The following is a 144,179-nucleotide window of genomic DNA, read 5'->3' as shown; positions in this document are numbered from 1 at the left end:
TCAGACAGAGGCCCTGACCATTTAACATGCACAAATATTTTCACCTACTGGGTTTCTAAACACTTTATGAAGTAGATTTCTCAGCTCCTCTCAGGTGCATAACTCTTGTTCCTTTCAGAATATGAGGGAGGAAGCTCATACAGTGTGTGCAGGGCCAGTTCACTCTTCATGAGATTATTACTTGCTTAGTTCAGGGTCAGAGAGCTCCCTCCCTTCCTTCCTTCAAATAAAATACTTGAATTTTGCAATAAAATTTTTAAAAAGTGTCCTAGAGTGATCTGGATTGAGATTCCCCCCATAGGTTTGGTATCCACAGGTTTTGTGTTAATATTCCATTTTTGCTGTAGCAGTAGATGTCCATATGTGGGATTTGGGGACCAACCCTTACCTGTTTATTCTTGGGGCCTGGTCATTAGGTTGGGTTTTTGTCTCTTCTTGTTTTTGTATTAAAGTGTAGCTAAAAAAATAATAATAATTTGTTTGTGCTCTCAATCACCCAGGTATCTTAATAAAGTATAGATTCTGAATCAATAGAGACAGATGGATTACAACAATGGTCCATATTCTCTGTCCCTACCTATAAACAATTTACTTTTAATAAATTTAATTTATTTATTTGGTGCTAAAGATTGAACCCAGGGCCTCACACATGCTAAGTATGCTCTGTATCACTGAGCTACAACCCCTTCTCTTCCCAAGTGCACAATTTAAATATGTGCACATCTAGATCATATTGCCTAGCTCAGGGTCAGCATTTCTGGGACCTCAGCATGCTTCTCTTACCTCCCCACTGTCAATGACCCTTCCTAAAAGGCAAGCACTATTCTGACTGCTATCACCTTAGATTAACTTTGCCTTTGCTTAAACTTCATGTACCTGAACTCATTTGATATATGTACTCTATGGTATAAGACTTCTTTGTTATGTCTCTAAAATTCACCCATATTGTCGCATATGTCAGCACTTGTTTTTCTATTACTCTGTAGTTTCTCATAACAGGACTACACAATTTATTTACCCATTTTCATGTTGATGGACATTTGTGTCATTTCCATCTGAGGCTACTAGAAATAAAGTAGTTAATGCTTGTATATGTATATTTCTTTGATAGAAGCACTCATTTCACTATGGAGTGAAATGGCTGTGTCGTAGGATTACATGTGTTTTGCTTTGCAGATTTTGCCCAGCACTTATACAAAATAGTTATGTCAATTTAGACTCCCACCAGCAATGTAATAGAATCTTGTCCTACATCATTGACAGCACTTGGTATTATCTTTTTATTTGTTTAGCTTTTCTCATAAGTGAGAAGTGCTATTCTATTGGGGTTTTAGTTTGCATTTTAGTTGAAAATATTTGTGAACATTAAATTAAAGAAGTTGAACAACTTTTATGTGTTTATTGGCCATTTAAATATTACTCTTTCATGAAGTCACTGTGTAAGTCTTTTGCTTTTGATTTAGTCAGGTTGATGGTTGTTGAGGATAGGAAAAACTCAAAGAGTTTTCCCTACTCTCACCACTAAACATAACTTGAACAAAATACTTCCCCTTTGGTTATCTATCATTTCTCTAGTAATTCATTTCAATTCTGACATTATCTACCCAGAGATGGCATCACATCGCACAGGTTGAAGATTCAGTTCCACAACACTGCCCCTCAAAATAGGATGTCATTTGAAAGTCTCAAGTTATAACCTGTACTTCCAACTAGCTGGTGATAAATTGGCCATTTCTATAACCCTTCCCTTAGGTTCAATTAATTTGCTAGAGTGGCTCATAGAATTCAGGGAAGCACTTTACTTCCATTTATCCATTTATTATAAAGGATCTTACAAAGGACACAGATGAAGAGATGTACTGGGCAAAGTTGGCTGCAAGGGCTGTGAGACATTTCTGTGCTCTCCAGACTCACCACCCCCCAAGTTACCTCCATGTGTCCAATTCTCTGGAATCTCTGAACCCTGCCATTTTGGTTTTTATGGAGGATTCATTTAGGAATTGAATGTGTTCCTAGTCCCTTCGTGATCGATGGTCATTCGGCTACCTTGTCACGGGGGCCGGGGGGTGTAGAGACACAGAATCAACACACACAGACTCCGGGAGCTGGTGAGAGAACTGGCTGGAGAGCTGCCTCAGGTCATTGTCCAGTAGCTCAGTTTATTTTTGGAATGCACACAACGGTTATAGGGTTTGAGTGGGGCATGCCTGTCAATCATACATAAGCAAGACAATATCCATAAGCCAGTCATCTTCTGCCTAATGTAACCGCACTGTGAGGAAACTCTAAATATTGCTGTCCTGGCAGAAAGCAATCTGGAAGAGTTTTTAGCCCTGAGTCAAGGGTTTCATGCCCTGAAGCCCCTGACTCTCAGTTTCTTGACCCGGCAGTTTGGCAATGCTAACCATAAGTGCTAGGATATGGTTTCACCCCATCCTGCAGGCGCTCCTGTCAGGCCTGAAGGAAGGTGGATATTTCAGGCACTTCCAAGCTGCTAGTAGCTGCTAGCTGAGACTGAAAGTTATTCCAACAAGGAATCATGGATGACATTGTTGGAGCAATTCAATTTTTAGCCCTTCTCCCCTCCCTGGAGGTTGGGGGCTCAGACTGAAAGTTCTAATGGTCCAGTTGCATAATTGGTTTCCCTGGTAACCACCCCATTCTGAGGCTCTCCAAGAGTCCATCAAGAGTTGCTTCATTAAAACAAAAGATGCTCTTAGTCCCTACGGAAATTCCATGGAATTCAGGAACAGGAATCAAAGGCCATATATTAAAACAACAAAAATTTATTGCTTCTTTCTATAAAGGTGTTAGGAGCTCTGTGCCAGGAACTGGGGGAGAGACAAAGTATAGATTTCTTACTATTACACAGTGGTATTGTGAAGCATGCACCTCCTCTTTCTCACCTAACTCCAGCTTCATCCCAGAAGCTCCTGAGGAAACAGTATGGTATCGTTCCTACCCATGCTGCATCTGCCCAGACAACACACATGTGGCCATGCACTGGAACCATCATTGCATGTCTAAATCTCTCCTTCCAAACCCAGAGCCTGTGCTGTGTATCAAAGCTGGGAGCCCTGACTCTCCCCCTGACATAGCTCTTCAACCTGCCCCTGCTCTCTCCCTCTCCTGCCGCTGACCTTGCTCTAGCCCTGGACAGTTGTCCTCTGTGCCATGGCAAGCTCCCTGTCTCCCATGAGCAGCCTCCACAGCACTACCAGCCCTTACAGATCTCGTGTACTCGGGCTGCCCAGCGAACTACCACAGACGGAAGTGGGGGGTGGCAAACGACAGATGCACATTATCTGTGGTCTCACAGTCATGGGAGTGGAAGACTAAAATCAAGGTGCGGTAAGGTGGGTTTCTTCGGAGGGATGTGAGGAAGCATCAATGTCCAGCTTTGCTCCTAGCTGCCTGCAGGTCAGGTATTCCTCTGCTTCACATCAACTTTCCTCTGTGCACGTATGTCCTTCTGTCTGAATCCCTTCCTCCTTTTATTTTATTCTTTTTCAGTGCTGGAGATAATTCCTCCTTTTTTTTATTTGTTCTAATTAGTTACACATAACAGTAAACTGCAATTCTGACACATAATACATAAATGGAGTATAACTTCTCATTTGTTGGGTTGTACATGATGTAAAGTTACACAGGTCATGTAATCATATATGCACATAGGGTAATAATGCCAGATTACTACCATTTTACTATCATTATTATTTTATTATCATTCCTACCCCCATGTCCCTCCCCTCCCTTCACTCCTCTCTATCTAAGCAGAAGTACCTCTATTCTTCCCTAGCCCCACCCCCTTATTATAAATTAGCATCCTCATATCAGAGAAAACATTCAACCTTTAGTTTGGGGGATTGGCTTATTTTGTTTAGCATGATATTCTCCAGCTCCGTCCATTTACTGGCAAATGCCATAATTTCATTCTCCTTTAAGGATGAGTAATAATTCACTGTGTATATATACCACATTTTCTTTATCCATTCATCTGTTAAAGGGCACCTAGGTTGGTTCCATGGCTTAGCTATTATGAATTGAGCTGCTATAAACAGTGTCTGTGTCACTGTTGTATACTGATTTTAAGTCTTTGGGGTATAAACTGAGGAGTGGGATAGTGGGGTCTGATAATGGTTCCATTCCAAGTTTTCTGAGGAATCTCCATATTGCTTTCCAGAGTGGTTGCACCAATTTGCTGTTCCACCAGCAACTTATGAGTGTACCTTTGCCAATGACATGATGCTATATTTAGAAGATCCAAAAAATTCCACCAGAAACGGTCTAGAACTAACAAATGAATTCAGCAAAGTAGCAGGATATAAAATTAACACCCATAAATCAAATGAGTTCCTATATATCAGTGATGAATCCACTGAAAGAGAAATTAGGAAAACTACCCCATTCACAATAGCCTAAAAAAATCAAATATTTGGGAATCAATCTAACAAAAGTAGAAATAGCTCTACAACGAAAACTACAAAACACTAAAGAAAGAAATTGAAAAAGACCTCAGAAGATGGAAAGATCTCCCATGCTTTTGGATAGGTGGAATTAACATTGTCAAAATGGCCATACTACCAAAAGTGTTATACAGATTTAATGCAATTCCTATTAAAATCCCAATGACATTCCTCATAGAAATAGAAAAAGCAATTAAGAAATTCATTTGGAAAAATAATTCCTTTTTTTTTTTTAAGGATACTAGTCATAATGGAGTAGGGTCCATGTTAGTGACCTCATTTTAATTTGATCATTAGCAAAGACTCTTTCAAATAATATAGTTGTATAATATACACGGTCCAAGGTCACATTCTCAGTATGGGGTTGGGGAGGGGAGGTTAGGATAGTAACATCTTCTGGGGACACAATTCAATCCAGACCATTCACTTCTCTCTTTTATTTTTTTTTATTGGTTGTTCAAAACATTATAAAGCTCTTGACATATCATATTTCATACATTAGATTCAAGTTGGTTATGAACTCCCAATTTTACCCCAAATACAGACACTTCTCTCTTTTATTGTAAGAGCCTTTGGTAGCCAGCTTTCTACCACTTGATAAATGAAGTAGAAGTCCTTAGGGTGACTTCCAGGGTTCCCCATGGCCTGGCCTCTGGCTTCCAGGTCAGTGTCTCACATTCCCTCACTCCAACCCTGGCAGGAAAACTGTCCCCAAACCTCACAGCTACTGTCAACAGTTCAAAGTACTGGATTTGCACTTGGTTCCTGTTGCCTGGACACCACTGCCTGGCCCTTTTCCGGCTCCCTCCCTGGACTGTATTTCTACTCACCTGTCAAGGCAGAGAGAATCCATCAGGTTTATGCATAGTATTGTTAGGACTTTTTGTTGTTGTTTGTCTGTTTGTTTTGGTACGGGGGGATTGAACCCAGGGCCACTTAACCCCTAAACCACACCATCCAGCCCATTTTACATTTTATTTAGAAACAGGATATTGCTGAGTTGCTTAAAGTCTTGCTAAGTTACTGAGGCTGACTTTGAACTTGAGCTCCTCCTGCCTCAGCCCCCCAAGCCTCTACCACCAAGCCTAGCCATTGTTAAAACTTCTATCACAAAATTCAGTGGTGACCCTGGCCACCTCCCTCCATCTCTCAGCCACTCCAGGTTCAGTTCAAGTGTACCTTCACCCATGCCCACTTGCCCACAAAGCATTCAGAGACCACCTATGACTACCACAGGTGTCTCTCTGTGCTTGGAACTCTGTGCTCATTGCCTCATTGAGTTGTCACATGCATCCAGAGTTACAGGAAACTACAGAACAGAGCACAGTTAAGTGATCAGATTCAATGTCACCCCAAGTGAGACTAGACTCTGATAGTTTGTGTCACTACAAATCCTTATGCATATAATTGAAGCATTCCAAGACGGCTTATGGGGACATGGAAGTTCAAGGTGGGATGAGGGAGATACATCATCTGGAGAGCTGAGCAGAGGAGACATGTGGCTCAGAGGACCAGACGAGGTGCAATCATCAGAACTGAGCCAAGCTGCTAGATGGAAGGGAGGAGGATAAGGGCTGAGGATCAGGCTGCGGACACTGCAGTGTACTTATCTCCATATCCCGGCACACCTGGGACAGGGCTGGGCACAGGTTATTTGTCAATAAGGGTCTGAAGAACAGAGAGGAATGAGGGAGTGAGGGAGGCAAGAAGGAATGGAGCGAAAGGCCCTTTGTGGCCTTAAGTCACCTAGTTGATCTCCTGACTCAGTAGGACTCCACCCTCTTTTAAAACCCTTGTGGTTTTCTAACACTCCGGACCCAGGCTTGGGCCTTAGTCACCTCCAATTCCTGCCTCCATTCTCTAGTGACCTTCCTCTAACCAGGTCTTCACTCCATTGCTCCTCTTGGTCCTGTTCAACTTGGCCTATTAGCAGCATCAGGCAATGCCGTTTGCTCTCACATCTTCATACAGGGCTCTGTGGATCCAGGATCATGAAGCCTGGTGTTCTTCTGGCCTTTTCTGGCTGCTCCTTCTCACCCCCTGCCTTTGAATATTAAGTGCAGGAGGCACAGCATCTCTGGACCCACACCGCCACTCCTGGGCTCTTGTCACTCTTGTGGGTTTGAACACAACCATCTTACAGAGCCCAACCACTGGATACCACCTCTCCAGAAAGATTTGTTACAAGCTTCTCTAACCTACAGTGTCCAGAGTCAAGTCCCTGATGATTCCCCATACCCTGTGTCTCCTGGCCATAGCCATTGCCTTCTTGCTGTGCCTCAGAACAAAAACATTGGCCTTTTCTTCTCTTCTCTTTCTAGTCCATTCCACATGGGACTTGTCAACCAATCCTACTGACTCTGCCTTCAGACTGTATCCAGAATTCAACTCTCTGTTTCCATGCTTGTCCAAGCTGCCATTTGCACTCACCTGGGGGTACTGAATAGCCACTAACTGGTTTCCCTGCTCTCCTAGTTTACCTGATGATTTCAAATCAGCAGCAATAATAGTTCAGCTGAAATACAAGTCAGACCATGTTCTACTTCTCTGTCCAAAACCCCTCCAACAGTTTCCCACCTTAGAGTGAAAGCCAAAACTGCTCCAGTACACATGGTCCGTTACTTCTCTGTTGTGGCTGGAGTGTATCCACCTAAAGGTTCGTGTGCTGGAAGCTTGGTCGCCAATGTTGTGATAATGAGAGTTGGTAGGACCTCTAAGAGGTGGATCTGGATTAGGTCATGGGGGTACTGCTCTCAAAGGGGATTAATGTGGAATGGATTGATGTAGTTCCCCCCCCCCCATTTTTTTTATGCTGGGGATTAAACCCTGGGCCTTGCACACACTAGGAAAGTGCTCTACCACTGATCCACATCCCCTCCAGCCCAGTATTAATGTAGTTCTTATGGGGCACTGATTAGTTCCCAAGAGAGATGGTTGTTATAAAAAAGAACCAGACTGGCCCCTGAATCTCTCATGCCTCCTCATCATGCCCCATATTTTCTCCAACTTGCAGGTGCTTTCACTATGATGCCATCCAGCATGTCGTGAGGGAGTCACATGACTGTCACCAGAGGCCAAATTAACAGTACTGACTGCTCTTGGACTTTGAGTCTCCGAAACTGTGAACTAAATAAATCCCTTTTCTCTATAAGGATTCCAGCTTCGGGTATTTTGTTACAGCCACATAAAACTGACCACTTTTTGTTACTCTGATCCTTTTTGTTACTCCAATCCAGCCACATGAGGCAAATCCCTGCCTCAGGGCCTATGTACCTGATATGCCCCATTTCCTCCACAATACCCAACTACCTGGTCCATTCTCTAACTTTCTTCTGTTCTTTAAAGTTGCTTGTCAATGAGATCTTTTTTTTTTTTTTCTTTTTTTCTTTTGGTACCAGAGATTGAACTCAGTGGCCTTGACCACTGAGCCACATCCCCAGCCCTATATTATCTAGAGACAGGATCTCACTAAGTTGCTTAGCACCTCGCTTTTACTGAGGCTGGCTTTGAACTTGCGATCCTCCTGCCTCAGCCTCCTGGACCATTGTGATTACAGGCATGCATGAGCTCAATGAGTTCTTTGTATTAGTTTGTCATGTCTTCCATAATAAAGTACCACAGAGTGAGATGTTAAACAATAGAAATTTGTTTTGCCATTTCTGGATATTAGAAATCTGTTATGGTTTATATATGAGGTATTTCCCAAAAGCTTATGTGTGAGACAATGAGAGATTTTTTTCAGAGGTAAAATGATTATGAGAGGTGTAAGTGAATTAATCCACTGATATGGATTAACTGGGTGGTAGCTGTAGACAGGTTGGATGTAGCTGAAGGAAGTAGTTCTCTGGGGGGTGTGCCTGTGGGGTTCTCTCTCTCTCTCTCTCTCTCCTTCCTGCTTGTTATGTCCTAATTAATCTCTTCTTAAATGAATGCCAGACATACTGAACTTGGGTCTACACTAATGACCTCATTTTATATTAATTATTTCCTAATAGACCCTACCCTGAATGGTACCCATTCAGAGGTACTAGGGTTAAGACTCCAACCCATGAATTTCAGGGTGGGATATGGTCCATCCCTCAGCAGCCTTCCCTAACCACATTATTTACAGTTCTGTCCTCCCCCACACCACACCCTTCACTTCCCCTTTCATGCTCCTTACCAATTGCCACTCTCAGTCACAAGATGTGTTTTAATTATATGTGGAATTTTTCACCTGCGTCCCCACCAGACTGTATGTGCTGAGGGAAGGAGCAAGGGTCTTTATTTTGTTAACTACTTTATCTCCAGTGCCTCTAACAGAGCCTGGTACATGGCAGGCGCTATGTTAATATAATTAACCTATATAATACATCTATATTGACTCAATTAATTAATTCAAGCCACAACTGTTTTTGTGAAGCTTCCAAATCATCCTGGTGCTCCTATTTTTTTCTTTGATCATTTTTATTAAAGATTTTTTAATGAGCTTTGAAAATGGACTCCTCATCGAGAGCATCTGTCATCATCATTAATGTCATGCTTTTGCTCATTTATTAGCCCACTGATTCTCTCTGGGACCTTTTCCCTCACTCTGACTGTAAAAAACCTTTTTGTTTCTTAACCTCTTTTTGGCTCCAGAAGGCATGCGATTTACTCCTCTCCTGCCCTTCTGTTCAGTATTTTAAAACACACCCTGAGAGGCATAAATTCCTCCAGTGAATGTTCTGTAACTGTGGGCCTTGCTTTAAAAAGACTCCATATAAGGCTTCTAAAAAGACTAGGCATGGAACCACCACACGACCCGCTATACCATTTCTTGGTATTTACCCTGGAGAATTAAAGGCATCTTACAGCAGTGATACATGCACACCCATGTTAATAGCACAATTCATAATAGCCAAACCGGAGAACCAGAGTAGGTGCCCATCAACGATGACTGGATAAAGAATGGCACATATACACAATGGATTTTTATTCAGCCATTAAAAAAATGAAATTAAGGCATTTGCTGGGAAATGGATGGAACTAGAGACAGTTATGTTAAGCAAAATAAGTTAAACTCAGAAGGTGAATGGTCATATGTTTTCTGTCATATGCAGAAGCTAGAGAGGAGAAAAGAAAACAAAAATGGGGGTGGATCTCCTAAAAATCAAAGGAGATCATTAGAAGAAAAGGACCAAGGGGTGGAAGGTGGGGAGGGAGGGGGGATATGCTGGGGAGTGATATTGGCCAAATTATATTGTTATATTGTGTGCATGTGTGAATATATAACAACAAATCCCATCAATACATACAACTATAATGCACCATTAAAAAATGAAGAATTTTTTTAAAAAAAGAAAACTCCATATCTAAAGAGTTTCAATGTTGAAAACATCTATGAAAGGAAGGTGGGGGAAAGGAAACCTTTGTTTCATTAGAAACCTTTTTTTTTTTTAATTGTTTTTAAGGATTCAGGGCGTGTTTCCTTAATAGCACTAGGTTTTCCTCTAGTGCTTTTAAAATGTGATTAGACTTATAAATTTTAATTCACATAATAATATTTAGAGCACTTACATTACATCAAGTGAGAGCATTTCTTTGGTAATAGGTTCACAAACACTTTGGGCTTTTCTTGACCTTTTAGTTTTTTTCCTCCTGGAATTTCTAACAGCTCTGCATTTTGTACTCAAGGGCATCAGGGTGGTAACTTGGGATCATATGAAGGAGTCAGGGAAGGAAGGGATCTTTCTCCCAGATGAGCAGGTGCCCACACTCACACCTCTGCTCCAAGTCCCGGGGGGAGGAAGGGGTTCTGTTCTTTGATTTCAGCTGTGACCAGGAAAGCCACAGTGAAGTCAAAAGACTTCGGATAGTTCCCCCAGCATTCCTCAGTGGGCAGGGCTGGAACAAACGCCAATGAGCAGCACAGGGAGGTTGTGCAGGCTCAGGAGAGTCCTGTCCCTCCCATTGTTCCGCAGCTGTCCTTTGTGTGAGAATTGTCAGCATGCCTTAAGCTCCTCTCCTGTTAGGCACTGGACACTGCTCTGCCAAGGGGCAGACCACCTCTCTGTAGACTCCCCAGGTCAATGGCCAGGGTTATCACATAACATATTATTACTCATAAATTGGTCCCTAACTTCATTTATTGGATATTTCTCTTCATTAAAAAATTATAGTAGCATTATCAAAAATTCCTTCCATTTTAGGGCTGAATCATATTCCATTGTATGTATATATCACGTTTTGATTATTCATCCATCAACGGACAGTTGGATTGCTTTCCTCTTTCAGCTTTGTGAAGAATGCTACCATGAACATGGGTGTGCAATTACTTATTGGAGCCCCTGCCTTCAATTCTTTTGAATATACATCCAAAAAGAAGAGGAATTGCTAGGTCATATGGTAATTCAGTTTAGTTTTTTTTGGCTCCAGTTTCTGTGCCTCCTTGTCAACACTTATTATTCTCTCTCTTTTTTTATAGCAGCAATCTTAATGGGTGTGAGGTCTTGTCCCATTATGGCTTAATTCATATTTCCCCAGTAATTGGTTATGTTGAACATTTTTTGCATGTACTTATTGGCCCTTTGCATATCCTCGTTAGAGAAATGTCTGTCCAATCTTTTGCCCCATTTTTAATTGGGTGTTTGTTTTTTGTCCTTGAGCTGTTTGTTGTGTTCTCTTGAAGTTCATGTGCAGGTGAGCTGATGCTAAGGGGTTAGTGGCAGCCAGTGACTGAATGTATCAGGCCTTTTATTGGCATCTCCTGGATGAGATGACCCCATTTATGTAGTAAGTCTGGGCACAGCCACTACCACTGCTCTTTCCTACAGCCTGACAGTCACAGACTCCAACTTCTTCTGTCCCTGCCCTACCCCATTACTGCTGCCAAAGCTATCATTGGTCTTTCCCCTAAACCTTCAATTGCCATCTCTGACCCACCCACTCACCAAACTGCAAACTCCTTAACTTGATATTGTAATGCAATTATAACTAAAGTATAACCTGAATCCTAACCTTCCCTTGTCTTAATCACAACCTTCCCCATCTAAGACATGCACTACAGATTGGATCTTGACTGTTCCCCCACAAATCCCACGTGTTGAAGGCTTGGTCTTCCCATGTAGAGCTAGCACCCCTCTCCGCCCAGTACAGTTTAGGAGGAGGAGTTTAGGTCATTGGGGGTTGTGCCCTTGAAGGGGATATTAAGACTCTGTCCTTCCTCTTCTTCCCTTTTTCCTTCCCAGCTGTTCCAATATGCCATATGCTCCCTGCTATGTCACCACAGACCCAAAGCAACAGGACAAAGTGACCATGGACAAAAATCTCTGAAACCACAAGGCAAAATAAACCTTTCCTCCTTTTAAGTTGATCGTCTTAGGTAGTTGTCACAGTAATGAACAGCTGAGTAGCATGCCATTATGGCCTTCTCCCCAGATTCCCAGGACAGCCTCCTAGAGGCTCTCCATTTCCACACAGTGGCCAGAGTCACCCTTCTCAGAGGCTGGATAGACTGTATTCACTCCTCTGCTCAAACTCCTTCAACATTGTTCATCCCTCTTCTAAGGTATTTCTGACACTTTTGTTACTGCCACCACAAAGCTGGGAAGGAAATCAACTGAACGTTCAGTTGCAGGCACAAGCGTTTCTCCCCCTCCCACAGGCCTGCAGGTAGACTGGTTGAGTGGCATAGGCTGAGCTCTAAAAGGCAGCTCTGCTTCAGCTGCAGGTGGTCTGAGCTTGAGTGTGGGTCTCTGTGTCTTGTGGAGCCAAAGGGACAGCAGTGAGTTGGGCAGAATGGAATGGAAAGAGTGCTCAAGCACTTGTGTAGCCCATGTGCTCAACTTGTTTGCTCACATCCAATGGCCAAAGCAAGTCATGGGGCCAATCCTCAAATTAATAGGCTAGAGAAATATATTCTGTCCAGGGAGGGAGGTCATGGGGAATATTTGCTCAATATATCAAATTACTCCATGTGGCTGACCAGGCCCCACATGATTCAACCTGGTTTTCTCCCTAATACCATCTGTCCCACCCCTCTTCTCCCTGTCTGGAACCCTTGGTAATCCACCAAATATACACTTGGATTCTTCACCCTAGCACCCTTCCAAATATGCCCAGATGGCTCAGACCCTTGTTTCCTTCAGATCTCTTTTCAAATGCCACCTTCCCAGGGAGATTTTCTTGACTCCTTGCTATAAAATAGCAGGACTTGGGGTGGAGGTTGTGGCTCAGCAGTACAGCACTCACCTCGCACGTGAGAGGCCACATAAAAAATAAATAAACAAAATAAAGGTATTGTGTCCAACTATAACTAAAAATAAATAAATAAATATTTTTTAAAAAGCTGCATTGTCCTCATTACTCTCTGCTCCCTACTCTGCTTTCTTAGCACCCCTCCCACCCCCAGTACACAACCATGCTCATCATCTGTCAGTGGCCCTTTGCTGGGCTGCAAAAACTGTGGCAGCTGGGTGTTTTGTTGTTATTTGTTTGCTTTTTTTGTCATCTCCCAGCTTCCAGAAGTGCATAAAACATAGGAGGCGTTTAATATTTGTTGAATGAAAAACACAAGTTCAAAGCCTTTACCACCTAAATGGACTACCTTCCTCATCCCTTGCAGGCTGCCATGACTCCAGTCACCCCAGACCACTCTCCATGCTATACTTGCTGTGTACCATCTGCTCAGCCTTTGTTATCTGCTCTTCTGACCAGATCTCTCTCCTCCAGCCATGAAAGACCTAGCCATCCTTTAAGGCTTAGTTCCTGTGCCACCTGCCTTCCATAAGACTCACCAGTAGCCTCTTTAGTCACTCTCTATTTGAATGAAACAAACTCCAAGTTCATACACAGAATTTCTGCTAATATATGTATTTGAATATGTCCTCTCTCATGTCTTCATTCCAGGACACACACAGTGACACCTTGGCAGACATATTTTGTACCTGTCTTCAAAAGTATTTGGAGACCAAATACTTTCATGGGAAGAGCCAGAACAGGTTCAGGGGTCCTGATTTTCTTTAATCATTTTTTAAAATGTGGTCTATAACACAATTCCTAAGAGTTCATAAAACATAAATGTAGCCTCAGTAAATTATTTTAAGGTCAAACATTCATCTATCCAAAGCCTAGTTCAAGAAATGAGTATCACTAGTGGCCAAACCCTACAACAGACTCACGTCACACACACACACACACACACACACACACACACACAGCCTCTTCCAGCCATTGTGCTTCCCTCCCCAAAGAGGTAATAGAGGCAATAAGTGTATTTACTTTTAGGATATTGTTCTCTTTTTTGTCTCCCCTCACTCTTTTTATTTTTAGTGCATTATAGTTATACACAAATATGAGGCTCATTCTGACATATTCATGAATACTTACAACATAGTTTTCTCCATTTCGTTCTCCAGTAGTATTCTCTTTCCTTTCTCCCTCCCCCTGATACCCTTCCTTTACTCTATTGGTTTTCCTTCTATTTGTTTATTTTTCAAGGATTGAATGTTTTCTCTCCTATGTGGAAGTTAGAGAGAAAAAAGGAATAAAAACTGGGCGGGGGGGGTAGTGATCTCTGAAAATAGGAGAGCAGTGGAGTAGAAACAGGGGACCAAGGTGAGGGAGGAGGGGAAGAACTGGGGAATGAGTTGACCAAATTATGCCATGTGCCTGTATGAATATATTACAAGGCATTCCAATTTTATATAGACTGTAATGTGCCAATCATTCTCTTGCTTTTTATTTTTTTAATTATGATAAAATATACATGATATAACCTTTACCATTTTGACCACCTTAACGTGTACAGTTCTGTGACATTAAGCACATTTACATTGTATTCCAATCACCACCACCAGCCAGCCACAGCACCCTTCGTCTTCTCAAATGGAAACTCTGTGCCCATTAACACAACAGCTCCCCATTCCCAGCTTCCCCTGCCCCTAGTGCTCACCCTTGTACTTTCTGTTTGTGTGAATCTGACTACTCCAGGGACCTTACAGGAGTGGAATTTGTCCTTTTGTGACTGGCTTCTTTAATTGTAGCATAATATCACCAAGGTTTACCCACATTTGTAGAACTTGCCAGAATTTTCTTCATTTTTAAGGGTCAGTAACAGTCTACTGTATGAATATACTACATTTGGGTTATCCATCTATTGATGGACATTTATTTACATATTTTGACATTGTGAATAATGTTGTTGTGATCATGCATATACAAATATCTATTTTTACAGAATCAAATTTAATGGGACATAATTAATATACCATAAAATTTACCCATTTTTGTGTGCAGTTTATGTGTCAGCCAGATATAGATCATTTCATCACCTCAAAAAATCCCTTGTGTCCCTTTGTGGTCAGTCCTTCTCCCATCCCTAGGCAACCACTCACTCATCTGCTTTCTCTCATTACAGATTAGGTTTGCCTTTGGTAGTTTTATATAAACGGAATGATGCAGAAAGTACTCTTCTGAATCTGACTTCTTTGGCTCAAAAAAGTGTTTTTGAGATTTCTTCATAGTGTCATATGTATCCTTTATCACAGAGAAAGCGTCTCATTGTGTGACTAAGCCATGGTTGCCCATCAACTCAACAGTTAACAGGCATCTGGGTTCTTCCCAGTGTTGACCATTTGTGATTCAAACTGTTATTGTAAGCTGTATAAGTCTTTGGGTGGACACATGCTTCCATTTCTCTTGGGTAAATACTGAGCAGTGAACTTTCTGGGATGAATATGGTAAGTATACGCTTAACTCTTTAAGAAACTACCAAAATGTTTTGCAAAATGGTTGTACTATTTTACATTCCCACCACATCCTCATCAACATTTAATATGGTCAATCTTTGGGGCCAAGAATGTAGCTCAGTGGTAGAGCATGTGCTTACTCTGTGTAAGGCCCTGGGTTCAAATCTCCAAAACCAAAGAAATAAAAACCAAACATGTAATCTTTAGGGTTTTTTTTTCCATTCTGGCTGTGTAAATTGTATTTCATTATGCTTTTAATTTTATTTTCTTTAAATCTTTTCACATAGCATTGGCCATTCACATATGTTCTTTGGTGAAATGCCTGTTCAAATTCCTTGCCCATTTTTTAAAAATAGATTTTCTTATTATTGAGTTGAAAGTGTTCTTTATGTACTCCATCCATGAATCCTTCCTCAGATATATGCATTGTAAATATGGAAATCTCCTAGGCTGTAGCCAGACTTTTAATTTTAAATAGTATCTTTCAAAGAGCTGGAAGTTTTTCTTTTAATGGAATCTAATTGGTCAGATTTTTCTTTGTGGTTCATGTTTATTGGTGTCCTATACATACTTTTAAAATTTGGTGTCTTTTGCTCATTCATTTATTGAATATTACTGAAGTTCTTTTAATTTCATTGATATATAGAATTCCTTTGTTTGCACACACTGCAAAGTATCGAACTGTTCTAATGTTGATGACTTGTGGGCTGTTTTTATATTGCTATGAACATACTTGTAGATGTATTTCTCTAGATTTATAACTTAAAATGGAATTGCTAGGTGATAGGATGCAAATAATTTCAACCACAATAGATAACACCAAGAAGTTTCCAGTAGTCAAAAGAATTTATAGTTCCACCAGCAGTTTATAAGAGTTCTAGTTGCTTCACGTTATCACGAATATTTTATATTTTCAATCCTTTTCAATCTCTACCTTTTCAATCTGGTGGGTGTATGTGCTATTTTCATCTTCAGCCCTTCTGTTTATCTATATGCATTTAAATAAAGGCCATAAGTTTTTAAATGACTTTTTAAAAATTTATCATTTAAAAAGTTCAGAATTTTCAAAAGTGGGGAGAATAGAATACTAAATTCACATTTACTCACTAACATCAAGAAATCTGGCTTGCCAGGTACAGTGGCACCCACCTGTCATTACTTTGACTTGGGAGCCATGGCAGAAGGATTACAAGCTGGAGGACAGCCTCAGCAACCTAACAAGACCCTCAGCAATTTAGCCAGACCCTTCACTAGGGATGAAGCTCAGTGGTAGGCAACCCTGGGTTAGATTCCCAGTACCAACAAACAAACAAACAAAATCTTTTTTTTTCCAGCTCAAATGGTAATATTATTTCAGTAATTATAAGCTCATTGCTAATATTTAATTTATGCTAGTGCTGGATTATTTTGAAGCAAATCTCAGTGTGTCCTTTCATCTATGTTTCAGCATTTAACTTTAAAAGAAAATAACATTTTAAACAAACACAATATTGTTAAATCACTTAATATGAATCCTCAACAGCATCAAATATGCAGCGTTCAAATTCCCTATACCGTAAACATTTTAAAGTTGACTTCTAGGAATCAGAATCCATTTCATTCATGTGTATTTTACATCTCTTGATCTATAAACCCTTCCCTCAGGTTTATGTCCCCCTTCAATTCCTTGCACTTTATCTGTTATTTATCCTGTGATGTTTTTCATATTCCAGATTTTGGTTGTATACTTGGGGTGGTGTTTAATATATTCTTCTGTCTCTTGTAGTTCCTGTAAGCTGACAAACTGAGGCTTCTTCAGAATCTAGTTGATTTTTTTTTCTGACATGGATAGTTTCATAGGTGGTATGAAAATGCACATGGTGTGCTGGATCAGTCTCTTTTTATGATGCTAGCAGCATTTGATGATCCTTGTCTAGATCCTCTAGGCACTGGGTTACAAATAATTTAGCTCAAAATATTTTTTAAATTCTGCATTTCTTTGGTAGATAAATTATTTAAAAACATATTTCTTACTTTCTAAACATCTGGAGACTTTCTAGTTATCTTGTTCTTATAGATTTCTAGTGTAATCACATAGTAGTCAGAAGATTAAATCTTTTGGTATTTGTTAAAACATGCTTTAGTGTTTAGCACAGGGACAGTTAATTATTTCATTTATTCTTTTGATACTGGGGATTAAAGCCAGGGGTGTTTTACCACTGAGCTGCTTCCCCAGGCCTTTTTAAAGATTTTTTTTTTTTTTTTGGTGGTGCTGGGGATTAAACCCAGGGCCTTGGGCATGTGAGGCAAGCACTCTACCAACTGAGCTATATCCCCCACCCCCACCCCCAACCCAGGCCTTTTTATTTTTTATTTTGATACAGGCCCTCACTAAGTCGCATAGGGCCTCACTAAGTAACTGAGGTTGGCCTTGAACTTCCCATCCTCCTGTCTCAGCCTCCCAAGTCACTGGGATTACAGGGATGTACCACCATGCCTGGCTGTATAGCCAGTTGTTAAGGATACTACATATTAGGCTACTGTTGTGTGCTGTGTTTTATGTGTCCACTAGAGCAATTTTTGTCAATTTTATTCAATTCTTTTATATCATGACAGATTTCTGCCATCTAATTTTATAATTTACCTAGAAAAGGCCTTTGAATCTCTCACTATACACTTTCCTATGTAATAATGATGAACAGGTAGAATTTGAAATTAAAAATACATTACTATTTTACATTAGCACTCCCAAACTGAAACATTAAGGTGTAAATCTAATACAATATGTACAAGATTTATATGAGGAAAACTGAAAATTCTAATAAACAAAATCAAAGAAAAACTAAATTACTGGAGATATGTTTCATGTTTACTAATACCAAATATTCTCAAGATTTCAGTTCTTCTCTACCAGATCTATAGATTCAATGCAATCCCAAGATACTTTGTGGATTATTAACAACTGTTATATAACTATGAAGTTTATAGGCAAAAGATCTAGAATTATCTACTCAAAATTGAAGAATGAAGTCAGATAACTTATACTACCTGATTTCAAGACTTACTATAAAGCTACAGTAATCAAGGTAGTGTGGTGTTGGTAAAAATATAGGCAGATAGTTTGATGGAACATAATAGCCCAGAAGTAAACCCACATAAATAGAGTCAACTGATATCTGGCAAAGGAGCAAGGGTAGTCTTTTCAACAAATAGTGTGGGTATCTACATAGAATAAGAAAAAGAAGATAAAAGAAAGAAAAAAGAATCAAGATACACCATGCACAAACACTAACTCAACATGAATCACAGACCTAAATGTAAAGTTCAAAACAATAAAACTTCTAGAACATAACAGGAGAAAACTTAGATGACGTCGGGTATGGCAATGACTTCTTTGATACGGCATCAAAAGCAGAATCCACATTCAATGATTTGGACAAGTGTTCCCTCAAAGACCCATATGCTAAAGGCTTGGTCCCCAGCCTATGTTGCTATTGCGAGGTGGCAGAACCTTTAAGTTATTTCAAGGTTGTTATTTAAATGGCCCTAGTGGAGAAGGTTAGGTCACTGGGGACATGTACTTAAAGGGCATACTGGGACCCCAGCCCCTTCCTTCACTCTTTGCTTTCTAGCTGCCATGAGGTAAGCTGTTTGCTTCACTGCGTGATGATGTACTGACTTGCCGTAGGCACAAAAGGTAATGAAGCCAAGCAACCATAGACTGAAACCTCTGAAACTGTGAGCCAAAATGAACCTTTCCTTCTAGTAATTTGGTTTGTCTCAGATATATTTTTACAGTAATGGACAACCATGAGAAAATTAATTGATAAGCTGGACTTTCATTAAAGATTTTTTCTTTGCAAAAGATAATACTAAACCTGGACACAGTGGCCCATGTCTGTAATCTCAGCTATTAGGGAGGCTGAGGTAGGAGGATTGCAAGTCTGAGGCCAGCCTGGGCAACTTAGGGTGAGAGCCTGTCTTAAAAATAATAATTAAAAAAAGGGCAAAGAACATACTTCAGTGGTAGAACACTTACTTAGCTTGTATAAGGCCCTGGGTTCAATCCACAGTAGCAATGCCCACACACAAAAAAAATAATGTTAAGAGACTGAGAAGACAAGCCATAGGCTGGGAAAGAACACATCTGATAAAGGACTGTTGTCTGTAAATATACAAAGAACTCTTTTTTTGTGTGTGTGGTGCTGGGGGTTGAACCTATGGCCTTGTGCATGTGGGGCAAGCACTCTACCAACTGAGCTATATATCCCCAGCCCCAAAGAACTCTTAGAACTAGATAAGAAAAAGAAAACCCAATTAAAAAATGAGCAAAATATCTGAACACATTCTCACCAAAGAAGACACATAGACAGCAATAGTAAGCATATGAAAAGATGATCCACATCATGTGATGTGTTATCAGGAGAATGCACAGTAAAACAAAAGTGAAATACTTCCCACACTTATTAGAATGGACAAAATTCAAAACACCAACAACACCAAATGCTGGCAAGCATGTGGAGCAAGAGAGGTTCTCATTCGTTGCTGGTGGGAATGCAAACTGATGCAGTCACTTTAGCAGACAAACCACAGTTTCTTATATAAATGAACATTCTCTTACCATATAATCCCTCAATTGCCCTTGTCGGTATTGGCCCAAATTAATTAAGAATTTGTAGAAACAAAAGGCTGAAAATGACTGTTTACCGCAGCTCTAGTTGTAATTGCCAACATTGGAAGGAACAAACATGTGCTTTGTGAATGGATAAATTGATAAATCCAGACAATGGGAATATCATTTGTGCTAAAAAGACATGACCTGTCAAGTTGTGAAAAGACCCAGAGAAAAGTTAAAAGCATGTAGTTAACTGAAAGACATAAATTGGAAGGTGTCACATATTGTATGATCTCAACTACATGACAGTCTGAAAAAAATTACTGAGACAGTAAAAAGATCTGTTGCCAGGAATTAGAAGAGAGTGAGGGATAAATAGGCATACCAGAGAAGTTTTAGAGCAGTGAACTATTCTATGATACAGACAGCTGTGGATACATGCACACTCATGAAAAACCCATAGAATATATAACACCAAGAGTGAACTCCAATGTGAACTACAGCCTTCGGGTAATAATAATGTGTCCATGTAGATTCATCAATTATAACAAATACACCACTGTGGTGGGGGATGTCAATAGTGAAGGAGGTTGTATATGTGTGGGGACAAGGAAATTTTGTACCTTCTGTTCAGTTTTGTTGTGAATCTAAAATTACACCAATAATTTGTTAATTAAAAAAAAAAAAAAAAACTTCCACTATGGCTGTAGACTATTTTTCCTCATAGTTCTGCCCAATTTTACCTTATATATTTTGGAATCATGTTAATAAGAACATATGTATTTAGAATTTTTATACCTTACTGATGAATTAAAACTTTTACATTATTAATACTCTTTATCCTAGTAATTCTTCCTTTGGCCTTAAATTTTACTCTGTTTCATATTAATATAGATATGGCAGTTCTCATTCATTAGTAATTTCCTGACATAATTTTCCTAACATTTTTTAGTTTTCTTAAGTTTTTGATGGTTCTCTTGTAAACACCATCAAGTAAGGATTTTAATAATAGATTTTAATAATCTATGTCTTTTAAATGGAATTTTTAGTACACTTACTAATAACTTAATTATTGACATCTTTGCATTCAAGTCTATCGATTATGGATTGTATATTTAATCTTTTTGTCTTTGTCTTTTGTCTTTTGTTCCCTCCTTTTGGATTTAGTGTTTACTAAAATTTATCATTCCATTTTCCCCACATATTATTTTTAGAAGTAATATTCTCTTGCTATTCATTCTATTGGTAGTTATCATGGAAGTTTAAAACATGCATCTTTAATTTCTCCATAGCTAATACTAATCAAGATAATATAAGGAAATTGAAATACTTCAACTCAGTATATTATCTCCCAACAAGAAATTATCATTTTATACTTAATAATATATATATATATGTATAATCATTTAGATTTACTCATACATTTTCCCACATATTGGTTTAACATTGGGAAAGCAACCAACATTTTGCCCACATGGACAGATTCTAAGAGGAAAAAAAAATCAGAAAAAGCATTTGATAGAATTTGACATCCTTTCATGACAAATACACTTAGGAAATCAGAAATTGAACGGATCTTCTTTCATCTGACTGAGGGTATGCCTGCCCTCATCACTTCTTTTCTCAATGTCTACTGAAGTCTTACCCAATTCTATAAGGCCAAAGGAGAGACAAGGGGAAAAAAGGCATAAAAATTAGAAAAGGTCAGGCATGGTGGCACATTCCTTTACTCCCAGTAATTCCAGAGGCTGAGGCAGGAAGATCTCAAGTTCAAGACCAGCCTGGGAAACTCAACAAGACTCTGACTCAAAATAAAAAAATAAAAAGGACTGGGGATGTATCAGTAAAGCACCACTAGGTTCAATTCCTAGTACCACAACAATGAACAAACAAACCCCCCAAAATTGAGAAATAAGAAATGAAACTCATTTTTAGAGATCATATAACTATCTAGGTAAAAATCCAAAAGAATCTGAGGGTAAATTAATTGAATTACTAAGAACAAGGGAGGGAAGAGAGGAGGAAAAAGGGAAGCACTGGGGACTGAATCAGAGCAAATTATATTCCTTGCCTTTATAATTATGTCAAAATGAATCCTAAGGTCATATATAACTAAAAAGAGCCAATGAAAAGGGTGGGGGGAAGGCTGAATAAAATGTCAAAGTACAAAAGTTACTTTCTGTATATACCAAAAATAGCTAAAAATCATTTTTGTGTTCATATCTTTATAGTTTCAAAAGTATTAAAGACCCATAAATTAAGGTAACAAAGTACAGAGACCAATAAAAATCAATAATGCAGAAATCAATTTAAAAATTGATAGAAATTTAAAAAGTTTTAAACAAATGCATAGATGTACCATTTCAACAACTGAAAGAGCCAATACTGTTAAGATAATAATTTTTACCAAATTGACATTTAGGATAAATGTAGTCACAATATAACGTCAATAGGATTTATAACAAAAATCTAATAAGCTAATTCAAAAAACATGTAAATGACAAAGATCTAGCAGAATCAATTACTTCTAAAGAAGAAAGTGTGAGAACTGTTTTGTTTAATATGAAGACTTATTTTAAACAATGCACATAAAGATTAATAAAAGAGATAGTCCAGACATAGACCTATGTATATGTAGTCATCACATCATGCACTGGTGAAAGAATAAATGGTTTAAGAACTGTGAATACATAAGGGGAAAATTAAACTGGTCCCTTATCCCACATCTTGAACAAAAATCAATTCCAGCTATATTAAAGATTTAACTATGCAAGCAAAATAATGAAGTTGTTAGAAATTACAGGGAATAACATTATAATCTTAGGGTAGGGAAAGATTTCTCAATCCTGGCAGAAAAAGCACTACCCATGAAGGAATATATTTATTCAACTGGAACACATTAGTATTAAGAACTTATGTTCATCTAAAGACACCACTAAAAGAGTAAGTCACAGAATGGGAGAAGATATGTAAAACATTTATAACTGACAAGAGATTCTTATGCAAAAGACATAAATATTCCTACAAATCAACAAGAAAAAGACAATTTAGTAGTTCAAAAAACTTGAGTGAACACTTCATAAAAGAGGAATTTCAAATAGCCAATAAGAACATAAAAAGGTGCTCAATCTCATTTGTAATTAGGGAAACGCAAAAGAAAACCATGGAGATTCTTTTGCACATGCACAAGATTAATAAAATTAAAATGGTTGAAGTATTGAGGAGAATGTAAAATAACAGGAACTCTTATATACTGCTGAGGTGAGAAAAAAAAAGAAAATGGTATGGTTACTTTTGAAAACCATTTGGCATTATCTAGCACAGGTGAATTTGTACCCATCCTATCTTATAGGAATACATCTCAGAAAAATATCTGCAAATGTGTACCAAGGGACCTATGTGGGATTAAACAAAGTATTATTTGTAATAACCCAAACTGGAAAGAACCTCAATATTTGTCAGCTTTAGAATGTACATTTTTGTGGAGTCACATGATAGAATATTATACAACAATGAAATGAATTACAGTGTTGTCCAACAACATAAAGAAATCTCACAAACATGTTGAGGGATACTAGATACAAAATGTACTATTCCATTTCTAAAAAGTTTTAAACCAGGCAAAATGAAATGAAATTATGGTGTTTTAGAATCCAGGCAAAATAAAATGAATGTTAAAGCATGAATGAAAGTTTTAAGAATGCATACCTAGGTAGTAAAAAACAAGGAAAAGTTAAGATATTTACCACATAAGTTTGGGTGATCATTACCTTTGGTTGGGAGGGAAGACTGTGATCAACAAGGGACTCTCCAAGGGGCTGGGGAGTAGCTCAGTGGTAAAGCACCTGCCTAGCAAGCATGAGGCCTTGAGTTTAATCCCCATCACCACATAAAACATAAACAACAACAATAAAAAATGATATTTAAAAAAAGGGGGGGCTCTCCAAGTCAGGATGTAGGACTACTGGGCTGCTGATGTTGGACCCTTGATTTGGTTTTATAGAGGTATTTGTTTTAAACAAATGTGTTTGGCTGTACATGTTTTTCAGACTTGTGTATATGCTTTATTTTCACAATTTAAAAAGTGCTTAAGAAAGAGATAGGGAAAGAAAGAACTTATTCTTTGGGCATCCCTCTGTCTTCATGTGATACCTGACACTGCAAGAAGGCGACTGAGACAGGGACCCATGAGGACCAAGTCGATGTACCAAGGAGGATGGAAAAGAATGACAGAAGACTACAATCTGAGTTTCAATGACAAAACCTATCAAATGGCTGATTTCAGTCTGTTTTGTTTTCCTTTGTGCTTTTAACAGGATATTTCCTTGACCCTTTAAAGTTTTTTTTGTTGTTGTTTTTGTAACAGTCCATTATTATTCAGCTTTCAGATTTACACCTTCCAACTAAGAACTTGAGAATATCAAGTTAAGAGTCTTGTCAATTCTAGTTATTTTCCCTGAAAAGGAGTGAAAACAAACATCTTTGAAACCATGCACTTACTTGAAAGAGGTTCCTGCCTATAGAACTGCTCTCGTCTCCTTGCCAACATAGGTTTTCATTTTCTTTAGAAAACTATGCTCAAATTCAACCATAATGACATAATTTGGGTCAAATGGTGGTTCCATTCCAAGTTTTCTGAGGAATCTCTGTACGGCTTTCCAGAGTAGTTGCATCAATTTGCAGTCCCACCAGCAAATTATGAATGTGCCTTTCCCCTCACCCCGCATCTTTGCCAACATTGTTACTTGTATTCTTGATAATTGCCATTCTGATTGGAGTGAGATGAAATCTCAGAGTTTTAATTTGTATTTTTCTAATTGCTAGTGATGTTGAACTTTTTTTTTCACATATTTGTTGACCACTCATATTTCTTCTTCTGTGCAATATCTGTTCATTTCCTTTGACAATTTGACCCAGTTATCCCACTCCAATTAAAATCAGCATACTATAGTGACACAGCAGCTATGAACTCAACCTAGGTGCCCTTCAACAGATGAATGAATAAAGAAAATATGGTACATATACAAAATGGAATATTACTCAGCCATAAAAAAGTATGAAATTATGGCATTTGCCAGTAAATTGTTGGAACTAGAGACTATCATGCTATGTGAAATAAACCAATCCCCCAAAACTAAAGGCTGAATGGTTCTCTCTGATAATGTGAATGCTGACTCACAATAGGGAGGATTGGAGGTTCACCAAATGGACAGCAGGGAATGGGGGATGAGGGGTGGGAATGGAAAAGACAGTAAAATGAATTGGACATAAATTTCCTATATTCATAAACGAATATGACCATTATAACTCCACATCATGTACAACCACAAGAATGGGAAGTTATACTCCAATGTATGTAAGATATGTCAATACACATTCTACTGTCATATATAACTAAAAAGAGCAAAAAAGAAAAACAATTTGCTATGGATACCTCCCTTTAATGGTTTAAAAGACCTCAAAAACTCAAACCCATCATACCCTTGGCCTTTCCTTATTTCAGGTAAAAATAATACCTGTCACCTTTTTTGAGACTTTATGTAATTTTTATCAGTATTTAGGGTCCTTATTAAGAAAGCAAAGAATTTCCATTAAGCCTTATTTGTAGCTGTCACCCTGAGGGGGGAAAACAATACAAAACATGGGTCTACGCTGCATTATGTAACCACATCAACTCACACAACCAATCCTGCCCCTTAACAGGAACTTATTAATGGGTTGGGTTTTGCTCTGGGGATCATCAGCTTTTAATTGGATGACCATGCTCAAGAATATCAGACATCTGCTGTCATTAGAAATGTTACTCTAAGTGGTCTTTTGTTTCACATGAGTTTTTAGGTTCATTCAAAGTCACACTAAGGATACAAAGTAGAACGCTTCGACCCGGCCCCCCATTTGTCTTTTTTTTTTTTTTTTTTAATTTATTTTTTTAGTTTTCGGCGGACACAACATCTTTGTTTGTATGTGGTGCTGAGGATCGAACCCGGGCCGCACGCACGTCAGGCGAGCGCGCTACCACTTGAGCCACATCCCCAGCCCCCCCCCCCATTTGTCTTGACAGTCCTGTATACTCTGTTCTGCCAACAAGGGCCATTTTTGTTTGTTCTTTCTCTGTTCCTTTCAATTATCATCATCATTGACCTGTATCTTGTGCATTATGAAAAGACGAGGGGAAAGAATATGACAAAAATCACCGTACACCGCTCAAACTGTAATTTGTTGAATCTGAAATAATAAATCTCACCTAACAAGCCACAAGTGTCAGCCTGACAAAGATTCTGGTGTTCAGTGAATATGTACAGTTGTCACCATGCTACAAAGGTAGCAGGCACCACTTCAGATGCCCAGAGACTTTAAAAATAATAATTCCTGATACTCCTAGTTCCTGACTGCATGACAAGAGGTTCTTAATATCGGTAGGCCAGGACTCTCAGTAATATACACATTAACCAAGTATATATTCTTCAATCTACCTTCTGAATAGTGAAAAAGTCAGAGAGTAGAAAATAAATGTGAGCACCTTTCCTACTCAAAGAGCACTAATGAGTTGGCCATAGATGGAATTATATAATTTAAATTGTTAAATACAATATAAATCAGTGAAGGGTGTGTTAAAAAATCTATAATACACTATCTGATCACATTATGTCCTTTGTAGAAAAATCAGAATTGCTTCATGTTGAATTCATTTACAACAGGTACTTTGTACATTATGAAAAGGCAGTTTTTGAGACAACCCACAAATTGCACAGTATAATGACATAGCCTGTCCAAATCATGGTTATCTAAGCAAATGAAGAAACAAGAGATATAAATCATTTCTCTTTGGAGATGACATGATTGTTCTGAATTTTAATGGCATGAGGTTTAGAACAAAAAGTCTGCTACAGACAGCGTCATGTACAATTCCTGAATTCCTCAGTTTGAAAGGGCAGGTAAAGTATGGTGATCACTAAAACTTGTACCTCAAGTTTGCCTCACCCCTCTATCAAAAGAAACTAAGGGCAATTTTCCAAAACTAAATCTATAATTTTCTGGAATCTGCCATATATCCAGAATTGTAAATGACAAGAGGCAAGCACAATAACTCAGAAAAACACACACATAAAAAAATTATCAATGTTCGGAATCTTGATTTCTACCAAAAGAATGACAAATTTTCCTTGATTGTAAACTGAAATGAAGGGGGGAAAACCCCAATGTTTTCCTTTACAAAACAAGATTAATTTTAGTTACTCCTCTAATTTATTTGAAATCTAAGAGCTACTTGTTATTGCAACTGTTTCCTTTCGTTGTATGGGTTATTATAAATCCTTTTAGAAAATCTTCAAATGGATTTCCCTACAAAATTCAAAGTTTTTCAGATTTTCTCTGAAAAAGGAAAACACATCCTTATTGTTGGCATATAAATATATACAGGAGTAAAAACTAGAATTCAAAGCAAAGGCCATGAATTTATACTTTCTATAATAAAAATGAATATGAAAAGGCAAATATTTACTGGTATAAGGTGTGTGTGAGTTTATGTGTGTAAAAGAATTCGGAAGTCTGAAATACTTGGAAGCAAGAAAAATTCCTCATACAAGACAGACATCCAAAATGGCTCAACATAATTTATTTTTTTTTATGTTAAAATGTACAGAGTTCTTTTGAAAGTACTTGCTAGAAAGGGGGGGGGGGAAGATATTACATACAAGGAGAGGAAGGGAGGCCAACTGGCCCAGGAGCGCATGACATGGAGAAATACAAAGGCATCTAGGCACCCCTTCCCCTTAGCTTACAAGTCACCATGAACAAAGTACAAAGAGGTTACAAAACAGGAAAAGCAAATATAAACAGACAGGAATAGACTTAGCTTCATTTGTACATGCGGCTTTTAGAGGCATCTGGAGCTCTATTCACACACTCTAGAGATCTCTTTAAAGAGAATTTTTATCTTTCTTAAAATAGTTTTTAATATTCTACAACAAAGATAAAAAATTTTAAAGATGGAATGAAATGAAAAAGCTCTTATTTTAAAAGGCATCAAAGTCACTAACAGTGAGTTTTTAAATTTCTTTTTTAGAAGATTACCCAAGTTATCTTGCTAAAAATACATTTTTTTAAAACAGAAGTGAAAAAATGACAGGTACCAATATTACTGTGTTGGATAATTTCTTTTATAATATAGAAAAGAACATTTTTTTTCTACAATAGTTCTACAGTCACAAAGAGGCTTGTGGAAAAGGGAGCTGCCCGATTGAATTTTTTTTTTTTTTTTAAAGGAACAAAACCAAACACAACCGCAAACCAACAGAAACTGAATTCACGGCCCTCATTTCAACAGCTTCTCCTTCTGCCTTGACCGACCCACCCTCCTCCCAATATATCTCCCTCCCCTCCCCACCCCATCCCCACCCCATCCCATCCAGGAAGCAATGACATAGCTGAAAATGTAGGGAGAGGGCAGCACAGTGCACTTTCTACATAGATGATTGGGAACTGGAATAGTATATACAGAGAAACTGGGTCCTACACAGCCTTGCACATGCTCAGAGTTGATAGCGGTAAGGTGTGAAATTCTGCCTTTTTCTATCTAACACACTTAATTGAGAAAGTCAATTAAAGTGTATAAAAAAACCAACAAACCTGTGCATTTGAAAAAATTTAATGCCTAATTAGTACTTTAAAAATTTATCTATATAAAATGTACAAATAAAGGAGAGAATTTATGCTTACAGATATTTCGTTAAGCAGTATTTCTCCCTTTTGGATATTTGACTGCACATACCAAGTGGTATAATAGTTTCCATCTTCTAATGATGGAATATATATATATATATATAATTTTTTTACCTATCCCTGGATGAAGTAATAGGAAGAGAATGGGTGAACTGGTTGCACAAGAGAAAAGAGAATGGATTGGGAGCAACATATGAACCTGCTAAAATCCTGCTGTCCAGATGTGCCCTACTATGCTGGTGGTAGATCTATCCCTCTTCTAATTAGCCACTCAAAGGAGAGGGGCTGGTGCACTCTGATTCACAGGCGATGAACTTAGGACATCAAAAGACAAATTAAAACTAGAGGTATGTATTAATAAGTAGTTATAAAATGTACACCATAATCTCCCTTTGGACAAACATTCTGAGTTATCTCTTCCAACATAAAATGAACAGTGTCAAAGGTTTGTCAGGTATTTTTCAAATCACTGAAACATACAGTCATCCACCAACACTGGATGAAAGATTGTTAAGAGGCAAATCACTGGGGACTGCTGTTGTTTTATCAGAGTCAAAGGCTCAAGAATCAAGACCCTTAGTTAGCATTTCAAAGTACATACTAAAAATAAGAGGCTGGATGGAATATGTGTGTTATGGCTGATTCACCAGGTGGTAAAAAAACAAGAGGTTCATTTCCTCTTTTTGATTGTTAATTGACCATCTCCATTTCTCCAAAGGCTGGATTAGGATTGCAAACAGCTTTCCTCTGAGATTCTGCTGTTAAGTGAGACTTACAGTATTTTGTGTCTCTGAGTGCTGAGTGGCAATATTTTTAAAAAAGAAAAGAAAGGTTATATTACACTTGATTCAAGAAAAACAAAGATTTCAATGAAGTCTGTCTATAAAGAAACATTCTTGGGGCTAGGTTTCAAGAGGTGTGTGTGTACAGGGAGTGGAGGGGATTTAAAAGGAGAAGCATTTTCCTGTCTCACTTTATTAATAATAATAATAATAATAATAATAACAATAATATTAACAATAAGTTTAAGGAGCTTGGGTTGTTCTCCATGTCCCCGTCCGAGTCTCCCATAAGTGCCTCCTGCTGGAATGAAGTTAGGAAATGAAAGGTTGGGTTCGGAGGAAAGGGTGTGGTTAACCCTCGAGATGTATATATAACATTTAAAAATGACAACATTGGGAGCTGCAAACAGTGAGGGAAACATACATTTTAAAAATAAAATAAAGAGAATTCACTTTTACACAAATTCTGTCCATGTGGTGTGTAAAGAAAGTAAGGCTCTTTTTAATTATGAAAAGATTTTGTGCATGTTTCCCCCCATCCCCGAATCCATTTTTAGATGAGTTCTACTGTAAAATGTTCAAGATTGTGAAGAAAACCAAAACCCAGAACAAAATGAACCCCCAAAAAAAGAGATCAGGTTTTCTAAAATATAAAATAAACCAAAGAAAAATTCCTCTAAATCTACAGCAATATTTTAATGGAAAAAAAGGTCCATTTTTCTCTGGTTTGTCAGTATAAAAGGTTCCTTTATTTATATATATTTAAGTTTTTAACTGTAAGTTCATCTTGCTCATCTTCTCATGTAAGGTCCATTGAGTGACTGCTTGGGCACACCAGCAGCATTCATATAGCTGTGATGGGAGGGGCCAGTGTACATCATGTTTCCATGAGGGTTTGGCTGCATAGGCTGCTGGGTATAAGCCTGGCTCCCCATCATTCCCATTTGCATCTGCATAGGATACTGTGCTGTCTGGTTCATGTAGGCAGGGTTACTATGGTAACTGCTGTTCATCATGGGCTGTGTCATTCGATAGCTGTTCATGGCATTCAAGGTGTTCATATTCATGGAATTGACATTATAGGCAGGAGTTGGCATTAAATTAACCCCCATGTTCATGCCACGCTGAACAGCCAATGCACGAGGGCCAGCCTGCATGGCAACCGCTGGTGGGCTGCGGCCATATAGCTGCTGCTGATGAGCAGCTGCAGAGGGCAGTGGCGCAGATTTGGAACGGATAGAAATGTGTCCCTTGACTGGCATTTGCCCTTGCAACCTCTGAGTGTGAGGAATGCCAATGTTGGTGGCAGACATGTTGCACTGTAGCAGAGGTGATGTGAGGTTCATGGTAGTGGATGCCAAGTTGGGGGGCGGTGTCATGGTGGCTTGTGCTTGAGGGGTCCCAGCTAATGGATGAGATGGTGCTAGCTGAGCGAGTCCTGTATTAGACAAAGAAACACTGGTTGCATAGGAAGTCACAGCAGGAGAATGGCTATAAGGCATGGCATGAGGGTCCATAATGGTGTTAGTCAGCTGTTGCAACTTGGCTAAACTGAAGGTGGCTGATGGTTGAGAGTAGCTGCCAGCACCAAAATCCCCTGGAATCCTCTCATAGATGCTTATGTTCCCAGTGCTTCCAGATTCTGGTATCTCCATGATCATAGGAGCTGGAGTGAAACTATTATTCATACTACATTGTGATAGCGGGGGCTGCTGTTGGGGTGGGGGTGGGGGCTGAGGCTGCTGGGGCTGAGGCTGCTGCTGTGGCTGCTGCTGCTGTTGCTGCTGCTGTGGCTGGGGTGGTGGAGGCTGTGGTGCTGGTTGTTGTTGTTGTTGTTGCTGCTGCTGTTGCTGCTGCTGCTGCTGCTGTTGTTGCTGTGGTGGCGGCGGTGGTTGCTGCTGGTTACTAGGAGGCCTCTCCACCACACAACTCTGAGGTGACTTGATATTGCAATTGGTAGTAGGCTGGACAGTGTTCTGCTGCAACATGCTGCAGCTGTTGCCCATGTTTGCCATTTGCTGAGTGACAACACAACTGTTCTGGGTGAGGCTGCTAGACGATGACAACCCACCATAGGAGCAGCTGCTCTGAGAGGAGTTATTCCCACATATGCTGCTACCCATTGTGGAATCATAGCTGCTAGGGTTCTCGTAGTTCTCTGTGGTGCTCTCGATGCTGCCCAGATCACTGAAGCCACTGTCTACTACCTGCTGAGAGTGGTCTGATACGGAAGGCACATCCATCATGGGGCTGGTCTCCATGTTCTGCATAGAGGGTGCGGACAGGGATCCTTGTTCCGGGCTGATCTGTGTGTAACCACTCTCCAGGGCAGGCACATTGGGACTGCTGACTGAACGGACTGACTGGCTGGGATGAGACTGAACTGAGGATATTGGGCTATTATGTTCTGAAGCGTGACAGTCTTCAACCATTGACATCTGAGGGTCTTCATCGGTCTGGGTGTAACTCTGCAGGGTCTGACAAGCTGCGAGTGTTTCTTCACAGTCCTGGTAGGCTCCCTCATGCTCATTGCTTTCTTCTTGAGTCAAAGACTGCACTGCTTGTACAGTTTCCAGATCCAGTTCACTATGAGGAATCTCTTCTTCCTCTTTTAATTCAATTAATTCTTCCTTAGTGTTGGAATCTTCTTCATGGTCATCCTCAGACCCCGGCATATGCTCTGATACCACAGATGTCTCATTGGAAGGCTGTTCCTCCTCAGAATCTGGTTCTGTTTCATCTTTATCCTTTATGGTCTCCCTACTGTTCTGCATGTTAGTATCTAAAAAAGACTCTTGACCACTCGGCTCCTCCTTGATATCTTCTCTAATGGGCTGCTCCTCTGGCTCCTGTTTCTTTGTAGGTTCCAGATGACCATCATCTTCATCATCTGCATCATGGTCTTCATTCTGATTTGCCTCGGTGGTCACTTCATCGTCTTCCTCTTGCTCCTGTTCTTCCAGTTCTTGTGGCTCTTCTTCTGACTGCCTTTGTTCTTCTAAGATGCGAGGTTTCTCTTCTTCCTCCTCTACTTCAGGTTCTTTCATTTCAGTTTCGGGACTGTTGCTGCTGTCTACTGGAGAAGTGGCTCTAACTTCACTGCTGGTTGTGTCCTCTTCCTCTCCCTCTTCAACCTCTTCTGCTTCCACATGCATCTCCTCGTCCTTTCTTTCTTCCAATAAGGGCAAGTCTTTTTTTGGCTCGATAGTTTCTTCATTTTCTTGGGTTTTGGGTTTACGACCGGGTTTGAGAATGGGAACAATGGGCTCAACAATGCGCTCTTGAGTAGAAACGGCTAAGATTTCCCGATTCAACTTAAATCCGGGTTTTCGACCAGGTCTTTTCTTCCAGTGGATTGGTTTGCGGCTCTTGCCTTTGGGCCATCCCTTTTTCTTTTTCATAGGTGTGGATGTATCTGGCTCAAGGGAAGAACTGTTCACATCACGTTTCCGTAAAAGAGATACTGGCTTTAGGATAGGCGTGTCTGTATAGGATGGATAAAAAAATAATAAAGACATTATATTTCTACTGTCTTTTTCGGAGACCAGCATGTAAAAGAAATGATTTTATGAAGTATCATTTTTATTCAGTGATTGTAAAACATAAATAAGCTTTATAAAGATGCAAATAATAAGTAGCCATTAGTACTTTTATCATGTTATTTTTACTATGGAAGTGACAAATTGGCTTATTCTTTTTTTTTTTTTTCCTGCTTTTAATTCATGTCATCTTTCCGGTGTTCTTAGTTTCCACAAAATCATTACTTGAGGTAGAATTATTAGCCAATTACTGCAGACAATGTTGTTTGGATGGGAATAGCTGCAAGGCATTTAGTTCCTAAACAAATAAGTTAAAGCACAATAATATTTAGTAGATAAAACTTTCATATATTTTCCCTATACTGTGATAAAATATACATAACATAAAACTTATTTTAACTTATTTATAAGTGTACAGTTCAGTGGCATTAAATACATTCACAATCCCCATTTATTTATTTATTTATTTGTATTGGGGATTGAACTCAGGGGATTCAACCACTGAGCCACATCCCCAGCCCTATTTTGTATTTCAATTAGAAGACAGGGTTTTACTGAGTTGCTTACTACCTCACTTTTGCTGAGGCTGGCTTTGAAATTACAATCTTCCTGTCTCAGCCTCCTGAGCCGCTGGGATTATAAATGTGCTCCACTGTGCTGACTCCCATTAATTTTTAAAGGTTAAGAATATAGTAGAGGATAGGAAAGGTAGCAGAATACAACAGTTACTAATATGGCATTATGTAAAAAAGTGGATGTGTAACCGATGTGATTCTGCAATCTGTATACGGGGTAAAAATGGGAGTTCATAACCCACTTGAATCAAAAGTATGAAATATGATATGTCAAGAGCTATGTAATGTTTTGAACAACCAATTAAAAAAAATAAAATGATGCATACTTTAAAAAAAAAAAAAAAAGAATACCAAGGCAAGAATGGGATTTGGGAAGGAAAGCTAAAAGTGTTTAGCTAATGGTAACTTGAAAGTAAAGAAAGGAAATGGCTTCATCAGAGACATCTATCCAAATCATCAGGAATTTAAACAGGGCACACTATTTTAGAGCAGAGTGATAAAAAACAGGATGTAAAGTGCTAAATTTACAAGACAAATTTATAGTTTCTTAGTAGTATATTTAAAAAATATAACAAATAAAACTTTGGAGAATCATTAAAATAACACAAATAAAGTAAAGAATTCAGTCATCTTATCACTGTATTAAAAGCATGTTATACAAAAACATAGGAGTAAAGGAAATGCAAGTTATTTACTAGATTTGAAAAAAAGATTTTAAAAAGTAGAATAAAAAGCTCAACAAATTAATGCATAAAAGCTAAAGGTTTATGATGCCAAGTAGAAAGCTGATTTCTTCAAATTTACCCAGCAAAGCTCAGTTTGAACCCAGGTAAGGCAAACATACTATAGATGGGGGAAGCATTATATATGATGGCAAAACTTAAGGCTAGAATGAAAAAGCCTAGTTTTTGACCTAGCTCATATTATGAGCCCTTATTTTTTGTATCTCCAAAGAGTAATAAAACAAAACTATTTTAAAAGTAAATAAGATTTTTATCTATATCATAAAACTTAAAATTCATGAGCTATTGCTACTATTCATTAGAAATTTACTACTAATTGAATAAGACACATTAGAGATGGTTCAGGAAGGGCTCCTGAACAGATCTGTGGTAAGTTCCAACTTACATGAATCTGCTCTTATTGAAGAATGATCTTCTTAGCATTTACTCATTTAGCAATATTTACTAAGTTGCCTATCACAAGCACTCAGCACAAAGCAATGAACAAAACAAAGTCCAGAGAGTTACATACTCTAGTAAATGGCTATTCTACCTTTCTGATACTAAGTCCCATTCACCCACTAACTAAAAGTTCAGATAAAGAATAAGAAAGAATTAGGCAAAAAAGAACAGCATCCTAACTATTTAGAGTAAAATATTTTCTACAGAGGCAAAAACAAGTCCCGAACTAAAGGAGAAACTAATGGAAGAATCAGCATGGATATATTTGATACAAACTTTAAAGATTGCCACGTTTGTTTTCTTGCTTAGTGAGTTGTGTTCATTTTTCAACCTTTTGTTGAAGGGCTTACAGCTATTACCTCTATGTATTTAAAGACAATAAAACTATAAGTAAACAATTCTGTAAAACATACCATCAGCATCGTCTGACTCCTCATCTTCCTCTTCATCTTTAGACTTCCTTTTAGATGATCGACACCTGAGAACATCCTGTGAGGACAAACGATGGAAGTATCCTCTATGGAAGAGTTCATTTTCATCCTCTTCTTCTTCTTCTTCTTCATCAATCTCATATGTGGGTTCTAACCGTGGCATTGGTCTCTCAGAGTCAGAGTCTTCAAAAGGTTCATCTAACACTTCTGTGGTCTCAGAAATAGTTTCTGTGACTACACTGCTATTGTGATGCTTGCGCTTTCGGACTCTCCTTCTTCGGTGAAGAATTGGTTTCTATTTAATAGAGAAATCAAATACATATAGTAATGAACAATGTTTTGGGTACTAACAACATGGAAAGAGTTTAAAAACCTAATAGAATTAGCATATATAAAATGAAGGTGCTCTTTGCCAGAAAATATTTTAAACATTATTTCTAAATATTAACATACTATGTGTAAAGTATTAAGAATACAAAGATGTTGAATAATTGAATATGAATTTGCAGAAAAACAGGCAAGCACATTCAAAAAGCAGGTATAATTTTCTTTTAGTAATTCAGTTATATTTAACATCCTAAAGAGTTACTTATTTCAATAATGAAATGACCCAGAGGCTAGTCCATTAACTTATTTCTTTTTTCCTCAAGAGCAAAAAAGGAATAAAACACTCTAATACTCTGAAGGTTAGCAGCTCAGTAAAGCTATATGCCATCTTCATGAACTATCCATAAAAAAGTTATAGTGGGGTGTAGAAATATAGAGTAGAAATGTATTTACTTGATATTAGTGATGCATTTCAAAAGCCAAATAAATCTGCTATTGAAATTTGGCATATTTGGCACACCTTTGCACTGGGTTGACCTAGTATCTTGAATGACATAAACAATGTCATTCAAGTATCACAAAGTAATAGAGATGATGTGCCAGGAATTATCTAATCCAATCCTTTCACTATAGAGGCTAAAAAGGCTATAGGACTTGCTCAAGGTCACATATCTATTTAGTATACAAATCATAATAGTCTCTTCATTCCTAATTTCTTTAAGAATGTCAAAAGTAGTTGCACATGATCTCACTCTCCTTTTCTCACTCTCTTTTTTATACAAGGAAACAGCATTTTTTTTTAACTTTACAAATAAGCAATATAAGCCCAAGGAGAGCAAATATATATTCTTCATGACCATGTAATGAAGAGAAGAATTAGTCAATGTTCAATTTTTGCCTACTTGAAATCTACTGGTCCTAACTGAAAACACAATTTTCAAATTAGATGGGAAATGGCCTTACTCCTTGGAGAAATGGCAGGAAAGACACAAGGTAAACTTGGAGAATCTTATGCTGCCAGAAAGTAAGAAAGTTTTCAAAACAAAACAAAATCTACAATGATAGGGGGTATGTATGTTAAAGAGACAGGAGCAAAACCGAAAGAGATCTGAATGGCCAAAGATAGAAAGATTTGGGCAACAAATTAAAAAATGTAATAGTATTAGATTATAAATTGAAATAGCAGATGAATGTCTTGAGTTCATATTGATATAAGCAAATATATGAATAAATCAATATATGCGGGAAAATGGATAAATCTCCCAAGCAAATAATTTGTGCAAATACCCCGCTCTTAGGATAATTACTCGTATCTTAAGTGTGAGACTTTCTTCCAGTATGGTATGCAAAAGGAGAAAAAAAAAAGAGTTACTTGATAATGAAGAAATCTGACAAGCACTACCTGGGTTAAAATCAATAACGAGAAGTCATACTGATAATATATACCTTGTAAATGAAACACATTGATACATAGATATTGATAGAAACCCTTAATATGATATGTTGAGAATGGCACTTTACTTCTATGGTCTTCTTCTCAAAGACATATAACCCCATTCTAATATCATAAGGAATATTCTACAAAATACCTGAGCAGTAATCTTTACAACTGTTAAAACCATCAAAACAAGGAAGGACTGAGAAATTGTCACAACCAAGAAGAGCCTGAAGACATATGACAACTAAATGCAATACGATATGCTGGATGGGATCCTAAACAGAAAAAAGGATATTAGGGAAAACTGGAAATTTGCGTAAGTACAGACTCTGGCAACTAATTAACCCACAACGGATCATTAATTATGAAAAATATACCATACTAACCTAAGAGGTTAATAATAGGGGAAACTGGGTATGGACTTTGTAGGAACTTTGTACTTTTTTTTACTTTTTGTAATAATGATGTGTATCTTAAAATGTTCTTAAAAAGTCATTATTTTTCAAATGGCCCTTTTAGAGAAAGAAAACATTTCATTGTTTTGGATGAAGGCTGTCACCCATTACTACAGAGTAGGGCTCATCCAGGGAGCCGACATACTTTAGTCTTACTAGCCCATGGCAGTGCTAAAAGTTTGCTTTATATAGCCTGGGATATTTCTGGTATTTGGTAGTCCCTCCTTACCAGTGGTTTCACTTTCCATGGTTTCAGTTACTCACGGTCAATTGCAGTCCAAAATATTAAATGGAAAACCAAGAAATTATTCACAATTTTTAAATTTCATGCCATTCTGAATAATGTGATGAAATCTCACACTATCTTTCTCCTTCCTGCCCTAAATGTGAATCATTAGTTTGTTCCATGTATTCACGCTATGTGTTACCATCTGTCTGTCACTAACCATCTAAATTATCAGATAGACTGTCCCAGTATTATAGAGCTATGTCCAAGTAACCCTTATTTTACTTAGTACCCAAAGCATAAGAGAAGTGATGCTTACAAGTGAGATAAGTCAAAGAGATACAGTAAAGTGCTTCCTTTAAGGGAAAAGGTGAAAGTATAGTAAGATTTTGAGAGAGACCACATTTCCAACTTTTATTATAGTATATTGTTTTAAGAATTCTATTTTTGCTATTATTGTTGTTAATCTCTTATTGTGCCTGATTTGAACAATTTTAACTTCAATCAGCAAGGTAAAAATGGTTTGCTCTTAAATAAACTTCTGACTTCTATGTTCATTCCCATGAACCAAAGAAGTCACACATATTTCAAATGTTCCCTGGGAAGATCATAAGCTACAATACATTGAAGTTTAACGTTTAAAAAATAACATACTAGGAATTTCTACCTTTACTCTTTCAGAACTGAAGGAGAAGACAAATGGGCACAATAAACTGCAACTAGAGGAAAAACAACACATAGAGAAAACATTACCTTTCGCTTCAATGTGGGTTTTGTAAGAACTGGTGGTGAGTTTGACCGAGGACTTTCTGGCTCTTCTTCCTCCTCACTGCTCTCACTGAAGCCCCTAAGGAGAGCCCTGTCACCATCACTATAGCAACGAGGCAGTCTATCATTTCCTTCTGGTAATCTGCACTTCAGAGTCTCAGGGCTTTTCTTTAGCTGTCCTCGCCACAGCTCAACCCCCTCACTTAATCTTCTTTTGGGAATGTCTGGCTTCCCATCCTGGCTTGGCTGTTCCTGAGAGGCTGTCAATTGTTCTTCACTTTCGGTGTACTGTTCTTGGGAGGTTTCTGATTTTTCCTCACATTCTCCATATTGTTCCTGAGGAGTTGATGATGTCTCTTCCAAGAGCAGTTTAGAATCTTTATCACCAAAACGTTCTTGGGTCTTTCTGTTCTTCCTCCCGCACCGGCCCCTCCGAGATGGCTGACTATTTGCAGGAAGACTATCACGGGGAAGGATCTGTTTGTTCAAACGTGTAGAACTAGCTGGAGCCATAACTTCTGGTTTCTTTTCACTTTCTACTGAAGAATAAGAATCTTGTTCTTTGTTCTCCCGAGACAGAGATTTTCCTATCTGGTTTTGGAAAATAAAACAGGTTAATTTTTTAACCCTATTTAGTTTCATCTACCTATCCTGCCCTTTAAAATACAGAAATAAGGAAAGAGATTTAAAAGAAAAATTATTATTTAGTAGCTAACATGAATACTTCCTATGTAGTAGACCACACTTTTAAATGCTTTATATGTATTATGTATTTAACCCACATAAAACAACTGTGTGAAAAAATAATATATCCCCACCTTGAAAGTGAGGCAACTGCAGCAAACAGAAAAACTTAAGTGATCTGCCCCAAGTCACTCAATAGTAGTAAATGAAGAAGTTGGGACAAAAACCCAGCAGGCTAACTCTAGAGCTGTGCTCTTAACCACTATGAAATACCACCTTTAACATACAAAGTGAATAATATCATTGTTTTTATAAATTTTAAATTAGGGTCTCAGAGTAGGCAAGATGAAAAAGACATTGGAGAAATATGAAAAAAAATTTCTGAAATTATTTCTATTCTGAATATTTAATTCCATTTTGAAAACTGCACTAAAGAGGGGCATTAGATATTTTTACATCCAACAAAGGAGGAAATGAAGGATGAAAGCACTGCTTAAAAAAAAAAAGTATACAACACTTAAAACATGCAATGCAGTATAGCCCATCAACCCTTTTAATAGTTAAAGGCATCTGTGTGTCCACTGAACTTTTCAGAGCTCTACTGAAAACATATGCATGTTTCTATTATTTCTTTAATGTTTTTTTTTAATGTGTCCTCATTTTAAAAAGTGTCAGATTTAGATTCAATTCAGATTCCTCAATTACTATGCAGCTTAAAATTTAGCTGCTTATTGGCACTCTGGTAAATATTTAGTCATAATTAACACATTGTAAAAAGTCTGATGGTCTAAAGCTTTAAAAAACACTAAAAGGTAAATAAGACCTAATCTTCCTGAAGTTTTTGCCACTGACATAAATTCTAACAAAATACATGCACTTATTTTGTTGGTAAGATACTGCAATATGTCACAAAAATACATGAAAACCAAAAAATGTAATTCGTTCACCGTCAAAAACAAGAAACTACTCATGTCCTTACACTGGTCTCTAATTCTCTTTCCTGGCACTGTGGTTCTTCATTTTCTCCTTCATCAGCCTCCTCATCTTCCTCCTCTGAGACAACAGAGTTGGAGACTATGACAGGAGTCCAGCGTAAACATTCTGGATCCACATCTACAGGTCGCAAATTCAACTGAAGCTTTGCCATGTGATCCTGGATAAGTTTTTCCCGGCGGATAATCACAAATCTAGAACCAGAGAAAAGTTTATAGCAACCACCAATATACAATATGTTCATAAAAATGAATGTCATCTCCAAAAACCCTGAAGATGACAATGATGGATGCTTCAAAACAACCTGTTTGGGAAGATGAAATATGGAAATATACCATCACAATGAGATAGCTAAGAAATACGAAGTTGGGCCTCACATTCCACTATAGTAATTAAGTTATTTTAACCACTTACTGACTCATATATCCCCTATCTGCAATTTCTTCTGTCCTCTTGAGCTCTTTCCTATTCTCCATTAATTTAGCTCAAATGCTTTTTAACTTAAAAAAAATATTTTTAGCTGTAGACAGACATAATAACTTTATTTATTTACATTGTATGTGGTGCTGAGGATTGAACCCAATGCATCACAGGTGCTAGGCAAGCACTCTAGCACTGAGCACAACCCCAGCCCCAAATGCCTCCTTTCTTTGTGACCTTTTCATGACTAATTTAGGCAATGGTGAACTATCTATCCTCCCTTCCAATACACATTTCACTTTGTACCATTTATATGGAAATTAATCATGGATATATTTTACTTAATGACATTGTTTCCAGAATTGTTGCTTTTTATAAGAGATCCCAATGCTAGAAGGTAAAAGATTCAGTGGCTTATGTCCAAAAGTTAGAAAAAAGGATGAAAAAACAGTTTTAAAAAATATATATACAGTTAAATACCACAGAAACCAAAATAATGTGGCAGTACCAAGTGTTTCACTTATATTAGTTATTGTTCTTTCATCAATAATCTGTGTGATCCAAAACTTATACCTTTTCATCTTTCAAAGGTGTTCAAAGGGATGTGATACTCACTGGTCACTACGGAAGTCCAGCATGCGTAGGTGGTGGAGTGTGGAGGTAATGTCTTGAGGGCAGATACCTGTCAACTTGCTTAACTTCTTAATGCTGATCTGTTTGTCATTTTGGTGATAAAGGCACTCCAATATTACACTTTTCCAATAAGCCATATAGGATAAACGACCTAGATCTGACAATGGTTTCTCTGGAGACCCTGCTTGGCCTTCACGCTTTGATAACAAATAACCTAAAGAAACCCCCAAATCACAAAGATGTCAGAGATCCTAAAAATGTCTGATTCACCAAAGTAATAATTCTCTTTCCACAATCAAATCAAATATTATAGGCAATAATAATTTCAAAGGTAAATTCCTTGAAAAGCAGGGAACAACTTAGCAGAAATACTTGAAATTACTGTTTGCAGGGAGATTATACAATTTTCACATATTGGACATTAGGTTAATATTGTCTGCAGTCAATATAAATCACTTTGTTAAAACAGTCAAGCCATAAAAAATCAGAACTGAGACCGCATTAATAAGATTATGGCAAGAACAGTTTTTATTGTAATGGGCATATTTTCTTTGGACCACTAGATGGCAACTGGTATATATGAATTGAGAAATATAAAAAGAATGCCTTAGTTTTGTGTAGTCCTAGTAAAGACTATGGTTCTTCTATGAGTGAATTAGATGATAATTTCTTACTTCAAAAGCTCTCCTTATAATTCCTATCATTCTAATTCTCTGTGACTGTATGGTGCTATTACTCTTTCTGTCTAATGCATGACTCTCAAGAATTAAGGAAGGGGGGGGAAGCATAAATCTTAAGGCAAAGCATAAAAAAATGAAGATGGCCACAGCAGATGTAGTTTTGTCATTAAATTTTTTTTTTTTTCAAAACAGGGTAAGGATGGTCATCTAGAAGAATGTATTATACTAGCAAAGTAAAACAAATACCATAATCATACAGATTTTGTATCTCAAAATATACTCAAGAAATGGTAATCACTATAAATAAAATATTTTCCCTAATTTTACTATTTAACAATATTTAATATGTTCAATCATGACTCCTATTTCAAAGCAATATTACTATAAAATCAGAGTTTCACTTCTTGCCAATCCAAAAAGGCCAAGAAAATATACCAAAAAAACCCAACAGCATGTACTTCCAGTAAAATATTATTAGGAGTATAATTGAAAGTGTCAAAAAAAGAAAAAAAGAAATAAAGAAAGAGTCCAATAGAACAACCTTAACTAGTCTGTGAGAATTAACTTCTCAAGACTGGAATCAAAATTAGTTTGAACCATTAGGTCAGCATATACTCCTTTGAATACCATTTTATACCAGTGTCTGGGGGGAAATATTCCCTCAAATTAATAGAACCATAAAAGTTAATGCAAAAACACAGTTAACTTTCTAAGTTACAATATCAACATGTAAAACAGAATGCAATTTCTACAATGACCTTTGAACTGTTTTCACTTTTAACTCAGATTACTTCCTGCATCATTCACTTTTTTAGGATTTTTAAAGTTGTGTTGTAAATTTTTAACCAGTAGGTAAAATGTGTAACTAAAAAACACATACATTTTCTCAGATAATGGGGAAATGAAAATGGGACAGTTGCTATACTTCTTCTGTACTTCTTTTTAGCACTGATTTAAATAGTTTTACAAGGTTTTCAGTACTGCTGTGAGTTCGTATTACTGCATAAACTAAGCTCCATTGTAAATGGACAGGTAAAAATTAAAGATATTTGGTACAGAACACATAAAATTATATTCAGTATTAGCTATTAAAAAATATTTTGTGTCCAACCAAAAGCAAAAAAACTTGTGGCTTTAAGTTTTTAAGACCTATACAAAAATATGACAAGAGATATTAGGAGCCCATACATCATTACAAATCTCTACTATCTATCTGGTCCACAAGAAGAGAAAATGAGAAAGTATGTTAATATAGTCCTTACTGAAATCGATGAGAAACCTGCCATAGCCCTTACGCTGGTATTGGGGAAGAATCATTATACAGGAAACGTTGTATTTCTGTTGGCAGTGCTTTTCCTGGTGGAGAGAAAAGAAGCCATGTTTTAAACAACAGGCTGGTAAAATGAATAGTAATGCTAATTATTAAGAAACAAAGACTAACAGCTAAAACCACTGCCCTGGTCCTTTGGAAATAGCAATGTACATGGGGGCGGAGGACACCCCACATCCCACTGGGAGAAGATAAGACAACGTGAAGCCACTGCCATTCCCCACAAAGCAAACATCCCAGGAGAGTAAGAATATAATGATGCCATCCAATAACAACACCTGCAACTCAAAAACAGCACATCAATACCTAAGATCAGCAAAGGAATCTGAGTCCCAAATAATCTGCAATGCTACAAAATGATGAATCAATGTAGCACTCTGTGAGAAGAGTCATCATTATTTTTACCCCACTCCCTATTAGTTATGGCTGACTTTACACAAAATAGTCCTGAATGTGTATAAAAATACATTTTTATATTAGTTAATGTATTATTAAATACATATTTAGCTAATGAAGTAGCCTTGGGAAACTCTTATAAAGCCAATACTTTGCACTAAACTGTTTTATACACTTAGTTTACCATGGGCTTGCTTATATACAAGTACATTTTTTTAAAATGTTGTTTGACTAGAATTTTTTTCCCCTAAAGGAATGGAAGATTAAGGAAAAAGAAAATATTCTTTAATAAAAATGGTCCAATCTTATGTCTATGCTTGAAAATTCAAATTAGGAAGAGAAGATTTAAGCTGAGAAAGAACTCAGAGAGGTAATGACTGTGTTTATTTCACAAGTACTAACTGTTATTATCATGGGAACAGGAGTCATTTACCTCTTGCGTATTACCAGTAGTCATGTTCCTAAGAGAATATACTGTGTTGAATGTTACTAAGCATCTTCTAGTGGTTGGTAAGTTTCTGAATGCTCTTTCTATTTTCCTTCTCCAAAAGCTAATGATACCCTAGAAGGTGTTGCATCCTCCCATGTCTCCTACTGAGAATCAGCAGACTGCCCCAAATTTCCATAAGAATTCAAACATTTGAAGTTGATACAATACTTACTTTAGAAAAGTAGCCAACAAGGTGGCAGCCCTTGACATCATTCTGTGTTAGTACATAAAAAAGAAATGGCTCCACATCATAATAGAGTGTTTTGTGGTCAAGAAATAACTTTGCCAAGAGACACAGGTTTTGACAATAAATGGTACTCACGTTCCCATCAACCTAGAGGAAAAAAACAGGAGAGAGTAATCAGCAGAATGTCACTTTAATCCTATAATAATATGCACCAGTTACAAGTATCTCTAGATATCTGTAGTATAGCCTAAGAGAAGCTGTCAGTGAGCAACACATACTAGAACTTGGAAACTACCCTTTGAAATGGCAGTATTATGACACTTGCTATTTTAAGACAACAAAATATACAAAAACACCATTTTCGACAAAGCAGAAATAGCTTAAATGGGAGGTAATGATCTAGTTTGCTGAGATTAATTACAGGAATACTTTGGATGGCAAAATTCATTTTCAAAATTATTTAATTCAACAACAGAGCCAAATGTAACCTCTTCTAAACTACATGTATTAGGTAAATCATGATATAACTGACATCTATCTCTACCAGCAATTTAAGCAATGTGGTTTGACTCCCATGACCAGCTATACCCGCAAATAAAGCTGCATGAAGGAGTATAAATTATTGCTTCTCGGAAGCACCAAGCAGGTTTCTAGTTAAGACCCTAAAAAAGTGTCTTAGGTTGGCCAGGATCAGGAGCACTACACACTACTGCTCCTGATGTTCCTGACTGCCAGGATAACCACATTAGTTCCCAAGACATTGTCTGGCATGCTAACTGAACTCTTCAACAATCTAATTAACTTAATATGACTTCTTTTAAAATATGTAACAATGCATGCTTAAGTTGAGAAGCAATTTGATTTTGGGTAAACAGGACTATATTCCATATCTGATGCTCCTAACTCACAAGATGAAGAGCTCCTTTATTAATCAACTAAAATAAAGTCTTAGGAAAGACCAAGAAAGTGAAAGTCTGAGTGGACCCAGGCAACCTAAAATTCTATTACTGTATTAATTAACAGGACTGATCATAACAAGTCCTCAATACCTGGCATTCACTGTATGATGCTGAGAATCAAGAATTTAAAGGTTACTATTAACAGCAACACAGACTCACAGATATAGCATTTTTCTTAACATGATGATCTTAAGATTTATGAATGCTCTTGGTGCATCTCTATAAGATATTCCTTTTAAATAAATAACAGAAATCTTTTCATTTAAATGTTGTATTTCATAGATTCTAAGATGCATTTTTATCACATCTTACGTATGCAAAATTGGCATCTTCAAATACAGTTTAAAAATTATAATTAGCAATACATTTTCCTTTATAGTGGCACTAAAATACTAAGATATATTATTACTGATACCTTTGATTAAATGAAATACCAAATAACTTATTTTGAGGTCAAGCTTATGAACTTGGTACCATTTGGGTTGGTCCAATTCTGCTTCTCACATAGCTAAATTATCCAACTCAGTAGTGAGTAAACAATAGTAAAAAAACATTGCCCTACCCCAAAGTCAACTTGTACAATTAGATGCAATATAGATGACACTTTTTGAAATGGACAGGAAAATAAGTACCAAAAACCTATCTTACCTCAAAGACAGAAATATTATTCTTTCGGTAAATCTCATTGGCAGGAGGATGAAACCAACCACATTTTTTCATATGCTGCTGTAGAATAGTTCTACTTTTCATATATTTTAGACAAAACTCACAAAGATACAATTTAGGCAGCCTGTAAATAATAATTTAAAAAGACAGAGCTTTATATTTTACAGATCTGCAAACTTTCATAATTCTTCACACTTTACTGTCTCATTACTAAGCAGTTACAAAAGTAGAAAATGTATCATTATCCCCTTTAAAAACAAAGAAGGAAGGCAGGAAAGAAGGACAGAGGAAAAGGAAAGGGAGAGGAAGGAAAGAAATCAAAACTTAAATTAATTTAGATAATAGCAGGAGGACAAAGATGAGAAAACAAGACACCTAGTTCAGTGTTCTTTCAGTCTTTAAGTTACTAGATATGAAAATCTCACATTCTTTCCTCCTTAAGAATCTCTAATAAGCAAAATAAAGTCTATTTTCCAAACACACAAATAACTGAAGATAGTTTTGTTGATCTATAGATTTTTTTCTTCCTTTGTCATTTATTTCTTCATTAATCCATTTTTGGGGAATTAAATATTTCTTGAATGCTTATCACCTATGAGGCCTTGTGGAGGTACACAAGGTGTATGTATAGTGGTGAGTAAAATGGACACATAGTGTATACTCTAAAAATACTCTGTAAATGTTTTTAAGTATAAAATTATAATACTGAATATGTTTTGGCAAAGTGGGATATACTATACTACCTCTTTTCTACTTTCTACCACTAAAGTTCTGGCTCTCTCCCTGGTTAAGTCACTATATGAAATTGTGTAAGTCAAAAGTCTATCATTCAACAAGTAAAATAAAGGCTCACATTATTCTTTTAGGTGCCCTCAGTTGTTGGTTTATATTTATTCAATAGACTTGCTATTTAGTAGTAGTTTAACAGAACCCCTTCCTTAATAATATTCCTTTATTAGGAGCTTGGCAATAAAGTGATTAGAACAATTTATAAGGTAATAACAGGAACATACCCTAAATTTTAAAAAAAATTAGTGGCCTTGACACCCATGTAGCCTGAATTCACAATGCCAAAAGTTTCTTCTGGTATAAAATACATACCCCATGTATCCTCAGCTCAAAGCTGGTTTCCCTACATCCTGACCTATTATCCACAACTGTTGAATCTTGATAACCTGAGACTGACACCATCATTAAAAACTATTATGTGCAAACATACTAGCTAGTAAAATGACAAAATATACAATTCAAATAAATTACTATATCTTGTCTCATATTTTAAGAACTGAGATGGAAGGAAATTTTTAAATCTCATTAATTTAATCACCATCAGTTCAGTTAGGCTTAAAAGATTACCTTAGAATTAAATATTTGCTAAGTAGATTAATATACACAAAAATGTCTGATTTACTAAAGTGTGAAGACCACAAATATTTTTTCAAGTTCCCACTTTGGAAGCAGCATTTGTAGCATAATTATAATTTCTCTGAAAACATCTAACATTCTACTAAAGCCTTTCCTGAGGTATATTTATGGCATACAGTCCTGTATGCACTGAGCACTTCATGCTCATATAAGGATGGAAAAGGCCATGTGATTATCTTTCCTTCTCCCTAGAAGACTTGCAATGTGCACTAATTCTTCCCATATAACTTTATGTCTTGTTTTATTTAAAACTGCCATTCTACATACTGAAAGCTTCCAAGAAACTGTTACGGTATAAAATTTGTCTATAATATGCAATATTATTTTCTAAAATCTAATAGTAACTACACCAATATAACCTGAAGTCATATCATTAATACAAAAATCATTCCAAAATATTGAGTGCAACAAATAATGACTAACATTATAAAGTCAAGAAGCAAGAGGCAAGAGTATGGAAAAGAAACATGTCCTAGGCTATTTTGCTTATTTTCTTTGCATCCTGCTCCAAACCCCACCAATCAAAGGAGAAATAGCAGTAAGCTAAAATAACATTTTCCTTCTTTACCACCAGAGCTACAAATCTAAAAATGGCTTCAGTTATAAACCTCATCATCCAATGTGGGCACTAAATGTATTATCTAAATCTTGGGCTGGGATTGTGGCTCAGAGGTAGAGCGCTCGCCTAGCACGGACGGGACCCGGTTTGATCCTCAGCACCACATTAAAAAAATAAATAAATAAAGGCATTGTGTTGTGTCCATCTATACCTAAAAAGTAAATATTAATTTAAAAAAAAAAGAATAATGGGTTTAAATCTTAAAGGTGACCCACAACCATCAAACTGTCTTTGTGAATATCTGAATTTGGAAGATTCTTAAAAGGAAGGTGGACAAATGGCACTCCCCCAACTATCTACTATTTACCTTTAATTATCTGTGCTAAAAAACAATTTAAAATTGTCAGAAGATGAAAATACAGAAGTAACACTACTATACTTGAGTAAAAAGTTTTCATTTTGAGAGCTAAATATCACAAATATTTCCTAAAATGTTAATCTGAGAAACCTAAGCAAAATTCTGTGTTTTTAAAAATATTAAAAAGAAAAATAGAAGGAAAAAAAAAACAGTGTCAGACTACCTAAGTTTTCCATATTACAGTAAAGATGAATGCTAACTTTTTCATCCAATCCAACTGTTACATCTCTGTACAGAGAGAAGAAAATACAGTGAAATTTATGCTAATTAGCTACATTTGAGTCATTTCACAATGTCTGTAATACTCACAGACACTGTATTGTACGTGATAACATATAATTTCATCTGTCAAGTAAAAAGGCAATAAATATTCAACAAATGCTACTTTTCAGGAAATATTTATAAAATAAACAAAAGTACAATTTATTCCCGATGGTCTGTGAGAAAAGGCCTTTTTTTTTTTTTTTAAGTTTTAATAGTAACCAGGTTGCTCAAGAAAACACTGAAAGAAATGAAATCTCTAAGAAAATTACTGCTAAGTCTCATCCACTAAATTGAGTCCATGCCATACATTAGAATTGTAAGATATAGAACATTTTAATAATTAAAATCTCTAGCAAACCTTATTAAATGAAAAACAATAAAGTAAAAGCAAGTGTTAACATCTACTTTATTCCAAAATATTTCTTGCTGAAAATACTTTTAAAGTCCCTGATTTTATCAGAATCAAGCCCATTTGGATGACGCTCTTTAATCTAAAGGGAATGGCCTGAAAGAATTGGAAAAACAAAACTTTATTTTAGTAAAGTATAAATGTCTGCAGTTCTTACATTGGGAAAATATATTCTATACAAAGAACATTAAACTACATGAAATGAAATGCAGTTATAAAGATTTTGTATACTCCTAGCCCTAGAGAATTCTAGTGGGGGCTGCTTTTGGTGATCCTCCTGCTGATAGTACCTACATCTTTTTTTTGCTCAGCTTCATCAATGTGATGATACCCCAGCTTGTAAAATCAGGATTAGGTTGCAGCTATATGTAATCCCCTTACTTCTAGAATAATACAGATTTTCCTTCTGGGAGTTTCTAGAATAACTCTGGCTTTTAAACACTGCCCAAGATAGTAGCAGTCTGTGTGGTCTTCACAATTGACAACCTATAGTGAAACTTATAACAAAAATTACACCAAATATTACTTAAATCAAAAATTAAGGTACAAGCCAAGTGAGCCCAATCTAGATTAACATGATTCATACAGTTCAACACAAGTGGCTGAAGATATGGCTATGTGGGAAGAGAGAAGTGGGCTTAAATCCTAGTTCTGTCACTTACAAACCATAATTTCTCAAATATGACTGCTGGACTCTTGTCTTCTCTGAATACAGAAATATTCACCTCACAAAATTATTGCAGAGATGTTCAGTTCAATGAATTGTAATTACAGCTGCAATTATTCATTATTATTTTTGTTTTCCTTTCATCCGTTTTACTTCATTTAATAGCCAAAGACAGTAAGGATTCTGTGTGGTTTCTTCCTCAGTAACTGGGATTATGGAAAAAAAAAAAATCAAACCTGGTTCTACTGACAATTTCATAATCTATGCATCAAGTCAACTCAGGTAGAAAAATCAAAGGAACTTCCTAAGCAACTCTATTATATGGGAATCTGCCTTGTTGAGACCTTGAAATAATCTCATAGCAAAAAGTTATTCTCAAGCTAAACTCTCAACAATTCAGAATAGGGTACCCGCTAATGACAATTTCTTTTGCCTTGAGCCTATCTGTCATGTTTTCAATGGCAAAGTAGAGGTCTCCAAACTTTTCTGCTTTGTGCATCAAATGGCCCTGATGGAGAAAACTCTTGTTTTATATCCTTCAGTGTCATAGACTTAACTAGATTGATGGAAATAAAATAGAATTGTTGCTTCATTACCATTATTTTTAAAGCCAGGGATTAATTTACTTAATATACAATGCACAAACAAATATTTGGATATTATGGGAAACTCTCTCAAGCATAATCCCGTTTCCCTAAAAATTTTTCTTCAGGTGAGCTATTCTTTTTTGTTTCTTCAAATTGCCCTGTTTTTGTAGACCTTGGGATTTAAACTTTTAAAATGTGTTTATAACCTTTAGCAATAAGAAAATAATTTAGTACAGAATAATAAGTAGGTATTAAAAAATTAAGGATAGAGCTTTATTATTTGGGACATACAAGATCTCTGAACATTTCAGTCAGCTCAAGTTTAAAAGAACTAGGAAGCAAATGCATTTAGATAGATATAGGTAGTTTTTTAAAAAAAATACAGAAGCAAGAGAATACATTAAAAAATTCATAATTACTAAAGATGCTAATGAATTACTATATTCTAATGGAAAATTGAAGGCACCACAATGGATAAGAAAATGTATAGGAAATGTCCAAAACTCTGCTTTAAGAAAGCTGAATTTTAGGGGCTGGTGTTGTGGCTCAGCAGAACACTTGTGTGCCAGAACATTTGCCTCACATGTGTGAGGCTCTAGGTTCGATCCTTAGTACCTCATAAAAATAAACAAACAAAATAAAGGTATTGTGTCTATTTACAACTAAAAACTTTTTTAAAAAAATAAAGCAGAATTTCATACTTCCTATCCTATTTCTGCCTTCTATTAATGATTTTTATGATACTTTTTTGGTTACTTATTTTCTGCTGGTAACATTTACCACTTTGCTGGTAACCAGGCCCTCACATTAGTTTCTAGTGACGCTCTCACAGAACAAAAGGCAACAATTTCAACAAATCCTTTTAATATCTTAAAAAACAACAGTTCATAGTTCCATTTTCATCATCTCTTGAAAAGCAAGTGCTAATGTTGGCACTCTGTTTCTATTTCTCCACTGAGTAGAAGAGATAATCTATCTGTACTACAACCCCTGACTTTCTTCTCTAAGTTGAGTGCTCCTCTGATGTGGACAGCTTATGAACAGCTCACTTTAAAGTAATAATATGATTTACTTGACAAATAAATTAATTTCTCAGCATATTTCTTCTTGATCACATAAGAGAACCCGGCTATACAAAACTCCCAAGAAATGAGTCACATTGAATACCAGAGTTCTGAAGGGCAGCTGAAGAAGTTTCCTGCTTTCTTCTAACATATACATAATTTAACCTTCTCTGAACAAATTCAAATTATTATTCCATGATATAGAGTACTAACTTAAAGATAATACCACAGTCTACAAATCAGTTGTTTAGGATCAACTAATCCTACAGTATGGTTCCCAAATGTGTTTGATGAGCTTGTTAGTTTGTCAAGTTTTGTTTTTGCCTTTTTTGTTGTTGTTGTTACTTCACTGAAGTTAGGGTCTATAATAGCACTGCTGCTTCTAGTTTTCTATTTCTGCTACAGACTTGGAACCACATTGGCAAGTTATTATATTATATGGAAAGAAAAAATTAAAAGACGCTTTTAGTGGCAGACAATTTTAACAACTCTTTGGATCTATTTTCAGCTTCTTGGAAATAATCCATGTTATAGTTTTTACATATTATAAAACTCAAAGTATATGTTGTTGTAGTTTAACCCACAAAGCACCATAACTTATTATTCCTTACAACACCTGCTAACTGGGAGACTGTAGAATGCATAAGTAGTTCAAAGACTGGGAAGCATTAATGTGACTGCTATGCAACAAATGATAAACTAGTGTTTAACTTTTATTGCATCTTTTTCTCTCTTTTCATTTCAACCCTAAAGGAAAAATACAATTGACATTATTGAGCACTTAACATATAATTGACATTATAAAACACTTAAAGTGATTTACATGTTTTAACTCATTTAATGTTCACAATAACACTATGATTTAAGTACTGTTAGTATCTCCACTTTACAGATGAGGAAACTGACACAGAGTAGTTGAGTGGCTTCTAAGGTTGCACTGTTTATAAACGTCAAGCTAAGTCATGAAATAAATATGGCTCTACCATGCACGTTACTTCCCAAAAAGCTTCAGAGTGGCCAATTTCTATATCTAGAAATCCAAGCTATCTATTTTATATATAATTTTGTCCTATTCCACTTGTCCAATTTTGCCTGGGAAAACATACTATCGACAAAGTTTGTTAAATTATAAAAATTTAGATCAAAACTACTCAAGTGAAACTTTATATATATGTAAAATTCTTTCTTAAAAAAAAGGTGAAACTTTATATATATATAAAAAATGTAAAATTCTTTCTTGTTAAAAAAAAAAAAAAAACTAGTGTCAAGATATAGCTTAGTTGGTAGAGTGCTTGCCTTGCATGCACAAGGCCATGGGTTCAATCCCCAGCACCACACACACACACACACACACACTAAAGCAAATTTCTCTTAAAGAAAAAACATTCCTCTTTCATTCTGCCCCATACCTAAGATTTCTAATTTTAAACAATAGCTTTTGGAAAAGTTACAGAAAAGAAAATCTAAAAGCCAGTCAGGATTAAGTGATTGCCAAAGAATGCTACAGTTATGGACATTTTAAAAAGCCCCAGTTTCTTCAAATGTAAAAAATGAACTAAACTAGAACACTTTAGTCTCCCTTCTACTTCTAGAGTCCTATGAAACTAAAAAGAAACTAAAGGATCTCTCAAAACATACCTTGAGTATTCTTGAGGATATGGAGAGGAATACCAGGTGTGAATTTCATACTTCCCAAATTCAATGACAGAGGGGCAGCGGACTTGTGGATCAGGGGGACCAGTCACTCCAACTTTCTGTTCAGTCAAGAATACATTACAAAAGTTAGCTAAATCAGATGCACTGACATAATAACAAACAAACAAAAATCTGAATCTAAATCTCTTCTTAGGATTTTTCTATTAGGAAAAAAAAAAAAAAAGCTAACAAATTTTAATATAAGTTGTTTTTAAACAGAATATCCAAAGAATAAAAAGGCTAATAAATATCTTGGAACTAAATGTAGTTGGCATTACTTCATTTTCTAATTTAAAAATACTGAGAATACTTTCTTCCGACTAAACTTACTCCCTTAATGACTTCATTATTAAAAAGAAACTGCTAGCATTTAAGGATACAAGATAAAGAACAGAGTGCTTGCCTCGCATGCACAAGACCCTGGGTTCAATCCCCAGCACTGCAAAAAAAAATCAAGATAAATAATTTAAGGTGGTGTTTCATATTTGCCTCAGGTGAACACAATGGAAATGAACTACTGAACGTGTTAAGTAAACAATGAAAAGAAAGACTTTCTGATTGGGAGAGTAAATATCTAAGACCAATATAAAAAGAATATGATAAAACAATTATCAAGAGTATTCATTTCGTAGTACACCTAAAATTCCCTTCCTTAGTAGCTCTGCACAGATCTGATGCAAGAAAAATATACTTTACTATACACAAGCTATTCCTTTCTTTCTGCCTCTTTTTATAATGAAATATATCTCATGCTTCCCCCCCAAGTCCTGTAATAATCTAAATAATTATACTATCCAAGAAAAAACTGAATTGCTTGACTTCTAAACCAGAAATTCAAATACAAGACATTGCTCAAGACAATAAAATCCAGTTTTTTAAAACGTTAAATTCAAGGGCAACTTGATTTTCTGTACAATGAACCTAGCAAAAGACTCATATATACATATGATATGTACACACATATGTATGCTTATCACAGATGCTTTAGAAATATTAATTGACTTAAGAAAAAGAACCAGAATCAACCTCAAGTACAAGTATTAATAATTCTTCATCAGAAAAATATCCAAAATTATCCTACAACATTATGCTGTAAAGACCACTGAAAGCATATTCAAAGTCCCTTGTTGGCGCCTATAAATATACACATATACCTTATAACAAAAATAAAAAGATTTAAAAAATTTTTTTATTTATATAAATTCATTTATAAGAAAGAAGCCACTTCACCACAACTCATTTGAGAACTCTCGCTGCTTTACTTAACAATTTGCTCTTATAAAAGGCCAAGGGATTTATCTCAGGTTTCATACTGGAAAACTGCCAAGTGAGACCTCAAGCTGTTCCTCAAACACCTCAAAACAAAAGACAACCATTTTCATGTATAACCAGACAAATGAGAAGTTGTACTCCATTTATGTATGAAGTGTCAAAATGCATTCTACTATCATGTATAACTAATTAGAACAAATTTTTTAAAGAGACAACCATCTTCTATTTAGATAAGTAGTATTGTAACACCAGCAAGTACTGGAGCTCTTCCAAATGCAAAAACTACATAGAAATACGATAAAAATAAGATTTCTTTCATTTCTCAAAATCCAAAACAGAACTTTGTTAAAAAAGGGTTTTAAAAGGCTCTTCTTTAAACCATATTCCAGGATCAAGTATTTTAATTCATAAAGTAGGATATTTTCATCCATTTACACAGCTCAAAATAAGAATAGTAGTACAGGAAAAATAGTTTCAAATACCAGAAACCAAATTTAACTTTTTGAGGCAAGGATCAAACAGGAGGTACAAAAGCTGAAAACATGCACCTGCTGTGGCACTGCCTGTTGTTTGAGAGCTTTCCCATCAGCTGCCCATCGCTCTTCCAGGCGGATGCCCAGTGTGAAAGTGGATATCCAGTTCCAGTATAATTGTTTGCACATCACCACAAGTAAGAACGTGTAGAGAAGCAGACCTGTAGCAGACTCCCCCTCTATCCACCTATCTTCACCTTTGTGCTGTGAAATGCTCTGGCACATCTGCTCATGCGTGTGTCCTCCACCACTCCCAATTCCCTCATGCAAACCTCCAGAGCAAAAGGGTTTCCATTCACTAAGGTTTAGAAGTTAATAAGGCTCTACACAGGGAGGAAGCAAATGCTGCATCTAAACCACTCATTAACCCAGTCCCTGCTAAAATCAAATTGTCACGTATGAAATTACTGCAAGATCATCTTTGAGAGGATATTTTAAAATTTCAGCCAAAATACTCTTATATTAAGCAACTTTCTAAAGTGCATATATCTAGTATAATCAAGAGCACAAAATATATATTTATAAATTTTTAGTCAAGTTCTATCATTTCATGACCTTCTCATTTGAATATGCCATATTCTTTGAAAGATGACATATATCCTGGGCCAGAATTGATCTTTTAATCTAAAATAACTAAAGAGAACATCAGATGCACTAGTAATTGTCTGTAACCAAAGAAAACTCTAAACATATCTATTTCTAAATAATGAAACTTTTATTACTAGCAGTTTATAAGTAGAGATTATTCTTCTACAAAAACTCAGCTTCCATTAAATGGCTTATCTAGGGGCTGCTGGGGTTGTGGCTCAGCAGTAGCACACTTGCCTAGCATGTGTGAGGCACTGGGTTCAATCTTTGACACCACATTAAAAAAAATAAGCAAACAAATAAAAAAGATATTGTGTCCATTTATAACTAAAAATATTTTTAAAATGGCTTATCTAAGCCCAATTTTTAATAGAGCCTGCTCCCACAGTACTCTGGATCTGATATAAACAATAAATTTACAATTTATGTAAATATTGCCTTGTACCCTTCCCCTGTCTCTCCACTCACACAGCTCTCCCTAGACCTACAGTCCCTTTCCACTCCCTAAGGGAGTGACATTTTGAAGTGAGAATAAAGGGTGGGACTGTTCCCTTATCAACATAAGATGAAAACATGGAGAGAAGAAATGGCTTTCTGGTATTTGAATTCGTTTCCTATAGAAATATTATAATAAGCAACCTCATTCATTAGGGTTAAAAGTTTACATGATGAAAGAGGTATGTAAGAATGAGTTCACATGCTCCAAACTAGAGAGAACACAAACTAAAGGAAAGGAGAATCAGCATTCATGGAACACCTACGGTGCCATACTCTGAGCTTCTACTGTTGCCTCACTTAATCCCCACAATCCATTCCTCAAAACAGGGGAAAACCAACCCACTTTACAGATGGAAAAAACAAGGCTCAGAGAGATTAAGGAGGCAAAAAACACCAGGGTAAGAACAGTAAGAATGAAGCATAAAGACCTTTCATGGTTAGAAGTGAGGGAAACAGAGTTAGCACTCAATTGTTTTTAATTCCAAAATCTGTGTGCATTGTGTTTTTTAAAAATAAGAACTCGGGCTGGGGATGTGGCTCAAGTGGTAGCGCGCTCGCCTGGCATACGTGCGGCCCGGGTTCGATCCTCAGCACCACATACAAAGATGTTGTGTCTGCCGAAAACTAAAAAATTTTCTCTCTCTCTAAAAAAAAAAAAAAAGAATAAGAACTCAGTTTTCCAAAGACAGGAAGCTACAAACCTACAATCTCTCATCTAGAATGTTTTAGAATTCTGCATTTTTCTGATTTTAGAGAAGTATTTGAAGTATTTAAAGTATATACACTTATACTAAAATCAACAGCCCAGGCAGATTTGGAGCAACACTCTATAATCAGACACATTAATATTTCTTCAGCAAAATACATGAGTATTCACAATAACTAGAGTATATAAAGGACTTAAACAGTCTCCTATCAGTTCAGATCATGTTTTGCCAATAACTGAGTTTAAGTAAAGTAAGACTTACTGTAGAATGGGTTAATTTAACAAAACAAAACAAAAACAAACAAACATTTTTTTCCCTTAGTCAGGTGTGGTTGTAGTGCACCTAAAGTCCCAACAGTTCAAGAGTAGATGGTAGGATTCCAAGTTGGAGGCCAGCATGAACAAGTTAACAAGAGCTATGGTATAGAGTGCTTGCACACAGGTGCAAGGCCCTGGCCTAGGTTCAATCCCCAGTACTGGGTGTAAAAAAACAGAAAATTTTTTTGTCTCATCCTTCCAAGAAGATGTATAGATGGATATAAGCATTTGAAAAGACATTCATCATCACTAAACATTAGGAAAATAAAAATCACAATATGATACCTAATTCACATCCACCAGGATGGTCATCATTTTGAAAAATGAACAAAAACCACCAGAAAATAACCAGTTTGGTAAGGATGTAGAGAAATTAGAACCCTGTCCCTCTGCTGGTGGACATCTAAAATTAGACAGAATACCATGTGACACATGGTAAGTCCACTTACCCCCTAGAATTGAAAGCAGGTACTCAAACAGATATTTGTATACCAATGCTCATAGTAACGCTATGAGTGCAAACAAACCAGGGGTTCATTAACAGATCAATAGATAAACAAAATGTGGTATATATCTACAATGGAGTATTTTTCAGCCTTAAGGAAGACACCTCTGCTTAACAACATTATGCTAGGTGAATTAAGCCAGATACATAAGGACAAAGATTATTTAAATCCACTTATATAAGGCAACTAGAGTAGTCAAATTAAAAAAGACAGAAAATAGAACCAGTAGTTGCCAAGAGTCAGGGAGGGTGTATACTGATAAATACGAAAAAGTCCTGGATGATATTATAGGTGTATAACAACATATACATATTTAATGCAATTGAACAAGACACTCAAAAATGGCTAAAATGGTGAATTTTATATTATGTGTATTTTACCACAATTTTTTTAAAGCTTTCTAGGATTCTTTGGATTTCAGAATTGTGGATACAGGGTTTGGCCTATCTAAAGAGTGATATGATACTCAACTAAGCCATAAATGCTCATAGACTCTGAATTATTTCCCATCGCTCTCTTCTGGTAAACCTTTTTTCTACACTCAGACATCCCCTTTCCATCTTTGCTAGTTCTTTTACCAATAAATATTGACAAAATCTAAGATTCTGTTCCCAGCCCTCTCATCTTGTTCCACCCTCTCCCACAGGACCTATAATCCAGTGATCCTACAAGCTTTCATTCTCCTCATGCCCTTCTTTTTTTTTTATCTAACCTAGAGTCTAACATCTTTATTGTAACTCACGTCTTTGCATATATTCATAATGTCCTGCCTCTTTCCTGATTAAACATCAAAACCAAACCCTCGTTAAATTCAATTCTCCCCATTATCTGTCATCCTCAAATTTTGAACATAGTTGGAGAAAAGCACAGAACCATCCTAACTAGTCTCAACTTATAAATCATAATCATTAACCTCAAAAGGGCACATAATGCTTTGGTACCCCATTTATTCTCCCATTCTCCTAAAAGATAATTTCATATTTCTTTCTGTCTCCTGAAGATACGTCTTACTTCAGCTTTACTTTCAGCCAATGCCTTTGATTCCTACTGCACTAAGAAACTGGAAGTGAGCTTCCACAACTTTCCTTGGCACATCTGCATATCTAAACCTTTGTGTTTATATATCTTGCTTACTTCCCTAGTCTATGAAAAAATTCATCTGGAATCCTATCTAAGGCCAATACCTTCACTTGTGCATAAAATTACATCCTCTGTTACCTTCTTAAAGAAATTATTCAACAATTCCTTTCTCTTTTCATCATAAATTTCAAAATTGCTTCTGAATTCTCAACATAAACTCTAAAATACAGGAGAGCTTGGAATGATGTATTTCAAGCCATGACAGAAAATAAATTTCAACCAAGATTGCTATATTCAACAAAACTATCCTTCAGAATTGAAAAAAAAAAATCTTCCAAGATGATCAGAAACTAAAAGTACATGATCACTATATCAATACTACAGAAAATACTTAAATACTACACGCAAAAGAAATAAAAAAATGAACTCTAGAGCTCACAAGTGGACAATCTTATTTAAAAAGTAGATAAGCAAATGAGAAAAAGGACCAAATTAAACATTAGATACAAATCAAAATGGCAGGAATTAACTAACACCTCTCTATAATAATACTGAATGTAAATTATCCATTCTTCACTTAAAAGACATAGGTTGGCAGAATGAATTTAAAAAAAAAAAAAAAAGACCAAAGTATATGGTATTTGCAAGAGACTTGCCTTAGAGGCAAAGACAGTCACGGGCTGAATGAAAATGAAAGGATGGAAATTGATATACACCATGTAAATGAAGCCTGAAAACAAACAGGATTAGCTACTCTGGTATGTGACAAAGCAGACTTCAAGCCAAAATTAATCAGAAGAGACAAAAACGGTTATTTCATACTGGCAAGGGGAACAATCCAACAAGAAGGTATAATGATAATAAATATTTATGCTCAAAACATTGGTGCAGGGCTGGGGATGTGGCTCAAGCAGTAGTACGCTCACCTGGCATGTGTGTGGCCTGGGTTTGATCCTCAGCACCACATACAAACAAAGATGTTATGTCTGATATTAAAATTCTCTCTTTTTCTCTCTCTCTCTCTTAAAAATAAAAAAAACATTGGTGCACCTAATTACATAAAAAAGATACGTGACTTACTGACTCAGAGAGACACTAGTATAATAATACTGAGTGATTTCAACACACTTCTCTCACCAATAGACAGGTCATTCTGACATATAAATTCAGTAAAGATTCTTCAAACCTAAAAATTATTATAAATAAAAGACTTAACAGACAGCTATAGAATATTCTATCCAATAACAACAGCCAAATTCACTTTCTTCTCAGCTTCTCATGAAACCTTCTCTAAAACAGATCAGTTCAGGCCACAAGCCAACTGAGTAAATACCTAACATAACTTCTAGTATCTTATCTGACAATATTGGAATGAAATTACAAATCAACATCAAAAAACTATATGGAGCTTGAATAATACACTCTTAAAAGATGAATGGATTATAGAAGAAGTCAGAGGAAAAATTTTTAAATTCTTAGAATCAAACAAGAATAGTGATACAACATACCAGAACCCAGAACCCAGAACTTCTGGAACACTATGAAGGACATTCTAAGAAGAAAGTTTATAACTATCAGTGCCTACATGAGAAAATCAGAAAAATCCCAGATAATAAACTAATGATGCATCTCAAAGCCCTTGAAAAACAAGAATAAACCGATTCCAAAATAAGTAGAAGGAAGGCAATAATTAAGATCAGAGCTAAAATCAATGAAACAGGGAATTAAAAATAAAGAAATCCAAAACATCTATGAATCCTAGAATTGATTCTTTGAAAAGACATACTACTAACTTTTTTTATGCTTCCATTTATCTTTTTAGAAGTCTCTTTTTTATGGAAGTATACTCTATTGCTAGAGATGGAACCAGGTGAACTATATCCCTATCTCCCCTACCGCCTGCAATAATTTTCTTAAAAATTCAAAACCAATTAAACTCTTTTTTTTTTAAAGAGAGAGAGAGAGAGAGAGAAAGAGAAGAGAAGAGACGAGAAGAGAGAATTTTTTTAATATTTATTTTTCAGTTTTCGGCAGACACAACATCTTTATTTTATTTTTATGTGGTGCCGAGGATCGAACCCAGCACCCTGGTGCATGCCAGGTGAGCATGTTACCGCTTGAGCCACATCCCCAGCCATAATTAAACTCTTTCTAAAAAATTTTTTTAGTTGTAGATGGACACGATACCTTTACTTTATTTGTTTATTTTTATGTGGTGCTGGGGATCGAACCCAGTGCTTCACGCATGCTAGGCAAGCGCTCTACCAATTTTAAACCACACCCCTGGCCCCTAAAACTCTTTAAAAACTCTTACTAAACAATTCAATAATTCTTTACTCAAATGTGTTAAGTTATTTCATGCCTCGATACATTTACAGTTTCCTACTAGACTGTAAGATCTATAAGAATAGAAACTATGTCTTTCTTATAGTTACACACCTAGCACAGTTTTTATAACATAAGAGGCACTCAAAAAATGATGAGTGTGGGTTGGATGAATTCCAATATTAACTCCTTTATCATTTACCTTTTACTTGTGAGATAGCCCAAGAAACCATAATAAAAATAAAATCTTCCTGGAAAATATTTAAAACAAGGTGCAGGAGTGTAGCTCAGAGGCAGAACACTAGGCTAACAAGTACAATGCCTGAGTTGGATAGTCAACAGAGAGGACCAGGGAAGAAGAGGAGAGGAAGGTGAAAGAGGGGAGAAAAGGAGGAGGAAGAGGCTCAAGCCAAATATAAGCTCTCAAAAATGAATTTCTGAATTATATTATGAATCCTTTTATTATTCAAAACCTACTCTAATCACCATTAACTCTTCCAATTGGCTTCAAACCACTTTGTCTTATTACATTAATTCATATAACCTGGATCATCCTTGACAGCCTCCAACAAACTACACACCAAATCCATCAATAAATTCTGCTGATTTCATCTTCAAAATAAACTCCAAATCTGTCCATTTCTCTCCTATTTCCACTGCCATCTCCTTAATCCAAGCTACCATCTTCTTTCACCTTGCAGATCCTTGCAAAAACCTGCAAAGTTGTTTCTATTTCCATTCTTGTTTAATTGCAATTTATTCTTCATACACAGACCAAGAAAAAGAAAGAATTTTTAATGCAAATCTAATCCTGTTATTTCCTTTCTTTCTTTTTTTTTTTGGTGGTGGGGGGGGGGCGGGCAGGGGAGTGGGTTTTACTCGGGATTGAACTCAGGTGCACTCAACCATTGAGCCACATCCCCAGCCCTATTTTGTATTTTATTTAGAGACAGGATCTCATTGAGTTGCTTAGCGCCTCGCTGGTGCTGAGACAGCTTTGAACTCCGGGTCCTCCTGCCCAGCAGCAGGGATTACAGGTGTGCACCACTGCACTTAGCCTGGTATTTCTTTCTAAAACCATTTCATGACTTCCCATTATAACTAAGATAAAAACCCAATTCTAACTTCTGGCCTATGTAAATCTCCCCAGCTTCATCTGTGTAACTCTTATTCATTACACTCTAGACTCTAGTTACACTGGACTTCAGTTCCTCAAATTTATCAATTTTTTTCATGCCTCAAGACATTTACACAGGTAGTCTGTTGTGTCACTTTTTTTTTTTTTTTTAAAAAAGCTCTTGGCCTAGCTGACTCTCAATCCATGTTTTAGATTTTGTATAAATAGTTCCTCAAAAGCCTTTCATTCTCACACATCCTCCAGCTCTAACCTCCAGCAATGTAGATCAGGCAGCCCTTGTTATAATCTCTCATTTTCTTCCTACTGCGTATCAATTTGAAATTATAACTTTATTTTGATGATCATTAGTGGTATGTATCAATTATGAGACTGAAAGCTCCATAAGATGGAGCCTGTGTCCTCACTGATAGCTCTAGTACCAAGCTAGGCACATGAATACTAAATGAATGAATCTCAAGAAGAAATATCACCATCATCAGAGTGTTGGTGCATTGCCAGTTTAAATAAACACGAATTCAACATAGTTCTTGAACACTGGCCAGAGCGATTCGACGAAAGAAATTAAATGGATAAGTATAGGAAAAGAAGAACTTAAACTAGCATTATTTTGCTGATGATATGATTCTATACCTAGAAGACCCAAGAAACTCCACCGGAAAACTTCTAGAACTAGTAAATAAATTCAGCAAAGCAGCAGGATATAAAATCAACACCCATAAATCAAAGGCATTTCTGTATATCAGTGAAAAATCCTTTGAGAAGGAAATGAGGAAACTACCCCATTTACAATATCCTTTAAAAAATAAATAAATAAATAAATAAATAAAATACTTGGAAATCAACTTTAACAAGAGGTGAAAGATCTATACAATGAAAACTACAGAACCCTAAAGAGAGAAATCAAAGAAGACCTTAAAAGATGAAAAGATCTACCTTGCACTTGGATAGGAAGAATTAATATTATCAAAATGACCATACTATCAAAAGCACTATACAGGTTTAATGTAATTACGATCAAAATCCCAATGGCATTCCTCATAGAAATAGAAAAAACAATCATGAAATTCATCTGGAAAAATAAGAGACCCAGAATAGCTAAAGCAATTCTCAGCAGGAAGAGTGAAGCAGGAGGCATCACTATACCATACCTTAAACTATACTACAGAACGATAGTAACAAAAACAGCACAGTATTGGCATCAAAACAGGCCAGTGGACCAATGGTACAGAACAGAGGACACAGAGACTAACCCACAAAATTACAATTACCTTATATTAGACAAAGGTGCCAAAAACATGCACTGGAGAAAAGATAGCATATCTTCAACAAATGGTGCTGGGAAAACTGGAAATCCATATCCAACAAAGTTAAATTAAACCCCTGTCTCTCACCATGCACAAAACTTAACTCAAAATGGATCAAGGACCTAGGAATTAAACCAGAGACTCTGGCCCTAATCTTCATCATGTGAGTTAGGCCCCAACTTCCTTAATAAGACTCCTATAGCACAAGAATTAAAACCAAGAATCAATAAATGAGATGGAATAAAAATTAAAAAGTTTTTTTCTCATCAAAAGAAACAATTTGTGAGGTGAACAGAGAGCCTACATTCTGGGAGCAAATTTTTACCCCTTACACATCAGATAAAGCATTAATCTCTAGGGTATATAAAGAACTCAAAGGCTAAACACCGAAAAAACAAATAACCCAATCAATAAATGGGCCAAGGACCTGAACAGACACCTCTCAGAAGAGGATATACAATCAATCAACAAATATATGAAAAAATGCTCATCATCTCTAGCAATCAGAGAAATGCAAATCAAAACTACTTTAAGATATCATCTCACTCCAGTCAGAATGGCAGCTATTATGAAGACAAACAACAATAAGTGTTGGCGAGGATGTGGGGGAAAAGGTACACTCATACACTGCTAGTGGGACTGCAAATTGGTGCAGCCAATATGGAAAGCAGTATGAAGATTCCTTGGAAATCTGGGAATGGAACCACCATTTGACCCAGCTATTCTGGACTATACCCAAAAGATTTAAAAACAGCATACTACAAGGACACAGCCACATCAATGCCCTTCAGTGGATAAATGAATTTTTAAAAAGTGGCATATATACACAGTGGAATTTTACTCAGCATTAAAAAAGAACAAAATCATGGCATTTGCAGGTAAATGGATGGCATTGGAGAAGATAATGCTAAGTGAAGTTAGCCAATCCCCCAAAAACAAATGTTGAATGTTTTCTCTGATATAAGGAGGTTGACTCATAGTGGGGTAGGGAGGGAGAGCATGGGAGGATTAGATTAATTCTAGAAAGGGAAGAGGAGTGGGAGGGAAAGGGAGGGGGCAAGGGATTAGCAAGGATGGTGGAATGTGATGGACATCATTATACAAAGTACACGTATGAAGACTTGAATTAGGTTTCAACATACTTTATATATAAACATGATATGAAAAATTATGGTATATATGTGTATTAAGAATTGTAATGCAAAAAAGTACATGTAGAAAGGCATAAATTGGCATGAACATACTTTATATACAGAGATACGAAAACTGTGCTCTATATGTGTAATAAGAATTGTAATGCATTCTACTGCTGTCGTGTATTTTTTTAAAAATAAAATCAATCAACCAATCAATAAATAAGTAAATAAACATGAATTAATAAGCTGGGTGTGGTAGTACAACCTGTAATCCCAAGCAACTTGGGAGATTGAGGCAGCATGATCTTTAGTTCAAGGCTAGCCTAAGTAACTTGGGCAAGACTGTCTCAAAATAAAATTTTTTAAAAGGGCTGGGGGTGTAGCTCAGAATTAGAATGCTTGCCTAGCACAGCAAGGCCCTGGATTCAATCCCTAGTACCACATACACACACACACACACACACACATACAAAAAAAAAACAAAAAACTTAGACTTACAATATCTAGCTGTATATTTCCTTGATACCAGGCACATAAATGGATCATCATAAGTTTAATAAAATGGTGAAAGAAAGATATAATTAGCCACATAAATTTGCATTGTTTCCCATTGTCTTCATCAAAGTTCAGCATTCCCTTTTTTTAAAAATTTATCATTTTTTATTAAAGCACTAGAACTATACATAGGAGTTGGTTCTTTTTGACAAAATCATATGCATCATTCCCTTTTAACTCACTCTCTAGTTATTGATCTCTCCACACTTATTATCACATATAGCTCCTGTCCCATTGCTCCCAGCAGAAAATTTCATTCAAATATCTATTCATTAAACAAATATTTGCTGAGCCTTTAGTCTAGTCAAAGTATTCAGTATAAAGCAATGACCAAAGAGGAAGTCTCTGTTCTCAAGGCACTTATATTGTAAAAATAAATATTTAAATTCAAGAGATGATACTATGTAGGAAAAGCAGACAGGTGAGTGGATAGAAAGTAGTACACCGTGGTTAAAAATATGCTGTCTTATTGTAGGGAGTTAGGGAAGGTCTCTTTGATAACATGACATATGGGCAGAGACCCAAAGGGAATGAGTAGCAAGCCAACTAAGAAAGGCAATCAAACAGAGAATAGAAATAGAAATAGGCTCCAAGACACTAGTGTGCTCAGTGTGTGTGAGTAAGAAGAAAAGGTCTGTAACAATAATGGCAAAAGTAGAAGAAGAGCATCCAAAGAGGAAAGCAGAGACAAGATCACACAGAACCTCAGAAATGAGGGTACAGATTTTGGTTTTTAAAATTCCAAGCAAGTTTGAAAGACACTAAAGGTTTTCTGAACACAAGTTTTCAACTTAAGTATGAAAATAATTAATCTGGCCTCCGTGCTGGTATGAGGGGCAAAAGCAGAAACCAGGAGATTAGTCTGGATATTATAAGAGTCCAAGCCAGAGATGACAGTGATTTTGAAGCAGTAAGCAGTAGTCAATATTCTTGATATATGTGGAAGGCAGAATCGTTAGATGGACTGAATGTGGAGTATAAGAGAAAGATAAAGAATCAAGGATGATACCTCTTTGAGCCTACGCAAGTACAAAAGTAGAATTACTGTTATGGTTTGGATCTTAAATGTTCCCTAAAGGCCTTGTGTTAAAGGCTTTATCTTCAGTTAGTGGTGATCCTGGAGTTGGAGGAACCTTTAGGAGGTGGGACCTAGAGGAAGAAAGGTCACTGGGAACATGCCCTTGAAAGAGACACTGGGCCTCTGGCCCCTCCCCTCTTTCATTCCTGGCTACCATGAGGTGAGAGCCTCCTCCCCTATACATTTCTGCCATGATGTACTATGCTGCCACAGACCCAAAGCAATGTGGTCAAGTGACTATTGACTGAAACCTCTGAAACTGTAAGCCAAAATAAACCTTTCCTCCTTTGAAGTTGATTATCTCAGGTATTTTAATCACAGCAATGAAAAGCTGACAAACACAACTAACACTTATTCCCATTCTCCACTAAAAGGTACCAGGTAACTAGGCTAGAACAATAAGAGACTAGAACATCTTGTGGTGGCCAGAAGTAAATAAAAAGGATGAGACACATCAAAAGGACACAAGAGCCAGACATTCCCCAAACTTGGAACAATTGAAGCACAAAAAAAAAAAAAAAAAAAAAATTAATTAATATCTACAAATTATTTAACCCATATAGTAATCTGATTCTTAAAAGAATAAATAAATAAATGGGAAGGAGAAAAGACTATCCGTTATAGCAGAATGCCAATTAATAAATGTTAAAAAAATGGAATTAGCAAATCATATTTGCCAACCAACAAAGCGAATATTTCAGGTGAAAACCATCATGCTAAAAATTTCATAAAAAACAGGATGTTTGCATGACCTCAAAGTATGTCACCACTTTATAATTAGATAGAAAATAATAATTTTACATGGCAGAAAAACACTTAAACTGAGTAATCAAAATTAATATCACATACAATAGAACAGAGATATTACATACATCCTGATATGATGCACTGAGGAGAACATATCCCCTCTGTGGTATTTTTTAAAAATATTTATTTTTTTTAGTTTTAGGAGGACACAATATCTTTATTTTATTTTTATGTGGTGCTGAGAATCGAACCCAGTGCCTCACGCATGCTAGGCGAGCTTGCTACCACTTGAGCCACATCCCCAGCCCCCCTCTGTGGTATTTTTAAGATCATGATAAAACACAGAACAATCTCAAAGTAATGGGTATTCTATGAAATAAATGATCTGTATACGTCAAAATTGCCAAGGTCATGAAAGATAAGGACTGTGGAGACTAAAGAGAAATGAAAATTAAATGAATAATCTACACATGATCTTAGATTATGTGGTGCATCAGGAAAAGTTATTTTTTTCTTCTAATATAAAAATCATCAGTAATACAATTAGTGAGATTTGAATTATACCTTTGGATTAGACAATGGTACTTTGTGCTAACTGATTTGATTATTCTCATGTATAAGAATGTCCTCATTTTAAAGAAACACACACAAAAAATTAGAAGTTAGCACTATGTCTACAACTTAGCTGGGAAACAAAAGGTACTTCTAGTCATAAAGAAAATACCTCCTTCTTTGAGGTCCTACTGAAACTCCATGTATTTCTACTATAATACCTAAAATGCTTCATTGTACTTACTGGTAGGAAAAAAACAAAAAACAAACAAACAAAACAGGCCTTGAGAGATTGAGAAACTTACCCAAAGTAAAAGTTAGTATATGATAGATCAGGTCTTGAAACCACATCTCTCTGACTTATAGCTAGAATATTGTTAAATCATAAGATAGAATGCTGAGTAAATGCTTACTGAGTAATTATACTGATGTTTTTATTTTTCAAAAGTACTCACATAATGATAGACATAAACAGCCTAATCACCAACTGGTCTCTTACTATAAAATATTTTAATTATACAACTGTACAATCATAAAAGTTATATAATTGTATAATCTGTAGCATCAACTTTATAAATACTTACTTTCATGATAAGAGATAACTTAATTTGGTTTATGTAGTAAGTTGGTTGGTAGCAAATAAGGAAAAAAAACAAAGAAAAACAAACATAATCTAGAAGAGCCTGTAAGATCTAGTCCCTGCACTTTTCTAACCTCACCTCCCACATTCTCTACACCCTATGTTCTTCATCCTAAAGCACTTCAGTTTCCACATATATTCCACTTGTCATATTCATACTATTTCATATATTTTGAAATAGTATGAATATGACAAGTAAGCATATTCATGACAAGTAAGCATGCTTTCCCCTTTCTTGGATATGTTCATTTTCACTTCTGTTCCTTCTGATCAGATGTGACCCCAATCCCTGTTATTCTGATAAGCTACTCTATATCCTTTAAGACCCTTCACTGAATTTCCCAAGAGAGATGCTTGCTTCCCTATTCTTCCAATACTGTGTACTTCATAATGAAACTTTTCATATTAATAAGATTTTTATTTTCATGTCTTTTTTAAAAAATGTTTTTAGTTGTAGATGGACACTATATCTTTATTTATTTTTATGTGGTGTTGAGGATGGAACCCAGTGCCTCGTGCATGCAAGACAAGTGCTCTATAAGAGCTACAACCCCAGCCCTGCATGTCCTTTTTTCACTATATTTGAGAGAAGGAACTCTGTCATTTACTTTGGCATCTATAGCACCTGGCACATAAATAAGTTTTTTTATCTATATATTTATAGTTTGCCCTGTCACATATGATTAAGACAGAAGCATTTAACAAATATTTCTTGAACTAATGAATATGTATGCTTTATTACACTCAAGAAGCTCTTTTCTTCATACAATAGGACAGAAAATTTAAAAATTAAGTTCACTTAATATTGGTAACCAAAGCAATGTGTTTATCTACAAAACTGAAACAGTTATGGTTTTGAAAGGAATACCCTAACCAGCAGAGCTACATATACAAACCACTCCTTTCTCAGAATAGATGAATAAGCTGCTTTACCAACAACATAATCAAATCTCTGTTTCTCATTCATGAACAAGTTGGTTGATTGTCCATTCTGAACATCCAACTTTACCTGCAGTGCTTGTTCTTGGATATCACGAAATAATTCCATATCTTTCTCAGTCATGATTTCCTGGCTCCCAAAAAGCCGCTCCTCATTTTCTTGTTTGCCATCCCAGCCATCCTGATTGTCTGCACATAAAGAAAGGACTCATATGTTATTTGCACTATCCTTAATTTAATGCATGAACTTTCAACCTGAAGACCTTAATACTATTATATAACAGAAAAAAGGACAGCATTAAATTGACTTCTAGAAAGATAGTACTCAATAAAGAATCTTTACATATTATATCTGCCTTTTAATGAACATCCTGAGTTGTCTTAAAGCTTTCAAAAATATGACATAACCAAATTTAAACGTCATTAATAGATTACATTTTAACAGGCAGAATAAGGAGTATAAAATTTATTTTGAAATAGTATGAATGACACTTTCAGTATGATTTTAATGTGTCAACATTCAAAAAGATAATCTCCAAAGTAGCTACCTTAACTGATACCAGGTAGTACTAACTCCCCTCACTTTCTGGGTGCCCTGTTAAAGCACAAACTCCACAAACCTGAGGACCACAGATGATAATCCTCTGGGTAAGTATGAAAAATTATGATAATCATCCACTAAATGATGGCTCTTCCTCAACTGGGCAAAAAAATTAGTGAAGGGAGTATTTGGGGTTATGTAGATCATTATCCTTTGCATTTGAAGATGACACTGCTGATGGCCTCATTTCCTCTTTGTATGAGTATGGCTGAAAAGACCAATCAGTGACAGTTCTTTTCAAATCGACTGCACATACAGGCTGTCTGTTATTCATTTAGTACAAGAAGAAAAAGGACAAAGACTCATTGTTGACAATATTCCCAAACTGAAAAAAAAAAAAAAAGTACAATCTAAAGGTACTATGTCACTTTAATGCCCCCTAGTGCATGACACATATGGATGCAGTCACAGATCTAGTACAGCACTCTGTAGCAGTGTAAAATCATGTACAAATTGTTCCTTAAAAGTCTATAATTCATAAAGAAAATGACAGAGCCTACTAAAGCAAATACAACAATGCCTAAAGTTTAATGATAGTTCTCTGTATACTTTATACATTTGCTTTAACAATTTCTATTTTTAAAACTTTCCAGAAGATTCTTTTAATAATTCATTTCTAGTGCAAATGGTTAATGCAAAAATGTCTTTCATTAGGATTTGCTTTGAAATTCTTTCATTCTAAATCTAACCTAAATGGATTACATATTTTCTTAAACATGCTCAGAATGAAGCTTATCTAAAGTCTACATAAGCTGATAAAAGATATGAAAAGTCTTGAAAACTTAGAGAGTAATTAGTTGATTTCCACTCTAGTGGAAAATGAATCAATAAAAGAGGAACCTAATAATGATGAGGATATTGTCTCCTGCACTGGACCAATCAACCACTTAAATACGCAGGAATGAAGAAGCAGTGAATACACTTACCAAAGGGACACCGGGAAGAGGGTATCAAAGTTAAGAAATTCTCCTGCAGTAAGTCAAACACTATCTTGTGATCCAAGAGTTCATCCTCATTCATCTACTTTCCTCAGAGCCCTTTCTACTTCCTTCACCTTATTAAGTACACTAAATTCAAAGCTCAGTAATGAGGCTATTTTAAGATTTAATTACCAGGACAGCTAATCAGAGTATTCTCTGACTTACTATACCACTGAGTCCTCTCTACATATGTTTTCTACTGTGAAAACAAGGGAACCCAGCCTAATATACAGGCAAATTGTCTGCAGCAGTGGTTTTCTCCCCCACCTTCTCTCTCCATTTAACCCATGAAAACTTCCAAATAAATTTCTTAAAACGTGAAGTAGAAAAATCAGTAACCTTATCATATTTACATATATTTTAGTCTTTTCTGTATGTTCAACAGTAGTTTAACCACTTCTGGTCTTTCCAAATTCCTCCCAGGAATATAGCAAGCATCATCATGCTCATTACATGTTTTAATTAGTACTTTAAATGCAAATTTATCCTTAATTCGAAGTTATACCCCAAATGTCTATAGGTTAGATTCTTTGTGCTTCTACCAAAATATTATAGTTTCTTTTTGCCAAAGAGTTTCAACTGGTCCACTCTGCTACTTCATCTCTAGCCTCTAATTCTGCCCTAGTATCATATAAATATGTATCTTTAACAAATTTTTATATTGTGTAATCAATGTTTTATTATCAAGTATATATCTATTCTAGATAATTAGTGTTACTCCAAACAATATACTTTTGGAATACTTTTTTGATTCTAAGTTTGTTTCAAACTTTTACCTGTGGGCCAATCTGAAGTGCTTGATTTTCTGTTGCCCTTTTTCCTGATTCTATATTGCTCAGAGTAGTCTACCACTTCCCCTCGAGCTTTCCGCCCATCAGGGGAAGGGGTGAAGAATTTGGTAAGGCCATCAATGAGCCCTTTGGTTTTCTTGTTGAACTTCAAGGGGACACTGCTATCTCTGCAGAAGTCCAAGCCATCTATTTGCTCTAAATATCCTTCTTCTGATGATGATGCTGACTGTCCGGAGAGAGTGATTTTACGTTTCCGACCCCTTCCAGGGCCAGTTCGAACTTTGCTGAAGGGACCCTTTGATCTAAAGAATGAAACATGGAAAAAACAGAACTATTAAAAAGAAATCATTATAAGGCTGAAATTTAATATACAACATAGAAAATAACCTACAGCTTTATAAAACAATGTGCAACATATTGTTAAGAAAGTTCTGTAAACTATAAATAGCAAACAAATAAGAATTTTATTATTATTAGAAACATCTATTTCCAGGACACCTAGTTAATTATAGTAAAACAAATCCTAAGTCAGAAGTCCAAAAACACAAGTTCAAGTCATAATTCTGTCACTTACTAGCAATGTATCTTAGACAAATCACATTCTCTAAGTATTAGTGTCTTCATTAGTGAAATGAGAGTTGGACCAGAATATCTAATATTCTTCCAGGTTTAAAGGCCTATAATACTGTGATCTTTATACTAACTCAGAATTATCCTTTTACCTCTAAACACAAAGATGAGTTCCTCTCTAGATGTCAGAAATAAAAAGATCATTTTATAGGAAAATTAAAGCTTGATTTCTTAAGATTAAAAATACAGACAATCATACTGGTTGTATATATTTCAGGCTGCTAATGTTCAACATTTCAGTTATATTACCTTCAAGGTAGTATTAAATATAGAAAACGAAGGTAAAACTTTTTTGAGAGCAAAGAGAGATTCATAGACCAGTTGAAAGTTTATATAATATCAATAATGAATTACTACAGAGATTTTTTTAAAAACCAGAATTAGCTACTCAATCTTGCCCCACATCCTCCAGAAATAGCCTAGTTTCCTAGTCCACAATTTCTGATTTTTGCTAATAGATAAAAATACACTACTTTATATCAGAAGAACATGAAAATGGGACTTGGCTATCACATCAATAGGAAGTGATCCATACACTTAATACATATAAACAACTGGGAATACATTAAGAAGAAACCTTGTAAAATACTACAATAACAAAAATTTTCTTTGCTATGTTCTTACATGAGAAGCAAAACAATACAATGGTTAAAAGTCATGCCTTAGTACCTAGTACCAGTAATCCCAGTTCAACATTTACTATATAACCTTGTGCAAGTTAACTTCCCTAGGCCTTAGTTTCCTCTTTCAAAAACCAGAAGTAACACAGTAGCTACATATCATTGGGTTTTAGGGATAATTAAATGTATTAATGCATGTAAAGTACTTAGAATAGGCTAGTACTTTATTAAGGACTTAATAAATATTGGCCATTGTTAAATATAATTACAACAATGAAAAACTTTTTTTCATAAGAAAACAAGTGAATCCTACACTATAGAGAAAGCCCTATCCTTTTCTCCCCTCACCTTGCCACAAGTACAACTTACACCGTGTTTTGTTTCTTTAACCTGTTTTTTGGACGTCCTATTGGATTAGCATAGCGCCGTTTTATCTGTGCAGCCTTCTTTTGTAGAAGTTTTCGTCCTTTTTTCCTAGGTCGACATATTTGACATATCCACATGCCTATAAAGAAGTAAAATTCCACACAAAAGTATGATAGACATAAAAAATTCAAAGGTTTTAGACAGTCTTACTCAAGATCTTAATCTCTTTCAGGTAAGGTCTAGCAAATAAAAATCTAATGAAAGTCCCCCAGAAAAATAAACATGAAGACATATATACACAAAATTCTAAAAAAAACCTAAAAGGGATTTGCATATACCCTTGGATGCTTACAAATGGATGGAATCCACTAATTCTCAATTAAAAGTCTCTGTTCTACAACCAGGACCCTGATATTGGTGTGATTACTATTCTGTAAACAAAAAGATGCCAAGCTTCTAAGGGTGATGGTTGTTTCCAAGTCAGAGCAAGGAAAATATAAGATAATCTGGAAGATCGTACACTGTCAGAAAATAAAGAAATAATCAAAAAATGACAGAGGCATGTTAAAAAAGACACAGGAGTCAACCTGAAGGTATTCCCAATGGCCAAATCTGGGATAATTTGAGCAATGTATGAAAGTCCAAAGGATAAAATAAATATTCATAATGACAGAAATTGAATAAATAAATAAATGCAAAAAAGGGACAGTTTATCTTTACAGTAAAATTTCAACTAACAAATGTAGAAAGAATGATGGATGTAGAAAGTCACAGTATGCAGGCATCACAGTTATAAGTGGTTAAAAAAAGCATCATTCATAGATGCTAGAGTAAGTGGGAAAAGGGGAAAAACAATAAGCTTAAGGTGTCGGTCAGACTTCTTCACTGTAATCAAATGATCAAAACTGACAATATTAGCAATAAGATATATCGTTAATATATACCTCTGTTATGATGCACTGAGAAGGGCACCACATCACTTGTATGAAACTGTCAAAATTCAAAATTTCTAATAATGAGAAAGCAACAAACAAACCTGACCTGAGGGACTTTCTATGAAATAACAGACCAAGGTTAAGAAAATGTAGAGGTCAAAAATGACAGTCAGGAATTATCACAGACGGAAAAAGACTAAAGTAATATGACAACTAAATGTAACGTAAGGTCCTAGATTGGATCTTGGGCCAAAAATTTAAATGAGGTCTATAGATTAGTTAACCATACTATATCAACATTAATTTCCTGGTTTTGACAGTTACACTATGGTTCTGTAAGATAATATTAGGGAAGCTAGGTAAAGAATATGATGAGAGCTCTCTCTACTTCTTTTGCCACTTTTAAGTATGAAATAAATTCAAGATATAATGTTTTTTGTTTTAAACTAGTAAAATCTCTTTTGTAGAATACACAAGATATAAGTCCTAAGAAAACTTTCTTTATTTTGTCTTATCTCAGACTTCAAATAAATGGAAAAGGGGACTATTTATTTATTCTAATACGTATAAATTTAAGGTTTTTCAAAAGGAAACAATCAATAGAATGGCCTAATAGTAATTTCAAGTAAGGCTCTAAAGTGGCTCTATACTTGGCTATAATGTAGGGTTCAATCCTTTTCCTTCAACAGGAAAACTTTCTCCTAATCAATATTATCAAATACCCTGCGCCTATTTTACTTAAGAAACTTTTAAATCACAAAATCAAAGTTAAAATATAATTTGTGATAGAACAAAACAAGAGTAAGTGAATTTTTCTTTAAAGTTAACTATAAACATATAAGATGATATTTCATAGAAATCCATCCAAAAAGCATATAAACAAATACACTTCAAGGAATAGGAATCAAAAGAGTACAATATTAACTTGTACCCTTATGATTTGGACACTTATTTGTTCACTACTTTATGAAACTTATTTTTTTTTTAAGTTTTTTTTCCTTTAAATTTTAAATAAATCAGATCTCAATAGTTCTAGGCCCCTCAAAAGTGCTGAGCTGCAGTATAATCAACATGACCTAATATAATTTCATTTCCTCTTTTTAAAAGAGATATTTCAAGTTATTATGCAAAGTAAGTGTTTTGGCCTCTAACTTTCCCTACCCTTAATGTGACAATTCTCTTCCTACTTATATAACCCCCAAAAGAATCAATTATTCTTTTATTTTAATGGTAGCTATAATGTGCTTTCACTAACATTTCTTTATACTCTCAATTTGATTTCTGAAAGTACTGTTCACCTTTTGGCATCCGCGTGAGTGGTGGGTCACAACACTCCATGTGAAAACCTCGGTCACATGAATCACAAAAGAGCATGTTATCCTTAGAAAAAAAAGAAAAGATAGTTCTGCTTAAATTTATGAAACAGAGACATATCAAGATCATGACTTCATAAAACTTAGGAGGCTTCAAAGATCTCAAGAGATGAGCTAGCTATAATATTATGTTCCCTTAAACATATTAACTAAGTTAAAAGTCTGATTTAGCCAAAAGTTTTGTTTCGTTCCATCTTTAATGAAAAGCTACAGTTCCATTACTTTTCAATACTGGAAACAACCAGAAAAAAAGCTAACCCTGGTCTGTTTTAATAAAAAAGGAGAATGTGTTATTAGGAAGCAAACATTCCTAAATGAATGTCTCCATACTGCTCAAAGAAATTTGATGAGAATTTCCTTAAAATGGCTTAGTTCTCTACAAATTATTATTGTGATGATTTATAAACTACCTAGAAATATTCTAAGTCTAAATGAGCAAATATTCTAAATTAATGTCATCTAATTTAAACAGGCTACTATTCTAAATATTACTGGACCAAGTGACTGACAAATGACCAGCCTCACTTGAATAGAAATGCCAGTTTAACATTCTACTTCTAAGTGAAATACACACATTGGAAGGCAAAGATACTCACTGCATTTTTGCCTTGATCTCTACAGGAGCTGCATGTTTTACACTCGATGCACTGCCATCGTAAGGCCTTCACTCTAACCGTTAGTTCAGGGGAAAACTTTAAACAGGATGGATGACCTAATAAAAGGGGGGGAAAATTCACAAATGAAAAAAAACATCAAAAATTATTTTGTAATTGTACTACAGAAATATTGTAGAAAAAGACAATTATCTTAAAATCAAAAATATATGAAAATAAGATGATTCTAGAAGCTTGCCATTAATGTTCTCATCAGTTTTATTAACACTAAATAGAATTTAGACCACCTTCCCCAAATTTGATTATAGATACACTCCAAATATAGATACACATACTGGTATGTATATGCATACAATTATGTCCAGGCCACTTCTGAAAGAATACAAAACCCTATCTTTATTGGTAACATTCTAAAAATTCAGTGAGAAGCATTTTGAAAGCGAAGGATTTTATATTTATATTTCCCTTTATACCTTTTGTGCTCTCATTTTGAAAATAATAAGTTACTTTTATGTTTTAAACTATATAATAAAAATTTGACCATTTAAAGTAAGTTATTTGCTCATGATTTAAGGCACTTAGGTTTTTTTTAAAAAAAAAAAAAAAAACTCTTTCAGGAGTGAGTATGGTTGTCATAGAATATGCAGTTTTTGTTTTGTTTCTTCCTTATTGCATTCAAGTAACATCTACACTCATATTCCTTAAACTGATTATATTCCACTGATTTGACATACCATAACCCACATGACCATTTCCCTATCATTAGGTACTTGGACTATATTATCCATAAGAGTTGAGGAGAGAAATCACTATGGATTTGATTCTCAAAAATTTAAGGTAGACTATTTGCCCTCAACTCTAAAAAGATTTATCCCTCTCCCTAAAAGTTTTGCTTACTTTTCTTTGATGTGACAAAAGGCTTATTAAATCATCTTTTCTCTTCTTTTCTATTTCTGAAGAATTTTCTCTTTTATGAGGCAGTAAGTTAATCATCAAAACATTATTAACAATGGGGCTTGGTGGTGCCTGACTATAATTTCAGTTAGTTGGGAAGCTGGGGCAGGAGGACTACAAATTCAAAGCCATGCTGAGCAATTTATCTAAACTGGTAGTTTAGTTTGTCTAGCATGCTCAAGTACCTGGGTTCAGTCACTAACACTGAAGAAAATGAGCATTTCATACATAATCTTATCATCTTTTTCACATTCTACTTTTCCTTTATAAAAACTAGCTAAAAGCCTTCATATGATTGTCATTGTAGAATATGAAATTTTTGTTTTGTTTTTCTTCCTTATTGTATTCAAGTAACATCTACACTCATATTCCTTAAACTGATTATATTCCACTGATTTGACATACCATAACCCACATGACCATTTCCCTATCATTAAGGTACTTAGACTACATTACCCATAAGAGTTGAGGAAAGAATTTACTATGATGAATTATGTTTAACATATACTTTCCTTCTTTTAAATTAATTCCTTAGAATAAATTCTTGAAAGTGAGACCAGTGAGTGAAATGAATTAAATATTTTTATAGCTTGTCAGGTTCAGATGCATTATGAAAACATTTTCCAAAAGCTGTAGTACTCAATGCCACCAGTAAAGTACAAATCTTTAACCATTATTTCATCAATTCCAAGTGGGGACTGTGTGATAACAGTTTTTTATTAGTATAAAAACTGTAAAATGATAAGTTTTTTATTATATAAAAACTGTAAAATGATGTTTCATTGATGCTTTGATGTACGTTGCTATTATTGCTTAGGTATAAATTTTATATGCCTGACAATTCTCTCTTATGTAAACTACTAGGCAGTACTCCATACTTTATGCTTAGAAACATAAGCTTGCTTTAAAGTTAGCATTTGGCTCCTCCTCCCCCCTCCCCAACCTTCTTTACTTTTGTACTGGGGATTTAACGCAGGGGTGCTTTACCATTGAGCTACACTCCCAAGCCTCCCCCGCACCCCGCCCCAGTCTCCCATTTTTTGAGATAGAGTCTTGCTAAATTGCTGAGGCTGGTCTTAAACTTGCAATCCTCCTGTCTCAGATTCCTGAGTCGCTGGGACTACAGGCATTATGAATATCCAGCCCTTTGCCATATGTAATGCAATTATTTCCTCCAAACAGTTCTTGCACTTTTTATTTGGGATATGTTAGTTTTTAATTTAGAAAATATTAACCTTCATATATTTGATTGTCTATGCTTTTCTTCCTTGGTTATTATAATGGCCAGTTGCCAAACTATCTTCTAATCAATGCCTCCTTTTATAGAACCTTTTCCACACTGAATGGGATTGATCTGTGTAACCAACAGGACACTACTGAAATGACAGAATGAGACTTAAAAGGCTAAGTTATAAAAGATATTGCAGATTCCACCTTCCTTTCTCAGATACTTGCTCAGGGGAAGCCTGTTTCAAATTGTCTCATATTGCAGACAATCATGCAGTCCCTAAGAAGAGGCAGTAGCACCAACTCACCAGTTAAGTGAGCCATCATGGAAGCCTCAGGTGACCACAGCACTTAGAATTTTAACTGTAATTGGGGATATAGCTCAATAGTAGAGTATTTTTTGCCTAACATGTGCAAAGCCCTAGGTTCAATCCCAGGCAACACAAAAAGAAAAAACTTAACTGCAACCTCATTAAAGATATCAAGTCAAAACTACCAAGTTAAAGCACTCTTAAATTCCTGATCCACAGAAACAGTATGAAAAAAAAAATGTCCAGGCAGTGGCAAACGCCTACAATCCCAGCATCTCAAGAGGCTGAGCAGCAGGATCCCAAATTCAAAGCCAGTCTCAGCAATTTAGAGAGACCTTGTCTCAAAAATAAAAAATGAAAGGGCCTGGGGACGTAACTCAATGGTTAAGTACCCTTGTGTTCAATTCCTGGTACCAAAACAAAAACAAAAGTCTGTTTCCATTTCAACAGCAATACAGACTAATTATTTATTCGATTATTTCTTTAAAAGCTATCTCTACAGTAATAGTTTAAAAATTATGTTCTTCCATAGCTTAGAGAGAGATCTCAAATGTGCTTCTTCTTAAATGGTAAAGCCAAAACACAATACTCTGCCACCCCATTTCATCTACATCTCAACAAGAATAGATTTGTTTTTGCTTTATACATTTGAGTTCCCATAAAATTACATTTGGGGAAAGGGTTACACTAACTTAAAAAGTTTGGAAAGCACTTCACGACATAATATCTTTATTTTTTGATGATTTTATGGTTTAGATTTAAATCCATCCAGATTCATTTTGGTAAGTGAATATGGTTACCTAGCACTCAAGATCTATTCCCACCTTCTTCTAAGGCTTCTACATATTAAAAATAAAAAGCTAAAAACTATATTTCCTAGACATCTTTGCAGTTAGGCTCTAGATATGAACTGAGCCTAGCTGAATTCCAACTGGATGTATTCAAGGAATATTTGAAATGCAGAAATGAGGCAAAGATCACCTTCCTTCTACTACTGTTTTCTAAAGATAAGTGAAGCCATGAGCAAAGCCACTCTTCTCCTTCACGGCTATTCCAGAGGCAGTTAGGATAATGACCAAATTCAGTATCTCAGTACCCTATACTCAATAGTTTTGTGTTAGACTCATGCTTCCATCTGTCCCAGATAGAGTCAAACACAGTCCTCTGGTGGGTCAGTTTCTGCAGAACTGTTTCCATTTCAAGAGTCCTTAAAGCCCAGCCTAGAGCTTGCCTCTTCTGCCCTTCCAACAATTTCACAAATACCTAATTCCAAAATCCCCATCCTCTTGAAGTATCTATAGTGTGCCTTTGTTTTCTGGACCAAGTCCTGAAGGTTATTGATATAAGACACTGAAAATTAAGCCCATGATCAAAAATAATGCTGGTTTATTAACGCTTTTCCTTGTGAGTTCTTAAAATTCAAAGAATAACTCTGAACTAAGAAATTGGGAGGCTGCAAAATCTTTCTTAGGGCCCAGAATTTCACATTGCTCACCAAATTGCAGTGTCAACACTCTGTGTCCCCATGTGACACAAGTAAGTTTCCATCAAGAAAAACAAATCTGTTATCATCCTGGTTCTACGCATCGAGCCTGAGGCATAAATCAAGAAAGATAAGTAGTGATTATTAAAGAAACTGGCAATAACTTCAAACTGATTGCTGTGATTTAAGCAGATGTTCAATAATGAAACATAAAGATCAACAGGAAAAAAATAAGTACAGTTTTATTACAAAACAACCTAAGATGTGATTTAAATTAACTGAATTAAACATTTCAGCTTTTCAAATCCCTCTCTAGTGTAGAAGTTCACCTCAGTTACCTAAACCAGAGTCAGACTGAAACATTAATTTCAAAAGGATCAAAGGTATCAACTCAGTTACACATACTTCCCTCTGCTTTACCAGGCTAGTGTTAGAAGGTAAAAAGAAAATCACATACCACTATTGCCACAGTCTGCACAGGAGATGAGTTCTTCTGGCTTCTTTTCCCGGTTTTGTTCTTTTGTACCAAGACAGAAACTACAGATGGGGATTGGTTCAGCAACCGGCTGTAAAGAAAAACAATTCATTCAGTACTAGTACTTTTTTTAGTATTAATATAAAGATATTAAAATTACAGCTTTAAATTCTTATAGGAGTCATATATACCTGAAGAATAACTATATCATACTCCTAAAATCCCAACTAAACAGGTGAGTTTTTACAAAGCCTATTTCAGCTGAGCCTTTATGACTGGTCAAAAAAATCATATGTGTTACCTGGAAACCAAAAGATTTCATATGGATTAAACAAAACAAATCCTTTCCTAAGACTGAAAAATTCTAATGAATCAAGTGTAAAAACAGTATCAGTCCCCAAGAGGCATATGAACTAATAGAAAAGCAATAAGATATATACAGATAAACAATGTACAGAGGAAAACAAAGCATTATAAGAAACAGTATTTATAGCATTTATAGTTATTTATGGGAATTTAAATTCTCATTGTGAGTGGGTAGAAAAGAGTTCAGTAAGAATAGGAGGGTGAAGAAACAGGATACAGTCTGATACAGAAATACCAACATGTAGGAGCATCAGAGAAAAAAAGGAGAGTAAACAGTACAAAATTGAGAGAAAACAGAACCAAGAAAAATAATGACACAGGAATTATAAAAAAACAGAGCAACCTACAATCAATTTGGGGAAGATACAGTATGTACTGGATTCTCATTGAAAAACAGTTGGAGAGAAATGCAAATAAAAACTAAATTGAGATTTTTATCTCACTCCAGTTAGGATGGCAGCCAACAAGAATACAAATAATACTAAATGCTGGAGAGGATTTGGAGAAAAAGGAACACTTTTATACTGCTGGTGGGATTATAAATTTGTACAATCACTATGGAAATCTGTATGGAGGTTCCTCAAAAGATTAAGAATGGAAACACCAAACAACCCAGTATTACCACTGGATCATAAAACACTCCTCAGTATTCATCCTAAAGAAATGAAGTTGGCATGATAGTGATATATGCATACCCATGTTTATAGCAACATAATCACAATAGCCGAACTATAGAATCAGCCTAGGTGTGTATATGGAACCAGCCTAGGTGTCTATGAGTGGATGAATGGGTAAAGAAAATGTTGTACATATACACAACGAAGTCTTATTCAGCTATGAAGAATGAAACGATGTCAACTGCAGGAAAACATTTGGAACTTGAGAACATTATGTTAAGAAAAATAAGCCAAACTCAGAAAGTCAGGGGTCATATGTTTCTTCATGTGGAAGCTAGAGAGGAAAACAGAAAATTTTTCATTTTCAATAAAAATTGAGGGGGAAATCAAGAGAGTAGAAGGGACCAAGAGGAAGGACAGGAGGGAAAAGGGAACTATTGCAGAATGATATTGGCCAAATTACACGGTTCTACTGCAAACACCTATCAACATATAACAATGAATTCCATCATTATGTACAACTATAATGCACCAATAAAAAAATACGGAAGAAAAATAGTTGTAGATCTCACTATAAGACAGCCCTTTTTAGTCCTTATTGAACTCAAGTTATAGAAACCAACAAAATGTCATGAGGGAACAGAAAGAAGAGGTAGATGAAAAGAGGTGGTAAAGGGTTTTAGTATTATCTAGGTATTTAAGATGGGAAAAGTTAAACCTGTTTAAATGTAGAAGAGAAGACAAACATGCTTGAAGAGTTTCAAGAAACAAGAAGTAACAGGAATGAACATTTTATGCATTAAAGTCTAGAGGCTGCACTATTCATTATAGTAACCACTATAACGTAGTTTTCAATTAATTAAGTTTAAATTAATTAAGATAAATTTAATTCCTCAGTCACATTAGCTTCAAGGGTCCAAGTCACATGTAGCTAGTGGCGCAACAGTACTGGACAGCATCAAAACAGAATGATTCCATACAGAAAATTCTACTGGATAACACTAGTTTAGAAAAGAGGATGGATTCTAGAACATGACTAAAGAGACTTGGCTTTGTTGTATAAACTGACACAGAGAAACATATTGCTTGGAGGGGGAATAGTGGAAATGAAAAAAAGTTGAGGGTGCCGTTTCTGATAGCTTCCATTATTTCTGGAAAATAGAAATAAAGTCACCTACTAAAAGTGGGACAGGGGTTGGCTAGAGAGAACTTGAAAGAACATGAGAAAGTGATAAATCATTCAGGAAACCGAGATGTGAGACTGGCTGGGGCCAAGAAAAGATAATGAAAACATCCCCTATCAAAATGGAAAATGGAGACACATACCTCAGCCAACAAGATCAGAAAAGCCTCTGTTAACATGGAAAATAAATTCAAAATTTGAGAGAGGAAGGTTGAGGAACTTTCTGCAAAATGGCCTCCATCTGTTCACTATAATAGAAGGCAATATCACTTTCTAAAAGAAAAATAGGTAAATATGGATTTGGGCATTTACAGTGTAGAAAAATCTTAGAAGTCTGTATACGGAAGACTTTAGGGAATCAATAAGTGATGAAAAATAAAACTGTCAGTCCATGAAGGTAAGATTCCAAAGAATCATTTTACGGTGAATCCAACCAAAACAGTTTTACAACCTCCTTAGCACCTTTGAAGCCTTGGACTGACAAAAAGAGAAGCTGGGCTTCATAAACAGAAGAGGGCAGACAGACTAGAAGTATAAGGAGTTAAAGTATCATAAGAATCCCGATGAAACTAACAAAAAAATTCAGCAGGAGATGAAAGAATTGGAAAATGAGGATTGACGACTGTGGTCAGCAGAAGCATTTGTGCAGAACAATAATTATCTTAAACGTAATGAAAATGTCTCTTCTTCCTGAGTCTCTCTCTACCACCCACTCTCTTCTTAAAACAAGTTTGAGAGTAAGGAAAAGCAGCTCTCTCAGGGAAATATGGACCAACTCAACGCAATTACCTATTAATGGTAGGTCAGAATACCTCAGTTTAAATGTTAAGCATATACTTCAACAGGGTGGTTAAAAATAGTTGGGTTCAGATAAAGAACTCTGTGTAAACTGTGATTACCGTAGAGCTGGAAAAGCCTGTATTGGGATAGAAAAAAACTACATGACAGACTGGGAATAGCATCACAACTCAAACTAGTTAAAATTATAGTTAGCATATTTAAGAATAGCAAAGAACTTGGTTAATCAACTATTACTTATGAGATCATTCTACCACTGAAGAGAACAAACGTACATGGATAAAGACAAAGTGTGAAAAGCAGACCATTTTTGCTGTTCTTCAACAAAGGAAATATGTAGTAATTTAGGATTCCATGCCTTCATACGTGTTTTCAATGGAATATTTTCAACCATTAAAAAATAATGAAATTATTTCATTTGTAGCCATAGGTAGAACTGGAGGGCTTTATGTTAAGTGAAATAAGTCAGGCACAGAAAGATGAATACTCCATGTCCTCACTTATATGAGGAAGCTAAAAAGTTGATCTCAGAAGTAAACAGTAGAATAGTAGTTACTAGAGCCTGGGAAGAGTGTGGAAGAGTGAGGGAAGAGAGAGAACTAGAGGAATGAGGGAATGAAGAGAACTATTAATAAGTCCAAGCATACAGTTGAGGAGGAATAACTTCTAATGCTCTATAGTATAGTAGGATAACAATGATGTGTATTTTCAAATAGCCAGTGGGAAGGATTTTGAATGTTCTCAACACTATTGTATAAATGTATTGAGCTGGGCATGATGACACTCGTCTGTAATCCCAACAACTCCAGAGGCTGAGGAAGGAAGATTGCAAGTTCACGACCAGCCTTAGTAACCCTGTCTCAAAAATGAAAAATAAAAAGGGCTGAGGATGTAGCTCAGTGGTAAAGTGCCTCTGGATTCAATCCCCAGTACAGGGTGGGGGACAGGGCACTGAAATGCCACGCGGCATTCCATAAATTTATAATTATTATGTTATCAATAAAAAAATTAAAATACACTTTAATGTCTTCATCATTGAGAACTGCACATGAAATTTCCAATGGCAAAAAAAAAAAAAAAAAGATACTGTTTAAAATCATACCGAAAAAACTCCTAGCAAAACTGTCCTTATGTATATTTCCTATAATATCACTGCTGCTAATATTTATTTTATATATAACCAATGATTCATATTAATAGGCTTTGTCTATCCCAAACCAAATATATTGAGGTCATTCAAATCTATTCATTAAAGTCAGATGGGGAGAAGTAGTGATCCAGACAGACTGGCTGCCTGGTTACTTGGAGCTGTGTAGCGAGTTTAACTAAATTATTCTGGCACTTAATCAAATGAACATAATCTTAGACCTTGATTATCCATGCCACAAAACAATTCTCTGATTAGTTTCAGTAATGAAAACTTAAGTTTATAGTGTGAAACTTAAGTTAACGATTTATAGTGTGAAAATAAAGCTAAGAAGTAATTTCTTAAGTCAAATAAAGGCACTGGTCCAAGAATATTGAAATTGTATGGAAACAGTTTTCAGTACTACATGGCAATGTAGTCATAATCAGTTTAATCTACACACTTCCTGATGAAGATGTATTCTCTTTGACATAATAGGATCAATCATGAGAATGATAAATTTTTCAACTACCAAAACAACTGAAACCACAGAGACATTACTAACAATTATTGTGATATTTTTAACTAAGTGATAATTTCAGGGTTTTTGTTGTTCATGTTGTTGTTTGATTTTTTTTTTTTTTCTTGTTAAATACTATTTTGGAAAAGAGTAACAGTAATTTAGGGATTGTTTTACCTGAGAAGCTATAAGCAAATAATAATAATAATAAATCATCTAGGTTAAGACATAGCCTATGAAGTTTAATTTGTTGATCAAATGCACTGCTTAATCAGTACACACTGTTTCAAAATATGCAGAACTATGTTTTTTAAGAACATAAAAAAGTTACACCTCCAGTCATTCTCATTGTCAAACTATCCATGAGAAAACCAGTGACTCAGGGCTAAAACTACTTTAGGTATACTGTTAAGATTTGACCCTGCAATGTATTGAGAAACTATGATAAAGACAGATTCATGCCAAAACCTGTGTAAAGACAGACAATATGCCATATAATCATTAATCCCAGACTTGTCCAAGCTGTCCTTATACCATATAGTTCCTATGACCTATATAAAATAATCCTATTCCAAGAGCTAATGAAAGAAGAATAAAGGTTGTAGCAAATGACTTTACACACTATTAAACAGAGAAGCCAGAGTGAACCTGTTAAAAGGTAAATCAAAACTTGTCATTCAGCTATTCCAAACCTGCCAGTACAATGCCTTGCTCTCAAATGTCACATGAACTATAAGGCCTTATGTGATCCCATGCCCCCCGCCCACAGGATTACCTCTCTGCCTCTGTCTTCTATTGGCCTCATTCTCTGACATTCTACTCCAGCTTCTTCACTTCTATTACTTCAATAAGTCAGATATTCCACATACAAGGCCTCTACATTTACTTTCTTCTATGTAGAATGCTCTTTCCTTCTCTGTAGAATTCCTCTTTCCTATTCTTCAGATCTCTACTCAAAAGTCATCTCAGTAAGGCAGTCTCTGAAACCCCATCTAACATTTCAAAGCAACCTATCCACTACAATAACACATAACTCCTTGCATACTTTATTTTTTTCTTTAACCCTTTCACTAATTAATGTGTATATGGGTATCTTATTCAGTATTTGTTGTTAACTAAATACAAATTCTATAAACGTTCTGCTTTAGGACTATATTACCATCTATCTGTTTAGGACTATATTACCACCTATCTGTTTAGACTATCTGTTTAGGACTATATTACCAGTACAAAAAATAGTGCCTCACATATAGTAGGCACTCAGCAAGTATTGCTGAATGATTAATTACTGTGTAGAACTAGAAACATCAAGAAAAACAGTACCCTATATGAAAAGAATACGAATTGGGTATGAGCCTGAAAGTATTCTGTGTAGCTCAAATATAACTATGATCATTAATGTTCTACTGACTACAAAGCAACTCACAATGCGATTTTACAGCCACTGTAACCCACCTCCATTCAATTTCTCAAAAGTAAGGGGAGACTTGTGGCTGGATACATTTAGGTTATACCTTGTACCATCTATTTGTTGCCCTTTATCAACTTATAAAACATGTTGAGATCTCCAAAATAATCACCAGATGGCAGCATTTAGGCAAACATATGGTAGATGCTCTGATGACAAGTAGAATATTCTGACTTGAGTTTTTGAAAATAACTTTGAAAAATAAGATTTCCACTACGTGAAATTTCCATTACTTGATATCATGAAATAAAAGCATTTATGGACACAATTATTTAATTGATAAGGGCATTTTCTAGATATCCAGATTCATCATCTAAAATAATTTCATTTTAAAGCCTTATTTTCATTTCTTTCCCCCTAAGACTTTTGTTGTTGTTCTTTTTAGTTATATATGACAGTGAATCTATTTTGATATAATTATACAAACATGGAAATTTTCTTATTCTAGTTAGGATCCCATTCTTGTCTATGTACATGATGATGGGATTCACTGTGTTGTTTTCACATATGTACACAGTAAACTTATGTCAGATTCATTCCACTATCTTTCCTTTTCCTATTCTTCCTTTATTTTCATTGTCTCTATTGTGCAATGTTTTCTGAGGAACTCAAATTCACCTCTCTGTTGTCGTTGTTGTTTTATTTTTGTAGTGGGGCTTGAACCCAGCAGCGCTTTACACTCAGCTATATCCCTAGTCCTTTTTGTGAAACAGGGTCTCAATAAGTTGACAAGACTGGGCTGGTCTCACCTTGAACTTGCAGTTCTTCTGCCTCAGCCTCCCAAGTTGCTGGGATTACAGGCATGTGCCACCCGGTCATTCTTGTTTGTTTTTAAACTGGCATAAAAGACAGTCAAGAATCTGTACATAATTATTTTTAGTCCTTTCAAGACAGAACTGAATGATAAATTCTAGGATTTGTCACCACCAGAATTTTTAAGGGAAAAAAAAAAACTATACTTATAAATTCAGACTTAGGACTTCAGAAAGCTCTAACAAATGGTAGCTATCAAGCAATAAAAGATACAGGTTGTGCATTCCTGATCTGAAAACTTGAAATGCTGCAAAATTCAAAATGTTTTGTATAACAACTAAAGCCACAAGTGGCAAATTCCATAACTGACCTCCTGTGATAGGTTATAATCAAAATGCAGTCACACTAAAAATACTGTATAAAATTACCCTTCAGCTGTAAGTATAAGGTGTATATGAAAAATAAATTCAGTGTTTGGACTTGAGTCCCATACCTAAGATATCTTTTTACATATAGCAAATATTACAAAATTTAGAACATTTTTGATGCTAAGTATTTTGGATTATAAATTTCCCAAGTTTTAAAGCCATTGGAAATCTCTGAGACAACTTAGGACAGCCAATATTAAAAGAGCATGGAAGAAGAACTTAAATCATAAGACTCCCTATATAACCAAATGTGTTAAGCAAAAAAGAAATAACAGGTGCATTATTCATATATATATATATATGGTATCTATAAGGCATATACCAAAAAATTATGGTCAACTATAATTACTTGCTTTTTTTTTTAAAACCAGTGGTATACCACAAAAGGATATAGACTGTATGATTCCAATTCTATGAGATACCTAAAATATGCAAACTCATGGAAACAAAAAGAATAGACATTACCAGAGTCTGCACAATGGGGCAGGAGAGGAATGGGAAGTTATTAATTGGTAAAATTTGAGATGATGAACAAGTTTTAGTGGTAATGGTTTCACAACATAGTGAAGGTATTTAATGTCACTGAATTGCATACTAATAAGTGGTTAAAATAGTAATTTTTATTTTATGCAAATTTTACCACACTAAAAAAATAAAGAGTATGTATTTTCATATTCTTCTAAGTCAGATGATTTAACAGGTCAAAACACATGCAGTAAGAAACAACTATTATAATTTGTCCTCTCCTTAAAGCCTCTACTTTAAACTGTTCCTGTAGAATCCCTTTAACATTTTAATCTTGTATGTACTACATTAAGAAATATAGTTGTAGCCCACAAAAAATGAAAAAAAAATTAATAACGAACTGTGGCTACTACATTTAAATGTTAACCATTTTATTCTTACTGTACCCTACATGGAAGCTGGTTATTTTAGAATCCAGTTACATAAAAATAACTCAACTTTATGCTTTGCCTTACTCTTTTTTGGTACTGGGTATTTAACCCAAGGGCACTTTATTGAGCTACATTGCCAGTCCTTTTTACTTTTTATTTTGAAACAGGGTCTTGCTAAATTGCTTAAGCCCTCACTAATTTGCTGAGGCTGGCCTCGAACTTGTGATCCTCCTGCCTCAGCCTTCCAAGTCACAGGTGTGCATACCACCATGCCTGGCTTAATAATTTTCTAGTAAGACAAGTCTAAGAATTAAAAACTATCCCTCAGGAACTTCTCAAACTAAAACTTCCTTCTGACCACCATTTGTCTTTATCTAGACAAATTACTCCCTGCATGGACTACCATAAGCTTTTCTCAAATCAATTCCCCCAAAGCTACAAACTAGGACTGACTCTTTGAATATTCTAGAGGTTCAGAGATGTTTGCTTATACTGCCCCTTTCTTTTCCCATAATTTTAATCACTTAAAATCATTTAATTTTATTTTGGAGTACATTTAACTCCAAGTTAATTTTCTTCAATGTATAACTTAGATAATTTTCAGCAGAGGCATTATATATAGTTGATAATTTCTACTGCTAAAGCAATCTCTTAAATAAAATAATACCTAAAAGGATAAAGAAGAATAAGTGTCAGCTTAGAATAGCTGGAAACTGGATTGGTATTTTGAAGGAAACCAAAATGATGCTCAACGGTTGAGCACTAGAAAAACAAGTATTGCTAGATTTTCAAAATACCTAATAATTAAATATTATTGTTTGTTAACACTGGAATATAACAAAACTTTGAGAAAACTCAAAAAAGCATTACTTATATTTCCAAAGCACTTATGTCAGTGAAAACAAAACAACCTGCACAAAATAATTAGAAACCAATTACCATTCACATTATCCACTTACACACCAAAAAACTCAAAAGTACATAACTCTTGAGAGAATTGCTGCATAATTCATTATTTCCAATATTATAAAGGAAATAAACTGGCACATACAGAGTGTATTTTAGGATATTCACACTTTGTTGGAAAGCGATGATGATACTTTATTGAGAAAGATCAACAATCTTAAAACATGGTTCTCTTCCAATCAGACAAGCCCTCCACCCCAAAGTTACCAAATTCCCTGTTCCTTCACTACTGATGTCCTCTGATAAACTTCCTCCTCCCAAATCCTAACAGTTTAGAATTCCATTTTCCTTCATCTTTTCCAGACAGGCAGAAATTATTCTAGTGCCTTGCACAGTGCTGAAATTAAAATACAATAGCAAAAACCCATGCAAAATTCAAATATATTTATGATTTACTCAAAGCTTCTCCTCCTAGATTCTATAATCCTATAGGAAACTGTCCTTTGGTGTGATTTAATCTCTTCAAACTGCTCAGCATCCCAATAACAGCTAATTAAACATAAATATTTAAAATATTTAAGTATTTTGTTTTCCTTAAAAGTATATCATTGCAAAAGATACATAATAAAAAACATGAATGGCCTGGAAAAGGGTACATTTTCCATTACTTATAGTTACAATAAAATAACTTTATAATTTTAGTCAACAAAACTTATTAGACCCTACAAAACTTTAAGCGGCACTAAACAGAATTCAATTTATTATGATGAGTTCATTCAATGACTTCTACAATTAAACACAAGTAGTAAGATTATTGGTGAAAGAAAATAACATGCTGATATAAGTATATCAGTAATAATTTCTATTAATGCTTTTACTATAAATTTAGATGAGAAAGCAATCATCTGTTAATAACTATAACAAGTTTCTACACCTCAATCAGAGGTGACATCAAAAAATAACAAAATGTTTATTTGCTGAATTTAAATTCTACCCTAAGAAACCACAAAGAATTATCTTGCTTTTGAATGTTTTGTGGTTATCTGAGTTTCACTTTCTGTTTGTCAGTGACACTTCATTCTCCTCATTCATTCAAATGTGATTCTTACAAATGTGATTGCCTCTCCCCTCCTACAAACACAATACCTACATATTAAGTTATATTGAAGATAAATAAGATAAAGTTACAGAGTATAGCTCAAATATAAGAAATATCTAATAAATATTGGTTTATGCCTTTTCTAAAACTGTTTCCACTTCTTAACTCTAAGCAAGCTTTGGTTCTATTTCAACTTCCCAAAATAGAAAATAAAATTTCCTATGGACTTGCTGAGAAACAAATATGGAAAACAATCCCATTCACAATAGCTGCCCCGACCCCCGAAATAATATAATGAGGAATAAATCTAACCAAGGAGATGAAAGTCCTCCACAATGAAAACTACAGAATACTGAAAAAACAAATTAAAGACATTAGACATTGGAAGGCCTCCAATGTTCATGGGTGGGCAGAATTAACATGGTTAAAATGGCCACCTTACCAAAATTAACTCAACAGACACTTCTGACATATACAGATTCAATGCAATCCCCATTAAATAGTAATTCTTCACAGAACTAGAAAAAACAGTCCTTAAATTCATTTGGAAGAATGAAACACCCAGAATAGCTAAAGCAATTCTAAAACAAAAAAGCATTGCTGGAGGTTTCCAAATACCCAACTTCATACTACAGAATTACAGGAACAAAAACTGTATGGTGCTGGCATAAAAACAGACACACAGACCAGTGGAACAAAAGATAGAGACAAACCCACAAAAATAGTCATCTAATCCTTAACAAAGATGCCAAAAACATAATGTTGGAGAAAGATGGCCTTTTTAACAAATGGTTCTGGGAAAATTGGTTATTCATGTGTAAAAGATCCATTCTCTCACCCTGCATAAAAGGGAACGGGAAATGGGTCAAACATGTAGGAATTAGGCCAGAAACTATGAACTCCTAGCAGAAAACACAAGGAAAAAAAACACAAAAACATTCCAACATGTAGGCACAGGCAATGACTCCCAAAGTTCAGGAAATAATACTAAAAATTAATACAAAGGGTGGTATCAAATTTAAAAACTCCTGTACAACAAAGGAAACAATTAAGAATGTGAAAAAAGAAGCTATAGAATGGGGGAAAAAATTTTGCTAACTACTCTTCTGACAGAGGAGTAATATCCAAAACATATAAAGAACTCAAAAAAAAAAAAAAACCCAAAAAAGGGGGAGGTAATTAGTAAACTAAAATAATCCACTTAATGAACAAACTAAACAGACACTTCTGAAAAGAATACAAATACAATGACTACCTGAAAAAATGTCCAACATCTTTAGTGATCAGGGAAATGCTAATCAAAACTAAACTGACATTTCATCTCACTCCAGTTAGAATGACAGCCAACAAAAATACAAAATAATAAATGCTAGAGAGGATGTGGAGAAAAAGGAACACCTTTACACTGCTGGTAGGATTGTAAATTAGTACCATCACTTTGGATATCAATGGAGGTTCCTCAAAAGACTAGAAATGGAATCACATAATGACTCAGTATTTATCCTAAAGAACTAAAGCCAGCATAACATAATGATACATGTATAGCCATGTTTAAAGCAGCACAATTCACAATAGCCAAACTATGGAACTAGCCTAGGTATCAATGGATGAATGGATAAGGAAAATGCGGTATATATGCACAATAGTGTTTTATTCATCTATAAAGAAGAATGAAAGTATGCCAATTGCAAGAAAATTGATGGAACTTGAGAACATTATGTTAAGTGAAAAAAGCCTTACTCAGAGTCAAGGATTTCATGTTTTCTCTCATAGATGGAAGCTAGAAAGAAAAAAAGGGAAAAGGGGTGTCTTGTGAAAACTGAAGGGGATTAGTGGAGGATAGAGACCAAGGAGAGAAAGGAAGGGAAGGAATGGAGAAATACTAGGAATGATAGTGGCCAAATTATATTGTTATATTGTGTGCATGTATGAATATGTAACAATGATATATGTAAAATTATAAAGTAAAGTAAAAATATGAAGGAAAAAATTCCTATGGACTAATAAATTTCTAAATAGTTTCTACTAGAATTTTTAAAGTCTTCTTGTACACACATATTTACCACAGTGTATATCATTCATTAAAATACATTCTTCAGTGGTAACTGAGTTCCACAGAGTTAGCAAAATAATAATTCCTATGCTACAATATATACACACAAGGATAATGATTTAAAAGGAACAAGTGTTCAACAAGACTTTCATGTTCATTATATTTTTTAAAAATTATAATTGTAGGCATTTATCCCATCCAAATAAGGCTTAAGTAACATTTGAACAAACTAGCAAACAGCACCATATTTTAAGTCTTACCAAAAATTACAACAGAATGCATTGTTCCACTACTACTACTAGATTCGTGGTATTTGGAACTGAAAGGAATCTTCAAAAATCATTATACACTTATTTTTACCAAAGAAAATGTTGTCAAAGTCTATATATGACTAGTAAAGTGATTAAAAAGAAGTAAATAACTCTGACTCCAAGTTTCTCTCAATACATTATATAGAACTAACAGTCACTCAGGTAAAAATTAATGTAGAGATAAAATAACCCCTCCCACAATAAGAAAGAAGCCGGGAGAGAAGGGGAAGGGAAGGAGGAGGGGGAGTGGAGGGAGGAAAGGAAGGAGGAGGGGGAGCAGAGGGGGGAAAGGAAGGAGGAGGGGGAAGGAGGGGGGTAGGGCAGACAGACCTTAACAGTTGGAAAAGATTGGGTTTTCATTACTGGAAAATATTAATACTAAAATAATATTGTGTGGCAGGATTTAAACTTAGAAGTTTAAACTTAAACTGACCAGAGGTTCTTCTACATTCTTCTTCTTCTTTTTTTTTTTCTTCTTTTTTCTGATATTGTGGATTGAACCCAGGACCACTTTACCACAGACCTTTGTACCCAGCTCTTTTTATTTTGAGACAGGACCTCACTCAGTTGCTTGTGGCCTCACTAAGTTGCTGAGGTCGGCCTCAAACTTGCCATACTCCTACCTTATCTTCCCAAGTCACTGAGATTATAGGCATGTGCCCCTATGCCTGGCTTTCCTACCTTCTTTAAAGAGTAATATTAGTCACAGCAATAACAAATCAATCTTTTACCTCGTTTTTGTCTCATAAAATTATTAAGAGGAAAAGACAAAAATGTACAAGAGCAGGTTTCTAAGTGTAACCAAAAAGATAGTAAAACCTATGATTTTTGCATAGCGTGTTAATACATCAGTAAGAAAGTAAAGTAAAAACTGTTCTGCTTAAGAATCTGAAAGGGTATTGAGAGAATCAAGAAATGTGAAGAAGGTTGGAATGTGGAGAAAGAGTGACAAAATCCTAGAAGCACTGTGGTCAAAGGACTTTCAATAACTGGGTAACACTCAATTCTAATTTTTTTCTATGATGAAATAAAAAAATCTTGAAACTTGCAGTCTACATGAAACATACAGTAATTTTTAACAAGGCAAAGGGGCTTAAGTTGGATTCTGTGCCAAGCAGGGCAGAGGGAAAAGAACCACCCAAGGAGTTAAAGAAAAGATGGCGATCTTGGGAACCCATCAAAAACAACCATCATAATGCAAGTCTCTTTGAGCATCTGTACAGATCTTAAAGAAGAATGACATTTCCCTACAACAAGGAACAGTTGTTTTTCAAAAGACATAGCTCAATGTCAGAGCATCTATATATATGTGGCATATACACTTTTCTCTATACAAAGAATCTTGAATGCTAGGTCTTCCAGAAATAAGTTAAAAAATTTTGTTTTTAATTTAATACATCGTGGCTTCCATTTTTTTTTGTTTTAATAGAAATGCTATATCATTTATTCAAATTATAAAATCACATTTGTATTAAAAATTTTAGACCAGAAAGGAAGAAAAGACATAAAATTTTCTCATCTTTCTCTTCCTCCTCTTGAAAGGTAATATTTACTAAGGACTTAATACTCAAAAGCATTTTTCTAACTAAATTCTTTACACCTTCATCCCTCACCACCATTTTTCAGATGGGAAAACAGATCCTCAGAAAAATTCATTCATTAGAAGCTATGAAGACAGCTAAGTGGTACATGGGGGGATGAGTGGTCTGTTTTCGAGCTTATACTCTTTCAACCTGACATTGTATAGTCTCTTTTTCTGCATGTTGTTCTCATGTTTTCTACCCACAAAGGGGGGAAAAAAACCATAAAGAAATCCATACAGCATGTGGTGTACAATCTGTTTTTTAATCTGTTTTTTTCCACATCAATAAATCCAAATCAATATTAACTTTCTAGTAGCTATATGATATTTCATTATGTATTATAAGATAACTTAACCAAGCCTGTACTAATGAACTTTTAAACTACTTCTTTTTATTATATACAATATCATAATCAAATAGCCTTATACATACATCTTTACTCATTTTTTAGAGTATTTCCTTAGAATACATTTCTTAAACTGGAATTACAGGGTCAAAAGGTGTGTGTATGCAGTGTGTGTGTATACACACACACACACACACACACATATATATATCTAAGATTTTTGATACATACTGCCAAGCTGAATTTCAGAGAGGCAGCACTCAAGCCAATAATATCTGTGCCAGCTACTAAGTTCTTGTCTCTAAATTCCAAGCTCATTTTCTATATTCTGCTTTATGATGCTGGACACAGACTCTGTACACTTTATTTTTCCTCTGTCAGCTGGCTTTCCAGGAAGCTCCATCAATAAAGAACACTAAAGGAAGATAAGAAGGTAAGGATGGCCAAAGAATAAATTTGCTCCTTCTACTCTACTTCTTAGTTCCTACTATTATCACCCTAGCTTTGTCTCTTTTCCTAGTAAAAATAATGATTACCAGTCAGCTCCTTCAGGACTAGTCTCACGATGCTTTCTCAGAAATGCCACCATAGCAGAGCAGTGTATCCTCTTGGATAGTCTGAGTCCCAATCTTATGGAGTCCCTTGCTCAAGTCTTTGAAAGCAACCAAGCTTCAGACGGAAATGCAACACTGTGGAATTTCTTTTCTAATCTCTAAATAACTCAAACCACTTTCTTCATCCACCCCACCACACCCCAGCCACAGGTAGCTGCTTCAGGAAGTTATTGCCTCTGTGTTATTTTGATGTTCCCATTTTGCATCTCAGATCTCTGGGATCTGCTTTATTAATTCCCCATAGCCTCGTACATACATCTTTACTTACTTTTTAGATTATTTCTTTAGAATACATTAGATGTATTAATACATCAGAGATACTACACTGTCTCTACTGAAATACCTAGTGTGGTTCTGTTCCCCTAACCAGATCTTGACAGGTATATTTTCTGGTATATGATCTAGTATCTTAATAACCTCTTCAGAAGGCCAGTGTTTTGAACTAAATTGTGCCTTTCCCAGAAATTACATATGTTGAAATCTTAACCCCCAATTGGACTGTATTTGGAGAAAGGATCTTTGAGGAGATAAAGTTAAATGAGGTTAGAGGGTGGGACCCTCATCTAATAGGACTGGTACCCTTATATAAAGAAGAAAAGACTCCAGAAGCATACAGGTAGAGAGAAAAGGTCTTGTGAAAAAATAGCAAGACAAAGTGGTCATCTGCAAGACAAGGAGAGAGGTCTTAGAAGAAGCCAACCTTGCCCACACCTTTGTTTGGACTTCTAGCTTCTAGAAGTGTGAGAAAACAAATTCTGTTGTTTAAGTCACCTAGTCCACTGCACTCTGTTCTGACAACCCTAGCAAACTAATACAGTCAACTAATGAACTCACCTCACACTATTCTCATCTTCATCTTCATTGTTATCTCCATCATTATCTATATTATTTATACATATTCTTATAAGTATAAGGATATTGAGTTAGGTGTTAGAGAAATAAATATGCAATAAAAACCAGTTCTCAGCTGCTGAGTCTTACAATTTAGTTGTAATAATAGACATGTGAATTAAAAGTGCACTATAACACAGGACAGACACATGCTAAGGAACAAATGAAATTAAAATACTAAAGGACTAGGGTTGTGGCTCAGTGGTAGAGCTCTTGCCTAGCATGTATGAGGCACTGGATTCAATTCTCAGTACTACATATAAATAAATTAAAGGTCCATTGACAACTAAAAAAATATTTTTTAAAAAAGACTTTACTTAAAGGTGCCCAAATGAACTTATTCAATAGTTACTGTTTTCCTAAATTGTAATAAATCCAAAGGATTCAGAAGAGAAAAAGAAGTAGGCTCTTATCTTATTCTTTAAAGGACTATCTAAAGTCTTAATTGGTAAGCAAATCCTTTTTGACATAGATTCAAGCAAACTTCAGAAAAAGCTCATTTTTCCCCTCTGAAATCACTGACACATTTTATAGTCTAGATACCCATCTTAACAGTTTTTATTAAGAAATCCAAATTTCTAAATCCCACATTATCTTCTTTAATTCAACAGAGAGTAAATAAATGAAATCACTTCTGTTCTAGAAATGACTGTTTCCAATGCAGAATGACAGTTTAAAAATCAGTATGTTTACAAATAAATGGGATCATACAATAGGTAGCCTTTTCAGTCTAGCTTCTTTCACTGCACAGTACATCTTAGATTCACTGGTCTTGAAGACGGTATCACAGTTTGTTCCTTTTTGTTGCTAGTAACATTTCACTGAATGGATAGACCACAGTTCATTTCCATTCCCTAGCTGAGGAACATTTGAGTTGATTACAGATTCTGATTCTTATGAATAAACCCACTATAAATAGTCACACTAGACAATCAGTACTCTTCTAACCTGTCTTCAAAGTCCTTTGAGAAGATACTCCTCTTCCTAAAGAACAGAAAGATATTTTTTTTAAAAAAAATTTTTTTAATTTCAGGTAGTTACTAGTACCTTATCATCTCCACACATACAAGCATACCGTATGTCAATATCACTTCAAATTAAAAACTGTCTTTCAGCTTTAAAGCTATTTCATCTTCAATACTACCTCCATAACAATATAAATAAAGTCTTAAGTGTTTAACAAGTTTGAAGCCTGAGGACAGTAGCTTTTAAAACAAGACAGTAAGATAAGGGTGGAGAACATAGTGACATAATGTTCAATAAGGAAAGTCCTAGACAGGCAATGACTGCACACAATAAGAGTTCAGGAAAGAGAGCCTAAAGCAGCCAGCTTGGTTTCATGCTGTACATTTTTGGCAGACATTCAATTCCTTCTGCTGTTTTCCTAGCCAGAACATTTATCTATGTAGTGTCACCAGATCTAGGGAGAGAGTGAGGTTGAAAGGAGGGAGAAGAGGAGAAAAACCATTTTGCAGGCTGCCAACCCCTATGCACATGCTGTTACTATACAAAAGATATCTAGAAAGCCAATGTGCTGCACAGATTCAAATGCTATAAGCGCACACGCACACATACACGCACGCACACACACACACACACACACTCCCTCTAATCAAAGAACAACTGCAGATAAGGGAAATGCCTTTAGAAAGAAGAAAAGCCTATAATTAAAGTCTTGATTCACAAGTAAAGATTCCCTTCTGAAATTCATTTCAATTCTTGGGGGAATGAGGAAAGAGTCTAACCCTATGAGGAAATAACTTGATTTCTACAAAAACACCTTACCTGGTTTGGTCAAAGTCAACTATAAGCATATGCTACAAAAGAAGTAAACAGATAATGTTTCTGAATACTGACAGTATCCTATCAAATAACAATTACCTTATAAATACTTAATGTACATCTACCACTCTGCTCAGAACTGTGGAGGACAATAATGAATTTTAAGAAATAGTTCAAGCCAAGAGTGGTGGTGCATGTCTATGCTCCCAGTGATTCAGGTGGCTAAGGCAGAAGGATCACAAATTCGAGGTCAGCCTGTGTTAATTAGGTGAGACCCTGACTCAAAATAAAAAAAAACATAAGAAGGGTTAGGGATGTGACTCAATGGTAAAGCACCCCTGGGTTCAATTTTTAAAAAAGAGAGGGGGAGAAAAAAGGAAAGAAATAAAATGAAAATAGTTCAGATACCCTACAAAGTCTTGTAGACTTGTAGAGTCTTGTCCATATCCACAAAAGTTTTCTGTATCTGAGTGTGTGTGTGTGTGTGTGTGCATGCTCCTGTGTGTCCACAATAGTAATAATGAAAATCAAAACAGGACACCAAAACTGTGACTGGTATATAAAATCAGAAGTCAGAATTTGTAGCTCAGAAAAATGGTCAAGTTTACTAGTTTTGTAATACAAACCTGAAATATTTATTTAATCTATAAAACTACTTATTTATTCTAGTCTAAAACCAAACATGCAGACTAGGCACAGCAGTGCATGCCTGTAACTCCAGCGGCTCAGGAGGCTGAGGCAAGGAGGATCGCTAGTTAAAGCCAGCCTCAGCTACAGCGAGACATTAAGCAACACTGTGAGACCCTGTCTCTAAATAAAATACAAAATAGGGCTGGGGATGTAGCTCAGTGATCGATGCCCCTGAGTTCAATTCCCAGTGCCCCTCCCCACAAAAAAAAAAAAAACATGCTTTTTCAAAATCACAATATCTCCCAAAACAGCAAGCAATCTGCCCCTAAAAATGTGTCATAAGAAGCAAAGAGGAAGGGCTGGGGTTGTAGCTTGGTGGTAGAGTGCTTGCCTTGCACGCATGAGGCAGTGGGTTCGATCCTCAGCACCACATAAAAATAAATAAATAAAATAAAGATATATGTCTATCTACAACTAAAAAAAAAATTTAAAAAAAAAGAAGCAAAAGAGGAAATATTGTGTGTTGAAATCAGGAGTTATAAATAATTTTATGTTACACTGGCATAGTTTATACATACATCATAGAAGCCAGCCTCAACCCAGAGCCTTAACCCTAAAACCTAATAAACAACAACAAAAAAAACCCTGTCTTCAAGTAATGTTTTAATAGTGTTCTTAAGACAGTGCTGTCTAATATTCTGTATCTGTGCTATCTAATACGGTAACCACTAGCCACATGTGGTTACCCACCACTGCATCTTTGAGATGTGGATATCATTTATTTGTTTTAATTTTAAGTAACTACTTGTAGCTAATGGCAACTATATTGGCACAGGTACAGAAAAATCTGTGTAGTCGGAAGACATCTTAAAACTGCAATTTTAAAGTTGAATAAAGTAATATAAAAAGAGAAACACAGCAGCATCTATACAGCTACTTTCTGCCTTGACAATCAACTTTTAATGTAATCTCTACAGTATATGGCTCTGAATGCATACTGTACAAGGATGGCTTTTAAACCAAGTGCCTCACATCATGTTTTATCCTTCACTCTCTAATATAACACTCTCAGATTTTAGTTTAACCAATTACTGAAAATACATTAATGACAGTATTGCATGTAAATGGCCACAAAACTGAAATCAGCTAGTTAACTACACTGGGTCTCTTGTCCATAAAAAGGAGATAACAGTAACCAGATCTATTTTATTTCATTTTAAAGAAATAAAATGGGAACCATAAAGTAATATGAATTAAAACACAAAAAAAGGCATTGCTATTATTGTGTATAGAAATAAAGCTTTTAAATATTTTTAGTGCTGTTATTTTAGGAAATTTCATAGCAACTGAACACTCACTGAACCACCATATATAGAACTATGCTAGGTACAGATGTGGAGTTTTAAAAAAAAACTACATGAAAAGCTATCAGAACAGTGTCTTCTCCAGGGGGAGTGACGTACACCTGTAATCCCAGCTGCTTGGGAGGAGCTGAGACAGGAGGATCACAAATTCAAGAAGCCTGGGCAACTTATCAAGACCCTGTCTCAAAAATTTTAAAAATGGGAGTGGCTAGGGACATAACTCAGGGGTAGAGTACTCATGGGGTTCAATCCCTAATAAAAAACAAAGAAAAGGGTGTCTTCATGAAAAACGTCACCAATGTCACTGAAATGACCAACATACATTGTGTTTGTGTGGTTTTTACATTGTTCACAAAACTTTTAATGTTTTCTGTTTTCCAAGTATTAAGATCTTTTGTCAAAAGCATAAGATTTGAATTAACTTTACCCAATAAATTTCTTCATTCAATTCCATACAGTCGATATACCTTATTACAAAAAAAGTACACAATTTCCTAACAAAAACATAAATCCAATTTTGGAGTTATAAGATTATTTTTATAAAAATCTATCTCTCTACCCGCCCCCCAACCCCACCCCCTTGAAGTACTGGGGATTGAACCTGGGGGCACTCTGCTACTGAGCTACATTCCGAGATCTTTAAATTTTTTATCTTGAGATAGAGTCTTGTTAAGTTGCCCAGATTGGCCTCCAATTTGTAAGCCTCCTAGCTCTGTCTCCCAAATTGCTGGAATTACAGGCAGAATCAGTCTTATAGTTATTAATCTCAATACAATGTTCCCATTAAAAATTCCCAGATTACAAACTAAAAATCAAGGACAAAATTATACTTTTGTCTATAAAATTTTGTTCCCTTTGTAATTTAAAGATTCAAGTTTGCTTTACTCAAGACTTAAAAACTAATCTTAAAACCCTATCTTTCCAACCTACCCTCAAAGGTTATACTATAGATAATACTACTATTATCTATAGTGTAAACATTTCAGTTACCCACAGTCAACTGCAGTTTAAAAATATTAAGTGAAAAATTACAGAAATAAACTCCTAAGTTTTAAATAACTTTCATTACACTATATTGTTATAATTGCTCTATTATTGTTGTTGTTAATCTCTTATTATGCCTAATTTATAAATTAAAGCTTTACTTGGCCTGCCACTTCAATAGATTTTCATTTCATTTGAGTATACATCTGGCTGGGGGGGAGATTGCTCAGTCAATAGGTTAAGGTTATGTTTAACTTGTATGAGAAAGCACAAAACTGTTTTTATGGCATCTATACTATTTTGCATTCTTACAGTGTACATGAGTTTCTGCATTCTCACTGGCACTGGCATCCGGAAATCCAAAATCTGAAATGTAGGCACACTAAAAATATTGTATAAAATTACCTTTAGGCTATTTGTATAAGGTATATATAAAAAATAAATGAACTACTACTATTATTTAGTAGTAGTCTAAATAATGCCCCCTCCCACCAAAAAAGCAAATTCTAATCCTTAGCACCTATAAATGTTGATTTACTGGGGAAAGGGGTCCTTCTCAGATGTGATTACATTAGGGGTTCTGAAATTGGAAGATGATCCTGGATTATAAGTGGGCCCTAAATGCCATCATAAGTGTCCTTAGAAAGAGACAAAGGAATATTTCTAACACAAGAACAAGCATGCACACATATACACACATACAGATGTGATATGAAGATTGAAACAGAAATCAGAGAGATGCTACTAGCCACAAGGAATGCAAGGATTCGTGAGAAGCTGTAGATGGAGTATGTCCCTGTCAACAGTTGATTTCAGGACAGTAACACTGATTTCAGATTTCTGACCTCTCAAACAGTGAGAGAAAAAAAAATTGTTGTTTGAAAGTCATCCAGTTTGGCAATTTGTTACAGCAGCCATGGAAAACTAAGATAAATAACTATATTCAGATAAAAACCTATTTATGAATGTTTATAGCAGTCTTATTTATAATTGCCAAACACTGAAACGAAATGTCCTTCAATGGGGGAAAGAGATAAACTATGATACATCCTCATAATGAAATACTACTTAGCAATAAAAATGGAATAATCTATTGATACAACAATATGGGTAAATCTCAAACACATATGTTAAATGAAAGAAACAACTTGAAAGTCTATATATGATTCCATTTATATGACAGTCTGGAAAACACAATATCATAAGGAGAATAATAGCTCAGTTGTTTGCAGGAGTTTGGCTGAGAAGACAAGTTTGACTTCAAAAGGGTAGAACAGGTAGGCTGGGGTTGTAACTCAGTGGTTGAGCTCTGGGTTTGATCCTCAGCACCACATAAAAAATTAAATAAATAAAACAAAGATATTGTGTCCATCTACAACTTTAAAAAAAATGTTTTTAAAAAAGGGGGTAAAACAGATAAGTTTTGGGAGGTAGATAATGAAATTCTTTTGACAACCTTATTCATTTGTGGAACTTCATGAAAGTATACAAAGAAATAATATTATGGCGTTTTTATTTAATTTTTTAATTTAAATTTATAAAGAAATGTATGTCACATTACAGAGGGAAGTAGCTCTGCCATTTTCCAATTTTTAAAAAAAAAATTCACGTGCTCAGATGTAAACATTTAAACAATAAACATTTAACATCAAGTATGTGATTATTTTTTCCTATCATTAGGGAGATTTTTAAACAATATGACGACTTATCCAATCTCTTGATACACTTGCCTCCTTACCACAGACTAGGTAAAGACTAGTCACAGATTCTGAATTAGCACCTATCCATGTAAAAATGACATTCTGAACAAATTAATAATCTCCCAGCATTCTCTCAACATGCACCGCATATAAGACCAGTTTGTAATACTACAGTAAATTCACATAGATGCTCACTCTCTTCCCTCAATCTTTTTCTTTCACAACCACCACAAACTCAAGTCACTAAAAATGGACAGAACAAATGACCAAATTTCTAATGTCTAACTTTTTCAGAAAAGTAATCCTCAATTTGCAATCCAATTTTGTGCAAAAGTCTGTAAAACCTTCGAAGGTTCAAAACTTGGCACAAAATACCCTACTGTTAGGGCTGAGGATAGAGCTCAGTTGGTAGAGTGCTTGCCTCACATGCACAAGGCCCTGGATTCAATCCCCAGCACAAGCAAAAAAAAAAAAAAAAAAAAAAAAATCCACTATAAAATGTTCTAGAAGTTGATTAAGCCCAAAGAAGTAATGATGTACAATATTATTAAAACAGCTCTCCAACTACTACTAACAAAACAAAGGAAGTCTGAATTATAGCTCTTGATGTCAGAGACGCATTTCCTCACAGACAACCACCCCTAAAAAATGTGTGGGAAAGAGAAATTCTAAAGCACCAGAAATCTATTAACTACACTGTGACAAAATAAATAGCTGACATCCGTTGGGCATTTAACTATATACAAGTATTTTATTTACATAATTTCATTGAATCATTACAAAAACCCTGTACTTCCGATGTCTCAGTATTACAGATAACAAAACTAAGACTTGAAGAAGATAATTTGCCTAAAATTTCACAAAAGAAAGAGTACTACTTTTCAATGACAAGGGGGTTGGGGAGTAAATAAAAAACAAACAGCTAAAGAGTCAAGTTGTATGACCCTAAGAAGTTAATGAATCTTTCTAAAACTTAATAACACTATAAAATGAGAGTCCAATTCTAAAGTTCTATTATTTATGAAGAACATGATGGGAAGTATCTTCTACCACAGAAGTAACTAAAAAGATATCTTTAAGTCAGGGACTGGCAAAGTGTCAGAAAACAGAACACCTAAGATCCCTATTATCTACAGCATGCTCTTTGGTATTTTTTTAAGCTTTTAAAAATATAAAACTGGCCTAATAGTCATATAAAAACAGGCCTTGGACAGGTCTTGGTCCACAGACTGGGTCTAGTTTGTTGACTCCTACTCTTAATCGTTTTAAGGAAATTTTGAAATAGAAAAGGGAAGAATGGCAGCTAAGGGAGGAATGTTTGAGTAGAATTCCTTATGGCCATTACTATTTAGAAGATGCATATCCATGACGCTGCCTAAGATGTTCGCTGTTTTTCTAGTCTCTTTCCCATTCAGTCATTCCCCAATTTTCTTCATGGCTTTCATCCTATCTTTAGATAGGTACCATTTGGTCTAAATAAAAACAAAATTATTCTGAAGAACACTTAGTGATGCTGAGCCTCCTTTTTTGCTTTCAAAATGTATTACCAAATAATCTATTTCTTGTTAAAGAAGCAATAAATATATGCAAGTACAAGTATAATATAAATACCACTGATAAAGAATAAGCCTGGGGATCAACAACTCATAAATTAATTTGAAATGACTGATTCATCTCATAAACACTCCACACACATTATGTATTCTACACTAATGAAGAGCATGGATCTAAAAAAGGCCCTCTTGGATAGGCATGGTGGTGCACACCTATAATTCCAGTGACTCAGAAGGCTAAGGAAGGAGGATCAAAAATTCAAGGCCAGCCTCAGCAACTTAGTATGACCCTAAGCAACTTAGTTTTTGTTTTTGTTTTTACAATGCTATATCATCTATTTTTTTTAAGAGAGAGAGAGAGAATTTTAATATTTATTTTTTAGTTATCGGTGGATACAACATCTTTGTTTTGTATGTGGTGCTGAGGATCGAACCCGGGCTGCACGCATGCCAGGCGAGCGCGCTACCACTTGAGCCACATCCCCAGCCCTATATCATCTATTTTTTAAGTTCGTTTTCTTTTTTCTTTTACTGCCTGCATGAATGTACATACACATGGGAATGTGATTTATATGGTATGGGATTTTAAGTTTTGCTCCCTGATATATCCCAAGAACTAAGGATAATACATAGTAAGTACTCAACAGATATTGACTTATTTGGGGGGAAAGTGTTCTTAGCACAGGAAACAGGAAATGCAAAATACAGAAGCAGAGATATATTTAAGAAAACACAGAGGTTTTGGTTCTGCTCTTAGAGAATACTCCTTACAGCTGGTGGGAACAGTAGAGGGAAAGGAGAACAGTAAAAGGTGAAACAAAAAAGTACACATATGTGAAAGGGAAAGGGTTTGGGAGGATTTCATACTATCTGGAGTAGGAGTTGGCAAACTACAACATGTAGGACAAATCTAGCCTATCATCTGTTTTTATAAGTAACATTTTATCAAAACACAGCCATATCCATTTGTTCTCATATTAATATGTCTGCTCTCACTCCAAAAAATGAGTAGTTACAACAGAGAAACGTAATAGAAAAAAAATCTGCCAATGGCTTTACAGGCCATTATAAAGATTTTAGCCCTCCCCCACTGCTTTGGTACCAGGAATTGAGCCTAGGATTGCATAATCACTGAGCAACATTGCCAGCCCATATTTTATTTTTATTTTGAGACAGGGTCTCATTAAGTTGCTTAGGGCCCCAATAAATTGCTGAGGCTGGCTTTCAACTTGCAATCCTCCTGCCTCAGCTGCTCAAGCAACTGGGAGTATGTCACTGCACCCAGACTTTTATTCTTGACACTTATTCTGAGCAAGATAGGAAACTATGAAGTGGTTTCAAGCAAAGCAATGACAAATCTGGTTCACCTTTTAAAAAGACAAGAAAGGGATAAGGGTAAAAACAAGGAGATCAATTAGAACACAACAGCAATGATTTAGTCAAAAAATTTGAATCAGATACTAGCAAAAGAACAAGAAAGAAGTGGATGGGAGCAGGACTTGGTAAATTTTTTCTGCAAAGGACCAGACAGTAAATACTTAGCTTTGGAGGTTATGGAGTTTTTGTTATGACTATTCAATTCTGCTGTTGGAACATGGAAGAAGCCACAGATAATACAGAAACAAACAAGTGTGGTTGTACCTCAATAAATATATACTTTATGGACATTGAAATTTGAATTATATATAATTTTCATGCGTATAAAATACTATTATTTTGATTTTCTTTCCAATCATCTAAAAATGTAGCACATGGACTATACAAAAAGAGATGAGGGCCAGATTTGGCTTTGGGACTATAATTTATCAAATCCTGCAGAACCAGAAGGATGTGCTACTATACTAGATGTGATATATGAGAAAAAGAATATGCTCTTACAATCTCTTTATTATAGTTCATTTTCTACCAAACTGTTTTGATATTCAATATGAAGCAAAATAGTTTCCAACCCATAATTCTGTAATCAATTATTATAAGCCATTCACAACCACCTATACCCATGCTTTAGCTATTCAGGGACAAACTACACAGAAAAACCAATTAAAGGCAATAAACCAGAGAAATGAAATAAATTTTTGGCTTGAGATTAGGGGCTCTGCTCTTTCTTAAAACACAGAGAAAAATATCTCAAGTTTCTAGTTTCTAAATATACAATATACCTTCAATCTATTATATGATCAATTACAGGTAAGAGGTAATCACAATAAGACAGGGACAGATGGGGAGGAACATAAGAGAAACAATAAATTCAAGAAAACAGAAAAGGACAGAGTTGGACAGGTAGAATAGTAGATTAGATTTTGTTTTTTTGTTTTTTTAAAGGAAGAAATACAAAGGTGTTATTCAATTAGGACACGCAACCTCACATACAAGGGAGAAAGGAACCGACCAGTATCTGCAATTATTAAATTTAACTACTAGTTCAGGATCAGGTTAGGTTAGGTTAGATTACAGGTTCAGGTCTATAATTAGCTGAAGGATCACTGTTCATAATTCTTAAACTATTCTTCATCCTTAAGCCTCCAGAAACTCTATTTCAAATGGGGTAACCAGTACACAAAGGGAGATATTAAGGCAGCAAGAACTCTATAAAGAGTAAGGTAAAATGTCAGAGTCAAAGGCACTTTACTAATATTATCCACAAGGACATTTCAAAACCCAATAATAACCTGTCCAGTGGTCAAGATCAGGACCTCACATCCCTTCCATACTAAAAAGAATCCTCACTTCTGGCTGCCTATGCTACACAGTAAATAAATTCCTACAGCCTATATTAATTAGGGAAAAGCAGAGGTAGGAAATCAGGAGGGATATAAATTAGAGGTGTATGTGCACAACTTTGTAGATGTTATGGTAGCATTTAATAACAGATCTCAGTAATTAAGTGTCAGACACAAAGGAGGCACTCTGACATTAGGTACAAGGTGTTTCTTGCCTTAAATTCAAAACTGAAATTACTATCACTCATAAACAGTGTCTATGGGCAATACAAAGATGTAAAAGACACAGCTGTTCACCTTCATGGTGTTTACGAATTTATAAATCTAGAAAGCTTTCACTGCCAAACTACAATTCCTATATACTTTTAGAGATACATTTCAACTGTTGGTATATGTATATCCCATTCTTTCAGCAGACAAACCGGTCATTTTAAAAAGGTTGAGCTAAATAAATATACATGTTCAAGGGTCTTTTTCTTCATTTCAAAGTTTTTTTAAAAGCAGTTGATCCAATCATAATTTTGTATTAACCACTTTTTGTCCAGGTGCAGTGCTACAAACCTGTAATCCTATTCAGGAGGCTGAGGCAGGAGGATCATGAATTCAAGACCAGCCTGGGCAACAGAGTGAGACTCTCTTATAAAAATACAGTGAGATTAAAATAAACAGACTATTATAATACCAGAATAAAAATATCATAGTATTATTATGCCTAATATCATGAGAATATGTTTGTTTCTTCATAAAAGAAGAATCATCATAAAGGAGGCTTAAAAGATAAATACAGTGCACGCCTGTAATACCAGCAGCTTGGGAGCTGAGACAGGAGGATCACGGGTTCAAAGCCAGCCTCAGCAACAGTGAGGCACTAAGCAACTCAGTGAGACCCTGTCTCTATATAAAATACAAAATACAGCTGGGGATGTGGCTCAGTGATTGAGTGTCCCTGAATTCAATTCCCCAGAACCCCCCAAAAAAGGTGAATACAGTGATCCTGTGGTATCTACATGGGTTGGTTCCAGGACCTCCTACAGATATCACAATCCAAGAATGCTCAAAAGTATCTTTTGTAAAATGACATAGTATTTGCCTTTAACCTTTGTATATCCTCCCACATACTTTAAAATCATCTCTACCTTACTTATAATACCTCTTAAACATTAAACGAACAGTTGTCACGCAGTATCGTTAGGAATAATAACAAGAAGAAACTCTATATATTCAGTACAGAAGCAATTTTTTTAAGTGTTTCAACCTACAGTTGGTTGAATCTACAGATATAAGAACCTGAGGATACAGAAGGCTAACTATATTAGCTCCTTCTGTTTCTGTTGGGGGAGGGGGTTCTAAAGAAATAATATCCCAGGCAGACATGTATAAAAACTTAAAGCTAGGAGTATGGTGCCAACTTCAATATGCTAGAAGGCTAAAGGCTAAGTCAACTATGGCAAGAGATGAAGTTGCATAAAGGCTAAGAAGCCTGAACTTTATCCAGACAGCAATCAAAATCCACTAATCAAGGAGAGGATTATAATCAAGGAGAGGACATGATATTTTAGAGAGCATTCAGATTAAAGTAGAATGGTAAGCTTTCAAAGTCTAGAGCTAGAGTCTGCCTCAAGATATAAATTCCATGAAGGCAGAGATCTTTATCCATGTGGTTCAATGCCAGATCCCTAGCATTTGGAATAATTTTATTACACATCAGATTATTATTACACATTTATTGAATGATGGGGAACCACCATGAAAGACAGTTATAGTAGCCCAAGAAAAAAAAGATGAGGGTACAAATTAAGGCAATGGGAGGGATAAAGACTTAGAAGCATGACTAACTGCTGAACAACAGTGATTTCATATATTTTTGTTGTCAGTATTCAACGTCACCTTTCCTTCTACTAATGGAGTTCAGAGACTGTTGGAGCTCAGGCTATAAGAGAAGCTCAGTTGTTGCAGCTAAGCATGGTGGGACATGCCTATAATCTCAGCTACTGGGGAGGCTGATGCAGAAGGACCTCATACTGGAGGCCAGCCTGGGCAATTAGCAAGACCTGGTCTCAAAACAAAAAATAAAAAGGGCTGGGATGTAGCTCAATGGCAGAGCATTTGCCTTGCATGTACAAGGCCTAGGTTCAATCTCCACTGCCACCAAAAAATACAGGATGCCTTTGCAAAAACAGTGACTTAGGCCTATAGGTGCCCACAGGTAACTAAAAACAAGGATGAAGCTTGGAATCTCTGCCTTCATTCTATATTAGTCTTCAAGTCCCTGCTCATTTCTGCATGTAGGCACGTTAGTCACTTAAGAGATGTTCATCTAAAAACTAGTAATATGAGGCTTATTAGCCTTAAATTTATCCATCTCATCTCCCTTCAAGATTGAGACAAGATTTGTAGGGACATTTGACTGTTAGCTTTTATAGCATCAAACCCCTAGAATAATGCCTAGAAGTCTCCAATCACTGCCCACTTCCAGGACCAGAAGTCTGACAGACAAACATCCTGAGCAACACAGGAAACTGCACCCCCCTCCACCCCCTCAATCAATAAAGAAATTTCCTTGGAGCCACCACACGGAATCAGAATTGAAATAATGATCAACTAGACCACAAATGGACCAAGACTGCTTAATTATGCATCCCTCAGTCCCTGCCCAAAGTATTCTTCTAGTTAAACCTAAAACTCCAGTCAGCACCCCGAAGACAGGGTTGAGGTACTGTATTGCTTTCCCAATATAGCCATATGGATTAATTAATTAATGATTTTCACCATTACCTTTTCTACTTGATTTTTGGTGAAAGTAGCTGGACTAGGTTTGTTGGGACCCCCACAGGCAGGCCTCTGATCTAAGATTTTGGTAACAAGAACATACCACCCCAAAATATGACTGTAGGAGACAGAACGTGTAACCCCAAAATAGATTTCTTTGGCATATTTTGAGCTGGTTATTTTGAGAAACTGCAGACACTAGAGTAGCTCTGAAAAGCTGTCCTTCTGTAAAAGACATTTTCTCTAAAGGAAATTTACATTGGTAAAGTATCTTATCAGGAAGGTTTCTTTGAGATAACCTTATTACCCAAGAGACTTATTAACTGTATAGCAAACAGTCATTGCTCACTGTACATTTACTCCCTTCACCTGGCCTTTACTCCACCACCTTATAGACTGCACATGTCACCTCCTCTCACCCACCACCAGTGACCCTTGGCTTATCCCTTTCATGTAGCTCAGTATGATACTTTAATCATCTGACCTTTTGTCAAATTTCATATTTTGTGCAACTCCCATGCATATGCCTTTAACTAAATGGTTTTTCTGTTCATCAGTTAAACTGACAATAGTCAGTTTATTTCACAGACTCAACTATGGAGCCTTCAGAAGAAAGTTTTCACTTCCTTACGAGACTAACAAAATTATGCATTCTAAGCTCTGCATAAAAATCCAAGTTAGTTTACTACAGAGCTACAAAAATGTAATAGAAAATTGTTCATAGTAGAAATGTTAAATTAAAAGTATTTAATTTGCTGTCAGGGCTATGAAGAGTTATTACTTTTCAACTCTGTGAGGGTCAGGAAATTATTTAACATTTACAAGTATTCAAAATATGTACAGTAAGGGCTGGGGTTGTAGCTCAGTGGCAGAGTGCTTGCCTCACATGCATGAAGCACTGGGTTCACTCCTCAGCACCAAATAAAAATAAACAAATAAAATAAAGGCATTTTGTCCATCTACAACTACAAAAAAAATTTTTTTAAATATGTACAGTAAGTTATTAGGTGCTTAAAATAAAATAGAAAATTTTAGTTAGAGATACAGAAATTCCTAAAAAGAGACAGTAGCATATGGTTAATATTGGATGTTAGAAGATCTCCTTGTCTATTTATAAGGAAAATATATAAACATTTAGGGTAAGTCATATAATTTCCCTCTGCAAAAATAAGATTTGAATTTAAAGACTTCCACAATTATTTCATATTTTTTATCTATTTGAGAGTCTGAGTCTATTAAGAGGACTTACTTTTGTTTAAATGCTATTTTGGAAGTATTCCTCTTACTTTTTTATATCTCCAAGAAAATTTTAAGATTCTTACATGCCAGAATGTTTCCTCAATTTTCTTGAATATACTAATAAATTGCTCTGAAGTTAGTTAGGTCAGAAGAAAGTAACACCTACTGAAGTCTAGTTAACCTACTGAAGCCTATTGAAAGCTAATCAGTTATGCTATGTGCTATCCAATATTTCTTATAGTCTCTAAAATTGTGTACAAAATCAGTATCCCATGAATAAATTAAGGACAGAGAGGTAAAATACTTTGCCAAAATTCACACAAGGAGTTAAATGGTGAAAACAGTAAACTTGGCCCAAATTCTATTCACGTCCTTAATGATAATAACTAAGTACTCAGGGATGTCCTCTTCTGGTTCAGGAAATAAATATTTTTCATTATTGTCTAGAAAAAGCAAGGTACAGAAATGTTTCCACTGCATACCTATGTTGAAGTTCTCTAAATCCTTCTACTCGTCATGGCTTCCTTCTCCTATAATGAAAGGGGAAAGCTGACAGTGTGCAGCTTTTTAGGCATGCTAACCCAGATGTCAATATATCAGAGAAACTAGACTAGGTATTTTTTAAAAACTATTAAAAAGTAATTTTTGTACTTAAAATATTCTCAGAACTACTTGGACTTCCCTATCATCACTTATATATAACTTACTGCTATTTCCTTGGCTTATCCATTTAAATGAAAGAAGAGTATCCACCTAGCACCCCTGTTACAAACTCAGTACCTAGAATAGTACATGGGACACAGACATTCAGTTGAAATCTGAAAAAATGTCTGAATGGGCATATGATTTTATGAATGTCTGAAAATAAGCATAGGATTTAAGATAATCAAAAGCAAAGAGTAGGAAGTCAAGAGTAAAAAGAGATTCAGTCTTACAGAAACTCACTACTCTAATGGGGTGTTTCATGCAACAGTGAAATACTTGCAAGCTTGTTAGAAATGCAAAATCTCAGGCCTCACCAAGGACCTAAAATAGTATTTTAACAAGATCCCCAAATGACAATTTGAAAAACAGTACTTTACAACATGGTACTTAATTATAGTAAAGCCATTAGTTTTATTCCTAATATAAGCCAGGTCATTTTGCATGGGGGAAAATAGCTCTGTGACTTCACATTTGCCTTAATTTTCAGCTTCTTGAAATAAGGAGCCATTTTAACAACTTTTAACAAAGGGGAACTCTGCTTGTTCTTGTTTATAAAGAAATTTTTTGTTCTTTAATTGAGAAGAGAGAGATTGTTACTTTCAAATACTTAAAAAATGGGCCCAAAGTAGAGGCAAAGGGATGTTGTTTAAATATTTTGCCTTTTCCAAAGGTATATGACAAGAGAACATCCATCCACCCTAATTTAAATAATTACAAAATACATGACAAACGCTTTTAAACTACCTAGACATCTATTTCTATATCCTGTTAACATTTATATATGAATGTTCATGAAATTTTCCAATGATCTTCAAAATATCATGGCAATATTTTGTGGGTAAATAATCTGATTTTTGTTTTGTTTTACTGAAGAAAGGAAAGTCAGTACTACTTCCTGCTATTTTTTAAAGTAGAAGGCTAAAAAGCCACCATAACCTGCTCAAGCTAAAAACAATATTTAAAAAGAGGATTTAGGTATTATTACTATGCCTCTTTTACAGAAAAGGAAACTAAAGTTCACGGAAAGTTAAATGATTTAAAGATCAAATAATAAGTAAGAGGTGAGGCTTGGGATCTGTGTTCTTAATATTCTTATGCAAGCCCTAAACTAATCAGAATTAGTGCTGCAATCACTCTGTACATTGTATAACTGCACTAATTTAACAAAAATTCATTTATCAAAACTTCAAATTTAAATTTTTTTTCCCCTTTGGCCACTCCCCTAGCCTCTACATTTTAACAGCTATATAACCTTGGGCAAACCACTTGATCTCTATGAACCTGTTTCATTTATAAAAGAGACAATCTTTCTTAAAGGGTTGCCATGACCCAAACATAATACGTACTCAAAACTACACTGTTGCAAATACAAGTACTACACAACTAGCACTTAAAAAGGCTGAAAAGCCATAACATACTAAAGTATCTACAATAGATTTAATAGTAGAAAAGCAACAGGCCAATGAGATATTTATTTTCGTGGGGGAGTACAGGCTCATTCAACAAAACAGAAATCTATCAGTATACATCTTTACTTACACAAGATCTTACAAAAAGACCTAGATATTTCTATAGCCATATAGCAGTTAAAAAAAAAAAAAAGAATACAAATTTCTGATTACTTATAAAAGCTGCACATTTTTAAATAATCAAGACTTAAAACAGGGGTTGGGGATATAGCTCAGTTGGCAAAGTGCTTGCCTTACATGCACAAGGCCCTGGGTTCAATCTCTAGGATCACAAAAAAATAAAATGACGTTAAAAATTTGATCGGAAATTGTCCCTGGTCACTCAATTGGAAGAATAAACTCCAATGACAAAGAAAGAATAGAGTATAAAACAGATAATGAGTAGTACAGTCCTATAATCCTGCTACTAGGGAGACTGAGGTAGGAGGAACACAAGTTCAAGGCCACTCTGGGTAACTTGGCAAGACCCAGTCTCAAACTAAAAGAAAAAGGGCTGGGGCATAGCTCAATTCTGGAATACTTGCCCTGACATATGTGAGGTCTTGGGTTAAATCCACAAAAAAGAAAAAACGTCAGGGGGCAGGGGGTGGTGGGGAAATAGTTTTCACTTATCAGATTGCTAAAAGATCAAATTTACTTTATGGAGCAAAGGGTTTAGGGAAACAGGTATTCTCATGGATAGTTAAGAATCTCTATGGAGAAAGGCTTAGAAATATCAAAATTACAAAGACATAACTCTCTGACTCAATTAATTCCACTTCTAGAGGCCGATGAGTAGGACAATGTACAAATTAAGTTACTTACTACAGCAAAGTCTGTAAACATAAAAGATTGGAAACAAAAGTTTATTAACAATAACTAGTTATATAAAATATATAATGATGAAATACCACCAAATTTTATGTAGTGATACAGAATACTCTTTAAATAAAATGATCATCTGCACACACACACACAATCTCTTTGGAAGGTGCAAAAGAAACATAAAACTCACTGGCTGCCTCCCAAGAGGGAAACCAGGTAGCTGGTTAGGGAATAGGAGCCAGAAGAATATTTTTCATGTAATACTCTTTGTGTACTTTAAAAATTTTATCTATGAAGAAAACAACTTTTTCTAGCTTTTAAAAATACATAGGTAACCATAAATATTACTTGAAGGAAGTAGCAAATGATACTTTTCAGGTGAGGTATCAAATACTTCTAAAAAACATCTTAAACTCTCTTCCTTTATTTAACCTAGATGCTAATAAACTTCAAAAAAAAATAAAGGTTTAGCAGCTCCTAAATTTATTAAAAGAGTTAAATAGTATTTTTCAGATCAATCTAATTTCTATCATTAGAAATTCAAATCTGCCAATTTCAATCTGAAAAAAAAAAATTCTGAGTATCTTAGAAAGTACCAAGAGTTGCATACAAAGACTATTAACACATATGGTTTTATAAATGGTTTAAAAGATACATGTAACAAATGCTAAAAAGCACCCAATTTTTTTCTTGTCATTTTCATGGACTGTAGTCTTTCTCAAGAAGTAGCTTGATGTGGCTAAAGGAGTACTACTAGACTTGAAAGACTGGATTCTGGTTCCATTTACTCCCTTAACTAACTACAGGATTTTTTAAGTAAAACTTGGCCATCACAGCACCAAATGATTGGCTACCCTACTACAAAGTGTCATGTCAAGAGAAAATATGTGTGAAGGCACAAGTCTTAATAATATGAGATAATTTAAGACACATGACATTTATCACCCACATGAAGTTTTAGGGAAAAGATTTGAATTTCCCTTTTCTCTAGGTTTGTTCTGCTTAGGTGACATCATCAGACACAAAACTGTATTTTTATCAGCCTTCTTTCAAAACTAATAGATGATGAAGCCAATCCACTTATGAAACACTCAAGGAGAGTAAAATGGAAGTTTTTACTGAAAATTACATTTACAAAGTCCCAAACACCCAAAAGCAGATATTTAACATCAAACTAATAGTTGGAACTGCACAGCACATTAACCAATGTCTAGTTACTCTTACAATGGAGGGTTAATGAGAGCAACAGGAAGCCTAGGGTGGCAGCATCAAGGACAAAACGAGCCAATTAACAGAGTGAGGTTACAAAAGTGACAACAGTTGTGGCTGGCATGCTAGCTGTCTTTCAGCTTTCTTAAACGATATGATTTCTCAGTATTCTAAGTTTTAAGATGCTTGTTTAAAATCTTGGTCTAGGGGCTGGGGTTGTGGCTCAGCGGTACAGCGCTTGCCTAGCATGTGTGAGACACTGGGTTCGATCCCTAGAACCATGTAAAAATTAAAAAAAAAAAAAAGTATTATGCCCATCTACAACTAAAAAATTTTTTTAAATAAATAAATAAAATAAAATCTTGGTCTACTCTAATGCAATGAGAGGAACAAGTAGGCTTTGCCACCAGGTGTTTCCCCACCCTATAAAACAATTCTCAGATAAAATTAATCCTTTTTCTGCTTTAACAGACTAAATAAATAAATAAATCCTGCTGGTTTGGAGGTTACCCTATCACACCTTAACCATATGCTCAAAGAATGCATGGTATCAAGTATAAAAGCTGCTCTAAAAATACCAAGCATATAAAATGCAAAGTTTGCTGGGAACAGCAGTGACTTCAAAACCAAAATCTGAAAGTTAGCAATTTTTAGAAAATTCGTATCCCTTAAACATTTACTATATGCCTGAAATGTTTTGCTTCTAGGCCTTTGTACATGCTGTTCCCTTTGCAGGAACCACTCTCCCACCCCACCCATTTGCTTCCCCGCTTCACTAACCTCTCACATGTGACTTCCTCTGAGATCCAAGAAATTTCCCTGGCCTCCCCAACCCCTGCTCTGTGTTGCCAGGCACTTGAGCTAATTACAGACTGTATCTCCTTCACCCAAGACTTAATCATTGTGCTGGCACCTGGAAGACACTCAATATATATTGTAAAGCAACCAGACACTGCTAGATAAATAGGGACACGGAGATGAAAAACAAGATCCTAAATTCACTAATAGAAATAGCCTAAAACAACAATATATACATAAAAAGGGCCATGAGAGGTGTGTATACAGGATATCAAGGACATGAAGAGAGCCTCAGAGCAGGCTGGTGATAAAGGAGGAAAGAGAAAGAGGATATGCCTAAACTAAATCTGTGAGGTAAAATAAGATTTAATGGACAAAGAGAGAAGTAATGATTGATTACTTAAGACAGAAGAAAAATACAAAAGCAAGAGAAAACAAGGTAGATGTAAGGACTGTAAGGAATCTGATACAGTATAGTGGTTCTCAAACTTTAGGATACATGAGAATTAGCTGGAGGGCTTATTAACATACAGGTTGCAGAGTCCCAACTCCAGTTTCTGATTCAGTAGGCCTTGGAATATGAGAATCTTTGTTTCATTTTGGGCTAGAGTAATGGCTCATTGGTGGAGTGCTTGCCAACCATGCCTAAGATCCTGGGTTCAGTTTCCAACACCACCAAAAAAAAAAAAAAAAATGCATTTCAGACAAGTTTTCAGAGGACACTACTGCTGGTACTCGTTTGAGGAATCTCAGATTACAGTAGAACACAGATGGTATATGAAAAAGTAGCAATAAACAAATCTAGAGCAACTTGGGAGCGGGGACTATATATCAAATATACTATACCACAGAATTTGGCACTGAAAGATTTTAAGCAAATGAGTAAGATTAATTTTAGAAAGATAGAAATAAGTCGGGTGCGGTGGCACATGCCTGTAATTCTAGCAACTCAGGAGGCTGAGGCAGGACTAGCGAGGCCTTAAGCAACTTAGTGAGACCTTGTCTCAAAATATAAAATAGAAAGAACTGGGGATACAGCTCAGTGGTTAAATGCCCCTGAGAAGGAAGAAAGGAACAAAGGAAGGAAGAGAGGGGAGGAGGGAGGGAAGAGAAATAAAAATGGTAATAAATGTTAACATTGAGCTCTTTCTCACTATTAGAAGGATCTTATATATATATTCTGAACTGTCTAGTACAGTAGCTATTAGCCTTATGTGGCTGTTTCAACTGAATTGTAATTAAATAAAACTACTAAAAATTCAGTTCTTCAGTCAGCTAGCCACATTTCTAGAGCTCAAAAGCTACAATTACACTATAGTAGAGAGCACCAAGAGAATATTTTTCTCTCTTGCTCTTTTTTTTTTTTTTTTCTGGTGATACATATTTCTCTCTTTGTACAAAGTTCTAATAGTCAGCACTGGTATATATTAACTCATTAAATCCTTACAGCTTTGTTATGAGATAAGCACTGTATTATCCCCATTTTATAGAAGGAAATGTGGTGAAGAAAAATTAAGCACATCACTTAAGGTCTTAAAGTATTGCTAGCATGGATACAAACAAAACGGTCTGATTCTTGGGCCTCCATTCTTATCACTTCTTAATAAGATCATTCTTGACAATAATGTAGACTGGAGGAAGATGATAGTGGAAGAACGAAAACCAGTGAGGAAGCTATTGGAGTAATTCAGAAGAGAAATGATAAGGACCTGCTCTAATAAAGCCAGCTGGAATGGAGATGAGGTTACTTAATAGAGATGTTTAAAAGTATGAGAAAAGATTAGAGACAGACTAAAACTGAATTCTAGTGCTGTGTGGAAGATGATGCCAAAATTTCTTTTTTTAAACTTCAATTGATGACATCTCTTATACTACCCTAAGAAATCAGAAGAACAAATTGAGGGAAAGTGATAAATTATACCAGGGTCATCATAAATGTGAAGTGATGAAGATAAAACACTACGCAACAGGATATATAAGTCCAGAGCCTGGAAGACAGATCTGGAATTAAGATATGAAATCAGAGTCATCAGTATAGAGAAGAGAGGTCTAGAGAGAATTCAAAAAGGTTGAAACAATAAAAAATGGGTGAAGAGCAGAAACTTCGGGAATACCAATATGTAAAATACAGGCAAAAGATGAAATCCCAGTAAGTGGAAAATAAATTATCAGAAATACTGCAAGGAGCAGGAATTCTTAGGAATGAATTATCCCAGAAGTCAAGAAAAGGCTGGGCAATGAGTACAAAATGCTGCTGAGAAGGCAGGTAAAAGACTGAAAACTGCCCAAAGAGCAGTTTCAAATAGTACTTCAGAGCTAAAAGAAAAGATTGCAGCAGATCTAGAATAAATACAATTTTTTTTTAAGTTTAAAAATGAAAGCAAGAAGAGTGTAGAGAAAAGGATCTGGAAAGGGAATTGGCTTGTTTTTACTCTGATGAAAGAAGAGTACACAGAGAAAGATGGCACAATCAAAAGACTGGGGAATATTCTTGACTAAACAAGGCCTTGAGGTATGAGAAAATAGGATCCTGCACATAAATAGAAAATAGCCTTTGACACTTCTTTTACTGTTTTCTGAGAAGGTAACAAGGGGGTAAAAATAAGCACAGCTGTATTTGGGTTGGCATGAGAGGGGCACAAACTGAATGAACTCATGAACTGATAAGATTTCATTCTCTCAATGAAGAAGCATATGGAAGTATCTGCTCATTAGGAGAAAGGCAAAAGGGTTGGAGCCAATGCTCAAGAACCGGCTACCTAGAGATAATGTCCTTTAAGCAGAAGGCAGAGCTGAAATTAGAGGCCATGAATCTATAAGTGGCACCCAACCACATGGTAGTATGACTTTCTCCAAAATGAAATACATTCCCTATAAGAGCAGGAAAGGGAAAAGGTTGGCATAATTTAAACTGTTTGCCAACTGAATGCAGAAGTATATTAACTGAGGATGAGCCATAAAACGAAGAGATTAGAAGAATTGCATTAGAATAGTAGCCCCATCAAATACATCAGAATAATGAAGGTAACTGTCTCTAATCTACATACCTTGAAGAGATAAACAGCAGGCACAGAAGGAGAAAGGGGGAAGATTAGGAAAGTTATGGTTAGGGAGTAAGATAAAAGAGACTTTAGGTATCCAGAAGTATAGTGTCCTAGGCCCAAAATGTGTTCATCAGAAGTGTAAAATATATTACGTTTCTGTCTGAATTTCATGTTAAGTAGTACATCCTTTTTATTCCCTGCCTCCCTCAGCCAGTTCTCACTTCAGAGATGTTGATTCCAACCATCATCAGAGCAGTGGTTCTTAACACTAGATGCACATTAGATAGACATTGTTTAAAACACACACACACACACACACACACACACACCCTTCTAAAACCTGAGTCTAATTGCTAGAGTCTAATGAATTTGCATTTAGTTTTTAAAGATCCTCAGGTGATTCTAAAGTGGACTTAAGAGTCAAGAATCCTGTTTTAGAAAGAACAGGTTTAGCTTTAGCTTTATGTTACAGAATTAAAGAAAAACTGGCTGGTATGAAAAGAAATTAAGTAAATAAGGCAGGAAAATTGTGAAACAGGATATAAACAAGAATCAAATATTTAAAGATACCCAGAAAACTAGGAAACCATTCAAGAACAGCATCACATTCAATGCACATAGCAATGTTTCTAATAGTTCTTCTACAAGTTCTAGAGAACCCTGAAGTTAAATGCCTTACTGGAGCCAGAGATGAGAATAATAATAAAAAAAAGGAACCTATACTTTACTAAGCTAAAAGAATTGAAAACCACATTTAGCAGTAGCTCTCAGGGTCAACTGCAGTTCACAATTCCCCAGAGGAAAAATCAGCCTGTAACACAGGCTTGATAACATGTCTACATATATGAAATCTACCTATCCTGCACATAGGTGCCCACTGTCTTCTTTCAGACAGTAAAATATTTCATAAAGATTTTATTTTTTCAGTTCCCAGGCTTTTTCTATATCTATTAATTTCTCTTTATTAAGTTATACCAGCAAATCTTTAAAAAAAAAAAATCACTTGATAATTTTACAAACAACAGTCCTCAAACTTAACCTTTATTTGCCAGGACTGTAATAAATCTAAGTTTTACAACAAAGTAGAAATTGTATAAAGATGGATACTAGGCCAGGTGTCATGTTGCACACCTGTAATCCCAGTGGCTGGGGAGGCTGAAGCAAGAGGATGGAGAGTTCAAAGTCAGCCTCAGCAATTCACAGAGGCCATGAGCAACTCAAAAAGACCCTGTCTCTAAATAAAATATAATAAGGGGTGGGGATGTGGCTGAGCGATTAAAGACCCTGGGTTCAATCCCTGATATTAAAAAAAAGGGCGGAGGATAAATGCTAGTGGAAAAGACTAATAAAGATAAAAATCACTTCTTGTTTGCTGTCTTCCCTATATGATTTGTTTACTGGTAATACTATAGATCTCTCAAACTCCATCCAGACATTAAGTATATACACAGAGCACTTAACTACACACTCTTAGTCTACTCATATTTAATGCTTTGATAAAAATTTCTTTGTTAATTAGTAAAAAGTTGTACTTTGCTATCTCTACCTTAGTCTCAAGAATCTTAAGCTCTGAACAATTTTCCAAATGATTCAGAAGTCATGTGTGTTGCACACACACTAAAAATCAGACTTATTTTTAAGTGGACATATTTTCAGAACTCAAAGAACACTTTTTCTTGCATCAAGATAACTCAACATGTTCTTTTAATACTTAACTAAAAACATAGGAAAGCTTTACAATTCCTTTAATTTGAGCCAAAAGAAAAAGATTTTAAAAAAAAAAGATATGGTTTCAATTCTTTTAACAAGAATGTATAGCTGTTTTCAAACACTGAAACAGGCTTTATTTATGATTTACAGAATCACCACAATTTTCTAGACCAGAATTTATTCTGTGGTTTCCATTAAGGGAGAAAGTTCTAACCACATTAATTTATACCAATTGCTTTTTAATAATATAAAACAATACTATAGCATAATGAAAAAAGCATAGAATCAAAAAGGACCTGATAAATTCTCCTAGATGTAATCAACTTGCTGAGTGACATTGGAAAAGACACTTCTCTTTGGCTCTCAGTTTCCCTAGTTGTGACGCGAAGATGAGAATCACTATGATTCAAGATTACTACTGGCTCAAAACTATACAAAATGCAGAACATTCCTTTTTTCCCTCTCCTAAGAATTTATCTATACTTTGTAAATAATTCAGCTATGATATATACTTTCAATCAACACTACAGCTAGGCTTATATTTTCTTAGTTTCTACCTCTTCCCAATTTGCTGTTATAAACTACTTTGACCCACAAAAGCATTCTACAAATCTAAAAGCTACATTTCTGTAATCTCTGTGCTTAGTTTTAACACTTAACAAAATAGTACCATAATACAAACTATTTCTTCACCTGTTCCCTAATAAAGTTGAAAATAATTCTTTGGTCTTGAATTTACAGAGTTATGTACAAGGCTGATGAAAGCCATCTGTTGGGAACTCTGACTTTCCAGTCAAAGAAGGAAAAAAAGAGAGAGAGAAAGAGAAGAAACAGCCTTCATTTTCCTGGGAACCAGCTGCAGCTGAATCAGTCCTAATCCTGCTCCAGCTGGGACAAGCAGAAGGGTGAAGTTGCTACTGGTCTAATTCATCTGCTGAAATCCTGTGTGAAATGACTCCACCTCTAAGTAGCCAACTGGTAAAACAATTTTACCAGAATGAAGCTCTTAATAATTTCTATATATATAACATATTTATTTCTTTTCAAGATTGTAAATCAGAATATGAAAAGTATTCATTATTTTAATTTTTAAAAGATTCTCTAGTTCAATAGGAGAAAAAAATACTAGTTCTATTTTAACCAGCAAAGTTGATACCTGGATTCCATCTTCTCACACAACCAAGCCAGTGTAGAAATATATTCAAATTATTTTTAAATAGAGAAAGAAAATCTACAGGATGTCAATAAGATTCTTGTACATCAAGAGGTCTGAAATAATATAATTTTTCCCCCAGATTCTTGCACAGCTCCTATTATCTATCTGTTCTCATAGTAAAGGAAAAGGTAATGTGAAAAAGAAGTACCGGCCCATATGTCCAGGATGAATTCCATAAAAGTCAGGCAGCAAGAATAAGAGGAAACTGGGCTGGGGATGTGGCTCAAGCGGTAGCGCGCTCGCCTGGCATGCGTGCGCCCAGGTTCGATCCTCAGTACCACATACAAACAAAGATGTTGTGTCCGCCGAAAAACTAAAAAATAAATAATAAAAAAAATTCTCTCTCTCTCTAAAAAAAAAAAGAAAGAAGAATAAGAGGAAATTTAATGATCTTGCATTTTCTTTACATTTATTTTCAATCTGGTTTTTAATGAAAAGCCATAATGAAAACTTTACTATTAAAGAGCTATTATATAAATATTATACCTATAAAACTTAACCATGTAGAGTTCCTTTAAAACTTTAATAAGAAAGTATATGTTAAAGCACTTAGAACAGTGCTGAACTCATTAGTCCTTAACAAGTGCTAACTATAGTTTTCTATAAGCAACTATTTACATTCCCTTAGCCTTAGATAAAGAAAAAAAAAAAAAGGCCACAATATTTAGATCTTCTAGATCTCTATTTCTGAAGAATTTATGGAATCTGTAAATATGAGATAAACAACTAGGTTAGGCACAGGGTTGGTATAAAAGTTTTCATTAATAATGTCTAACCCAGACTTTAATAGTTCAAGTTTTCTTTCAGGGTGTATCATGGGCTGAAAATTATCAAAAATCACTGAACTCATAGGCTAACCAGAAGATCAAAAGGTATCTGTATGTTTGATTATATTTAAACAAACCACAGCTTAAGTAAATTTAAATAATTATAAAAAATATTTAAACAAATACTTACAACAAACATCTCCACCTATTTTTAAATGAGTTGTTTTTTTTTTTTAAAAAGAACAAGTCTGCTGAGTCAAATTCCTAACCACATTTACAATTAATCCCACTCAATGACTTGTTAGTGATTTTTATGGTCACAAAAAAATGGTGTAAACAATGATATAAGATAAACATCATATATTACATTGAAAAATTGAGACTACTATGTTTCAAACTTGATATTACAAAATTTACATTATCCGTGTCACTGCATCCTCACTTTTTTTTTTTTAAAGCATCTTTTACTTTCAGAAGGATTTTTTGCTTTTTATTTTTTTACTTTTTTTTTTTTTTGGGGGGGGGGCACGGAGGGTACAGGGATTGAGCCCAAGGCACTTAACTACTGAGCCACATCCCCAGCCCTTTTTTTATATTTTATTAGAGACAGGGTCTCGCTGAGTTGCTTAGGGCCTCACTAAGATGTTGAGGCTGAGTTTGAACTGGTGATCCTCTTGTCTCAGCCTCCCAAGCTGCTGGGATTGCTTTTTATTTTTTAAGAGAACAAGCAGTCCACACACCCCTGAATTTAATAGCATGGACAACTCCTATTCACTGCCTTTTTAATTAAGTATCATAACAGAATGTCTGAAATTGAAATTACCAAGCTTATATTTATAAACAATTTTATTACATAATATCACTATTCTAACATATAAAAATGTGACACAATTTTAGCATAAAGGCCATTTCCAAACAGCTAAATGAAAACTTTATCTTTTACTCTCAGTAACTTGAACACATATCTCATTCTCATTAACTTTACCCTAAAATTTTAATTTCCTATCAAAACCTCACTTAAGCCTGAATTTAAAAGACATACTCTAAGCCAAATTACACATCTGTAATCCCAGTGACTCAAAAGGCTGAGGGAGGAGAATCACAAATTCAAAGCCAGCCTCAGCAATTTAATGATACCCTATGTTTAAAAAAAAAAAAAAGGGTGAGGGGACTGGGGATGTGGTTCAGTGCTTAAGGATCCCTAGGTTTAATCCCTGGTACCAAAAATAAAATACATATTCCAGTAAAACTAAATAATCTGGACTCGACTCTACCAAGAGATCAATGTAATAAAATGTATTATAATAGAAGGTAAGAGATGTATCACTTAATCTACTCCAGATTACCTAGCTAGGTAGTAACTAAACGAAAATATAGTTGTCAATACCTCATTTTCTCTTTCCAACAGAACGTTTTAGTAAATTATAATTCTGTTTCAAAATATTCCACAGAATAAATTTTAATGATTTAGATGATTACCATAAAAGTATACTTTTCTATTTTCTGGACCTAGTAATATGGAACATAAACTATACACACACATATATTTATGTATGTACATGTGTGTATAAATATATCCAAATAAATTATTCTAAGTGTGTAAAATGAAACCACAACCAGTGTAGAAATATATTTTTTAAATAAACTATTACAATCTCAAGTAATATTAAGGTTAATCCAAGAGAAGTATGGTGTTGCATGCCTATAACTCCCAGCAACTCCAGGGCTAAGTCAGAAGGGATGGCCAAGTTGGAGGCAAGCCTTAGCAATTGAAAGCCCACTGCAAAACTTTTTAAAAGGCTGGAAATGTGACTCAGTGGTAAAGCACCCCAGGTTCAATCCCCAGAATGGGGTAGTGGGATTTAACCCAAAAACACAGTTATTGTTTTTCAAAGATTAAAGCCTCAATGTTATGCGAAAACAATCCTAAATGTCTTCTTAGTTATATTTTATAATCTAAAATGGGGTTCCCCAAAAGTGTATTTCCTATCTGTATTCTATCTGCCTTAATCACTCAAAGGACCTAAATCCTACACGCACTACAGATGGCAGGCATTCAAATGTTTGCTGAACAACAAATATGTGAAATGAACAAATTATCTTATAGTAATATCTACATTTCAAAAAGAAATGTATAAGAAGTAGCTATTTAAGCAATTATACACTATCTTCGTTTCCTAAATCCCATAACTCAAGAAACACAATATTTTGCCCCAAATTAAACCACCCTATTACAGTCATGTGACGAATCCCCAAGTCAGAAAACTTTAGCAACAATTGAAATGAAAATTAGTAAGCACAGAAATCACCTTTAAGAAAAAATAAAATTTCACTCTGATGAAAATTATGTTTTCTGAACTTCAAGTATATAAACTAGCTTATTCATAATCTTTGGTTCCTGATACATTCTTAATATTAATAGTCCTAAGTCAGTTTTGAAATCTGTTCCACAACAGAAAAAGAAAATAAGGGTCACAAACAGCAAAAGAGGGGAAGAGGGTATCAGTTAATGTTAACATGACTATACTTTAGTGCTGTGATAAATATTTAGATATGACTCTCCAGAGGTGATAGGTATACCTGTTACAAATACAAAGACTCTGGAGCCAGACTGCCAAAGTTCAAATCCCAGCTTTGCTGGGACATCAATCATATTAGTGTTACGTGGACAAGTTATTGAACCTCTTTTATGCCTCATTTTCTTCAACTATAAAACAACAGAACCAACTTCATTGTTGGTACATATCAATGTTAGCTTTATGAGGATGAAATGAGTTAACAGGTATACATTAGTCCCCCTTTCTCCACTGTTTTGCTTTTTGCAGTTTCAGTTCCTCATCATCCACTGCAGCCCAAAATATTAAATGGAAAATTCCAGAAACAAATAATTCATAAATTTTAAATAACATTATTATAGTATTTTGTTATAATTGGTCTATTTTATTATTAATTATTGCTATTAATCTCTTCCTATGCCTAATTTATAAATAAACCTTTATCATAGGTTGTATAGAAAAGATAGTACATGCAGACACTTCTCAATTTACAATGGGGATTAAGTCCCTATAAGCCAATGGTAAATTTAAATACTGTAAATTGAAAATGCATTTCATATATCTAACCTGCCAAACAAGACACTTTAGCAACACAATGCACTATAGAGTATCAGTTGTTTCCCTGCAGCATCACTTGGCTGACTGGGAGCTAGGGCATAAGCTGCCACTCTGCATTACAACACAGTATTGTAACCCACAGCCTAGGAAAAGATTGAAATTCAAAATTCAAAGTATACTTTCTACTGAACGTGCATCATTAAATGAGTTGTTTTTTTTTAAAAAAAGAACAAGTCTGCTGAGTCAAATTCCTAACCACATTTACAATTAATCCCACTCAAGACATTGTCAAAATAGAAAATTCGTCAAATTATGGTAAGTCAAGGACCATCTGCATAGGGTTTAATACCAATTTTAGTTTCAGGGGTTTTGGAAAGTGAACCCCATAGACAAAAGGAACTACTGAACAGTATTAAATTAATGCCTTGCATATAGTAAACACTCATTTAGGTTAAATAAACTACCTCACCATAAACTATCATACCTAAAGCTAGCTCATAAATTCCCCATATAACATGGATAAAACTTTTAAATCACAGTATACCACAGGTTCTCCTCACTACTTTTCAATGTAAAATAATACTAAACTTCAAGAGACTTTATAACACCTCTTAAGAATATTCTACATATTCTCCCCCTAAAAAACAAAAACCTCTTAGATGCTGAAAAATCTAAATACAATCATAGTTCCTTCCAAAGATTAATATCACAAAATGAACAGTTAGAACAGGAAAAAGTAAAAAGAAACTTACTCAGGTCACTCCAAATAGTCCTTGAATTTCATCTCTTACCCAACAGATGACCAGACCAATAGATAATATTAACATTCCAGAGAAAATAAAGCCAAATCAGTTTCAAGCAGAGTGCCTGGGTCACAGTAGGTGCTCAACAACTATGTGCTAGATTAATGAATGTCGAAAAGTAAAACTACTTCTAGCCTATACCTTCCTTTCTCCATCACTGTCAAATACACTCCAGTTTTTTTCTTTTGCTTTATCTGTTGAAACTATATAGGTTCATAACCACAAGTCAATCAATTCCTAATAGGAAGTGATTAGGTAGTTTCAAGGAGAGGAAGGAAACTGGTCAAAATAACAATAAGAGGAACAGATATATATAACCAGTTCAAAGGTGAAATAATTCCCCCAGAGTTCACTGTATTATGATTCTGAATGTGGGTTTTTCACATTTTTTGGGAAAGTCAGGAAATTCACTACTGCAAATAAGATTTCATTTTAAAAAATAGAACAGATCTCATAAACTCCAAATTCATAATTATTATCATGAAATCAGTACACATAGAAGTCTACTCAAAGAAACTCCATTTTATATCCCAAATTTATATCCCAAATTTGGTAACTTCAGTTAACTATACTACATATTTGAGCTATGTAGCCATACAGGTATTCCTAACCAAAGCAAAATTCTACTGAATTAAACTTTTTTTAATGCAAAGATACTGTGCAATGGCCTCAGCAGAGGTCCCCAGCTCTGTGGCAAAATGAGGATTGTTAGATGGTTCTCAAGGTCACTTCCAAAACCAAAGTTCTAGGGATCTAGAACTTGAACTTACTTTGTATTTAACCAAATTGACTATCTTTTAAAAATATACACTTCTGACATTTTAAGTGTGACTAGTATTTTTAAAATTAAAATATCTGGGGCTGGTGTTATAACTCAGTGGTGGAGCTCCTTTCAGACTATGGATGCTTGACCTGTGAAAAGTTCACAGGAAAAACTGAACCCTAAAATAGATCTCTAAGAATTTCACTGAAGAACAGTATTATTAATTTTCAATTGTTATTTGAACAAAAATCTACAGACATAATGACAATAATAAAAATCTCAAAATATTTTCAAATACATACAATCTTTCATAGTAAAAATAGCTCCATGATCTTAAGTAAAACAAAGGTTACTAATATACACAAAGGTGTAACAACTTAAAGTACTATCAATCTCCAAAGAACAATTCAGAGCAGCTAAAACACTAGTTCAATTAAAAAAAATAGCAACTAATAAAATTCTTATCATCCCCAAATTTAAAGGCCAAAATTTATTGTTAAAAAGACATACTTTCAGCCACACAACATCACAGAATAACACACAACAGAGTAAGTATTCCATCTGTGCAGTAAAATTCCCAACTCTCTGGAACCTTTCTAATATAGGATATTATAGTCCTGTCACATGTAACCGTAGCTGTCATAAATAATAATATTTAGGACATCATCATCATCATCAAAGCCATATTACATAACAGAAAGTTATAATGTAAACAATAGAAATATGAATTGTTAAATTTGCTTAGCTCATGCTATGGGTCATGAGAATCCATCTCATTCCTGTCTAGTGACAACTTAAAACGGAAAAAAGAAAAAAAAAAGGGGGGGGGGGGTTCATCTGCTTCTTCCAAATTCCTGTCACCGGCATTGGCTGCTCATCAACTTCCAGAAATAAGGTACTGTAAGAATCTTTTTACTTAAAACTTTTAAAGTTGTGCAGGGCATGATGGCATATGACTGTAATTCCACTTACTCAAGAGGCCGAGACAGGACAACCACAAGTTCAGGGCCAGCCTGGGCAACTTAGTGAGACCCTGTCTCAAAATAAAAAGGGCTGCTCAACAATGGTAGAACAACCCTGGGTTCAATTCCAGTACCACAAAGAAAAAATTAAAAGTTTAAAGCTGCATGCCACTTTTAAATTATAATACAACTATGTCCTTTAAGGTAGATCAACACTCTACACTTTGAATCTTAGGCTTCAAAAACTTCAAAGTATCAGAACAATTAGCATCTATTAAGTTCTCACAGTTAGAACTTATAAATTAAAAAATAGCAGGATCACTCCATAAAAGTTCCCCAAACTTGAATGTAACTTCAAACTTCCTAGAAATGTGAATTTGTGGCATCCTATAACATGAGCTCTATGAACACTGATGCATATACCATTCTTACCTTATCCTTTTCATGTGGAAGCAGTGACACTGGAGGTAAACAAGAAAGAGACTCACAACTCTCTTTCCCATCAGCATTCGTTGCTTTAGTGTTAAGCCGATAAAGAGGTCCATCTTTAAGGAGTCTGCCGTGACCAATGGCGCGTTTGATAGCCAATCTGAACTGCTGGTGAAAGCCAGAGGCAGCACTGCCTCCAAATAATGCAGACACATCCTTCTGACTTTTCAGAAAGCGTTCAATATTTTTCAAAGTTGAGCCACCAGACTCTGCCAAGCCCTCAAATGCCCGTTTAATCAGTTTATTCCAATCCACATTTTGCTTATTATCCAATTTCCCATGGTTTCGAGGTTTAGGAAGTGCTATTCGCCCAGGATTATCAGGATCTTTATAGGAATTGAGTCCTTTGTTTGAAACTTTTAAAATGGTTCCATCTTTAACACTCAACTCCAATTGTTCTAAAACAGTTTTCCGATCCAAGCCATGGGATGAAGATACTGCATTGCATATCCTTTCTTCTGAAGGACGTTGTTTCTGCTTCTTCACTTTTTTGATGGCTTCCAAAATCCACTCGGTATACAGCGGGTTAGCGAGTTTTACCATGGTGAAGGATTTTGTATATCCATAGAGTCGTTATCCCTTATCCTGATGCTGAGTAAGTGTTACACCATGGAAAACAAGATTTTCGGAGGCTGGGAACCAGTTAACCATAGCATACAGGTTTTCTGGCCTGAGTCCTTCCTCCTTTCACAAAACAGACTGCATTCCCACTTTTACTTTAGAAACCAAAACAACTGGTTATTAGAAATGTCTTCAAACTTCCCGCTTTCTCAATAGTATCAAACATGGATCTCTTCATAATGTTGCAAGGACTCCATACATCTCATTCTCAGGGTTCAGAGCAAAAAATGTGCATCCTATGCCTGAAAAACAAAACAATGTTAATTTTCTATCAAGGCCCATTCTAGAAATATGTTATAATTGAAATGTTAGAATCTTTTAAAGCAATCAAATAGCAAAGTGTTTAACATTCTAAAACAACCATGTATGTAAATCATTGGGATAAAAAGAAAAAACAGAGATGAGTAGATATAACACAATGAGGAAACAAAACAGGATGTTCTACGAATGACCTTAGGCTACAACTAACCAGAGGAGTGATAGCTATCCTGTACTCCGCCATCTCTGCTCACCAGTCTATGAATTTCAACTCTTGCTTGACATCTTTCCCCAAGAAACTATTCAGCACTTCAACAAGTATCTGGATTAGTAGAAAGAATCCTGTAATGAAAGTAAGAGTGAATCTTTCATCTTTCAAAATTCCAGACAGTAGATTAAAAAAAAAAACCACAAAAAACAGTCCAATAAGATAGGCAGAAAACCACTGAGAAAAATCTAAGTACTTCAGATATTAAAAGAAATAATAAATGCAAGTTTCACAGGACAAGTTCATAAGTACATTATTACCTTATTACACTGAAAATTACCTAGTATGAAAGTGCTTAAAGAATTTTAAAATAATCCATTTTCATCCAAATTTTAAGAAATACATGCTGATTGACCCAAACTAAGACACTAATATTCACATGCTGGAGGAACTAACACCTGCAAAACTGTTTATAAGCCATCTACAGACAGAGAAACTAGAAATGAGAAAAGCCCAGAATCATAGGGGACAAGTGCATGTATTGCATACCAAATGTATAGAACAGGGGAAAAAAAAAAAAAAAACTATTTGTGGGTCTAGAAAGAAGTGAATCTGATAAAGATATAAATTCAAGATTGCTGTCTCAAAATGAATATAATGAGTAAAACAAAACATGCAAATAGATTGCCTCTTTGGGTCAAAGTCGATATTCTGTTACAAAGGAAACTGGCAAATGGGCATTTGTTAAAAATCACTAAAATAATGAATTATGAACCTAAATATCTTCTTTGCCCCCCAAACGAAGTTTAACTTTTCTTAAGTGTTTTTTAGAACTTCTGCTTTTATTGTACGGATAATTTACACACATTATAAGATAACAATAGTAGAAAAATAGCTCCTGCAGCAACTATTCTTAATAGTAACATTAAAATCAAAAGGAAAGCTAGGCACGGTGGCGCACAAGTTCGGCTGGGGAGTCTGAGACAAGAAGATCACAAGTTCAAGGCCAGCCTCAGCAACTTGGAGAGGCCCTCAGCATCTGTGAGATCGTGTCTCAAAAGTTTTTTTAAAAAGCAGGGCTGGGGTTGTAGCTCAGTGGTAGAGTGCTTACCTAGCACACATGAGGCCCTGGGTTCAATCCTCAGCACCACATAAAACTGAAATAAAGATATTGTGTCCGCCTACAACTAAAAAATAAATACTTTTTTTATTATTATTTTAAAGGGGCGGGGTGTGCTGGGGATGTAAACTGTCCCTGGGTTAAATCCCCAGTACAAAAAAAGCGCGGCGGGGGGGGGGGGGGGGGGGGGGAGACACACGGACAGGGGGCGGGGCTAATAGACAGGGGCGGGACTAATAGACATTAGGAAAGAGCACTATTAACTCTGATAAGAAAGCAAAGGCTGAAGCAAAACATTCAAATATGTGCCAAAATTTTACTTTAAAATAAGCTGACTTAAAAAAAAAAAAACCTAAGACCTATGTTTCATTTTGGTAAAGATCTCAAAAGGAAACAAATCAGAGTCTTATTATTCCAAGAAAGTTCATTACACAGACATTAACACTAAGCTAAACAAGAAACTACAACCTGAGTTTAAGACGCTGAGAACGTCCTAATTGATGAAGTTCTCAGGTAAAGAATGAATGACAGCCACTCATTGTCTCTCGAGCAGGCGTTTTCATCAGTCTCTATGTCTGTAGAAAGTAAGTAAAATGCTGTGCTCGAACTTTAACTCTCAGAAAGTACACCAGCTGCTAGAAAGCAAACGCAACTGGCTTCCGATATTCCTTCCCGGTCCCCATTCCCCACCCCCAAACACATCTTCGCGCTCTCTTTTTAAAGAGCGAGAAACTTTAAAAACTTCAAACAGCACAACCCGACAGTTTGCCAATGGGCTACTTCCCCGTTTCCATTAGAAGGAAACAGAACCCCAGGAATAAGTTAACAATGAAATCACGTGGAGTTAAGAGTACTGTATCCCCGGTTCCCAGCTCCTCCAAATACTGAGCTCCACAGAGGCCGGCTAAACCGAGGTGTGAGGGGCGCGCAGGCAGCCGCGAGAGCCTGACAGGTCGGGAAGCTCCGGTCCAGACCGCCGAGGGTTGACAGGCAGCCTGTCGCCTCCCCTCCGGCGGGCGCCGGGGCTGACAGCCCGACAGACACAACACCACACGTGCTGCCTCCTCCGCACCACAACACCCGCCAGCCTGTCACCCCACTTGCCGCCTCGGCCCGGCTCTGGTCTCCGCGCACCGGGCAGGGCGGAGTGCGCGCCCGGGAGTGCGGGCAGAGGGGCCGCGCCGGCCAGGAGGCGGCGACCGGTCGGGCGCAGGTGGGACCCGGCGGTGGGCGCGCCCCGAGGGAGAGCGGGCTCCTAGCACAGCCCAGCCCGAGGCTCCGAGGCCTGGCCGCTCGGCGCCCGCCCACCCGCCGGCTCCCCGGGCTGGGACACGCCGCGGGGATTGGGGCTTCGGACCGCCAGCGCGGGGCGGGCCGGCAGCGCGCGGGCCGGGCGGGGAAAGCCGGGCGCCGGCCGGGCGCGAGGGGGCGGCCACGGCGCCCCGGCCCGAGGCCTGGCGCAGAGCAGCGGGAGGCGGCGCAGGCCGCGGCAGGGCCTGCAGCAGCCCGCCGACCCCGCGAGGCAGTAGAGCAGTCCCCGGAGCGGCTCAGCTTCGGGTTCGGAGGCAAGGGGAGGTCGGGGGTGGCCCCTCGGCTACTTACCGGAGGGAAAGAGAGCCGGGATCCCGGGGCCCCGGGCCGGACCGCGGAGATGCCCCAAACTGACACGGCCGCCATCTTGGAGACAGTGAGCTCCGGCCGGTGGGAGGGGAGGCGAGGCGGTGGAACAGCCGCGGGGGGAGGGGAAGCGTCGCGAGGGAACGGCTGCCTCGGGGAGGGAGCGGGAACAGCCTGGGCGAGAGGCGGGGTGGGGGGGGGAGGAGGACGCGAGAGCGCGGGTGGGGGGCAGCCGAAGAGCGGGAAGAGCTGGGCCGAGCGCCGGGAAAGGCCGGAGGGCGGGGCGGGGCGGGAGGGAAGAGCCGGCCGGGAGGGTCACGTGGGGCCGGTACAAAAGGCCAAAGCCAAAGTGGGAGGAGGACTTGATGGGGCTGGAGGCCAACATTGGGGGCTCCTTCTCCCCTTTCTCACGGGCTTAGGTCTGGCAGTTACCAAAGAAAGTAGATGGTGTACCCCCATTACAGAGCTATGGAAACTGAGGGTTGACGCATGGGTGGGGTGGCTTCGGTTCGGCACGGAAATCCGGTAGCTAGAGGAGATCGGAACTCTGGGTGGCGTCTGTGTTTACAGTTTGAAAATCCTCCCTCCCCGCTAATTGCCTGCACCCTCGCTCCCACTGTGGCTCTCCCAGAACCCGGGGTTGGGCACCAAGGGCGGCAAGGAAGTCGCTCCCTTCACCCTTTACTGTCCTCTTCATCCCCCGGACACCTTACCCCTAATGGAGGAAAGGATATGTGCGCTGAGAAGGGGTAGAAACTTAGACACCCGTGTCACTATACTACAGTGACTGCACTTGTCCTTCCCACGACAGCAGAGGAAGTTGGTGGACCTTACTAGAATTGTTTTCTTAGGAAACTGAGACATGGTTCTTGTGACTTAAACAAGGTCACACAACGAGTACGCCACACACACCTAAATGTGGAGCCTAGACCTGTCTCATTCAAAAACCCAGCTTCTATTCATGCCCTGTGCAGAATTGCTCTTGTCTGCATTGATTATCAAACCACAAAGTGACAATTTTTCATGGCCTCTGTGTCCTCTACTTGGCTGCATTTATGTTTCTTTGACTTGTCTCTCATCTACTTGAAACTCGGAGACAGAGATGAGGCAGATATTTTTTCTTTAAAAATCCGTATTCACTGAAAAGGAAGTCAATAGTAAAAGAAAAGACATAGTAAATGCTTAGTAGTTTTATGTGGAAGTGTATTCCGCTACTCGACCTTTATCTGCTCCCCCTCCTCACCATCTCCTCATTTTATTTTTGCTTTAACTTTGATGTTTACTTCCTTTTCTGAACTTTTTTTTAGTGTTGATCATTTGCTTGGTTCATTTTACACTGAATGTGTGGTCTCTATAGTTTATGAACATATTTCTAGATAAATGTTCTTCTGTGTTGCCTCTTTGCATCCCCGTCTCTCTAGCATGATGGATTCAGAAACTGTGCTTTTGGTGAATTAATTTTTTTAAGCCACTAAAGAGAAAGTTTCCACCTGACCTCATGTCCTCACTTCTTATAATACCCCAACCCATACTTCCCTTTCTCCATAGCCCTTCTCCATTCTAATCCTTAGCCTGATTATTCTGTACCATAGACTATGGAAGTCATTCAATAATAGAAAAAAAACATAAAAATTTTTTTTTCTTCAGATGATGGCCAGCCAACTCAACATCCTGACCCACATTGATAACAGAAGTGGTGTGGTAAAGTTTGCAGAATGTGGTTCGTCACCTATTTCCAAACCCCATCTCCAAATTAGGAGAGAAATCTGGCGATACAAGATACTCTATTAGAGAGGATATCTTCCATTCAGGATACATCAAACACATTCTCAGGTAAAATGGGGCCCATTTGTAATGAAAACATATCCAGGATAAAAAGACAAGTTCTTAAGAGAACAGGCAAGTTTCCTATTGCCCCAACAGAATGGATAAAATTGTATTAATGGAAAGAAATTGAGTTCCTCATGTGAGATTAGAGTGTATGGTTTTCTGAAGAAAAAAAAAATGATACAAAGATGAGTAGTCTTTAGTTTTGTATACTTCAGAAGAAAACTAGCCATAGCCATCCCTGAGGGGGGGTAGGGGGAAATCAAACTGGCACTTAAGCACACAGTAGCAAGGATTTGGAACAGTTTGCAACAACAAAGCACATTTGAGCTTTCCAAACTGCTTCCATTAAGTCTCCTTTTACATATACATAACTTAAAGGCACATTCTAGAGGTCTTCTCAAAATAAAACAAAGTCCTTGTCTTTTGCAAAACAATCTGCAGAGCTGGGGTTGTAGCTTAGTGGTAGAGTGCTTGTCTTGCATGTGGAAGGCACTGGGTTTGATCCTCAGCACCATATAAAAATAAAATAAAGGTATTATGTCCATCTACAACTAAAAGAAAATAATTTTTAAAAAATCTGCAGCTTTAAAAGGACAGTTTTGCCTAGCCCAATTTTTAGCTCTCTTTTGTTTGAGACAAATCAACCTTATATGACCAGCACCTAAAGGTTGTTTGGATGTTACCTTATAGCATTCTTAGCTTTAGGATTGGTGAACCAAAGCCCAGGCCTCTTCAATATTTTGCTCTAAGAATCCATGATTTGGTGCTGTATTTAATAATTATGTTTTTTGCAGAGTCTAGGTCTACCTGAAATTTGAACACTGTGATATCCTGGTTGCAAAGGAAGATTTTTAGTCTAATTATATTTAATATAATTACTGGTATATTTAGATTTATGCCTACCATCTTACACATTTCTTTTTTTTTAATATTTTAGTTGTAGTTAGACACAATGTCTTTATTTTATTTTTATGTGGTGCTGAGGATCGAACCCAGGGCCTCGTACGTGCTAGACGAGCAGTCTACTGCTGAGCCACAATTCCAGCCCCCTTACACATTTCTTGTCCCATCTCTATCTTGCCTTTTTTTGATTAAAATACCATTAACTTTCCCTATTAGCTTAGATGTTCTTTTACTAGTTTTTGAAATTACAACATTCCTTTTTGACTTCTTACACTGCAATGTAAGTTATTGCTTTTACCAATTCCCCTGGACTACTAAGACCTTCAGAATACTTTGCCTTCTTCAAAGTAGCTACATTAAAGATTCTTCAAACTGCTTTACCTTGGTTGACTAGATCTCATGATTCTAGAGAGATAAAATGTTGTAAGTACAGAGCCAAAATTCTCTTGGACTATCTTAAGCCCTTTAATAATCAATTACTTTAACTTTCATATCTGACCTAACATTCTTAACTAATAAACTTCTTGGAATGTATCACTAGGTTTCACAGACCTGTAGCCTTCAACCAACCCTAAAGCTAAGAATGCTATAAGGTAACATCTAAAACCTAGAGAAGAGATTTCCTGGCTTTGCTGTAGCCCACCTAAGTGATGCTCCCACCAATGTAATTGTTAAAATGTATTGGTTTAGGACTTTCTTTTGTTCTGTAATTACAAGTTTATGTAACCTTTTCCACAATGGAACATGTCTTTCAGAGTAATTTTGACTCAGAATAAACAATTTTCTTATTTCTTTTAGAGTTGTTATTTTACATCTGCTTGCCCCTCCCCCTTTTGTGTTGTTTTCAGATTTTTATTGTGCATGTATTTTAATCCATACAGGATTTTATAATTACTACATTGGTCTATACAGCCAATACTCATTTATATTTACCAACATATATGCCTTTTATATTGCTCTTCCAATATGTATTTCTGTGCTTCTTTAGGGAATATTTTCCTTCCATTTGAAATAATTCCTCTGTTTTCAGCAGGTCTTCTTTGTTCCCTTAGAAATGTTATATGATTCTTTATGTTTTTGCTGAATTCTAGCTTGGCAAGTTGTTTTGTTTTGTTTTGGTTTGGTTTTTTTGTTTTGTTTTGTTTCAGTACTTTAAAGGGATTCTTTCATTACCTTTTGGTTCTATCATTCCTTTTTAATCCTTTGAAACTACCATTGACCCTGCATAGCCAGATTCCACAGGATCTTCAACCATGGATTTGATCAAACATGGACAAAAAATACTGGGGAGAAGAGGGGATGTTTATGTGCTAACATACCCAGACTTTTTTATTATTATTATCCTCTAAATGACACAGTATAATAACTACTTATATAATATTTACATTGTATTAGGTATTATTATAAGTAATCTAGAAATGGTTTTGAAATATATAGCAAGACATGCGTGGGTTATATGCAAGTAAAACTCTTTAACATAAGGGACTTACACAAGTGGATTTTGTTATCTGTGAAGGAATTCTGAAAATAATTATCACATATATTGAAGGATAATAATATTTCGTTCTGACTCCTTTCAGGTTTTTTTGTTTGTTTGTTTGTCTTTAGTTTTTAACAGTTTTACTATCATGTGCCTAGATGTACTTTTCTTGGTATGCATTCCACATGGGTTCGTGAGTGGGATAGGTGCCATTCATAGAATCCCTCAAATTTATGACTTGATATCCTTTATCTATTTTTGGATACTATCTCTTCTTATCTCCTTTACTTTTTAACTTAAGTTATATGTAGTCAGATATTTTTATTGCATACCATCTCTATTCCCTATCTTTTTACTCTCTCTCCTTTTGTACATGAGTCTTATATTTTCTACCCTCCTGTCAGCTCTTAAACCCATTCATTGAGTTCTTAATTTTGGTCTTTGTATTTTTAAGTCCTACAATTTTCAGATGGTTTTTTAAAAACAAAATCCAATTCATTTGGATAAATTCTCCTTCTTATGTATTTTCTCCACGTTAGCTTCTGTTTCCCTGAACATATGAATCAGAGTTATTTAAAACTCTTGCTGGTCATTACAGTAGCTGGATATTCTGTGGATCTGTTTCAATTATGTATTCTTTCCATTGGTTTTGGTCTTTTCCCTACTAGCATTCCCCCTGGCTCTTGGCTTTCATGGTAATTTTTAATAGAATGACACACATTGAATATGAAAAATTATAGAGGCTCAGAATTATGTTATCTTCGTCCAGGAAAGGCTGACTTTTTCTCTATTCCTTTGCAAAACAGTTAAGAATGAAAGATAATCATCCTTATCATTTAAAGACTGTGTTAAGTTGAGGTTGAATCTTGTTTTGCTGCTGTTCCTACAGTATAACCCTCCAGGGGTTCCAACTGAGAGTCTTCAGGGCTCCTTCATCCCAGTGGATACTACATTCTAATCCTTGTTTCCTTAGAACCATGAGAATGCCAAAAACTCTACTATGATTTTCAGGGACTTTCGGATTGATATCTTATCCTTCTGTCTTATGCATCTTCAGAATTTGGCAAATGACTTGAGGTCCACTAGCAGAGTACTGGGCTCAATTATTTACCCTTCCTTTGTCACTGGGCATCAGGCCCCTTTTGTCTCTAAGTTTGTCTCTCCAACCCTACTTATCTGACAAAATTCTTGGTGTCTATGCTCTCCCAAGACCTGTGTCTGTACTCAGAATGAAAACTCAGACTCTGGACATATGCCCAGATTTTTCCTCAAGAGAAAAGGTACTGCTGAATATCATCTCACCTCTATGTATTGTTCCTCCTTCTCTGAGACTGTCTTTGTAAGTTCTGGTTGCTTCAGCAACTCACTGATGCCTTTAAACAGATGTTTTATATTTTATCTTGTGCTCCTAATTGTTTTCAGCTGGATCACTGATTGACTGTAAGTATCCCCAACATTCTAAGAAACAGGAAAAGTTCTTTAAATTAAAAGTTCTGGCCTACCTTTTAAATAGAAAAATGTTCAAAAAAGCCTCTGCCCATATGTAAAAACGTGGATGTGTAACCGATGTGATTCTGCAATCTGTATACGGGGTAAAAATGGGAGTTCATAACCCACTTAAATCAAATGTATGAAATATGATATGTCAAGAGCTTTGTAATGTTTTGAACAACCAATAAAAAAAAAGCCTCTGCCCGAGGTGTCACGATATAGTTTCCAATAATATCTGCATATCAGAATCCCCTGAGTACTTTTTAATAAGCAAAGAATCCAGGAATACCACCAGGTTCTCTAAAACTGAATTTCTGATAGATGAATTTAGCTTTATATTCTTAAAATTTCTCTAGATAAGATCATGGATTTATTCTCCCCTCTTAAACAACTGGAAAAACCAACAAAATATATGAAACAATGGTTTTCAGACATTGGTGTAAGACAGTGATCACTGGGAGAAGAAAGGCAAACAAGTAGAGCCATATGACTGCCCCAGCCAGCTGCCTTGAGAGAGTTTACAGGCCACACAACAGGGAGTTGGGGAGCCTGGAGCCCAGGAAGTATTGCTGACTTGAGACAAATATCAGGATTCAAGGAGGCTAAAATAGCTAAAGTTTGCTGAAAAGAGAGCCATAGAGAAGGAATCTACAGGACTGGGGTTGTGGCTCAGCGGTAGAGCGCTTAACTAGCACATGTGAGGCACTAGGTTCAATCCTCAGCACCACATAAAAATAAGTAAATGAAATAAAGGTTTTGTGTCCATCTATAATGGAAAAAAAATAAGAAGAAAGCTACACATATATGGAACTCCAGATATCTGCAGAATGATCTTCATGATTCTTTGGATGAGTATTAATTTGCACATGTTTGAAAAGAAATTAATTTGGAGACTAATTGGGGGAAAAACACCAAAAGCAGGTAGGCAAAACAATTCCCTGATCTCTCATTTGGGTTATGATATTGTGCCTGTTTCTACCACCCAGAATGGAAAGACTTTTCAGTATTTTAGGCCATTGCCCTCAGAAGGGCATAATCTTAGTACTAAGAATAAATACTCCCTATATTATAAGGGGTGTGGGAGAGTTTAAGAAATAAAGGCGGGGCTGGGGATGTGACTCAAGTGGTAACGCGCTCCCCTGGCATGCGCGGGGCGCTGGGTTGGATCCTCAGCACCATATAAAATAAAATAAAGATGTTGTGTCCACCGAAAACTGAAAAATAAATATTAAAAAAAAATCTCTCTCTCTCTCTCTTCTATCAAAAAAATTTTTTTAAGAAATAAAGGCTAAAATAATCCCAAATTTAATAAAAACTATTACCTCATAAATTCAACTTCTATGAATAGCAAACAGAAGGAAAAACTAACCAGACTTGATGCTTCTGTCTCATGCATTTTTAGAATTTGGCAAATAACTTGAGGGACACATTATAGTAAGATCGCTGAGGCCAGATGCAGCAACACATGTGTATGTGGCTCAGTGGTAAAGCACCTCTGGGTTCAACCCCCTATACCAAAAACAAAAAGTTGCTGAAAACCAGTCCAAAATCTTATGGGGGGAACAAATTTGTTACATCAGACTTCTCATTAGAAACTATTCAACCAAGCAAGAAATAAATATCTTAAGAATACTGAAAGTCTTTTTTAAATCAACCTAGAATTCTTTACTCAGCAAAATCTTCTAGAACTGGAAGTAAAATTAAAAAATTTCAGACACATAGCAGGACAGCTAATCACTACCAGACCTGAACTTCCAGAAATATTTAAAAATTTTAATTAGAAAGAGGGGGGAAGGATATTAGATTTATATTTGTAAATATTTACTTAGGTTAGTGGAACCAGACCTTAAACTATACTACAAAGCTGTAATAACAAAAATGGTAGGGTATTGGCACCAAAATAGTCATGTAGACCAATAGTATGGAATAGAAGACACAGAGACATGTTATCTCATACTAGACAAAGGTGCCAAAAACACACATTGGAGAAAGAAAAAATAGCCTTTTCAACAAAGGTGCTAGGAAAACTGTAAATCCATATGCAGCAAAATGAAACTTAACCCCTCTCATCAGCACAAAAATCAACTCAAAACTATGATCAAGGACCTAGGAATTAGACCTACGCCTAATAGAAGAAAAAGTCGGCCCAAATCTTCATCATATCAGATTAGGCCCCAACTTTCTTAAGACTCCTGAAGTGCAAGAAATAATAATAAATGGGATGGATCCAAACTAGAAAGCTTCTTAGCAAAAGAAACAATGACATGAACAGAGAGCCTACATTTTGGGAGCAAATTTTTACCACACGCATGTCAGAGCAATAGTCTTCAGAATATATAAATAACTCAAAAAACTTAACACCAAAAATACAAACAACCCAATCAATAAATGGGCTAAGGAGCTGAATAGATACTTCTCAGAAGATGATATACAATTCATCAACAAATATATGAAAAAATGTTCAACATTGCTAGTAATTAGAGAAATGCAAACCAAAACTACTCTAAGATTTCATCTCACACCAATCAGAATAGCAGTTATCAAGAATACAAACAACAATAAGTGTTGGCAAGGATTTGGGGGGAAAGGCACACTCACACATTGCTGGTGGGACTGCAAATTGGTGCAGCCAATCTAGAAATCAGTATAGAGATTCTTTGGAAAACTTGGAATGGAACCACCATTTGACCCAGATCTCCAAATCCTTGGTCTATACCCAAAGGACTTAAAAACAGTAGCCACATCAATGTTCATAGCTGCACAATTCACAATAGCCAAACTGTGGAACCAACCTAGATGCCCTTCAATAGATGAGTGGATAAAAAAACTGTGGTATATATACACAATGGAATATTGCTCAGCAATAAAAGAGAATAAAATTATTGGCATTTGCAGGTAAATGGATGGAGTTCGAGAATATCATGCTAAGTAAAGTTAGCTAATCCCAAAAAAAACAAAGGCCAAATGTTTTCTCTGAACATTAGTGAATGCTAATCCATAATGGGGGTAGCAGGGTGGAAGAAGTGGAGGAACTTTGGATGGGGAAAAGGGGAGGGATGAGGGAGCATGAGGGTAGGAAAAAATGGTAGAATGAGACAGACATCATTACCCTAGATATGTGTATAATTGCATGAATGGTATGACCCTACTTTGGGTACAATCAGAGAAGTCAAAAATTGTGCTCTATTTCTGTACAGTGAATCAAAGAGCATTCTGCTGTCATGTATAACCGATTAGAACAAATAAATAAATTGAAAAAAATAGTGGAAATGTGAAATGTGTGATTAAATATAGTTTTAAAATTTTTAATCTATAAAATGATCATTTAAGGCAAATTAACAACAATGTATATGGGATTTAAAACTTACAAGTAAAATGCATAGTTGATGTCTAAGGAATTGGGAATAACAAAGTTTTACACTGTACATGTGGTGGCATTATATTACTTAAAGGTGACTGTCTTAAGGTAAAGATACAGATTTTAAACCCTAGAACAACCATTAAGAATAATAATAAAACTAAGGTATATCTAAATAGGCAACAGTAGAAATAAAATGGAGTCACAAAAAAAATCAAAAGAAAACAGGAAAAAATTGGGTGGGGGGATGAACAAAGAATAGATGAGATAAACAAAAAAACTTCAGCAAGATAATACATTTAAACTCAACCATATTGATAATTACATTCAATATAAATGATCTAAATACACAATTGAAAGGAAGAAATTATCAGAATAGATACAAAAGTAAGAACCATTTGTTGTCTGCAAGGAATACATTTTTAAATAAAAAGACACAAATAGATTAAAAGTAAATGAATGAGAAAAGATATACCAAATATTAATCAAAAGAATGCAGGAGTACTTATATTTCTGTCAAGATAAATTTCAGGACAGGAAATTTTTTAAAAATTTTATTGACTGAAAATGAAACATCAAAATTTGTGGAATACTGCTAACTCAGGGCTTGGTGGAAAGTATAAAGCATTAAATAGTTATATTAGAACAGAATAGAATCTGGGGATGTAATGGTAGAGTTCATGCTTATGGAATAAAAAGGGATGTTTCAGAAGATGAAAGGGCAAATTTGTTTGGTGGACCAAACAATCCTAAATGTTTATGGAACTAATAACAGACCTCCAAAACACTGAATCAAAAACTAAGAACCAAAAGAAGAAATAGACAAATTCACAATTAAAGATTTCAACATTCATGCATCAGTAATTGGTAAAAAGTAGAAAGAAAACCAATAATGATATAGAATACTTGAGCCACACTGACAATCAACCTAATTGTAGAATATTGTACCCAATCACAGGACTCATGCTATCTGCCAGTGTACACAAAAGATAGACTATATTCAGTGTTCTAAAATAAATTTCAAATGGTTTGAAATATATGAAGTATTATCTATGACCAAAATAAAATTAACACTAGATATTAATTACAGAAAAATGAATAATGTCCAGAAATTATGTAGAAAAATCAGCAAATGTTCGCCAATCAAAAAACAAAGGATGGGGCTGGAATAGTGGCTCAGTGGTAGAGCACTTGCCTGGCATGTGTGAGGCACTGGTTTTGATTCTTAGCACCACATATAAATAAATAAAATAAAGGTCCATTGACAATTAAAAAAAATTTTTTTTAAAGGAGTCCAGGGCTGGGGTTATGGCTCAGTGGTAGAGCACCTGCCTAGCATGTGTGAGGCACTGGGTTCGAGTCTCAGCACTGCATATAAACAAATAAATAAAAAAGGAGTCCAAGAAGAAATTATAAGAGAAATATTTTAAAACTTCTTATTGAATGAAAATGAAAAAAAGTCAGATTTGTGGAAAACTGCTGACTCAGTGCTTAGTGGGAAAGTATAAAGCATTAAATGGTTATATTAGAAGAGAATAGAGTCAGGGTATAATGTTAGAGTTTGTGCTTAGTGTGTGCAAGACCCTGGGCTCAATCCCCAGTCCCCCATATGCAAAAAACAAAGGAGGACAAGAAGAAATAGATTATTTAAATAATCTCACATCTATTAAAGTGATAAAATTTATAGTTACAAATCAGCCACAAAAAGGCATCATTTCACTAATAAATTGTACCAAACATTTAATAAATAAGTAAAACATATCTTTACAAATTCTTCCAGAAAACTGAAGAGGAAAGAATTTTGCCAGCACATTTATGAAGCCATCATTACTCTTAATTTCAAAACCAAAGATATTATAAGAGCCAGGAGTGGTGGCTCATGCCTGTAATCTTAGCAGCTCAGGAGGCTGGGACAGGAGGATGGCAGGTTCAAAGCTAGCCTCTGTAACAGCTAAGCACTAAGCAACTTAGACCGTGTATCTAAATAAAATACAAAATAGGGATGGGGATGTGGCTCAGTGATTGAGCTGTTCCTGAGTTCAATATCCAGTACCAAAAAAAAAGAAAGAAAGAGAAAAAGAAAAAGAAAGAAAGAAAAGAAAAAAGATATTATAAGAGAAAAGATATCTTTCATGAACGTAACTGTTTTTATCCTAGGAATGCATGTCTAGTTTTACATTTGAAAAATCAATCAATATAATTCTTCACATTCACAGATTAAAAAAGAAAAATTATATAATCATCTAAATATATAGAGAAAAGCGTTTGACAAAATTCATCTATTCCTGATTTTAAAAAAATATCCCCAACCATTTATAGTAGTGTACTCCTATAATCAACACACTCAGGAGGCTGAGGCAGGAGAATTGCAAGTTTGAAGCCAGTGTGGGCAACTTGGTGAGAACCTGTCTTAAAATTTTTAAAAAGGAGATATCTGGGGATGCAGCTCAGTGGTGGAGCACCCCTGGATTCAATCCCCAATTAAAAAAAAAAAAGTCAGAAATTAAGAATAGCAGTGAACTTTTCCAAACTGATAAAGGGCATCTCTGAAAAACCTGCAGTTCATATGATATTTGATAATGAAAGGCAAGTACTTTCCCTCTAAGACATGATCATGGCAAATCATGCTCACCACTCTCGTCAAGCATTCTTCTACCATTAGGATGCCATCCACCGTGATGCCCTCCCCAGAACTGAGCAGATGCCAGCACCATGCTCTTGAACCT

The 144,179-nt window shown here is 35.8% G+C and overlaps 1 protein-coding gene across 5 annotated transcripts; it reads right to left on the bottom strand.

The window, feature by feature from the left end:
* Positions 1 to 28,370: 28,370 nt before the first annotated feature.
* On the bottom strand, positions 28,371 to 132,474 carry Kat6a (lysine acetyltransferase 6A). Of its 5 annotated transcripts, none has more exons than XM_071610177.1 (18): positions 132,377 to 132,449; positions 129,658 to 129,788; positions 128,511 to 129,430; positions 79,999 to 80,107; positions 75,549 to 75,664; positions 74,878 to 74,959; positions 72,648 to 72,783; positions 71,014 to 71,330; positions 68,727 to 68,845; positions 52,685 to 52,800; positions 45,636 to 45,777; positions 44,014 to 44,175; positions 42,888 to 42,981; positions 40,928 to 41,159; positions 39,879 to 40,086; positions 38,201 to 38,806; positions 34,984 to 35,296; positions 28,371 to 32,756 (listed from the first exon to the last, which is right to left on the bottom strand). In XM_071610177.1, the coding sequence occupies exons 3-18, from the start codon at positions 129,108 to 129,110 to the stop codon at positions 30,064 to 30,066; spliced, it is 6,045 nt and encodes a 2,014-aa protein (XP_071466278.1). In that variant the 5' UTR covers positions 129,111 to 129,430; positions 129,658 to 129,788; positions 132,377 to 132,449; the 3' UTR covers positions 28,371 to 30,063. The 5 variants fall into 5 exon arrangements, with proteins under 5 accessions (XP_071466278.1, XP_071466279.1, XP_027795045.1 ...); XM_071610178.1 differs by having other exon boundaries at positions 129,701 to 129,788; XM_027939244.3 differs by lacking the exon at positions 129,658 to 129,788 and having other exon boundaries at positions 132,377 to 132,474.
* Positions 132,475 to 144,179: the final 11,705 nt, after the last annotated feature.

The sequence above is a fragment of the Marmota flaviventris genome, chromosome 3 (genome assembly GCF_047511675.1).
Source record: "Marmota flaviventris isolate mMarFla1 chromosome 3, mMarFla1.hap1, whole genome shotgun sequence".
NCBI lineage: Eukaryota > Metazoa > Chordata > Mammalia > Rodentia > Sciuridae > Marmota > Marmota flaviventris.
The sequence above is the reverse complement of the archived record's forward strand: the minus strand, read 5'-3'. Positions and strand labels throughout refer to the sequence as shown.

Coding starts and splice junctions, on each gene's coding strand:
- Kat6a (XM_027939244.3), bottom strand. CDS start 129,110: ATGGTAAAACTCGCTAACCCGCTGTATACCGAGTGGATTTTGGAAGCC. Junction 52,801..68,726: donor TCCAAGAACAAGCACTGCAG/GTAAAGTTGGAT, acceptor TTGACTGAACAG/AAAGTTGGAGTGACTGGTCC. Junction 42,982..44,013: donor TTGTTGGCTACTTTTCTAAA/GTAAGTATTGTA, acceptor TCTCTCCACCAG/GAAAAGCACTGCCAACAGAA.